The 144,179-nt window shown below is 44.5% G+C and overlaps 1 protein-coding gene across 3 annotated transcripts; it reads right to left on the bottom strand.

Annotated features, from left to right (window-relative positions):
- Positions 1 to 45,911: 45,911 nt before the first annotated feature.
- NPAS2 (neuronal PAS domain protein 2) lies at positions 45,912 to 128,187 on the bottom strand. 3 transcript variants are annotated; one of them, XM_066577640.1, is made up of 21 exons: positions 127,798 to 128,187; positions 99,060 to 99,113; positions 98,317 to 98,465; positions 96,670 to 96,761; positions 95,801 to 95,890; positions 93,704 to 93,824; positions 91,008 to 91,121; positions 84,297 to 84,415; positions 82,030 to 82,112; positions 81,250 to 81,356; positions 76,450 to 76,597; positions 73,415 to 73,499; positions 69,682 to 69,817; positions 67,940 to 68,043; positions 61,364 to 61,447; positions 60,048 to 60,191; positions 58,773 to 58,988; positions 55,633 to 55,823; positions 54,314 to 54,397; positions 52,083 to 52,261; positions 45,912 to 51,598 (listed from the first exon to the last, which is right to left on the bottom strand). In XM_066577640.1, the coding sequence occupies exons 1-21, from the start codon at positions 128,001 to 128,003 to the stop codon at positions 51,468 to 51,470; spliced, it is 2,637 nt and encodes an 878-aa protein (XP_066433737.1). In that variant the 5' UTR covers positions 128,004 to 128,187; the 3' UTR covers positions 45,912 to 51,467. The 3 variants fall into 3 exon arrangements, with proteins under 3 accessions (XP_066433737.1, XP_066433722.1, XP_066433730.1); XM_066577625.1 differs by having other exon boundaries at positions 45,912 to 52,258; XM_066577633.1 differs by lacking the exon at positions 58,773 to 58,988 and having other exon boundaries at positions 45,912 to 52,261.
- Between the last annotated feature and the right edge of the window lie 15,992 nt (positions 128,188 to 144,179).

Genomic DNA, 144,179 nt, shown 5'->3' with positions numbered 1-144,179 from the left:
TAACATCCTGGGGCCTTGTGCACGTGGCATGTCTTTAACAGACAGCCTGTAATAAAGTATAATGCAATACCATAGTATTGCATTATACTATATAAGTGATAAAACAATCTTAAGTTGAAAATAAAATATATCAGAAGTTAAAAAAAAAAACATTTACAGTTTATCATCAGCTTTGTCATAGAAATTTGTGTAACCAGAAGTTTATTCTATTCGGCAGAGTATGCATTGATTTTTGCAGTCCCTATTCAGCTGAATGGAGAAGTCTTAAAAAATTGTTCAACAAATCTGCTGCATGTGAATACACCCTAATGGTTCCAGTAAAATTGACTTTCCTGTTTTCTTAAAATTAGAATTTTTTATATTTTGAGCACACTGAATTCCAAAACACACAAATAAAAAATAATTCTCAAATTGGTGTTTATATGGCTGGCTTTCTATGAAACCTTCAATTTCCTAATAATCTCACAATTACTACAGTCTGCAGTTAAGACAGAGCCTACAAAGTGCTACAGCCAAAAAAATATATCCTGTTTCTCTGGATGTAGATTAGGAGCTATTATATTCTGTTAGTAAGAGGAACTTTGTTCAATACATTAGGTCCAAAATTAACCCCTTCCAAATTTCAAGAACATGTACAGTGGCAAAAATAAGTAATACTTGTGGACTCTTGTAGGAACTAAATATGTTCTATATCTTAAAGAAATTAGAATCATAGAATAGTAGAGTTGGAAGGGACCTCCAGGGTCATCGAGTCCAACCCCCTGCTCAGTGCAGGATTCACTAAATCATCCCAGACAGATGTCTGTCCAGCCTATGTTTGAACACTTCCATTGAAGGAAATTAGTGCACAAACAGGTGAAAACCAATCCAAAACAAAAGGTCTTCTCACCAAGTAGTTATTAAGCAATGCCAATATATTGGATAGAACAAAAGATGCCATAGATAAATTCAGTAGATAGATAAATTTGATAGATTAAGTACAACAAATGCAACATCGTTTACTTTTCGGCTGAACAATGATTTTAAGGTGAGCTTAAAATCCATCATTCAGCCGGAGAGTAGATAACAGAGACCGCATGCTGTGTTCTCCACGGGCTGTCGGAGATTACATTGTATTCAGCTGACACCTGTTCTGCAAACAGCTCCAGGAGGTTCATTTACACACAAATGAAGATTATAAAGCGCTAATGGACAGGTATGACCTATTGTCTTGGGATTGGAGGGCTCTGTGGACAGGTCTGTAGATTTGCAAAATATGTTAAAACGTTAAACCCAGGACTAAATGCCCATTTACCCCAGCCGATAATCGCTAAAAAATCGCTAATCGGCGATCCTTTTAGCGATAATTGGTGCGTGTAAATGTGCGCCTATTGTCCGCTTTTCGGGCACTGTTAGCTGATAGTTAAATTCAAGCTAACCTAAAAATCGTCATTCACTTTTATCAGAAGTTCTCCACGGGGAGTGCTGATAGCATTGTTTCCCCGTGGAGAACAAAGGATCTGAGCACAGATAATTGCCCTCGGGCTATTAACTGCGTTCAGTGAAGGCTTCATTTGCACACCTAATTGGTATTTAAGTAGCTGGGTAGCTACTTAATAGTTTATGCAAAATGATTGCCCAAAGCTGTCACGCAAACTGTTGTTTGAGCGATCTTTGAGCGATCATCAGCCTGTGTAAACCAGTCTTAATGTGTTATGTTGATTCAATGGGCTCAACTTGAAGGAGAACATATATATAGTAAGTTTTGACAGTGGAGTTCATATATACAACTGTTGGATATTGGCTTCGAGATTTTTTTTGAGCATGTTTAATTTAGATGTGTCTTTTGTTCATTATATTATTGAGTTTACAATTTTCTTTAACTCATAATTTTTTTGTTTCTAAGGACCATTTGTTCTTATAGCTCCAGGGAACAGAGATGTGAGCAACTTGTGCACCCTCTTATGCAATCTTGACCTGGGGTGATGGGAAAGGGAAATTGTCCAGAATATCAGTGGTTAGGAGTCCATTACCTCATGGTCTAAATTCATTGATGATTTCTTTCACATGGCGGGACTCCACATTGCAGCTGGAGACCTTTCTGCACTCCTTAATAAGAATGAGTTAACCCTTTCCAATCCACTGTCTGACCTCTGAAGACATTATGATTTAAAGGGGTTGTCCCGCGCCGAAACGGGTTTTTTTTTTTCAACCCCCCCCCGGTCAGCGCGAGACAACCCCGATGCAGGGACCTAAAGAAAGCTTACCGGAGCGCTTACCTGAATCCCCGCGCTCCGGTGACTTCTATACTTACCGGTGAAGATGGCCGCCGGGATCCTCTTCCTCCGTGGACCGCAGCTCTTCTGTGCGGTCCATTGCCGATTCCAGCCTCCTGATTGGCTGGAATCGGCACGTGACGGGGCGGAGCTACACGGAGCCGGCATTCTGCACGAGCGGCTCCATTGAAGAGAGCAGAAGACCCGGACTGCGCAAGCGCGGCTAATTTGGCCATCGGAGGGCGAAAATTAGTCGGCTCCATGGGAACGAGGACGCCAGCAACGGAGCAGGTAAGTAAAAAACTTTTTATAACTTCTGTATGGCTCATAATTAATGCACAATGTACATTACAAAGTGCATTAATATGGCCATACAGAAGTGTATAGACCCACTTGCTGCCGCGGGACAACCCCTTTAAGGCTGTGCAGCCCTGATGTTGGAAGACATCCATTGGGGGTTCTCTTACTGTGTATTGCCAGCCTCTCTGCTGTCGGAGCCTATCCAACATGTCAGCCCATGCAGTACTGGCTTTAGCCAGCATATAGCGCCATTGTATAATGGCAGAAAAAGAGTAAGCCCCGTAGGAAAACCAGGATACAAATTGGATTGGAAAGGGTTAAATATCCACCTTATGTGGAAATATAATCGTGATATACTAAAATTTCTTGATGTTTGATGTGAGAGATATCCAAATGGTGTTATTGCCACTGCGTAAAACCCACAGGAAATATACTGAAAATCCACAGTGGCCATTGTGCATCTAAATGGTGCTGATTTTTCAGTGGTTTTGTGTCCGGTCTGCCATTTCTTTAATAATTCAGTTTTTTTGAGGTTATGAAAACAAATATCTGAATTAACAAAACAAATTTAGGAGATACCAATCCAAGTCCAGAATACGGATTTGATAAACATGCTGTAATTTTCAAAGCAATAAACATTAGAAAGTAAGTATTTATCTATAATAGGAGAAGATGGATAAACATTAGAGATGAGAGAGTATACTCACTAAGGCACATTACTCGAGTAGTGCCTTAGCCGAGTATCTCCCCGCTGGTCTCTAAAGATTCGGGGGCCAGCGCGGGTGACAGGTGAGTTGCGGCTGGGAGCAGGGGGGAGCGGGGGGGGGGGGGGGTGAGAGGGAGAGAGAGATCTCCCCTCTGTTCCTCCCCGCTCTCCCCCGCCGCTCCCCGCCCCCCGTCGGCCCCCGAATCTTTAGAGACGAGTGGGGAGATACTCGGCTAAGGTACTACTCGCTCGAGTAATGTGCCTTAGCGACTATACTCGCTCATCTCTAATAAACATTAAAAGTAAAATAAAATGACCACTACTGTTAAATGGAACATAAAAGGAAAAGAAAAAATGATAAAAGGACACAGTTACTGTAAGAAACAATGGTTAAACAAGTCAACATAATACATTATATTGTTCCATGAAGCCTGCGAACCTGCAGCCGGCAATATACCACCGATAAAGGCTGCAAAGCAATGTGTTATAGATAGAGATGAGCGAGCGTACTCGGAAAAGCACTACTCGCTCGAGTAATTTGCTTTATCCGAGTATCACTGTGCTCGGGTCTGAAGATTCGGGTGCCGGCACGGAGCGGGGAGCTGCAGGGGAGAGCGGGGAGGAACGGAGGTAAGATCTTTCTCTCCCTCTCTCCCGCCCGCTCTCCCCTGCTCCCCGCTGCGACTCACCTGTCAGCCGCAGCGGCACCCGAATCTTCAGGGACGAGCACAGCGATACTCGGATAAAGCAAATTACTCGAGCGAGTAGTGCTTTTCCGAGTACGCTCGCTCATCTCTAGTTATAGAGTAAACACAATTAAAAACTATGTTCCAAAATGAAGGAATGGCAGGACAAGACCACCACATGTGAAAATAAGTAACCTTATGAAGGTATTACTGTGTATCATACATGCAGATGGCAATCACAGAATCCGCAATTCAATCCGTTCGTGCGAGACCGGCCCTATAGGAGTATAAGGTAGGGATTTACTCTTTAATTTAGAGCTGCCCCAGTTTTCTTTATATAGTGTCTTTCTAAATGTATTTATATCTAGTGTATATACCGGTATGGGTATCTTGAATAAAATTTGTATATTTTTAAAAAAAAGTATACTTATTTTTTGGTGTGCCAGATTGTGTTAAATGTGATTGTTCCCAGCACAAGGAACCAAGTAATCTTGTAGATATGATACCTTTTAATGGCTAACAAAAATACATGATCTTATAGCGAGCTTGCGAACCTCTCACATTCTTCTTAAGGTTAAATGTAATAGATCCGAAGAGGCATGCATATTTATACACACCTATGACACACATTCTTATGACAAGCCACAGACATGGATGTGATTGGTTTGCACTTAAAGGAATACTGCATCAGAAATAAAAACAATTTTAACTAGACGCTGATAAGGGAGTGAAAGCTTATGTTCCCTGAATTACTGTTGGGGGTGTCACCAGGCCAGAAGTGTTATCTGTGCTATACAATTCTCTACTTTCCACTTACGCATAAATCCTTGTGAATAATTTAACCCTCTATTGAACGTGTCAAAAAATGTTATGAAATTAAATTCCCAAATTCTTCTATGGCTTTGTAACTTGAAACCACCCTCAATATCATAACTCTCATATCTTCTATGCTATGTCCATGACTCTATATAAGTGCTCGACCACAGGTAATTCTGTCTTTCTTTGTTTAATTGTATGGCGATGAGATCTCATCCTGGCTTTCAGTTTTTGCCCTGTTTCTCCAACATAAGTGCCCCCAGCAGGACATTTACTGCACAGGATCAGGTACACAACATCAGACGTGGAACATGTGAATGCCCCCAGGATCTTATAGTCCTGCCGTTTGTTGGGGATTTGTATCCTGTCCGCAGTCAGTGAGCAGGTCTTGCAGCTCCTTACATTACAGGGATACCTCCTTTTTGTGTGTCAGAGGGCAATGCACTCCTGATTATAAGGTTCCTCAAACTTGGAGATTGCCTGTAACACAGAAGTGGAGGGCCCGGGAATATAGTTTTCGGCCTGCCTTTATTCTTCTGGCTTATATGTTAGAGGAGCAAAGGGATGAGTCTACAGAGCACAGGGAGAATAGCCAAGACATTTAGAGTGTACCCTTCTCCTGCAAGCTAAAAGGTACAAGTGGTACCTAGTGGGATAATGTGACAAAAGCCGTACTAAGTGAAGAAACACATTTTCAAAAGCACAAGGTCAATTGGACTAAGTGCCCGTTAATCTCTGATTCCCACCTCCAAGACTTCTCCAGAGCAGCACCAGTCCTCTAGAACTTGCTACCCAAAACTATTCGGGCAATCCCTGACACACACAACTTCAGGCATGCTCTAAAAATGCACCTCTTCAAGGAGGCATACCATATCCCCTAAACCAAACCCTCTTTATTCCGTCTGATACTATTGTTTATGTGTATAGCACCCCTCACCTTCCATCTCGCCATACCTTGCACATCTCCTGCCCCTTTACCATCTGTATCACCCCATTATTTGTAGTATGCAAGCTTGTTGGAGCAGGACCCACACCCCTACTGTTTCCATTAATTAATTCATTCTTGTAACTGTGGTTTTGCTTTTATTGCCCCTGTCTTGTAAGCGCTGCGTAATATGTTGGTGCTATATAAATAAAGATTATTATTAGAGATGAGCGAGCACCAAAATGCTCGGGTGCTCATTACTCGAGACGAACTTTTCGCGATGCTCGAGGGTTCGTTTCGAGTAACGAACCCCATTGAAGTCAATGGGCGACCCGAGCATTTTTGTATATCGCCGATGCTCGCTTAGGTTTTCATTTGTGAAAATCTGGGCAATTCAAGAAAGTGATGGGAACGACACAGAAACGGATAGGGCAGGCGAGGGGCTACATCTTAAGCTCCCAGGTCCCACTATTAAGCCACAATAGCGGCAAGAGTGGGCCCCCCCCCCCCCCCCCAACAATTTTTACTTCTGAAAAACCCTCATTAGCAATGCATACCTTAGCTAAGCACCACACTACCTCCAACAAAGCACAATCACTGCCTGCATGACACTCCGCTGCCACTTCTCCTGGGTAACATGCTGCCCAACCCCCTCGCACGACCCAGTGTCCACAGCGCACACCAAAGTGTCCCTGCGCAGACTTCAGCTGCACTCATGCCACACGCTGGCCTCATAGCCACACCACACTCATGTCTATTTATAAGTGCGTCTGCCATGAGGAGGAACCGCAGGCACACACTGCAGAGGGTTGGCACGGCCAGGCAGCGACCCTCTTTAAAAGGGGCGGGGCGATAGCCCACAATGCTGTACAGAAGCAATGAGAAATCCAATCCTGTGCCACCGCCATCAGGAGCTGCAAACGTGGGCATAGCAATGGGGAACCCATGTGCCACACACTATTCATTCTGTCAAGGTGTCTGCATGCCCCAGTCAGACCGGGGTTTTTTATAAATAGTCACAGGCAGGTACAACTCCGCAATGGGAATTCCGGGTGCACCCACAGCATGGGTGGCTCCCTGGAACCCACCAGCTGTACATAAATGTATCCCATTGCAGTGCCCTGGACAGCAGAGCTAATGTCACATTAAATGCAGGTGGTCTTCGGCACACACTGCATGCCCCAGTCACACTGGGGTTTTTTATAAGTAGACACAGGCAGGTAAAGCTCCCTATTGTGAAGTCCCTGTGGACCCACAGCATGGGTGGCTCCCTGGAACCCACTGGCGGTACATAAATAAATCCCATTGCAGTGCCCAGCACAGCTGAGGTAACGTCAGGTTTAATGCAGGTGGTCTTCGGCCCACACTGCATGCCCCAGTCAGACTGGGGTTCTTTAGAAGTGAACACATGCAGTTACAACTCCGTGTGGACCGACAGCATGGGTGGGTCCCAGGAAGCCACCGGCGGTACATAAATAAATCCCATTGCATTGCCCATCACAGCTGAGGTAACGTCCGATTAAATGCAGGTGGTCTTCAGTCCACACTGCATGCCCCAGTCTGACCGGGGTTTTTAATACATAGACACTGGCAGGTACAAATCCCTAATGTGAAGTCCCCGTGGACCCACAGCATGGATGGCTCCCTGGAACCCACCGGCGGTACATAAATATATCCCATTGCATTGCCCATCACAGCTGAGGTAACGTCAGGTTTAATGCAGGTGGGCTTCGGCCCACACTGCATGCCCCAGTCAGAATGGGGTTCTTTAAAAGTGGACACATGCAGTTACAACTCCGTGTGGACCGACAGCATGGGTGGGTCCCAGGAAGCCACCGGCGGTACATAATTATATCCCATTGCATTGCCCATGACAGCTGAGGTAACGTCCGATTAAATGCAGGTGGTCTTCGGCCCACACTGCATGCCCCAGTCTGACCGGGGTTTTTAATACATAGACACTGGCAGGTACAAATCCCTAATGTGAAGTCCCTGTGGAGCCGCAGCATGGGTGGCTCCCTGTAACCCATCGGCGGTACATAAATGTATCCCATTGCAGTGCCCTGCTCAGCAGAGCTAATGTCACATACAATATAGGTGTGCTTCGGCCCATAGTGCATGCCCCAATCAGACTGGTAATATGTACCTTAACAGTAACCGCGTTGGTGGGAATGTGGTGGCGACTGCGGACCTAGTGGCGCGGTTTTATTTAGTTGGTTTTCGGAATGTGGCCAGGATTAAGTGGACCGTGGCGGGGGGATGGTGGGGGGGCTCTCTTGTTGTGTCGGTAAAGGTGAAATTCTTGGACTGCCACCAGACGAACCAATGCAAAGGTATTTGCCAGGAATGTTTTCATTGTTGGAGGAGGAGGGGGATGCTTTTGAGGCACTACGTGTCCTCTCCACGTGTCCGTGGTTATATGCACCTTAACAGTCATCATGTCTTTGGGAAGCCTCCGTTTCCACACCCCAGTGACATAGCATTAGCAGCGGTATAGGTAGAGCCCAGAATTAGTAACATTTCAGCGGTAGCATTAGGGAGAGGCCCCAGTAACATATCACTAGCAGCAGGGGGAGCACAGTATTAGTTCCATTTCAGTAGTAGTAGCAGTCAAGACAGGCCACAGTAACATTCCCGTTGCAGCAGTTTAGGGAGATAACAGTCTCTTTCACATTTCAGTAGTTGCAGTATAGACAAGGCCCCAGTTACATTTATGTTTATGTAGCAAAAGTGTAGGCCAACCCCACACACCTTGCTGTACAGTGCATGAGTGCAGGCAAAGCCCATAAAAATTACTAGGATTACACTGTAGGCGAGGGCCCAAAAAAATTGGTGTACCAACAGTACTAATGTACCTCAGAAAAATTGCCCATGCCCAACCAAGAGGGCAGGTGAAACCCATTAATCGCTTTGGTTACTGTGGCTTAATTTGTAACTAGGCCTGGAGGCAACCCAGTTAAAATAAAAATTGGTTCAGGTGCAAGTTTCAACGCTTTAGTGAGAATTGAAACGTATAAACATTGTTTACTAAAGTAATATGACTGAGCCTTGTGGGCCTAAGAAAAATTGCCCGTTCGGCGTGATTACGTGAGGTTTCAGGAGGAGGAGGAGGAGGATGAATATAATACACAGATTGATGAAGCTAAAAGGTCCCCGTTTTTGATGGTGATAGAGAACGATGCTTCCATCCGCGGGTGCAGCCTACGTATTGTTTAGGTACCGCTGCTGTCCGCTGGTGGAGAAGAGAAATCTGGGAAAATCCAGGCTTTGTTCATCTTTATGAGTGTAAGCCTGTCGGCACTGTCGGTTGACAGGCGGGTACGCTTATCCGTGATGATTCCCCCAGCCGCACTAAACACCCTCTCTGACAAGACGCTAGCCGCAGGACAAGCAAGCACCTCCAGGGCATACAGCGCAAGTTCAGGCCACGTGTCCAGCTTCGACACCTAGTAGTTGTAGGGGGCAGAGGCGTCACGGAGGACGGTCGTGCGATCGGCTACGTACTCCCTCACCATCCTTTCACAGTACTCCCGCCGACTCAGCCTTGACTGGGGAGCCATAAAGCTGTCAAAGGCCTTGGAGAGTGTTTCCCTGTCTGCGCTGTACATGCTGCCTGATCTCCGTGCCTCCCCTGCTACCTGGCCCTTGGAACTGCGCCTTCTGCCACTAGCGCTGTCGGAGGGGAATTTTACCATCAGTTTGTCCGCCAGGGTCCTGTGGTATGGCATCACTCTCGAACCCCTTTCCTCTTCGGGTATGAGAGTGGAAAGGTTCTCCTTATACCGTGGGTCGAGCAGTGTGTACACCCAGTAATCCGTAGTGGCCAGAATGCGTGTAACGCGAGGGTCATGAGAAAGGCATCATAACATGAAGTCCGTCATGTGTGCCAGGGTACCTGTACGCAACACATGGCTGTCCATACTAGGAAGATCACTTTCAGGATCCTCCTCCTCCTCCTCAGGCCATACACGCTGAAAGGATGACAGACAAGCAGCATGGGTACCCTCAGCAGTGGGCCAAGCTGTCTCTTCCCCCTCCTCCTCATGCTCCTCCCCCTCCTCCTCAACGCGCTGAGATATAGACAGGAGGGTGCTCTGACTATCCAGCGACATACTCTCTTCCCCCGCCTCCATTTTCGAGCGCAAAGCGTCTGCCTTTATGCTTTGCAGGGAACTTCTCAAGAGGCATAGCAGAGGAATGGTGACGCTAATGATTGCAGCATCGCCACTCACCATCTGGGTAGACTCCTCAAAGTTTCCAAGGACCTGGCAGATGTCTGCCAACAAGGCCCACTCTTCTGTAAAGAATTGAGGAGGCTGACTCCCACTACGCCGCCCATGTTGGAGTTGGTATTCCACTATAGCTCTACGCTGCTCATAGAGCCTGGCCAACATGTGGAGCGTAGAGTTCCACCGTGTGGGCATGTCGCACAGCAGTCGGTGCACTGGCAGATTAAACCGATGTTGCAGGGTCCGCAGGGTGGCAGCGTCCGTCTTGGACTTGCGGAAATGTGCGCTGAGCCGGCGCACCTTTCCGAGCAGGTCTGAAAAGCGTGGGTAGCTTTTCAGAAACCGCTGAACCACCAAATTAAAGACGTGGGCCAGGCATGGCACGTTCGTGAGACTGCCAAGCTGCAAAGCTGCCACCAGGTAACGGCCGGCGCACCTTTCCAAGCAGGTCTGACAAGCGTGGGTAGCTTTTCAGAAACCGCTGAACCACCAAATTAAAGACGTGGGCCAGGCATGGCACGTGCGTGAGGCTGCCAAGCTGCAAAGCCGCCACCAGGTAACGGCCGTTGTCACGCACGACCATGCCCAGTTGGAGGCTGAGCGGCGAAAGCCAGATTTCGGTCTGTTCTGTCAGACCCTGCAGCAGTTCGTGGGCCGTGTGCCTCTTCTCTCCTAAGCTGAGTAGTTTCAGCACAGCCTGCTGGCGCTTGCCCACCACGCGCGACACCGACTGGTGGCGACGTGCTGCTGCTGACACATTCTGATTGCGAGACAGAGGTTGTGTAGGAGGAGGAGGAGGGTGGTTTAGTGGAGGAAGCATACACCGCCGCAGATACCAGCACCGAGCTGGGGCCCGCAATTCTGGGGGTGGGTAGGACGTGAGCGGTCCCAGGCTCTGACTCGGTCCCAGCCTCCACTAAATTCACCCAATGTGCCGTCAGGGAGATATAGTGGCCCTGCCCGCCTGTGCTTGTCCACGTGTCCGTTGTTAAGTGGACCTTGGCAGTAACCGCGTTGGTGAGGGCGCGTACAATGTTGCGGGAGACGTGGTCGTGCAGGGCTGGGACGGCACATCGGGAAAAGTAGTGGCGACTGGGAACCGAGTAGCGCGGGGCCGCCGCCGCCATCATGTTTGTGAAAGCCTCCGTTTCCACAAGCCTATACAGCAGCATCTCCAGGCTGATCAATTTGGCTATGTGCACGTTTAACGCTTGAGCGTGCGGGTGCGTGGCGGCGTACTTGCGCTCAAACAGTTGCGCTAGCGACAGCTGGACGCTGCGCTGAGACACATTGCTGGATGGGGCCGAGGACAGCGGAGGTGAGGGTGTGGGTGCAGGCCGGGAGACAGTCGTGCCTGTGTCCTGAGAGGGGGGTTGGATCTCAGTGGCAGGTTGGGGCACAGGGGGAGAGGCAGTGGTGCAAACCGGAGGCGGTGAACGGCCTTCGTCCCACCTTGTGGGGTGCTTGGCCATCATATGCCTGCGCATGCTGGTGGTGGTGAGGCTGGTGGTGGTGCACACCACAGTTCGTCGGTCGTCTGCACTCTCAGTGAAAAACTGCCTGACCTTTGAGCACCTCGACCTCTGCAGGGTGGCATGGCGCGAGGGGGCGCTTTGGGAAACAGTTGGTGGATTATTCGGTCTGGCCCTGCTCTACCCCTGGCCACCGCACTGCCTCTTCCAACCTGCCCTGCTGCTGCACTTGCCTCCCCCTCTGAAGACCTGTCCTCAGTAGGCTTAGCAAACCAGGTGGGGTCAGTCACCTCATCGTCCAGCTGCTCTTCCTCCGAATCCTCTGTGCGCTCCTCCCTCGGACTTACTGCCCTTACTACTACCTCACTGATAGACAACTGTGTCTCATCGTCATCGTCCTTCTCACCCACTGAAAGCTCTTGAGACAGTTGCCGGAAGTCCCCAGCCTCATCCCCCGGACCACGGGAACTTTCCAAAGGTTGGGCATCGGTCACAACAAACTCCTCCGGTGGGAGAGGAACCAGTGCTGCCCATTCTGGGCAGGGGCCCGAGAACAGTTCCTGGGAGTCTGCCTGCTCCTCAGAATGTGTCATTGTAATGGAGTGAGGAGGCTGGGAGGAAGGAGGAGCAGCAGCCAGAGGATTCAGAGTTGCAGCAGTGGACGGCGTAGAAGTCTGGGTGGTCAATAGATTGCTGGATGCACTTTCTGCCATCCACGACAGGACCTGCTCACACTGCTCATTTTCTAATAAAGGTCTACCGCGTGGACCCAATAATTGTGAGATGAATCTGGGGACCCCTGAAACTTGCCTCTCTCCTAATCCCGCAGCAGTCGGCTGCGATACACCTGGATCAGGAGCTCGGCCTGTGCCCACACCCTGACTTGGGCCTCCGCATCCTCGCCCGCGTCCATGTCCTCTAGGCCTACCCCTACCCCCCAGCATGGTGTATTACAAGTAGAGCAGAAACAGAACGCTGTAATTAAATGTGCCGCTTATTGGCCTGTGGTTGGAGTCTGACTTCGCTTAAGGAACGCACAGCAGAGCCAGGAAACAATTTTGCGCACGCCTGTAGTGAGATGTAGGTGCGTATCACTCAGCTAATGGAATTCACAGCGCAGAAGCAGTCAAGTCGCCAAAGGGCAGTGGTACGCCTTAAGTATTTGGCTTCCCTTTTTTTAAATGGTGAGCTGAAACAGCAGACAGATACTGTATGCAGCGTATATTATGTTTACTGTTTCCCTCTGGCGCTATCACGGCGGTGATGTAATGGGCACAGCAGAGCCAGGAAACAATTTTGCGCAAGCCTGCTGTAACGCTTAGCTGCGTATTATTTAGGACTACTACCCCCAGCAGACATGCAGTACACTGAAGACGGTCACAGGCAACCCAAATATAGTATTTTTCCCCAATTTTTTTGAAAAAGCCCACTGCCTATATAGACAGTATATCTCTTTCACCTTTCCCTCCTTCCCTGCCTCACCAGTACTGCCACTATACTCTGTACAATGACTGCAGACTGAGGACGCAAAAAATTGTGCATTACTGCTAAAAGCAGCCTCAACAGTACTGCACACGGTCAGATGTGGCCCTAAGAAGGACCGTTGGGGTTCTTGAAGCCTAAAATAACTCCTAACGCTCTTCCTATAGCAGCAGCAGCATCAGCAGCACTTTCCCTGATCTCTGTCAGAATGCATGTGTGGCGAGCTGCGGGCGGGGCAGATTTTAATACTCGGGTGACACCTGATCTCCCCAGCCACTCACTGCAGAGGGGTGGTATAGGGCTGGAACATCACAGGAGGAAGTTGTAATGCCTTCCATGTCTTTCTGTTGGCCAGAAAAGCGCGCTAATGTCTCAGAGATGAAAGTGAAAGTAACTCGAACATCACGTGGTGCTCGTCTCGAGTAACGAGCATCTCGAACACCCTAATACTCGAACGAACATCAAGCTCGGACGAGTACGCTCGCTCATCTCTACTTATTATTAATAATTGGAGTTGCTGCATTGTTACAGTCCCAAGTTGTAAGTGAGCGGTTCTCTTGGAGATGGTATCCTTGCCTAAAAGAACTTGAACTTCAGCTGTATTGACCACCTAGTGATTAGAGACCATACTATAGTTGTGCAAAGTGTTGAATAGACTACATTTTTGTATGCACACAGCCATGGGCAGCAAAGGGAGAATTCTGTGAAAGATAGTGGCCTAGCAGTCGCAAGGTCTCATGGAGGTGTGATAGACATGATGATTAGTTAGTATAAAATGTCTATTGATTTGTATAAACCAAATGTATTATGCTATTGTAATGACTTTTAACTTAATGGAGGGTAATGGCCACGCAATCTCATCATGGTATTTACTAGACAATGGGATGGTGAAGATGTGTGGTGTAATGTTAGCTGAGTACATAAGTTGCACAAGCAGCCTCTAAGAGTTAAAGGTCATAGTGTTATATGTATACTTGTCCAATACTCAGTGTTTACCTAGCCCTCTTCCACCCCCCCATACTGAGGTTAGTTAAATAATGAGTTGACACGCACACAGAAATGCCTTCAGCTAGGACAAAGTCCACGCTACATCAAGACCTGAGGAAGGGTGGGCAGAGAGGCGGGAGATTCTATATGATCAGACAAATGAGAATGCTATATGTTACTGATGTAATTTGTTGCACGCCCATTGTATGTCTTGCAATAAAAGGGGCTGTCTGGGTGTTTCTCTCCAGAGCCATTTTGGATATGAGACTCTCCCGGTTTAGACCAGCATTTGTGTCTGATCTGGTCGATGATGTGTGCACACTATACAATTTGGAAGCTACAAAATACCCCGAAACCTGCTGGAGAAAACCATAATCCAGATCAGAGGCACCTAAACAAGAGGCTAGTGTAACTCCCTGAGTAATGCCTAACTGCGCCAAGCTGTGGCCTTGGTTAGACCTTTAGAAACCTACAGTGGCATAGGCAGTTGAAGTGAGAGATGGCAGCCATCTAGGGAGCAACCTAGCCCACTGTAGGACTCATGGCACATTTTGTGCCCTGGTAAGAGACCACTTCAGAAATTAATAAATTCGAAGTCCCTCATTTATCAAGTGCAACACCCCTCCAAGTGTGAGCTATAACAATTAAGTGTGTTGTCCCGCTTTTTGTTAACTATTACCACTAAGCATGCTGTGCCGCTATGGGGTTCCACTGCCTTAGGTAATCCAATCTTTCTTTTAAAATGATTAAAAATCATTTGAACATCCACAAAGACTATACAGTTTACGGCTTTTAGACCGCATACAGGTTATGATGTATGCTCTGGTAGGGGTACAATTTCATTGCTTTGTCAGACATTTCTTTGACAAATACCAAAAATGATTTGATAAAAGTTAAAAAACGATCAAATACAAGTACATAGATGTGTGGAATATTTAGTTATTAATGCCGGTCGTTTTCATATATTTAGTGTTCATCTGCGTATTTTCAAAACAATGAGTTTCATACTATAAAATGTTAATTTAGCATTTTCATGTACTTCCTCAAAATCAGCTCATGTGACAAAAAGAGTCTAGAAATACTGCACAAGTCAAAATGCTAATTCCTCTTTTCCCTGACAACTTGGGAGCTGCCAATTACTTTTATTTGTTCTGCGATAACACATTATTGAAGATTCGCTCTTGAATATTTATTGCAGTTCAACTGAATATTCTTCCAATACATAACAGTAAGCCTACTTTACATTGTCCATTATTTAGCATGTGTATTTGTGATTGTGGCACTCAAATTATAGATTGATTTGTTACTGTACCCTCTTGTTCAGTTACCATGTTTGTATGCTGGTCACATAAACCATGTGACATATCATAGAGGACCAAGTAAAGAGGAGATGAAGCACTATTACAAGTTATTACTATGAATGAACAGAGTAACATAACTGAAGAATCGAAAAAATAAATTTTCTGTAAAGCCGTATTTACACAGTCGAGAATAACGTGCGAGTTCTGTAATATTACGAGATCGTCGTACCACCTGCATCACATAAAAGTCACTGAGTGGCAGTGCGGGGAGCCCAGAGTGGCTTCCAGCAGTAGAGCTACTACTGTTAATTGTATCCCATATACGCAGCAGTCTGTCAATCACCGTTCTGAAGAGTGGTGTGAGACGGGAGGAGTGCCCTCCTTATGAATGTAGCATAATCCTTATGAATTCTTTCAGCACTCCTATTAGTCAGACAGCAACATTTTTTTTGCTTCTGCAGGCCTGGAGGAGGAGGGGTTCCATTTTAAACCTCCCCAACTCAGAGGCCTCTGATGGGCATTCCACTGCTCCAAATGAGATGAAATTTGGACAAGGCCCACTTCAGACAGTGCACTCGCCACTAATAGAAAACAAATTTCAGCAAAAAGGTCGCTGATAGGTGGTGCTGTAGAAGACCTGCATCAGTGTCAGAGCGGAAGGACAGCATTCCTCGGCATTTTGTAGCAATTAAAGCTGACTCACTATGTTCAGCAGTGGAAGACATGGTTTTGCAAATGGAGAGCATTGTTAAAAAGCAAGGGGGACTTATTGAACATTTGTAGTATGATTTGCATAGCCCTTCCAGAGGCCTCTGATTGATGGAAGTTTAATGAAGCTAACCCTGTATTTTCTATATAATAAGTACCATATACTCAACCTGCCCCACGACTTTAAGGCCTTTTACACTGGCTACAAAATTGCGAGAAACGCTACAAAATGCATGTATGTGAAGCCCATGCTTTCCAATGGATTCTTCCAGGCTACAAAACATCTCTAATGTGAAAGAACCCATTGTAAACCAGGAGCTTCACATAAATGCGTTTTGTAGTGATGTCGCATCGTTACAAAATCTCACGATTTTGTAGCCCATGTGAAAGAGGCCTAAAGACCTACTTTGCAGGTACTGTATTACGCCATGAAGGTTTTGCAAGCAACTCTGTGTAGAAAATCTGTATGTAATGCACTACGTGTGCGTGCACCTTTACAATTGGTTGAGATAATATATCTTCGATCATTTCTCTTCTGCAGCTTCTATGTCTTATTATACAATACAAGCTGCTCGGTTATGTTCAATAGGCACTGTTGTTTTATCAAGCTTTGTATAAATCTGTAGTACAAGCAAACTTAAGAAACTTTGTAATATATCTTAAATAGAAAAAATGCCTCTTTCTCCACTTATTAGCCTCTTCTTTACCTCCCAGTGCCTCCTGTACTGCTCACTCACTCTCATTTAAAAACAGTCTCCAGGCAGATCATCTCACTGAGGGATCAGGTTACAGCTGCTGCCTACAGACCTTTTCAACAGTGGAGGGAAGAGGCTAAAGCAACTTCAGAGTGAGAGACGCAGAGGCACACAGAAACAATGCTGAAGGCTCTAGTAAGCAGGGGTGTAACTATAGGGGATGCAAAAGATGCGGTTGTCTTCAGGCCCAGGAGTGTTAGGGGCCCATAAGGCTTCTCTCTTCCATATAGGGAGCCCAGTACTATGAATAAAGCATTATAGTTGGGGGCCCTGTTACAGGTTTTGCATTGGGGCCCAGAAGCTTCAAGTTACCTCTCTGCTAGTAAGTTGTTTTTTTTTTTAATCTCACCTGAGTGCTTGATTCACTGCTTTTTTACTCAGTTCTGCTGTATATTATCCTCCATGCTGCTCCTGCTCCTAAGGGTATGCTATGGACAAAGGGGGAGCAGGATCTCCTCTTTTTTATGTGGGAAATGTCATAGCAGCTAGTCCGCACCCACCAGACCAGGGAAGATTGACAATTAGTGATTTAGCCTGTAGAGGACAACTGGTTCAAAATGTTTTTATACAAGTCATATAATGGCCAGAAATAATGCTATCCCTCATGTTACACACATGACAGCTAACTCTAAAAAGTCACCTGAATCAACAATCAGGTTTTCAGTGTTCATTCTATTAGATGAGCTTCCTGTTGGGTCAGTCATCTCCCCTTTTCTCTGCTCTTATGAATGTTAACCAAAGTTTATATATTTACAACAAAGTAAAAAAAAGTGTAAATCAAAAGGGATGTTAATTGTACAAGTGTTCAGAAACACAATAATACCAGCTACAGAATGACCTGACAGGGAGCTGGTCTGACGGAATAAGGACTCCTGTGATCAAAAAGCTTGTATTGTATTGTGAGACACGCAATCTGCAAAAGACAAAGGGTCCAAAATTTTTAACTAAAACCAACTGTACAATATATTTAATAAAAAACATGTAATGCAACCCCATCTTACAAGGGTATGTGGATGTCATGGAGGGGATGTCACACTTAGGAACCCACTTTATGAGCCAGAAGAAAGTAAAAGTGCCTTTGGTGCGTCCATATATCATGTAGATAGCCACTGATTTGAACCTCCGGCATGTAATGAAAGAGATATGGCAAGATTTGGCTTTCCCTGGTGATAGAGTAGCGAAGGGTACAGGTTTCACCCAACTTTACGTTAAGATGGTCTTTATCCGATAAAGAGAACCTGCAAAAAGACCAGAAAAAATACTTGCAAAAAAGCATCCCAATTTGGTGGGAGACCTGCCACCCTGGTAAAACTGGTCAGTAATAACCATTAAATCCAAAAGAACACTTTCATTTTTAGATATGCTTGAAAATTCGGGCAGATTACAGATTATTCTCTTTATTTTCTAGGACAGAGACATGATCAAGCTGTGTTTATTGTGCTCTTGCATTCTTTCAGATTTCAGAGAAACAGGTAAATCTCGTTTGCTACTAATATGTATTTATTTAAAGGGGTATTCCAAGAAAAGGGGCCGAAAAAATAAGTGGCCCCCGTGACAGCCACAGTGGGAGTAACCTTCATCCCTGCAGTGGGCCTCTAATATAGGGATCACTTTTACTCCTGGGGCCAGTTTTAGAAATGCTATTACTACTGGGACCATCAATATAGGAGATTCTATTACTACTGAGGCCCCCAATATAGGGGACACTATTACTACTCAGGCCACCAATATAGGGTACACTATTACTACTGGAGCCACCAATATAGGGGATGCTATTACTACTGGGGGCACCAATATAGGGGACGCTATTACTACTTGGACCACCAATATAGGGGACGCTATTACTTATGGGGACAATATTTGGAACACTATTACCACTGGGGCCACCAATATTGGTAATGCTATTACTACTGGGGCCCCCAATATAGGTAACGCTATTACTACAAATTCTTATCCGCTCTTGCTGACAACTTTATCTTTCAAAACGTCAAATTAGCATACAGCTGAACACATTTAACAAGGGGGTAATTCACCCTTGTAGTGGAAGAAACTACCTAAAGGAGAGAGCAACAGAAAGGACACCATTGTAGGCATTTACTACAGGTCAACTGGACAGGAGGAAGATATTGATGAACTCTTTCTGCATCAGAAGGCCAAGCTCTCCAAAAAGCACGAAATAGTGATTATGGGAGATTTTAACTATCCAGACATTTGTTGGGAATCTCTCAGGTAAAAGTAATGGATCCAACAAATTCTTATCTGCTCTTGCTGACAACTTTATCTTCCAAAAGATAGAGGAGAGAACAAGGTGATCTGATATCTTGGACCTAATTCTTATCAACAGGGAGGAAATGATTGAGGAAGTAAGGGTGGCTGGGTCCTTTAGGAGGCAGTGATCATGGTATCCTTGTATTTTGGATAATAAGGGGATGAAAAACTGAGAAGACTCAGACCTGAAGGTTGGATTTCAGAAAGGAAGATTTCAATAAACTCAGAAAGAGGGTAGGAAGAATCCAATGTCTGGATGTTCTTAGGGACAGAAATGTCCAAGAAGGTAGGGAAATATTGCAAAATGAGATTCTCAAAGCACAATCGTTAACATAACAATCCCTAAAATAAGAAAGAATGGGAAGCATTAAAAGAAACCAGGATGGATGAACGCAGAACTTGCACACATGTTAAAAATGAAGAAAAATATGTTTATCAAATGGAAAGAGGGGGGAAAATCTAAAGCAGAATATAATACGGTCTGCAGGAACTATAGGGCAAGTGTCAGAAAAGCTAAAGTTAATAATGAATTGTGGCTTGCAACAGAGGCCAAAAGCAATAAAAAAGGATTTTGGGCGTATGTCAAAAGCAAAAGAAAAGTCAAAGATGCTATTGGATGCTTACAGGATGAAAATGGTGAATTGGTTAAGAATGATGTTAAGAAGGCCGAACTTTAAAAATCCTATTTTGTTTTCTCTCAGAAAGTAGATGGAACGTCAAATGATCTTCCCTGTGCTATTGGGGTTAATAAAAGAATGCAGACTATCTGTAAGCAGAGAGCTGGTGAGGGAACACTTAGATAACTTAAATGAATTGAAGTCTTAAGGTCCAGATGAATTACATCCTAGGATACTAAAGGAAACAGCGGAGGTAATTGTTGAACCACTTTCCATAATCTGTGAAAATTTCTGGAGAACATGCAAAGTCCCAGAAGATTGGAAAAGGCCAAATGTTGTCCCTATCTTCAAAAAGGGGAAGAAGGTGGATTCAGGAAACTACAGGCCTGTGAGCATGACTTCTATACTGGGAAAGATCTTTGAACAAATTATTAAACAGCATGTATGCAAGTACTTGGATGAAAATGGAGTAATTAACCAGAGCCAGCATGGGTTTGTAACAAACAAGTCATGCCAGACTAATTTAATTACCTTCTATGACAGTATCACCGACTGGGTTGATTAAGGAAATGCGGTGGATATAGTTTATCTTGACCTTGATAAAGCATTTGACAAAATATCTCATACCATATGTATTGAAAAAATGACCAAATATGGGATGGACAAGACAAATGATAAGTGGATTCACAACTGGCTGAGTGATCATACTCAAAGAGTGGTCATAAAGGGCTGCACATCCAAATGGAAGAATGTATCAAGTAGGGTACCACAAGGCTCTGTCCTAGGCCCAGTGTTGTTCAATATTTTTATAAATGATCTGGAGGAGGGAATTGATGGGAAACTGATCAAATTTGCTGACGACACAAAGCTAGGAGGGATAGCTAACACCAGGGAAGAGAGAGAGAGAGTTTCAAAAAGATGTAGAAAAGCTTGTACAGTGGGCAGTGACTAACAGAATGGTATTTAACAAGGAGAAATGCTAAGTCCTACATTGGGGCAATAAAAATGAAGAAAGCACATACAGAATGGAAATCCAAAGTAAAAAATATCCAGTATAGCGCTTCGCGGGATGAAGGAAAAATAAAGTATATATTTCTACACCTCATGGTGTAGAAATATATACTTTATTTTTCCTTCATCCCGCGAAGCGCTATACTGGATATTTTTTACTTTGGATTCTCATCTACACTGGGTTCCCTATTATTAGGGACCCCAGACATCCAAGCAGCTCTCCGGTAAGTCGTTTTTCTTTACTTCATTTAATGATCACATTACCATTCAGCACTGAAGGAGCGCTATTTCTGATCCCGACACCATTGTCACATACAGAATGGAAGGAATTGAGCTAAGCAGCATATGTGAAAAAGACTTGGGTATACTAATAGATCATAGACTGAATATGAGTTAACAATGTGATGCAGCAGCCAAAAAGGCAAACACAATTCTGGGATGTATTAAGAGAAGCATAGAGTCTAGATCAAATGAGGTCATTATCCATCTCTACTCTTCCTTAGTCAGACCTCATCTGGAATACTGTGTCCAGTTTTGGGCACCCCACTTTAAAAAAGACATAGACAATCTGGAGCAAGTTCAGAGAAGAGTTACCAAGATGGTGAGCGGTCTGCAAATCATGCCCTATGAGGAACAGTTAAAGGATTTGGGAATGTTTCGCTTGCAAAAAAGAAGACTGAGAGGAGACTTAATAGCTGTCTTCAAATATCTGAAGGGTTGTCACAGTGCAGAGGGATCAGCCTTATTTTCATTTGCACAAGGAAAGACTAGAAGCAATAGGATGAAACTAAAAGGGAGAAGATGCAGATTACATATTAGAAAAAACTTTTTGACAGTGAGGGTGATCAATGAGTGGAACAGGTTACCATGGGAGGTGGGGAGTTTCCTTCAATGGAAGTGTTCAAACAAAGGCTGGACAAATATCTGTCTGGGATAATTTAGTAAATCCTGCACTGAGCACGGGGTTGGACCCGATGACCCTGGAGGTCCCTTCCAACTCTACTATTCTATGATTCTACTGGAGTCACCAATATAGGTAACGCTATTATTACTGGGGCCACCAATATTGGGGGCACTATTACTACTGGAGCCACCAATATAGTGAACACTATTACTACTGGGGCCACCAATATAGGAGAGCCTATTACTATGGGGGCCAATATAGGGGACACTATTACTAATAGGGTCACCAATATAGGAGAGCCTATTACTACAGGGGCCAATATAGGGGACACTATTACTAATGGGGTCACCAATATGGGGGAGCCTATTACTGCTCGGGCCAATATAGGGGACGCTATTACTATCGGGTTCACCAACATAGGGGGTCACTATTACTACACAGAATGGGTTTTGCTCTGGAATTTACAGTAGCTGTAGCAGTAAAGTGGATGAGATTTTGAAAATCTCATCCACAAGCTGTGGAAAAAATCTTCACAAAACCCGTGCGGATATTGACATGTGGTGTGGGATTTATTTTTTATTTTAAATATAATGTAAATCAATAGCCCATCCATTGTTCCAGCATTCCTCCCTGTTTTCTTTTTAAATGGCTCTGTCCTTTTTATAATGACGGAGGTAAAAATCAGAGGTAAATGTTGTGATAAGCCATGCCACTAACCCCTCCTCTGACCACACCTTCTAATCAGCTTTGGGGCTCCACAAAAAACTTTTGTGTTAAAAAGGGCTCCGTGGCTGAAAACCACTGCTTTAAACTAAAAGCCTGCAGAACTTAACACAAAAAAGGGGCATGGTTGCTACAGCCTGAGAAACTTACTATTTAACTGGCATAGGTTTCACATTCCAGTTTCCAGAGTAGCCAGACATGCCAAAAATTTATTAACAGGTATGCGCCTGTTAATAAATTTCAGCTTGCATACCCTGATGTGACTGCCTGTGGTCGCCCCTATGGGGAGTTCAGTAGCTTTCAATCAACAGTGATACAGTACTGATAATAAATCATTATCTCTTTCTAGTGGAGCCTTGGGGCAGTTAGAATGTAATATGTTAAATGTAAAAATATTGAGTTTTGTTAAAAAAAACAAAAACTAAGCTAATGCCACTATCAGAGAATGGTGTTAAAGGATAGAGATCGACTTTAAAAATTAGTCTTCATCCTCTCTTCTGCTTAACTAAATAAGTGCTTTTTCTTGTAGCCAGCAGAATTATGTCTCCCAGAATCATAGAACCACTTAACAATGTCAACATACAAGTGGAAACAGGTAAAAGTGATTATTCAGTCTATTTCATAACAAAAAAAAATTGTTGCAGTAACAGTGTGTCTGTGACACTAGATGACATCAAAGAACTGATGAATTGCAGGTTTTAACATTGTGTTAACAAATTGCAAAAGGAGTGGTTCAATAATATCATATTGTAATAGTTTCTCAAAGGTGAAAGAACAATAATCACATTATTACATCCTGCTGCTGAAATGCATGGACCATCATTAAAATCAATAGTTGCTGCACCTGCAGTTACAAGTGCTGGCCGCTACATAAGGGTCAGAGCAGCAGCTTCTGCTCCATACCCATGTGTGTAGTGGCTCTGACACTGGGTGTCCAATCAGCTGACAGCCCAGTTCCTGCGTGGAAGACTCAACTGATCAACTACTGATGACCTATTCTGAGCATAGGTCATCAATGGTATTGCCATGGAAAACCCCTTTAAGTATTTCTTTGACATTTGAAGTGGTTTCACCTAACCCCTTAGGGTGGATTCAGACGACCGTATGTCGACTCGGTTTTCACGCCGAGCCGATATACAGTGTCCTTGTCTGCAGGGGGGGGGGGAGGGTGGAAGAGCCAGGAGCAGGAACTGAGCTCCCGCCCCTTCCCCGCCCATTGTCACTATTTGCAATAGGATACGGCGAGACGGGGGCGGAGCTAAGTCCGACGCTTCTGTACTAGCAATGTATTACTAATCATAGCGATCACATGCCATGGCAGACTCGAGCACCATTGACTGGCGTCTAGCTGCCGTGGCAACCCATTGGCCCTCTACAACTACATGGCAGAGAGCCCATGACATCACAGAGGGAGCACCCCCCCCCGACTGTGAATGTTTTACATGCCATGCTCAACATTGATTGGTGCATGTAATGGTTTAACAGTGGGGATCTGAGTTCTCACTAATCCCTGATGTTGCTGCAGAAGACCGACTGTCTGTAATGGTCTACTCCCACTGCAGATGGCATGGGCTCAGTTACTGAGCCCATAGCATACGTAGGACATAAGTATACTCCATTTGTGGGAACCCCTTCCCAGCCAGGATGTGAATTTGTGCCCTGGGGTGGGTAGGAGTTAAACAGAACTTGTAATTCCCCACAAAATAAAATTTCTGGAGCAACTATAATGTCACATTGTGTTGCTTCTAAATTGGCAACTGGGTGTTATCATTTGTCTTCTCAATAGGAACATACAAACCGCCCTCACACCACCATCAGAGACTGGCACTTTTCCTTGTAACAGCAAAAAATGCTCTGACACTTATTTTAGAATCTGTTCATTATTTTACATTTGTGTACAGGCGCAGAAATTGATTTATGCTGCTCCGCTGTACTTCAATCTGAAAGTGCTGTAGAAGATACAATTATTTACTGGCTGATTAATGGAACTTTCACTGAAAAGTACAGTAAAGTCCAGGAGAGTTACCAAAAGTAAGTGCTTGTCTCTGTGCTATTGTGACACTGTAAAACACATGATAAACAACTACATCATAAAATTAACCCCTTTCCAATATCTGCTACATATACGGCGCCCTCAGGAATTACTTTCTGCAGCCTGCCATACATAAACAGCATAGGGATGGAGGAAGTTCAGAAGCTGAGTCTGCACCATCCGCAGCAGGTGTCAGCTGTTATAAGAGCAAACTGCTGCAATGGCCAAAATCAGATACAACTTTGATCCTGGCTGTTTAATTCCCTAGATGCCACAGTCAATAGCAACCATAGCATTTAAGCAGTTAGACAGAGATTCCCTTTGTCACCACATCAGCTCCAGTAAGTATTAATATTGAAAGGTCGTTTTAAGAATGACAGAAGAAGAAAATTTGGGAATTCAAGCTGATGCAAACTTTCCAGTCATTGACACGTACTCAATCTAGAAGCTCTTTTAATCTAACATCCCCACAAGGATGGCATTGTCACATGCCAGTACATCATTCAAGAAAACATTCAAGCCATAGAGCCAACTCTGATCAGGTTTCTTATAGTAATAATATATGTATTCTATTGTATATATCTTTTCATATGTGTCTCACATCAGCCTATGCAAACACACACATAATATATATATATATACGGGGACGCCAGCGCAGGGAAGGTAAGTGAATAACTTCTGTATGGCTCATATTTAATGCACGATGTATATTACAAAGTGCATTAATATGGCCATACAGAAGTACTTAACCCCACTTGCTTTCGCGAGACAACCCCTTTAAGGCCTACCACTGGCCTTTGGCCACTTGACTGGTTCTTCGCTGTGAATTCCCGTAGCTCAGTCATACGCACCTAGGTCTCACTACAGGCTTGCGCATAATTGTTTCCTGGCTCTGCTGTGTCCGTTACATGATCGCCGTCATCCCGCCAGAGGGAAACCGTATACATATATACGCTGCATACGGTGTCTGTCTGGTTTTTCACCTCACCATTTTAAAAAATTGAAGCAAAATACTTAAGGCCTACCACTGGCCTTTGGCCACTTGACTGGTTCTTCGCTGTGAATTCCAGTAGCTCAGTCATACGCACCTAGGTCTCACTACAGGCTTGCGCATAATTGTTTCCTGGCTCTGCTGTGCGCTCCGTAAGCGAACTCAGCCTCCAACCACAGGCCAATAAGCGGCACATTTAATTACAGTGTTCTGTTTCTGCTCTACTCGTAATACACCATGCTGAGGGGTGGAGGTAGGCCTAGAGGACGTCGACGCGGGCGAGGACGCGGAGGCCCAAGTCAGGGTGTGGGCACAGCCCGAGCTCCTGGTCCAGGTGTATCGCAGCCGACTGCTGCGGGATTAGGAGAGAGGCAAGTTTTTGGGGTCCCCAGATTCATCTCACAATTAATGGGTCCAAGCGGTAGACCTTTATTAGAAACAGAGCAGTGTGAGCAGGTCCTGTCATGGATGGCAGAAAGTGCATCCAGCAATCTATCGACCACCCAGTCTTCTACACTGTCCACAGCTGCAACTCTGAATCCTCTGGCTGCTGCTCCTCCTTCCTTCCAGCCTCCTCACTCCATGAAAATGACACATTCTGAGGAGCAGGCAGACTCCCAGGAACTGTTCTCGGGGGCCCTGCCGAGATTGGGCAGCAATCGTTCCTCTCCCACCAGAGGAGTTTGTCGTGACCGATGCCCAACCTTTGGAAAGTTCCCGGGGTCCGGGGGATGAGGCTGGGGACTTCCGGCAACTGTCTCAAGAGCTTTCAGTGGGTGAGGAGGAGGATGACGATGAGACACAGTTGTTTATCAGTGAGGTAGTAGTAAGGGCAGTAAGTCCGAGGGAGGAGCGCACAGAGGATTCGGAGGAAGAGCAGCTGGACGATGAGGTGACTGACCCCACCTGGTTTGCTAAGCCTACTGAGGACAGGTCTTCAGAGGGGGAAGCAAGTGCAGCAGCAGGGCAGGTTGGAAGAGGCAGTGCGGTGGCCAGGGGTAGAGGCAGGGCCAGACCAAATAATCCACCAACTGTTTCCCAAAGCGCCCCCTCGCGCCATGCCACCCTGCAGAGGCCGAAGTGCTCAAAGGTGTGGCAGTTTTTCACTGAGAGTGCAGGCGACCGACGAACTGTGGTGTGCAAGGTTTGTCGCGCCAAGATCAGCCGGGGAGCCACCACCACCAGCCTCACCACCACCAGCATGCGCAGGCATATGATGGCCAAGCACCCCACAAGGTGGGACGAAGGCCGTTCACCGCCTCCGGTTTGCACCACTGCCTCTCCCCCTGTGCCCCAACTTGCCACTGAGATCCAACCCCCCTCTCAGGACACAGGCACGACCGTCTCCCAGCCTGCACCCACACCCTCACCTCCGCTATCCTTGGCCCCATCCAGCAATGTCTCTCAGCGCAGCGTCCAGCCGACGCTAGCGCAACTGTTTGAGCGCAAGCGCAAGTACGCCGCTACGCACCCACACGCTCAAGCGTTAAACGTGCACATAGCCAAATTGATCAGCCTGGAGATGCTGCCGTATAGGCTTGTGGAAACGGAGGCTTTCAAAAACATGATGGCGGCGGCCCCGCGCTACTCGGTTACCAGTCGCCACTACTATTCCCGATGTGCCGTCCCAGCCCTGCACGACCACGTCTCCCGCAACATTGTACGCTCCCTCACCAACACGGTTACTGGCAAGGTCCACTTAACAACGGACACGTGGACAAGCACAGGCAGGGCCACTATATCTCCCTGACGGCACATTGGGTGAATATAGTGGAGGCTGGGACCGAGTCAGAGCCTGGCACTGCTCACGTCCTACCCACCCCCAGAATTGCGGGCCCCAGCTCGGTGCTGGTATCTGCGGCGGTGTATGCTTCCTCCATTAAACCACCCTCCTCCTCCTCCTACGCAACCTCTGTCTCGCAATCAAGATGTGTCAGCAGCAGCACGTCGCCAGCAGTCGGTGTCGCGCGGCATGGCAGCACAGCGGTGGGCAAGCGTCAGCAGGCCGTGCTGAAACTACTCAGCTTAGGAGAGAAGAGGCACAGGGCCCACAAACTGCTGCTGGGTCTGACAGAGCAGACCGACCGCTGGCTTTCGTCGCTGAGCCTCCAACCGGGCATGGTCATGTGTGACAACGGCCGCAACCTGGTGGCGGCTCTGCAGCTCGGCAGCCTCACGCACGTGCCATGCCTGGCCCACGTCTTTAATTTGGTGGTTCAGCGGTTTCTGAAAAGCTACCCACGCTTGTCAGACCTGATCGGAAAGGTGCGCCGGGTCAGCGCACATTTCCGCAAGTCCAACATGGATGCTGCCACCCTGGGACCCTACAACATCGGTTTAATCTGCCAGTGCACCGACTGCTTTGCGACGTGCCCACACGGTGGAACTCTACGCTCCACATGTTGGCCAGGCTCTATGAGCAGGGTAGAGCTATAGTGGAATACCAACTCCAACATGGGCAGGAGTCAGCCTCCTCAATTCTTTACAGAACAGTGGGCCTGGTTGGCAGACATCTGCCAGCTCCTTGAAAACTTTGAGGAGTCTACCCAGATGGTGAGCGGTGATGCTGCAATCATTAGCGTCACCATTCCTCTGCTATGCCTCTTGAGAAGTTCCCTGCAAAGCATAAAGGCAGCTGCTTTGCGCTCGGAAACGGAGGCGGGGGAAGACAGTATGTCACTGGATAGTCAGAGCACCCTCATGTCTATATCTCAGCGCGTTTTGGAGGAGGAGGAGGGGGAGGAGCATGAGGAGGAGGGGGAAGAGACAGCTTGGCCCACTGCTGAGGGTACCCATGCTGCTTGCCTGTCATCCTTTCAGCGTGTATGGCCTGAGGAGGAGGAGGAGGAGGAGGATCCTGAAGGTGGTCTTCCTAATGAGGACAGGCATGTGTTGCGTACAGGTACCCTGGCACACATGGCTGACTTCATGTTAGGATGCCTTTCTCGTGACCCTCGCGTTAGACTCATTCTGGCCACTACGGATTACTGGGTGTACACACTGCTCGACCCACGGTATAAGGAGAACCTTTCCACTCTCATACCCGAAGAGGAAAGGGGTTTGAGAGTGATGCTATACCACAGGACCCTGGTGGACAAACTGATGGTAAAATTCCCATCCGACAGCACTAGTGGCAGATGGCGCAGTTCCGAGGGCCAGGTAGCAGGGGAGGCGCAGAGATCAGGCAGCATGTACAGCGCAGGCAGGAGAACACTCTCCAAGGCCTTTGACAGCTTTATGGCTCCCCAGCAAGACTGTGTCACCGCTCCCCAGTCAAGGCTGAGTCGGCGGGAGCACTGTAAAAGGATGGTGAGGGAGTACGTAGCCGATCGCACGACCGTCCTCCGTGACGCCTCTGCTCCGTACAACTACTGGGTGTCGAAGCTGGACACGTGGCCTGAACTCGCACTGTATGCCCTGGAGGTCCTTGCTTGCCCTGCGGCTAGCGTCTTGTCAGAGAGGATGTTTAGTGCGGCTGGGGGAATCATCATGGATAAGCGTACCCGCCTGTCAACTGACAGTGCCGACAGGCTTACACTCATAAAGATGAACAAAGCCTGGATTTCCCCAGACTTCTCTTCTCCACCAGCGGACAGCAGCGGTACCTAAGCAATACGTAGGCTGCACCTGCGGATGGAAGCATCGTTCTCTATCACCATAAAAAACGGGGACCTTTTAGTTTCATCAATCTGTGTATTATATTCATCCTCCTCCTCCTCCTGAAACCTCACGTAATCACGCCGAACGGGCAATTTTTCTTAGGCCCACAAGGCTCAGTCATATTACTTTTGTAAACAATGTTTATACGTTTCAATTCTCATTAAAGCGTTGAAACTTGCACCTGAACCAATTTTTATTTTAACTGGGCTGCCTCCAGGCCTAGTTACAAATTAAGCCACAGTAACCAAAGCGATTAATGGGTTTCACCTGCCCTCTTGGTTGGGCATGGGCAATTTTTCTGAGGTACATTAGTACTGTTGGTACACCAATTTTTTTGGGCCCTCGCCTACAGTGTAATCCTAGTAATTTTTATGGGCTCCGCCTGCACTCATGGTACAGCAAAGTGTGTGGGGTTGGCCTACACTTTTGCTACATAAATGTAACTGGGGCCTTGTCTATACTGCAACTACTGAAATGTGAAAGAGACTGCTATCTCCCTAAACTGCTGCAACGGGAATGTTACTGTGGCCTGTCTTGACTGCTACTACTACTAAAATGGAACTAATACTATGCTCCCCCTATACTGCTGCTTCGGAATTGTTACTGGGGCCTGTCTTGACTGCTACTATTACTGAAATGGAACTAAGACTGTGCTCCCCCTATACCGCTGCTAGTGATATGTTACTGGGGCCTGTCTTGACTGCTACTACTACTGAAATGGAACTAATACTGTGCTCCCCCTATACTGCTGCTAGTGATATGTTACTGGGGCCTGTCCAGACTGCTACTACTACTGAAATGGAACTAATACTGTGCTCCCCCTATACTGCTGCTAGTGGTATGTTACTGGGGCCTGTCCCTAATGCTACCGCTGAAATGTTACAAATTCTGGGCTCTGCCTATACCGCTGCTAATGCTATGTCACTGGGGTGTGGAAACGGAGGCTTCCCAAAGACATGATGGCGGCGAGGCCATTTCCCACCAACGCGGTTACTGTTAAGGTGCATATAACCACGGACACGTGGAGAGGACACGTAGTGCCTCAAAAACATCCCCCTCCTCCTCCAACAATAAAACATTCAAATACCTTTGCATTGGTCCGTCTGGTGGCAGTCCAAGAATTTCACCTTTAACGACACAACAAGAGAGCCCCCCCACCATCTCCCCACCACGGCCCACTTAACCCTTTCCAATCCACTGTCTGACCTCTGAAGACATTATGATTTAAGGGCTGTACAGTTACAATGTTGGAAGACATCTGTCGGGGTTCTCTTACTGTATATTGCCAGCCTCTCTGCTGTCCGAGCCTATCCAACGTGTCACCTCATGCAGTACTAGCTTTAGCCAGCATATAGCGCCATTGTATAACGGCAGATAAAAAGTTCCCCCCCTAGGAAAACCAGAATACAAATTGGATTGGAAAGGGTTAATCCTGGCCACATTCCGAAAACCAACTAAATAAAACTGCGCTACTAGGTCCGCAGTCGCGACCACATTCCCACCAACGCGGTTACTGTTAAGGTACATATTACCAGTCTGACTGGGGCATGCACTGTGGGCCGAAGCCCACCTGTATTGTATCTGATGTTAGCTCTGCTGAGCAGGGCACTGCAATGGGATACATTTATGTACCGCCAATGGGTTCCAGGGAGCCACCCATGCTGTGGGTCCACAGGGACTTTACATTACGGATTTGTACCTGCCAGTGTCTATGTATTAAAAACCCCGGTCAGACTGGGGCATGCAGTGTGGGCCGAAGCCCACCTGCATTTAATTGGACGTTACCTCAGCTGTGCTGGGCAATGCAATGGGATTTATTTATGTACCGCCGGTGGGTTCCAGGGAGCCACCCATGCTTTGGGTCCACACGGACTTCACATTAGGGAGTTGTACCTGCCTGTGTCTACTTATAAAAAAAACCCTGTCTGACTGGGGCATGCAGTGTGGGCCGAAGCCCACCTGCGTTTAATCTGACGTTACCTCAGCCATGCTGGGCAATGCAATGGGATTTATTTATGTAACGCCGGTGGCTTCCTGGGACCCACCCATGCTGTCGGTCCACACGGAGTTGTACCTGCCTGTGTCTACGTAAAAAAAAACCCAGTCTGACTTGGGGCATGCAGTGTGGGCCGAAGCCCACCTGTATTTAATCTGACGTTAGCTCTGCTGTCCAGGGCACTGCAATGGGATTTGTTTATGTACCGCCGGTGGGTTCCAGGGAGCCACGCATGCTTTGGGTCCACACGGACTTCACATTAGGGATTTGTACCTGCCTGTATCTATGTATTAAAAACCCCAGTCAGACTGGGGCATGCAGTGTGGGCCGAAGCCCACCTGCATTTAATCTGACGTTACCTCAGCTGTGCTGGGCAATGCAATGGGATTTATTTATGTAACGCCGGTGGCTTCCTGGGACCCACCTATGCTGTCGGTCCACACGGAGTTGTACCTGCCTGTGTCTACTTATAAAGAACCCCAGTCTGACTGGGGCATGCAGTGTGGGCCGAAGCCCACCTGTATTTAATCTGACGTTAGCTCTGCTGTCCAGGGCACTGCAATGGGATTTGTTTATGTACCGCCGGTGGGTTCCAGGGAGCCACCCATGCTTTGGGTCCACACGGACTTCACATTAGGGATTTGTACCTGCCTGTGTCTATGTATTAAAAACCCCGGTCAGACTGGGGCATGCAGTGTGGGCCGAAGCCCACCTGCATTTAATCTGACGCTACCTCAGCTGTGCTGGGCAATGCAATGGGATTTATTTATGTAACGCCGGTGGCTTCCTGGGACCCACCCATGCTGTCGGTCCACACGGAGTTGTACCTGCCTGTGTCTACTTATAAAGAACCCCAGTCTGACTGGGGCATGCAGTGTGGGCCGAAGCCCACCTGTATTTAATCTGACATTAGCTCTACTATCCGGGGCACTGCATTGGGACAAACTACAGGAGCAATACAGCGCTAATGAGATGTGCACAGCTACGCTAGCATTGGAGTCCGCTGTAGGCACGCGATTGCTGAGGGTTTGTGCAGAGGCCTATGTCCTGGGTGCAGTGAAAGTCCGCTTCCAGCCTAGGATTGCTGAATCTGTGGGCCGAGGCCTATGCCATGGGCGCAGTACAAGTCTGCCATGTTTGGCCGCTCAGATCAATTTTTTGTTCATGTCTTGGGTTTCCTAGGACCCATCTATGCTTTTGGGGCAAACTTAGTTCCCATTGCGGTGTTTGACCTGTCTGGCACAAAGGCACTGACTGACTTGAGTAGGGAGCAGAGCGCTGACAGCTTTCCCCTTGCAGTGTGGATTGAGCTATGCGACACCTTGACAGAATGAATACTGTGTGGCACATGGATTCCCCATTGCTATGCCCGCGTTTGCAGCTCCTGACGGAGGTGGCACAGGATTGGAGTTCTCATTGCTTCTGTACAGCATTGTGGGCTATTGCCACGCCCCTTTTAAAGAGGGCCACTGCCTGGCCCTGCCAACCCTCTGCAGTGTGTGCCTGCGGTTCCTCCTCATGGCAGACGCACTTATAAATAGACATGAGGGTGGTGTGGTTATGAGGCCAGCGTGTGGCATGAAGCCAGCTGAAGGCTGCGCAGAGACACTTTGGTGTGCGCTGTGGACACTGGGTCGTGCGGGGGGGTTGGGCAGCATGTAACCCAGGAGAAGTGGCAGCGGAGTGTTATGCAGGCAGTGATTGGGCTTTGTTGGAGGTAGTGTGGTGCTTAGTTAAGGTATGCCTTGCTAATGAGGGTTTTTCAGAAGTAAAAATTGTTGGGGGGGGGCACTCTTGCCGCTATTGTGGCTTAATAGTGGGACCTGGGAACTTGAGATGCAGCCCAACATGTAGCCCCTTGCCTGCCCTATCCGTTTCTGTGTCGTTCCCATCACTTTCTTGAATTTCCCAGATTTTCACAAATGAAAACCTTAGCGAGCATCGGCGATATACAAAAATGCTCGAGTCGCCCATTGACTTCAATGCGGTTTGTTACTCAAAACGAACCCTCGAGCATCGCGGGAAGTTCGACTCGAGTAACAAGCACACAAGCATTTTGGTGCTCGCTCATCTCTAGTCCCTATCCCTTTGCCAGGCTCCCACCCTCAAAACTTTGGCTACAAGCAGTAAAAGCTTTCTTTCACTCAATACAAGTGCCTAACTCCGCATAAAACCCATTTTGACCCTGTCCTGTCACCTGCCTGTAGTGTACACTACTATAATAGCAGGAGATGGAGGAGGAGCCAGGACAAGTTATGCAAAGCTGTGCCATGTCAGCCAGTAGTACTGAGTGAGTAGATGCTTTTAATGTTGTTGGCTGATATTGTGGATGCGGGGTACACTATTATTAGAAGAAAAGGAGACGTAGATGACTGCATTCAGATGAGACATCACCTGTAAATCACTGGAAGTAACTGTGGTATTATTGTATCTTGACGCCACCAGGAAGCTAGGGGTTTGACAGGGGGAATGCCCCTCTTACACCCCCAGCTCCCGATAGGGTCAAGGCTGCAAGGTCCTAGCAGCAGACAGTGCTGTAACACTGCTGTAACATGGCAGCGTAAACAGCTAATTGTTACGTGTGCTGCTGGGATCTGTGGTACTATGTCCTTCTAGCAGCACAGTCAGGCGGTTGAGGGTTAATTGAGCTGGCTGGGTGTGGTACTTCCTGCTAGCCAATCTCCTGGATCCGTGCTCACATATAAACCCAGCTCCTGTCAGTCTCCGGCTGGGTTCCCTAGGGTGAGTACTCATGTTAGTGCTGTGTCCTGTAACTTGTTATCAGTCATGGTCTGTCCTGTTCCCACTCTGATCTGTGTTTGCAAGTAAGTCTATTGTGTGGCTCTGCTTCCCCAAGATTGTCTGGACACCTGTTGTCCTAGTCTGCAGTACATGCAGCCCCCTTTTCCTTCCCCCTGTTCAGGTGCAGCCTCCAGAAGTCTTATGTCTTACTCTGGGTGTCAGTTGGTGTAACTGGACACTCCCTTATGTCAGCTTGTGTAGCTGACTGTCTGTCCCCCCCCCTGTATGAGGACACATAGACTTGCGGTGAGTTTCATCTGTGTGCCTGTGATCTGAGTGGAGTCTGTCTGGCTCTGTTCCCTGTTCTCTGTCTTGTTCCTGATGCAGCTGGCTGTGTGTCCAGTGCTCTGTTCTGTCCTGTTGCAAGCTTTGTTGAGTGATCTCTGTCTTGCTGGTTCATGTCCGTGTGTACTTTTAAATTCTGTCAGTTTCTTGTCAGTCTGCTGCGTGACCTGCTATCTGTGTCCTGTCCTGTTGCAGCCTTCTGTGTAAACTCTGTCCGGTTCTGTTGGATTCCTGGTTAGTGTAGGGACTAGCGGTATAACCAGGAGCCGTGAAGTGGCCCGCTAGCTTTCAACATCTTGTACAACATGTCAACCAATACCTGGTATTTACATTCAGCTTATCTGTTTCTAGTGGTTGCATGTTGTGTGCTGTGTATCCTGTTCTGTCTTTGTCATGTGGCATGTGTATGCCTCCTGCTCTGTGGTGTGGTTCCTAGGATCAGCTAGGGCCGAGTTCCAAAGACCGCTGGGCTGCCCTTATTGGGGCAATGTTCCCCACTTAGGTAGGGCCATGCCATCCTCCCGGTAGTACAGGGTCAGTTGCCTGAAACCTGTGTGAATCCTGTGTGACCCTGGTGCTACCTGTTTACGTCCATTCTCATCCATTCTCTCTCCCTTTTTGGGTGCGATCGTGTGGGCTCCCGTGCTAAGGTTGCCCACACGATCGTAACACTAATAATGTAAGGCTAAGAAAAGAAGTAACCCTGAGCCTGAGGCAGCAGGCCAGCCAGTAATCAATGCACATGCTACAGTGATGCCTGTGAGCGGACCGCCCGTCCCCGGCTCCCTGCTGGCAGCCGTCTCAGCCCCTGTGCTCCCTGACGGGCGCTCACCACAATGTTGCCGCTGGCCAGCCGCCGTCTCACTGCTGCATTTCAGCACCTGCTGCAGCCTCTCTGCTTCCTGACAGGCGCTCCCCCACTTGGCGCTCCAATATCTTGCTGCTGGCTGCGCATGTGCACTGGCCCCGGAACAGACGGCCGTCCACCGCCTCCTCTTTGCTACGGCCCAGCTGTCAGCTACGTTCTGCCTGTTGCCTCTGTGATGATGGGCGCTCACATCTTGTGGTCCGAAGTTGGAAATCTTTAGTGGCCTTCCAGGACCTACAAGCCGACCAGATGTGCAGCCAATCACGTACAGGGTGTGTCACCCCCCTGTCGATCTTGGCTCCACCAGGACTTCTTGATGGTGTCAAGATGCAATAATACCAGTGACTGCACTATAATCACTATCACTGTTTAGAACTGGTATCTGACCATTATATAGTGACTGTAGGTATACTACAACTGTGCTGCTGTATCTAAGCCCGCCGTTTTAGAAATGAACCAATCGTTAGGAACCTCATTATGGTGCTGTATTTCTGTACTGAGGTTGGCTGTGGTGCTGTATGCAATGTTTCTGGCTGCCTAGCAAATGCATGTCCATGATTAGCATTGGCACAAGCTACTCTAGATAGCAACAACTAGGGACCACAGGTTTTTTTCCCTTTAACTCCTTTTTGAGGGATATTACTTTTGCTGCTACAAAGGCCTAGGGTTACTAGAGTTGCTGCTGATACACCAGAAAACAGTATGCTGAATTGTCTGGATGGCAGTGTGTTTGGTCCACATGCCATCCAACAGCTACTCTAGTGCTACCGCCGTCAAGGTGGCAGCACCTGACCACATTAACATTCACAGGAGCATGGACAGGTAAGTGCATTACAGTGTATTTATCTTATGAGCTTGGTTCTTGTGCTGTTTTTTTGGGTTATATGCTTGATTCTGGTGCAGTATTTATGTATCAAGCTTGGCTTTGGTGCCATATGTAATGTGCTTGGTTCTGTACTTATATACTGAGCGTGATTATGGTGCTGCATTTATGTTATGAGCTTAGTTTTAGTATTGTATTCATGAACCGAGCTTGGTTCTGGTGCTGTATTCATGGTATGGTAGGTGGAGATGCCATAAAAAGGTACTATTACTATCTGGGGGCACAAAGGGGACTAGGCGAGATTAGAGACATAGCTAAATGGTAAAAAAAAAGAATTTGTTTGCCATGTAACACTAAGCTGCATATACCAACACAATACAAAGTATGAAATCTGCGGCAAATCTATAGTGTTTCTGCACCAAGATCTACTATGGATTTGCTGTGGATTTTCCACTGTGAAAAATCTGCAGCATGTGCACATACCCTAACAGGGTTGTCTGGATGACAAAAACTAAATTTTAAATACTTTATTAGAGAATTCTGAGTAACAAAAGAGGGTCCAGACCTGAAGACAAAAGAGATTGTGCAAAGCAAACAATGCCTTAAAATCACAAATGTCATAAGAAGAGATTCTTTTAAGTAGAGTAGCTATAGGTTGCCCATAAAGGGTTAAACTAGTGGGTTCTAAGAACCCCTACTATGCCTATCTCAGAAACAGATTTGGTGATGTGGAGGGGCTGTAAGAAGAATTGCGAGTCATTATCTGTTAGCCAACTACTGTCGGACAAATAGCATTCATGGTCTTGGCAATGCTACTTCCATGAAAGCAGCAGGCAAGCAGGGCTTTCCTCACAAGGCTCCTTCCAAACGCCCTTTTCAGCTGAATGCTAGTTTCAGTATACAGCTCTTACATTTTCGATCGATCAATGAGATCTGTTATTGGCTGCAGCCCCCATAAACCGGAAGGGGCTGCAACTGTAAACACAGACTGGAGCAGGGGACCAAGTACCGGCGCGGAACACAGAAGGAGCTGAGAGAGGCGAGTATATCACTACTTGTTATGTTAGTGCATGGGGACAGGGTTGTCCTGAGAGGTTACAACTGCTTTAAAAGGGGTTGTCTGACTTATTACATTTTAATGTAAAAAAGCTCCATGTGTATAAATCGACAAACAAGTCTATACTCAACTCTCCCAGCCTTCTGCTGTGCGCAGCATTGCAGTTCTAAGTCTCCTGTGATGTATTGTTTACAGGCTGCTGCAGCCAGCACGGACCTCCATGCTTGATTGCTAAGCTCTGTCATAGACTGCAGCAGCCTGTGACATCCCATACAGAATCGTAGAGTTGGAAGTGACCTCCAGGGTTGTCTGGTCCAACCCCCTGCAGGATCGACTAAATCATCCCAAACAGATATTTGTCCAGCCTCTGTTTGAAGACTTCCATTGAAGCATAACTCACCACCTCCCATGGTAACCTGTTTACTCATTGATCACCCTCAGTGTCAGAAAATTTTTCTAATATCTAATCTGCATCTTCTCCCTTTTAGTTTCATCCCATTGCTTCTAGTCTTTCCTTGTACAAATGAGAATAGGGCTGATCCCTCTGCACTGTGACAGCCCTTCAGATATTTGTAGACCGCTATTAAGTCGCCACTCAGCTTTTTTTCGCAAACTAAACATTCCCAGATTTTATAATGTTCCTCATAGGACATGATTTGCAGACCGCTCACCATCTTGGTAGCTCTTCTCTGAACTTGCTCCGGTTTGTCTATGTTTTTTCTAAATTGGGATGCCCAGAACTCGATACAGTATTCCAGATGTCTGACTAATGAAGAGTAGAAAGGGATAATTACTGTTATGGTATACTACCCTTGATATACCAGCCCGGGTTGCCTTGGATCTCACCCACAACCCCTGTCCCTGCCTGCTTGTCTCCACTCCTAGCTAACCCCAGGCGGGCAACTGGGCGGCGGTCCCTACTCTCACTAGGGACTGAGAAGGGACGCTGGCATAACTGATGGAAGGGTAGAATACTGACAGAAAAGGCAGATAAAAAGCAAGCAACACGAACAAACTAATCAGAACCAAGGCAGATGGAAAAACCTGGCAGATGCTAGCAGCTATAGCTGACAAGTTAATAAAGGCAGGAGACCTACAGAAGCAGACTAGCTAACACACTGAGGGAAACCAATAACTGGCAGTGACTGCAAGTCCCTGCCAGACCTTTAAACAAAAGTCTCCGCCCAGGGGCGGAGAGAGGGAGACAGCCCACTCCCAACAGATCATAATGAAAGGGAGCTCGTGCACGGCAGCTGCACTCACAGGTGCGCACGCACACGGCACCGCGCGCCACTAGCACATCGTTGGCCAGGCAGCCGTGCCCCTAGCAGCCAGACAACAAGCCGGGGGAACGTGCCTCGACCGCACACTGCCGCCCCGTGAGGACCAGCAACCGCCGCATGGTAATAATTACCTCATGTGATCTAGACTCTATGTTTCTCTTAGACTGCCTGTCCATAGGCAATGATCCGCCTGCGATTTATCATGCTGTGTGAATCATTCCATAGCATTGCGTCCATGAGCGGAGAATCGTAGAGATTCTCCGCTCGCGGGATTTAAATCGCGGCATGCCGCGATTCTCTGCGGTGAGCCTATCTGTTAGGTAGGCTCACTGCTGAGACCTGTCAGCTCTCTCCCCTCAGCGAAATATCGCTAGCCATATTCCGCCTCGGCCACGGACAGGGGGCCTTAATACATCCCAGAATTGTATTTTCTTTTTTGCTACTGTATCACACTGTTGACTCATGTTCAGTCTGTGATCTATTAGTATACACAAGTCTTTTTCACGTGTGCTGCTTAGCACAATTCCTCCCCTTTTGTATGTGCTTTTCATGTTACTTGCCTAGATGTATTACTTTACATTTCTCCTTGTTAAATACCATTCTGTTAGTCGCCATCCATTGTTCAAGTTTGTCCAGATCTTTTTGAATCCTCTCTCTTCTCTAGTGTTAGCTATCCTTGCTAGCTTTGTGTCGTCAGCAAACTTGATCAGTTTTCCCTCATCTAGTTCATTTATAAAAATTTTGGACAATACTGGGCCCAGGACAGATCCTTGTGGTATCCCACTTGAGACATTCTTCTACTTGGATGTGCAGCCTGTTATGACCACTCTTTAATCATTTCCAATCCACTGTCTGATGTCTAAAGACATTATGATTTAAGGCTGTACAGCTCCGATTGGAAGATGTCCGTCGGGGTTCTCTTACTGTATATTTGCCAGCCTCTCTGCTGTCGGAGCCTATCCAACGTGTTACCTCATGCAGTACTGGCTTTACCTAGCAGATAGCGCCATTGTATAACGGCAGAAAAAGAGTAAGCCCCCTAGGAAAACCAGAATACAAATTAGATTGGAAAGGGTTAAGTCTGATAACTCAGCCAGTTGTGAATCCACCTAACACTTACTTTGTCGATCCCATATTCAAATAGTAATATAGTATGTTAGGCTGAATGAAGACAATGCCCATCTAGTTCCGCCTATTTCCCCCCTCTAGTTGAACCAGAAGAAGGCAAAAAACCCAAGAGGCAGAAGCTATATTTGGTTATTTTTTCAATAAGGATGGTCTGAGATACTTTGTCAAATGCCTTACTAAAGTCAAGATATACTATATCTACTTCATTTTCCTGATTAACCGGGTCAGTGATTCTGTCAGAAGGAAATAAAATTTGTCTGGCATGATTTGTTTGTTACAAACCCATGCTGGCTGTTTAATTACTCCATTCTCATCCAAGTATTTGTGTTTAGCAATTTGTTTAAAGATCTTTCCCAGTACAGAAGTCAGGCTCACAGGCCTGAAGTTTCCCGGGTCCACTTCCTTCCCTCTTTTGAAGATAGGGACAACATTTGCCCTTCTCCAATTGTCTGGGATTTGTCCTGTTCTCCAGGAATTTTCAAAGATTATGGCGAGTAGTTCAGCAATTACATCTGCTGCTTCCTTCAGTACATTGGGGTGCAATTCATCTGGACCTGGAGACTTTAATGCATCTTAGTTAGCCAAGTGTTCCCTCACCATCTCTCTGCTTATAGATAGCCTGCATTCTTTATTTCCTCAATAACACAGGGAAGATCAGCTGATGTTACATTTACTTTCTGAGATAAAACAGATACAAAATAGGAATTTAAAAGTTCGGTCTTCTCAAGATCATTTTTTACCATTTCCCCATTTTCATTCTGTAAACATCCTACAAGATGAAAATGGTGAATTTGTTAAATTGTTTAGTGTCGTAGACTGCAAACAATACATTACAGAAGAAACTGGGAGCTAAGATGCCGGAGACAGCGTGCAATCGGGAGTGGTGAGAGACTTTTTTGTTATATTTACACATGGGAGCGTCTTTACTAAAAAACTGAATAACTTGGACAATCCCTTTAAATGTTGTAATAATTTGTATATATTCTGAACCAGAAGAATGAATTTTCCTAACATTTAAATATCAAAAATTGTAACACTACTAGTCTACAAAGTGTTGTCAATTTTCTTGTTCTTTTATGTCTTTAATCAGGATATCTAAGAAAGGAGATCAAAATTATATTAACATAATTCTTCATATAAATGATGTTGTCCCAGAATTCTACAACATTCCTTTTACTTGTATAGCAAATAGTCCATGGGGGGCAGACAATTCAACTCTTTATTTGAAAGCCTTCAAAACAGGTCTGTATACCTATTAGATATATACAAATTATACAGAATTATGTTATATAAGTAATGCAAAATGTCTAACTACACATTAGCTAATATATATAACCCCAATCACTTCCATTAAATGCAAAATGTTAGCGGGTTTGATGTCAATTTTGGAGCATAATCTGTGACAATATCCTCATCAAATTTAGAACTTATGAAAATCCCCAAACAGTAATAGTTATAGTAAATGTATTATAGTGAGGACTCCTTCCATTGTATTCATCTGTAGAGTATCTGTATACAAAAACAGATTTGATTTCATATGCACCACACATTGAACTACATACCTAATGTGTTTTGGGTAAGTAGTTTTCTTCATTAGGGTCATGGTACCTGGTATAGCTGAGATGTGGTTTAAGAATAGATCCTGAAGCCACAATATCATATGGAATGCCTATTCTGTTAAATGTTTTTTTAGTCAAATATTATCGATGAACTATCCTCAGGATGTGTAATCAATAGCTGATTGACTGGGGTCCGCTACTTGGGACCCCTACTGAACAGCTGTTTGGGCACCTGCTGTCAGCACCACAACACATAGGGTGCGGAGCAGAAGCAGGTCACTGCGATACCTGTGTAGTAGAGGCTGGTGCAGGTAATTAAAATCAATGACAGCTACACCTTCAATTACCAGCACTGGCCCCTACACAGAGTATGGAGCGGAAAACAATCACTCTGACTCCTGTGTGTTGTGGCACTAACAGTGGGCATCTGAACAACCTGAATCGGTATCCCAAGCAGTGGAGCCCAGACAGGTGAAAACTGAATGTGTGATCGTGGGAGGTCCAACTGCTGGAACCTCTAATGATCTCGAGAATGGGGGGACCAGTGTCCCCCCCCCCCCCATTTCACAGTTCATGACCTCTTAGCTAATTTCTGTAGTGTAGGCCCACATGTGCCACAGCAGCTCCATTTGTGTCAATGGCACATGGGAAGATGGAACAATGTCTCTACAGTGCCACCTATTGGAAGGCAGCATTCCTGCAAGTCAATGTCAAACCTTTTAACAAGCCTTGTAACAATGACTGGAGAATATTCTGCCTCTGGATCCTAATTTCTAGTTTGGCTGTTTTTAGCTAATAAAAATGGCTAAAGTAGGCAGTAAAATGCACAAGAACCTGACTAAAAGATTATGGAAACCTTGTGTACATACATGTACTGTATCTTACTAAGTCCCAGCAGAAAAAAAAATTATACACCTATCTGTTTTTTAATTGAACAGAGTTTTCATCAGGCATTTAAAAAGCCTTATACAGATAGTCCCCGACTTGCGAACATTCGACTTACGAATTTCGCTAGATACGAACTATCTGTACAGCACAGTATGATGTAATGCTATGGCATTACATCATACTGTGCAGGGACCGGACAGGCTTCTATCAAGCCTGATAGAAGCCTGTCCGGTCAGATCGCGGTTGCTGGGCAGCCGGGGGCCTTCTGAAAGGCCCTAGGGCTGTCTATGCAGAGCGCCTAGCAAGCCGTGCGCTTGATAGGCACTCTGCATAGGCAGCCCTGGGGCCTTTCAGGAGGTCCCCGGCTGCCTAGCAACCACACAGCGTCCCGCGATCTCATCGTGGGACGCTGTACGGGCCCCCTGAACGTCGGGTGCAGGCTGTTTCTTACAGCGGGCACCCGGCGGCAGCAGTTCCGACGAGCCGCGCCGCTCGTCAGAACTGTTAACACTTTAAATACCGCTGTCAGAGCGGTATTTAAAGTGTTAACAGTTCCGACAAGCGCCACGGCTCGTCGGAACTGCTGCCGCCCGGTGCCCGCTGTAAGAACAGCCGGCATCCGACGTTGTATGGAGCGGGATCCACCCGCGATCCCCTCCATACAACCATTTGTTCGACTTGCGAACAAAACGGACTTGCGAACGGGCTCCCGGAACGGAACCTGTTCGCAAGTCGGGGACTAACTGTACTTGGTTTGCAGGCTCTCCTACATTCAGGTTTTTGGCTTGGGGCAGTCCCAGCACTAATCAGTAGGTCTCTCACGAATGTGAACAAGCTCCACGTCCCTTCCACTCTCTGATTTCAGGGGCTGTGTAGCATAATCACGCCCACTCAATACTACACAGCTATCTCTCATCCTCTCTCGGAGTAGCTGCTGGGCTGGTTACCCTCACTGCTGATAAGTGCAGAAAATTCACCCGGAGTGAATTACAGTCCTCTGTAATAGTAAATTTCTCTGCTTGCATTTCTGTCCTCCAGATCTCCTCCACCATCTCAGTAATAGCTCCGTGGAATATCAGTCAATGCATGTTCACAACAGGCAATGAAGTCTAGGAGAGGAGTCAATCAGTTTACTGTGATTGACAGAATTTGCTAACATTTTAGTCATCCAGCCTGCAATGTCTTGGAAAAAATTACAAGCACAGATATCAAATAATCAGAAATTAACATTTTTTATGACAACCAAATTACAAAAAGTCTTTTCCAAAACCCCATTGATTAAAAGGAAAAAAAAGACTGCAAAGGTGTGTATAGCCTTTAAATGTTGTGTGTGAATTCAGTTTAGAGAAGTTCATACACTACTAAAAATGGGAGCAATCTAAATGTTAATACAACTGCCCATCACCTCATACTACACATTTGTAAGCCCCTGTGAATGAACTAGTGGAGTATATTGACAGTAACTCCAATCACATTCATATTTATAGTTTTTGAAAAGAATTAAGGCTGTAAAGGGGTTATCTGAGATATTAAAGAGCTGGAAAAGTGACATTAAAAAAAAAAAAAAAAAAAAAAATATATATATATATATATATATATATATATAGCCAGTTCCAACCCTTGCTGCTTCAGTACAGCTGCCCTGGGCTTCTTCACTGGGCTTTGTTTACATGCCTGCAGTGGCAATGTGCCCATATGCCCACTATAGCCAAATAGTGAGACTGCTGAAGCCAGTAATTGACTGCAGGAGTTATATGAGTATACGGGCACATCTCTGGTACAGCCACGTAAGCTAGACCTATCAGGGAGAACCAAAGTGGCGATGTTGGAGGGGCAGGGTGTTAAACCAGTGAGTATAGCTTCTTTTTTAATTTCAATGTAATGATATAATTGACTGCATTTGTATCTATAGGGTGGGAGAAGGTGTTCCTTTCCAAAAAAATCTATAAAATTATAAACTCTGCCCTCCATGTGGAGTGCAGACTTCATTTTATTCTTTTTTCCATTTCATCATTTTTCCTGCTCTTAATTTCTTTAAATACCATGTTTTCCTGAAAATAAGACATAGCATGATTCTCCCAAATTTTTGAGGATGCAAAATGATTTATCAGGCTTTTTGAGGATGCTTGAAATATAATCCCTACTCCAAAATTTAGCCCTGCTAACAGTTAATTAAAAAAAGTCAATTTAAATAGTGTCCAGGCAGCTATACATGTAAAAAAGTTAAACCTTTTTGAACAAAAATTAATATAAGACACTGTCTTATTTTCGTTGAAACACGGTATCTTGGACAACTCCTGTAAGGATCATATGAATATACAAAACTGCTCTCATAGATTATATGCAGCTTGTTATTATAATTTCTTCTTTTATTTCAGGATTTTCCAAATGGGCAGTTATCATTCCAGCATGTCTTTTTATTTGTTTACTGATGGTACCTGCATATAAATATTTTATTCCCTTCATGCCATAAATGTTAGTTAAGTGGTGGTAATCCTATTGCCAAGAATGACCATCCACAAATCCTTGTTTTCAGTCCATCATGCTTAATGATCCAACTCCTTCCCTGGGACTACGATTAATTTGTCATTTCTTGAGTCATTCTATTATGCATGCATCATCATTGTTTATCCTATGTACTAATTACCTACTGATTCTATGTGTAAACATGCTTTTACTATGTAATAACCTTCTTATTCTATGTAACATGTTTATCCTACGTAATAACCTATTTTTCTATGTAATATCTGCTTAGGTTTTGGTACATCATGCATATGCTAATGTAATAATAACAATCACAACCTGTATAACATTGTACTTATGCTATATACCAGTAATGGCGAACCTTTTAGAGACCAAGTGCCCAAACTGCAACCCAAAACCCACATAGTTATGGCAAAGTGCCAACATGTCAGGGGTCGGGGCTTATCACGGCGTATGATTTTACCCCAGTCGTTTTAAAAAGGACAGGGCCGCTTCAAAATAGACAGGGTGTGGATTTTGCCTGCTTTTTGGATGCAGAAATATTGCAGAATGTTCTCAGCGGAAATTTCTGTGGAAAATTCAGCAGCATTTCCCCGTCGAAAAAGCAGTCAAAATCTGCACCCTGTCTATTTTGAAGTGGCCCTGCCCATTTCTGCCACATGTAAACATACCCCAGCGGTAATAGTGACCCCCCAGCGATAATAGCGACATCCCACAGTGGCCCCCAGTACGATAGCGACATCCTACAGCAACCCCCAGTACAATAGCAAAATCCCACAGCGGCCCCCAGTATGATAGCGACACCCCACAGCGGTCCCCAGTAATAATAGTGACACCCCACAGCAGCTCCTAGAATAATAGCAACACCCCACAGTGGCCCCCAGTAATAATAGTGACACCCCACAGCAGCCCCCAGAATAATAGCGACATCCCACAGCGGCCCCCAGAATAATAGCGACACCCCACAGCAGCCCCCAGAATAATAGCGACACCCCACAGCAGCCCCCAGAATAATAGCGACACCCCACAGCGGCCCCCAGAATAATTGCGACACCCCACAGCGGCCCCCAGAATAATAGCGACATCCCACACCGACACCCCACAGCAGCCCCAAGTGTAATAGTGACATCCCACAGCAGCCCCCATAATAATAGCGACACCCCACAGTGGCTCCTAGTGTAATAGTGACACCCCACAGCGGCCCCCCCAGTGTAATAGTGACAACCTAAGCAGCCCCCACGTGTAATAGTGATACCCCACAGCGGCCCCCAGTGTAATAGTGACACCCCACAGCAGCCTCACTGTAATAGTGACACGACACAGCGACCCCCAGTGTAATAGTGACACAACACAGCGACTCCCAGTGTAATAGTGACACCCCACGGCGGCCCCCTGTATCATAGTGACATCCCCACCCCCCTTTCCCGGGACCCATATACTTACCCCCTCCTCCTTGTGGAAGCTCTGCTCCTCCTCTGCATGGCGTTGCTGCTGGCACTGATCCCAGGACCCACTGTGACGTCAGTGTGCTGCCAGACCACTCCTCCCCTGCTCTTGCGGAACCAAGTAGTAGAAGACATTGGGGGGGGGGATGATCCCGGTTGCACACTGACGTCACAGTGTGCGCCAGAATCAGCGCTGCTAGCAGCGGCGCTGAGTGAATGCCGGCAGGGAAGCCGCGGCCCCTGCCGGTATTCACAAGTCGTGAGCGGCCGATGGCGGCACGTGCCAGCAGGGAGGGCCCTGCCTGCTGCCTTTGGCATGCATGCCATAGGTTCGCCACCACTGCTATATACCATGCTTATCTTTTGGACTAGTTCTTAGTAATAACCGGTGGCAGTGAAAGTCCAAAACTACAGAAAAGAATTAGATCAAAACTAAAAAGAAACTAATAAAAACTGGTCAACACATTCATGTTGTAATTTTTTATATAGAAATATCTTGTTAAAACAACTGTACAATACGATACTTTTATCCAATATTACATACAATTATATTCATATAAACTTCAACATAAATTATACAAAATATAGAAATCAAAAAGTGCATGTATTAAATCTTTAATCCCTTTTCCCACAAAACAGGCAACATGGGTCAACTGCAGCATGACTCACAATTGGGCTTCTATACAAATATAATAGTGTCTGTTAAAGAATATCTGGTATTATTTACAACAGGGATAATCATAGTAAAAAAATAATGACTGCATGATTATTTTGTATCTAACTTAGTGTAAATGCTCTTTGAAGGCATTTTAGGAATATGCTTTAGCAGATTTCAGAAAGTTCTAGGTGCAGATATGTAGGTTTTGATCAGCCACCCAGAGATCAAAACGATAGATTTGTGAGTCTCACATAAAAAAAGTATTAAAAAAAAACATGGAGTAGAGAAGCAACTTTTTAGAGTTCAACACTTTCATGGTGATGTAGTCCATTTTATTAAAGCTGCCTGTCCACGGGCGATTGTTTACTGCATTATCCGCGGTGATAATCCAGCCACGGGTAACACAGTGAACGCTTTTCATAGCGATTCTCCGCTCGTGGGATTCAAATCGCGGCATGCCGCGATTCTCAATGGTGAGCCTATCAGATAGAGTCACCGCAGAGAACTGACAGGTCTCGACCACACCCCCTCATCCCTTGTGGCGGAATATCGCTAGCGATATTCTGCCTCGCCCGTGGCCAGGGCGCCTAACTGGGCCTGCCTAAACATTTTTGCCTGCTATGTTTCTTACTATATAGTAAAATGTAGACTCACTTTAGAATCACTTTTAAAAATAGCTAAGAAACCTAAAAAAAACCCAAAAACTAATCTCTGATATAATATATTTTCATGAAATGGTAAGTTTTTTTTTTGCTTCCTACTCTTCCACTTTCACACAACCATGAACATTTTAGCACATGCAGGAGCATCGGCTATTGCACCTATAAAATGAACGTTAAATTATGCCATTTCTAAAAGCAGCCTAAAGCTGGTCATACACTGCCATTTTCAGAAACATAAGCTGTCTGAACGTGGCAGTGTAGGTGGGATCCGCAGACTATTTTATGTGTATAAGTTGCTATCAAGGAATCAGGTGTGCTGGATTTCAACATGCCCTATCCTTTGTTAACATGGGAAATAAGCCACTGCTATTCCCCTCTCCCCATTAAAATAAATATGTACACTTGTCTAACCAGAGGGAGTGTATCCCTATGGTGGAGTCCAGAGAAACGGCTAAAGGTTGAACAAATGTTCCTTTGACATTTATTGGAAACTCAACTCTGAGGAAGAGACCCAAGTACTCTTGAGAGCTTGCTAGTTGTCATCATTTTTCAGTTAGAAATTAAAAGGTATCGACCTTCTGAAGACTGACAATTCCTACCTTTTCCATCTACTGGCCAATACTGTTGAAAATTATTTTTTTCCCTAAAGTAGGACTGATGATGCTCCTAAAGATAAGAAGTGGAGATGCACTGATCCATGAATATGGACCAATCTGGAACATCCACTGAACTCACTACTAAGTCATTTGCAAATAACTAAGTTATAGTAGTTTGTTTGACAAAACAAAATGCAAGTTAGTTTACATCGGACAACTCTATTGTAGTATAGTTACTTTCAAGGGATTATAATTCTAACAAGTCTACTTTTAACACACTAGAGCAAATATGCTAAAACAGGAGCAGTAGTGTAGAATAAAAGTCAATCATATATGATGGGGTGACAAATTATAAGCAGTATTCCGGGCATTTTAAACTGATCACCTATCCCATGGACAGGTCATCAGTAGTTAATGGACAGGGGTCTGCCCGTCAGAGCCCCCGTCAATCATCTAATTGTCCGTCCCACTGTCAGTGCAGCAGGCCAGAAGTTGTCATCACTCGTTAGAGTAGGAAGTCAAAGCGCCAGCTTCCCACCAATTGAAGTCAATTGGGGTGCCGCACAGCTCTTACAATTCCTGCTCAGAAACATGGTCAGGACACATCCTGTCGTAAGCAGGAAGTGTAGCAGTTTCGTGCTCCCACTCACTTCAATGGGAGTGAAGCCAGCGCCCTGACTTCCTCCTCTGACCAGTGATGACGATGGCTGGCCCACTGCACTGACAGCAGGCCACACTATCAGAGGATGGGGAGCCTGAGCAGCGGCCCCCTGTCTATCAACTACTGATAACCTATACAGGGAATAGGTCTTCAGTTAAAAAAAAACTCAGAATACCCCTTAAAGATAATGCAAATGTATCATATTTTACAATGTAGACAATAAACAATGTATTTACACATTCTGCCAAAGATAGAGCCAAATTAACATTATTAAAAAACATCTGCATACAGATCAATGACAATTTATAGGTAAAACCACTGTTGACAATTACATTTTTTTAGACTGCAGAAGGAAAATTGCTCATCTGTGGTTGTGACTTCTTGCAGTTGGTGGATGTTAAATAGCTCAATTTGTTCTCGTCCTTAGGAATGAATCAGTTGTGATAGAACTGGCCCAAAACTTTTGTGATTATGTTATGAAGAATCAAATGCATCTATGTACAACACTGTGTTACTGAAATGAATATGACTCCATTTTGTATGCAGTAGCCATCTTGCATGATCCTTCATACATTGTCATTTTCCCTTTAAAATAAGAAACTACAGATATTAAATAGTTGTTCAAAAAGCCTTGAGTGAACATCCGAGGTCGGAGCTACCAGAAGATAATGAAAAGGCCTCCAGAGTGGCCCCCATGTCGAGATGACATGTTCCTAGCTGTTCACATGTGTTCCAAAATATTCTCTCTAAACAACTTATTGTTTACCATTACTGTACTTTTTTGTTCTGAGAAGCTAATCATGTATGATTCTACTGTGCTTGCGTGCGTTTGTTTAGCATTTTAGATTTTAAATTCCTTATCTTGCATATTCATATAGTGTTTATGTGTTATCGACCAATGGTAATAAATGAATTATATTAAATTTGAATTATTGTAATCAAAGCATGTGCCTCTATAAAAACTGCTGTCCCCCAATCAATAGAGATACCTTTTTGATCACGTCCACTGAGTAAAAATAAATGGTCAAAAACTAAAGTAGTAAAACATTAGTTAATAGGGTATTTCTCAGAAATCTCGTCCACACGGGACGGCAAATCTGCCGCGGCAAAGCCGACCGCAGCATGTTCATTTTTTTTTTTACTTCTTCCGCTGCGGCCGCGCTCTCTTCTATGGGAGCGCCGGCCGCAGCGGAAGACCAAGCGGCCAGGCCGTTTCAAAACCCGCGGCTAAGTGCCGCGGGTTTTGAAGCAGTGCTTCTCCCGGCGGAGATCTCGCGGTTTTTCGTTGGGACCACACCGCGAGATTTCCGCCAGGAATCCGCCTCGTGTGAACCCAGCCTTATGCTTCCCTTGGTTGCAGAGAAATTTAAAACTAGTCACACAGGAGCTTGGTAAATTTTTAAAAAGTCTCTATCACATTAATAAATAATACACCAACATACAACCACCCACGTAATATTGTAAAAATCTGCCCTGAAACACATCCCTCCCTGTCATAACACCTGCCAGAAATCTCCACAAGATTTGAAGGTGTCCTGTGGTATCTGGCACCAAGAAGTTTGCAGCAAATCCTTTAAGCACCTCACAATTTTGTCTGAAAACGCACTCAAGCTGGGAGAAAAGGGCCTAACTGTTTTGCCCAAGAACCGTAGAGACAGGCATGGAATGCTATTCTTACAGTTCTATCACCACCTAGTACAGGACTAGAGCCAAACAAGATCAAACTTGTTTGGGTGTTTCAAACAGCAATGGAGATAGAGCAGGTTGAAGTGGCAGCTGCATGTACTAAACTTGAAAGGGAAGGGAGCATTGCGGAATGAAGAGCGACTCCTTTTAAAGGTAATGTTATGACCACAGAGGTGGAAAAAATTCTACTGGTCCTTAAGGTTAAAATCAGTTATGTCATTCAAATTCTGTAAATTATGAGGTGCGGCCTTCATGGATTAAACTTGCTTTTGCTGCACATCCCATAAATGCTTGATTAGACCGAGATCTGGAGATTTTGGAGGCCAAGTCAACAATTTGAACTTTTTGTCATGTTCCTCAATTCAATCCTGAAGAGATTTTGCAGTGTGGCAATACCATTACTATGAAGGGGTATCCTTGGTCTGCAACAATGATTAGGCAAGCACTACCTGTGAATGTAATATCCATGTGAATCCGAGACTCAAAGTCACCCAGTAATACATTGTTCAGAACATCACGCTACCTTTGCCAGCTTGCCTTCTTCCCATTGTGAATCCTATGCCATTTTGTCACAGGTGAGCAATGCACACGCACCTGGCTCCACAGAATGGAAAGGATAATATGATTCTTTAGATCCTGAGACTTCCTTCTATTGTTCTATGATCCAGTCCTGATACTCAGAGGTTTTAATGCAATGGCTGATCAGCGTACAGCTTTCACATAAAGGCTAGGACATTAATTGGTCACGTGTTTGGATTTTGTTATACAAACTAGCCACAGTTTATAGATTGCTGTAATTCAACAGTGGTTGGACCTGAAGCGGAAGCCACACGGTCTTAGAAGCTGACAAGCTAACACAGGATTCCTATTTCAAAGCACCGAGTGCTGCTAAAGAGTGACATGTGCCTCTAGTGAGTTAGTAGTGGATAAAATCGTGAAAAATAGCCGTGACTTGGTCAGAGATATTCTTCGTTCATGCGACTTAGCATTCCGATAGCCTCGATTTTTTTTTTTTAGCACGGCTATCGGTGCACTAAAAGGACGTTCGTGTGAAAGAGTCCTTAAGCCTAGGTAGCTTGTCTATCTAGTTTATCTTCTTCTCGTGATCATTAGATCTCTAATTGTATTATCATTAGCAATAATATTTGTTTGTAAATGTATCTCAAATGTTAACATGTCAAGGGTCAGCTCCTGATTTAGGTGACATAAAATTTGGGAATATCTGGTTTTTAACTAGTTCTGAGCAAATTTATGAGAACAACTTGTGTTTCAAAAGTGATGGCTCCATTTTCGGAGTACGCATCAACATAAAAGTCAATAAATCAATGCACCGTCAGGGTACAAACAGTTCAGTGTGAAGAAATGTATCGCAGATGTCAGATAGTGACCTTGTAAAATACTCCAGCTCAATCTGGTCAGACAATGCAGACTGTACATTTTTTCAGTTCTTCCTCTAAGGACTTCCATATTCTATCAGTGATAAAAGTACTGAACATTGAGCTTTGATCTTCAAGAAGTAGAATTACTGACTGCAGAATGCTGTCCACATAGAGCAATCTGCAGATCCAGAACCGTCACTCCCCTTAGCAGTAAACAGACTGAACCCAATTTGTTTCTGCCAATACAGAACAGGTTCACTATAAATTTCGTGATGTCACCTCTTGATAACACTCACGTTTGAAACGTCACACTGGGCAGAAAAAGCAGGATTTCTCATTTGCTGATGGCCAGCAGGCTTGCTACCTGTAATTCTGCATGTTATATCTTGGACAGACTATTAGCTCTTCTTGGTGTAACTTGTAATCCCAAAGATGCTTGATGCTGGGAGTAAGTGGGCAGAATCAAATCATTGAGTTGATCTTTGCATAAAGTGCTTGATGCTGCCACCTAGTGAATAAAAGAAATGTAAAACAGAATTTCCGGTATTGCGGTTTCTTTGATGTACATTTGGAGGTGAAATGACATGAGCAGGGCACTGGAGAAATCTAAGTCTTTATGAGAAAAGGTTTGCATGGCTTGTGAATGCATTAAATGTTTGCCACATATTATGTGAATAAGAAAGCTTAAATATTCCACTTTGATTTCAACCTAAGAATAACCTGTTTCCTTGACAACTCACGCATTATCTCCTGCTTACGTTATCTCCCAGTCCTTAGACACTCTTGCGATTGCCTGAAGAGGTTGGACTGTTTTCTTGTTCAAATCAGATAGAACATTCTCCTTTGGAATAAACAGCTTTTCTCCCGTTCACTCTCAATTCCTAAACTACTGTAGACCATTCTATATAATAACCTTTTATGTACAGCAAGTCAGAAGGAGTCAGAAATTATTGCCGTTTTATGCCAAGATAATGTGTTCATTGGCGCATACCAGGGCAAATTGGCTTTTGTGGCCGCTGGACTTGCATAGGCTGGATATCCTGTTCTTGAGCAGAATGTGGTCTTGTAAAGCCAGGGTGTAAGATCGCTTGACCCATGAGCACAATAGGGCCATTGCTGACGGATGTCTGTACTTCCAAACTTCGAAATATTTGTGGGCTTTGAGAACATCTGCTGCAGAAAAGAGGAAACAATGGCAAGGTGCTCTGTTTATAAAGAAAAATACCATCTTATTACATGAAAACTCCACTAAGTTACAGGAGTTAAAGGGAGTCTGTCACATTGAACATGCTGTCCAAACTGCAGACATAATGTTATAGAGCAGAAGGAACTGAGTTGATTGATATACAATTTTATGGGGAAAGATTCAGTTTAACCTGTACACTTTATTCACTTAAACCTCAACTCATTCTGAGTTGAACAGTCTAATGGGTGGTCCCATCAGTAATCGAAAGCTAACTGAACGACTGTACATATAGAGGCAGAAGTGATATGTCACTTCTTGATGTGTAAATGCATGGAAACATCTTATTGCCCATTTACAGGGCAAATTGCAGATGCGGATCTGTGCGAAAATCTGCATTAAAAAAAGACACAGATTTTGACGCGAATGTTAGAGGTGAATTTCACGTGTGAACATACCCTAAGTAGTCAAAGCACCTTAGGGAATATTCTGCAACATGCAGCAGAATTCGCCATCACGGAAATCCACACCAAAATCTGTAAGCCCAACATGCTGATCTTTGTGGACAGCAAAATATTACCCCACATACTCTAAAATATGGTAATTTAATTTCCATTGTTCCATCTTTGAACAAATTACATACTAAGGGCTCAGCCAGATGAGCGATTTTTTTAGCGCATGAATAGGCATGTCGCAAATCGCGTGACCGGGCAAAATTTCTAAACGTAGAAGGGCATATCTTCATGCGCCTGAAATTTGCCCAGCTGCTCCAGGAGGAGAGAGAAAAGAAGCCCTGCAGGGCCTCCGGATTTCCCCAGAGCTGGGAGACATGGAGTGGGGCAATGGGTTAATCCTCCATAGCTCCCCTCTCTCTCCCTTGCTATGGGGAAATCCCCCATAAGTCTGCTCCATCTCCCTGCTATGGGGAAATCCACCATAGCTCCCCTCTATTTCCCTGCTATGGGGATATCCCGAGGGATATCTCCATAGCGCAGACAGAGTGGGTTAGGCTTGAAAGAGTGGGCTTGGCTACAGGGATCTCAAAGAAATTCCCTATAGCAAACCATGAAGGGGGCAGAGCTAGAGGGGCGGGTTAAGGGTGGATCAGTCTAGCCCCATCCCTCCTTCCACACTCTCGGGGAAAGCCCTTGGGGGAAGCCCTGTAACTCCGCTCCCTCTATAGGGAATTTCCTTGGGGAGAGAGGGGGAGGGAGTCTCTTACTGGGACAGGAGGAATACCCCACGGTTTACAGCAGGGCATTTAAAAGGTGCTGCCCAGAAGTACTTTTTAAATGTCCCTTTTTAAATTCCTGTTATTCCATGCAGGACTTAATGTAACCCTCGGGGAGTCCACTTATCCCCGTGGGGACTAACAGGAGTTTACAGCGGGACATTTAAAATGTGCTTTCCGGGCAGCACGTTTTAAATGCCCTGCTGTATGCAGTGGGGAATCTATTCCCTGCGCAGGAGTTTCCATTAACTCCTGCTCCCATAGGAGTCAAGGGAAACTCCTGCACAGTGCACAGCACAGACTTTCGTTTTGGTATCGTAGCTAAAATGCTGTCCTATCTTATTTAGGTGTGCTCCATTTAGCGCACCTACATTCTCTCATGTGACCGCTTGTATAGGAACCCATTGGTTCTTTTAGAAGTACTCTTTTTCAGCACACATAAAAATCGTCCTAAGACAGTTGTGTAAATTGGAGCAATGTCAATTTGTTTTCCCCACTTTAAAGAGAATCTGCTACTTTCAATTACTTCATCTTAATCACTTACTAACATGGGCTCACAATACACATTTTTCCATAGTGGTACACTTTCAGAGCCTATCGGAGGCTGGCCAAAGCATTGTGAGAATAGTTAGGAAGGGGAGAAGAGCTTATAGCCCATTTTCTTCAGCCTGATAGACCTATTCTTCTCAGCAAAATTACAATAGTTAGTGCTTGCTTATTTTGCATTACATAAATTAAAAACTTTCGAAATAACTTCTGTATACTTATGAGCTATTAAAAGAAATATAATGTTACCACTCTTGCCACATACTTTGACTGATGTCCACTATCTGACGATCTTCTTGTGCTACATGGGCTTGGCCTCATTGGCTGGATAGGTTGACTGAGAAGTAACCTAAATATTAGAAACATTTGAACTTAATGTCAGATTGTAGCTTAGTAAACTTCCATAAACATAAATAAGCAGGATTGTTGTAAGGGTGTACTGTTATCAGCAGTTCCACACTTTTTTTTCTCGGTTGTATACTTTTTTCTTGCCTTTCAGGTGCCCAACTCTGACTTAAGATGCTTTTAGACGGAACGATTATCGTTCAAAAAATCGTTCAAACAAGCAAAAGTGAACAATAATCGTTTCGTCTGAATGCGAGCCAACGACTGAATGACAAATGAGAATTGTTTATTTTTCGCTCGTCACTTATTTTTATGTAGCCATAAAAAACATTGTTGACTCTTTCTTTCACAGCGTTATGCAGCGCTCGTTCAGTTCTGTCACAGTCGAAGTGACAGACTGATTGATGCTCCTTTGAAAGAACCAACAATGTGTCTGCCTGTCTAAACAGGCTGCCCAAAGCGAACGAACCAGCAGTGACGTCACTCACTTGTTCAAATGGGAATGGGCTCGTCTAAAAGGAGCTTTAGTTCTCACTTCTGAGGAAGAGTGGAGAGTTGGGACATATGACTGGAGGTCAATTTCCAGAAAAAAGATGTGTTTTAAGCATACACAGCATTATTCTGGTCAATATTTTGCATCAGAAGTTGTAAGCAAAAACTAGGAGTGGAACGAACACAGAGAAACTGTATAATGGAAAGATCTTTACCTCTTTCGTATTTTGGACTCACTTCTGGTTTTTCCAAACACTGATGCAAACTACTACTATGTGAAAGCTGACTTGAAGGCGATTTCCAGGGAAATACTACTCATGACATATCCTCAGGATAGGTCATCAATAGTTGATCAGCTGAGGTCCACTGCTCGCACCCCAAGCCAATTAACTGATTGGGCACCCGCTGTCAGATCCGCAGTACATAGGGGTCAGATCAGAAGCTGCTGCTCCGACTCCTGTGCAGTGGCCAGCGCTCGTAATTGAAGGCACACTTTTATTGAAATCAATTGCCATGTTTATGTCTACTATTTTCTATAATTTCAAGTAACATAATCATAGCTGAGGAATCACTAGCCTGCTCTAAACCACATTAGGTGCAAGCTTTAGTTTGCCTACATATGCAAAGTTGTAAAAATATTGAACAGCATTTTGAACCAGACAACGTATTCCAGAATGAAGTGTTATAATACACAAAATACTGTCTCATACAATATTATGGAAAGTACTGGTATATGAATACTCTTACCTGAGTTGTCTGTCATGACTTAAATCTGGTGCTCTGTGATGCTGGCTGTTATGCTGCTGCACACCAGCAGAGGGTGCTCTGTTTACAGTCTGTGACAATGCTGTGGGAGACTTGAGTTGAGAGGTAGGGATTATACTGGCTGAGTGGCCACCGCTCGATATTCCTGACATGCTTCGCAATGGTTGCTGTCCCTGAAACACATTCCAATATGGTACAATCATAACTGCAGATTACAAACAATTAGACAATGTATGATCTTTTTAGTTTGCAAATATTAAATGGGTTGTTGGCCTTAAACAATATGCCTTTGTTTAGCTGATATTTACCCTCAGAGGCTTGTGCAATAATTATTTTTTTACCCACAGCATTAAGGGCTTATGCAAGATATATTTTTATGTTAAAAATAGGAGCCCAAGGAAAATAATAAATAAGCTAATGCTCACCTTTTCTGGCCCCTGCAAGTCCCCCATTGGCTGCTCTGGGTCTCCCTCAAGATGTGTTGATTACAAGCTGCAGCAGCATGTGTATGGAACATCACAGGCTGCTGCAGCCAATTACAGTGCCCAGCGGTCAATCAAATAAACTGCGGTGGACACAAGGATGAGCATCCAGCCAGGCAATAATCTTGCAAGCACTTTGTTCACTCACGCTGTCAGAAGAACTGGACACCGCATGTTCTAGGCATAGAAGATGGAGGGAGGACTCAGGTTATCTTCTGCATAGAGCATGCAACTTCTGAAACCTCTGACAGTGTGGGTATACAAAAGTGCTCTAAGATTAGTGCCCAGCAGCACATTCAGGGTAGGAGTGGGGCAGAGTGGAGCACTATTACTAATTAGGGCCACAGAGTGGAGCACTATTACTAATTAGGGCCATAGAGAGGAGAACTATTACTAATTAGGGCCATAGAGAGGAGAACTATTACTAATTAGGGTCATAGCAGGGATCACTATTACTAATTGCGACGACAAAGTGGGCTCTATTACTAATTGGGGCCATAGAGGGAGAACTATTACTAATTAGGGCTATAGAATGTGCACTGTAACTGAGTGGGGCCACAGATGGGACAATATTATTATTTATTTTAAAGTGTTGTTAATTCCAGTGTGCTGTACAAATGAAGACGGGGGTATAAATACATTCCATATATAAATTGACTAGAATAACAAATATCTACTAAATGACTAAGAGATGAAGCTGCCCATGAGAACAGGAGGCAGTAGGTGAGGGTAGAACATGCAAGATTACTGTAGGCTTTTCTGAAGAGATAGGTTTTCAGGTTCCTTTTTAGTGAGTTGGGCAACAGGGGGGCGCTATTACTTAGTGGAGCCCAAGGGTGGCTGCATTAGTAAGCCACAATATTAGAATAGTAACAGATAGTTGTCAATTCATTCATAGATTTCCAGGTGGAATGATGAATAAGATCATAGCAAAAGTATTTCACAGAGCTGGGGAAGAAAAATATATAATAAATACTTATGAGTTACTGTATGATGGCATCACCTCATGAATATCTGGACACTTAGTTACTTTATATTTTTAATAAGCCCAGGAAAGCCCTTTAGCCCTTTAGTACCGAAGCCTGCGTGCAGTTTAATGACCAATCAAATTTTTTAATCATTGTATTCCAAGAGTCATAACTTTTTTATTTTTCCATCGACATAGCCATACAAGGGCTTATTGTTTTACAGGACAAGTTGTATTTCTTAATGGCATCATTTTGGGTTACATACAGTGTTTTCCTAGAAAATAGAGCCTACCCTGTTTTTTGAGGATTTTCGGGGAGGCTTGAAATATAGCGCGGCCTAACAGTGGGGACTGAGTAAATTGTCAAGCCCGACTATTTCAACCTTTATATTTTGCAGTCATCTGGCTGCAGCATGCAAAAGATTAACAGAAGGAGGAGGCTCCCTCTGTCACCCACTGGAACCTAGTGATGTCATCACACAGTCCCAGTGAGTTGCTATAGCACTTGGAGGCTTGAAGATGGCTTCTGAGTCTGCCATCTATGTAGGCCTCGTTAGGCAACATAGTACACTGTAACACTGAAGTACTGCAGTGTATTATAAGAACGATCAAAAGGTCATGACATTCAATTTGCGTTACAATGCTCCCATTGATTTCAATAGGGCCTCGTAGACCTGTGCATCGTAACGTTTTCTAACCTGCATCTGAAAATGGCTGCAAAATCGCAGCATTTTGTCGACGCTGTGTGTGATAGTGGCCTTAGATGTCTGATGACAGAGTAAGCCCCCACCCTCCCTGGGACCATGTACCTGTCCCAGGCTTCTGATGCTGTGCCGTAAAAAAGGTTCATGCATCAGAGTAAGGACCCTTAAGGATTGCTGTAAAAAGGTATATGGGCAATCGTTAAAGGGGTTGTCTCACGAAAGCAAGTGGGGTTAAGCACTTCTGTATGGCCATATTAATGCACTTTGTAATATACATCGTGCATTAAATATGAGCCATACAGAAGTTATTCACTTACCTTCCCTGCGCTGGCATCCCCGTCTCCATGGCTCCGTCTAATTTCAGCGTCTAATCTCCCGATTAGGCGCGCTTGCGCAGAAGGGTCTTCTCCCATCTCTTCGGTCCGGCACAAGCGGCATTCTGGCTCCGCCCCTTCTACGCGTCATCGTGTAGCTCCGCCCCGTCACATGTGCCGATTCCAGCCTCCTGATTGGCTGGAATCGGCACACTTGACGGGGGCGGAGCTACACGATGATGCGTAGAAGGGGGCGGAGCCAGAATGCCGCACGTGCCAGGCCGAACAGATGGGAGAAGACCCTTCTGCGCAAGCGCGCCTAATCGGGAGATTAGACGCTGAAATTAGACGGAGCCATGGAGACGGGGACGCCAGCGCAGGGAAGGTAAGTGAATAACTTCTGTATGGCTCATATTTAATGCACGATGTATATTACAAAGTGCATTAATATGGCCATACAGAAGTGCTTAACCCCACTTGCTTTCGCGAGACAACCCCTTTAAGGGGTTAAGTTCAGATTCTCACACTTAATAATAATAGTAAAATATTTTAAGAAGATATAGCATTCACAAAATTCTGAGAAAGGAAAACTAAAAGCTACAGTTCTATGTTCCTTGAAATGCCCAATAAAGTATAACTAGATGTGACATGCTACCTTGCAAGATATGACAGTGACATCTGTCAAAGCAGGTGGTATCAGATGCTGGTTTACAACTTGAGAGGTTGGCATCTGCCCTGGAGCTGAAGAAGCAGACATCATATGTTGTTGTTGAGGTATCATGCCAGACTTCAGATGCATTTGTGGTTGCTGAGGATCACTTTGTTGGACATTGCTAAGGCTCAGAGAAACAATTTGAGGCTGGTAAAACATCTGGCGGAAAAGGTCAAAGAGTGTTAATAATGTTTTAATTGGAAAACAATTGATAAATATTATAAAATTATAAACCGTGTGCACATATTGCACTAAGGCTGGGCTCACACGAGCGAAGCTTCACCACGTACTACATGTTTGTGATACGCAATGAATGGAGTCAATGAAACTACATTGATTTTCATTGATACATTCAGATTTGTGAATATTTATTATGTGACATACGTGCACAAAAAGAGCGCAGAATGTTCTCTTTTGCTGCGTATTCCGTGCTGTAGAGCCAATTGTTCTCTATGGGCACGTAATCAACGCTGTACATACCCAATTACATTGCATATGGCCGTCGTTTATACACACAGTTGCAAAGCAACAGAGCCATAAATTTAAACAAAAAAAAAAAAGAAACCGGGAAGCCTGCGAATGACATTGTGCATGAGATACGCTGTTATGTGCAGTACAAAATCGCTGACATGCACGGCAATAGGCTGTCTCAGTGCGAGCTCCACAGCGGTAACACACTGCGTGACTCACGCAGCATCTTACACATATGGTCTTATATCCCGGTAAGAACTTCTACAGTTAAGCCCTCCTGCACACAACAGGGTCGGATGCGGCATGCGCAGTACAGGTTATGCCGCGCCGTCCCAAGGTGATGACGTGTATCCTGCGATCCTTCTACAGTGCTCACTATGGAAGGGCCGCGGGACGAACGGCTTCCATTGACTTTAATGGAAGCCGCCCATGAGGAAATCCGCACAGAATGGAGCATGCTGAGATTTTCCTGCCACAAGCGGAAATTTCCATTCATGTGCAGGAAGCAGCGGTTCTGGGCAGTATTTGCTGCGGAATCCTGGGGTAGCTGCTGGCTCCAGATTCTGGAGATTCTACTACAACTACAATTCTAGGGAACAATTGGTGTTCCAAGTGGTTAATGTCATGCACTGCACAACTACTAAAATATATTGTCTATTACTGAAACTGCTGCTGTTATTAGGATTAATCAATCATATGTGAAAATATTCCCACACAGACAGAAAGGTGCAGAGGAAACAGGCATACCTGTAAATTAGAATCCTGAACCATACTGAGCTGCTCCTGGATTTTTTGTAGTTCTTCTTGTTGCCACCGTATATTGGCCTGGATATTCAGTCTCCTTTGTTCCAGCTGGTTTTTGATGGTTTGGAACATGCCATGTTCAGAAAACTAATAATGTAAAGCACATTTCCATGTTAAAGATGCATATGCTATCAATAGACTCTATGCAATTTAGAGTTTATAAACTTTCACATTCCTTGTCACTGGACTAATTATTTACTGTTATGCTCATCCCTCCCTGATACAAGTGCTATTAATTGCAATGTCTGTGCCCTCCTATCCTGTCTCTGGTATTTATCTAGTGAAAATTAAGTTCACCATGTTTGTACCCTCCCATGTGATCATGTGTATACATTAAATATGTCTTTAGATTAAGATAAAAGCTTGCAATATCCTGTATTTTTGTTAGACATTAAACGGCATCATATCTACAAGATAACTTGGTTTCTCTTACTGAGAACAATCACACTAAACTCTGTGCAATGCAAGACTAGAAACATCTTCTGAAAAGGAGAAGCTCTTTGTAACTGCTCTCCATTCTGCTGACCAAAAGATGAGAATCCGGAACAAAGAACCTTAATTTATTAAAGGGGTTGTGCACTTCTTAACTATTCATGATCTATCCTCCTGTTTGCTGGGCTTCTGAAAGTGAATGCAATGGTAACAGTGACTGCAATACCCAGTCTGGTCCCTCCAATGTGTATGGAGCGGTCAGCTTCTAACTCCATACACACTGGTAGTTACCTGGCAAACAGCAGATCACCAGCCATCCCAAGCGATGGACTCCCACTGATCAACTATTGATGAATAGCTAAGATGTGGACAACCACTAAATATAAGAATTCCCTAAGAGGAGGTATGAAAATGGGCTCACACCCTTAAGGCTCAGACACATGGGCACATCGGCGCCCCTGTTACTGCATGTAGCAGACGGCCGTACCTGAAGACGGACGTCTCTCTGCAGCGCCGGGAGAAATAACATGTGACCGGCTTCATTGGCGGTCATGTGTTCTTTCATCAGCGCTGCAGAGAGACGTCCGTCTTGAGGTACGGCCATCTTCTTCCTGCAGTGAGGGCTCAGTCACACGGGCGCATCGGCGCCTGTGTACGGGTGCCGATGCGCCCGTGTGACTGAGTCCTTACCCGACATGTTTCAGCACATGATTATATTTAAAAACATTTCAGTACTTGACATAAAATGCATCTTGCATTGTGTGCTTGCACTTGATACATACAGAATGCTATTACTTACAGTTGTCCTCTCAGTTCCGGTCACCTACCTGGGAAATAGGGGGTGGATTGCTCTGCTGTGGACTTTCCTGCACCAACTGTTTGACATCACATTGCTGAGCTGGTACGGAGACCTATAACAGTTAAAAAACATTAAAGACTACAATTTTACGAATAAAACATGATGTCAGGAGAGTTCATAATAATCTTATATAGCACACTCTACAATGAAAGGGTGCATGTACAGACAAATCCAGACATTACAGAGTAACCAACTAATTAACAAGTCAAAAAATAGGAGTGAGAGCCCTGCTCACAAGTGATTGCAATCTATGCAGAATTAAGAAGGTAAAACCACTTAAGTTGAATGGTCCAGCCATCTTTTATAAAAATAAGGTAGAACACAAAACTGTATGAGCTGGTCACCAGCCAGTATCTGGGTAGGGACAGATATAATGTGCCTGGTGCTGCATGAAATGTGGGAGCTCCTGTTGGATGAAGGGGATATATTCTAATCAATAATGGGGGAGTAGAAGAAAAATAGTTAAATTAGGGAAGGTAGGCCTGACCTCGCCAGCACAAGAAAAGTCTTGGAGATGGAAGTGGTAGCTTATGGAGGATGTTGGTCCTGTTGGTAAGAGCAAGGGTAGAGTAGTAGATAAAGACAAAGGAGGAAAAATAGGATGATGCAGCACCGGAGATCTGTATGTATGAGTTTAATAAGTTTATATAGTATTGAACAGTCCATCAGTGCAGCGACTGGTACAAGGTAGAGATATCAATGTAGTGGCTGGACAGAGAGACGAGCCTGTCTGTTGGATCCAGGATAGATTAGAGAGCAAGCGCCATGAATAGTCTTTTCCTTATTGTCACTGCAGAGGTTCCAGTCACCGATCTGCATGGGAGGAGGCTGTAGCCGGCTACAAGCTAATCGCCATGTTGTGCTGGGAGTACAACCAAACTCGGTAAAAAGTTTTTACATCTGCATACCATTATCTATTGTTCCTGCTGCTCTATGAAGTGCTCCTTTTTTCTGCCTTAAAGGGAACCTATCATCACTTTTGAGCTCCAAAAAACTAAATTATGGGGTTCAAAGATGATTGAACAGGGAGTCTGTGGAGCTGTGTTCATACGTATCTGATGCCCAGTTTTAGTGTTGTGTCCCGCGAAGTTAGTGCACGCACACAGCACAAATCATTTCAGATGGCTCTGTGTGCTCACTCTTTGATTCCTTTTATATGGGAAGGCATGCACACAGAACCTTGTGCAAACAGGTAAGCTGGTTTAAAAGTACCCTAAAAGCTCCTTTGCACTGGTGAGTGAGATATCGGGCCACGAATCATAGCCCAATAACGCACGTGCCAACACGTGAAAGCCCTGTGGATGCGAGGTGTTTTCATGTGAAAATAGCCTCGCAACACTTTCGGGATGAAGGAAATCTCCTCCGCAGCTGTCACAGCCACAGCAGAGCATAGCAGAGTTCTCCCATTATTTTCAATGGTGCCATCGATACCATCACCAACCCCATTGAAAACAATGGGCGATTTCGCAGAAAGATAGGACATTCTGCGATGGGTTTACCACAATGAGGTGCAATGCGGGAGAACATTGCTAATGTGTATGAATCGATTCAAAAGAATGGGATTCATATTTTTGCGAGATTTGTGCATCTCGCAACGCACAAATCTCACACAATTTTCTCGCCAGTGTGAATGCAGCCTCAGGGTATGTTTACATGTAGTGAAATGCTGCAGATTTTCCACAGCAGTAACACAGAATGCTTTGGATGCGGAATTGCTGCAGAGTGTTCCACTGTGGAAATTCCACAGCATTTCCATTGCATGTAAATATACCCTTCGGCCATTGTCACACAGGCTTAAATGCATTTACATGCGCATTTGCACAATAGGCATTGCATATTTGCAAGCATGCGCATAATTTTACTGTACTTTCTAAGTGCGAATTTTGTGTGCAAAAGAGACGCAATGGGTCCTATTTAGAGATGAGCGAGCATGCTTAGTAAGGGCATTTACTCGAGAGAGCATCGCTTTTTTCGAGTAACTGCTGGCTCATTCGTGAAAATTCGGGGGGGTCGTGGATCTCTCTCACTCGCCCCCCCCCCCCCCCCGAATTTTCACGGACGAGCCAGCAGTTACTCGAAAAAAGCGATTCTCTCTCCAGTAAATGCCCTTACCCAGCATGCTCGCTTATTTCTAGTCCTATTCACTGCGTGAAAATCAGACCTTAAATTAGACAGTCCTTAAATGTACCATATTATGGTGGCCGTGCTGAATGAATATTTGGTGTATATTTAGACTTTCTTGTCTAACTTTATACTATCTATTAGTAATTTTAGTATGCACCTAAAAGTATGCCAAAATATTGGCACAATTTTTGCAGCACAATGTCCCATTTAGACCCCCTTTTCCTCAAAGCCACAGCCCTTTGTCAGACTTGGAAAAAACGTGTCCAAATGTGATTGACCAGCATTCTCCATTTTGATGTGCGTGTGAAGTTTTTAGTTTCATATTCGGCTCTGCTAATGCTTCTACTGCTGTGTTACCACATCCTATTTGACACCCTGAGATGATAGATTCTGTAAGCTTTTCTGTGCTCCTGACTTGGCTTGTCTTGAACTTTGATTTTGCATATTCCTAGTTGTACTTAAATGGGTTTTGACCTCATATTGCTTGACCTGGGTTCTGCCTATTGTGTTGTGCCTTGTTGTCCGCCTGGTTCACTCATTAGGGGAGCTTTAAAATAGAACAATATGGGAAGGGAAGTGAATGGCCAGGTAAAAATATACAGCTAATTAATACATTTGAGACCCTCACTATTAGAAGTGGAAAGAAAGAACAAAGACAAAAAATTCAGAAGGAAAGTAGAGGAGCAAGAGACACCGATCACAAACTAAAATATTTTTATACAAATGCACAGAGCATGGAAAAAAAACAAGGAGAATTGGAGCTCCTAACAGAGAAAGAGAAATATGAAGGATACAACTTATTTATAAGAAACAGACCTAAAAAAGGGGAGGAGGTGTTGTGTTCTATGTTAGGAAAACATTCATCTCCACAGAGATTCAAGCTTCAGAGCATCGTAGCTCTATAGAAAATGTTTGGGTAAGAATACAAGGAGAAAACAACAGAAAGGACACCATTGTAGGCGTTTACTATAAGCTACCTGGACAAGCAGAAAATATTGATGAACTCTTTCTACATCAGATGGCCACGCTCTCAAAAAAGCATGACACAGTGATCATGGGAGATTTTAACTATCCAGATATTTGTTCGGAATCTGGATCAGGTAAAAGTAAAGGATCCAACAAATTCTGATCCGCTCTTGCTGACAACTTTATCTTCCAAAAGATAGAGGAGAGAACAAGGTGATCTGATATCTTGGACCTAATTCTTATCAACAGGGAGGAAATGGTTGAGGAAGTAAGGGTGGCTGGGACCTTAGGAGGCAGTGATCATGACATCCTTGAATTTTGGTAGAAAGAGGAGAAAGAGCTGAAAAGACTCAGACCTCAAGGTTGGATTTCAGAAAGGCAGATTTTAATGAACTCAGGAAGGATAGGAAGAATCCAATGGCTGGATGTTCTTAAGGACAGAAATGTCCAAGAAGGATGGGAAATATTGCAAAATGAGATTCTCAAGCACAATCGTTAACAATCTCTAGAAGAAGGAAGAATGGGAAGCATTTAAAGAGACCAGGATGGATGAAAACAGAACTTGCACACATGTTAAAAATGAATAAAAATATGTTTGTCAAATTGAAAGAGGGGTGATATCTAAAGAAGAATATAATGCAGTCTGCAGAAACTGAAGGGCAAGTGTCAGAAAAGCTAAAGCTAATAATCAATAGAGGCTTGCAACAGAGGCCAAAAGCAATAAAAAAGGATTTGGGGGGTATGTCAAAAGCAAAAGTAACGTTAAAGATGCTATTGGATGCTTACAGGATGAAAATGGTGAATTGGTTAAGAATGATCTTGGGAAGGCCAAACTTTAAAATTCCTATTTTGTATCCTTTTTTTCTCAGAAAATAAGTGTAACATCAACTGATCTTCCCTGTGCTGGTGGGGGAATAAAAGTATGCAGGCTATCTATAAGCAGAGAGATGGTGAGGGAACACATAGCTAACTTAAAGGGGTTGTCTCGCGGCAGCAAGTGGGGTTATACACTTCTGTATGGCCATATTAATGCACTTTGTAATATACATCGTGCATTAAATATGAGCCATACAGAAGTTATTCACTTACCTGCTCCGTTGCTAGCGTCCCCGTCGCAATGGATCCGTCTAATTTCACTGGCTTCTTGCTTTTTTAGACGTGCTTGCGCTGTGCGGTCTTCTGCCTGGTGAATAGGGCCGCTCGTACCGGAGAGCTGGTCACCGCATCCTCATCGTAGCTCCGCCCCATCATGTGTGCCGATTCCAGCCAATCAGGAGGCTGGAATCGGCAATGGAACGCACAGAGCCCATGGTGCACCATGGGAGAAGACCCGCGGTGCACCATGGGAGAAAACCGCAGTGCATCCCTGGGAAAGGACCGGCGGCCATCTTAGGGAAAAGATTTTTTAAACTCCTTATTTCGTCGGATCGGTGAGTAGCAAGCGGTTTAAAAACCGCTTTAATTTGCTATTTTATGCCAGGGGGGTGACAGGGGGAATGGGGTAATGTTAAATTTTGCTGCTTGCCGCGAGACAACCCCTTTAAATGAATTCAAGTTTCAAGGTCCAGATGGCTTACATCCTAGGATACTAAAGAAAGCAGCGGAGGTAATTGCTGAACCACTCGCCATACTCTTTGAAAATTCCTGAACAACAGGAGAAGTCCCAGAAGATTGGAAACGGGCAAATGTTGTCCTATCTTCAAAACAGGGAAGAAGGTGGATCCAAGAAACGACAGGCCTGTGAGCCTGACTTATATACCGAGAAAGATCTTCAAACAAATTATTAAACAGCATGTATGCAAGTACTTGGATAAAAATAGAGTAATTAACCAGAGCCAGCATGGGTTTGTAACAAACAAGTCATGCCAGACTAATCTAATTTCCTTCTATGACAAAATCACTGACTGGGTTGATCAGGGAAATGTGGTGGATATAGTATATCTTGACTTTAGTAAAGCATTTGACAAAGTATGTCATACCATACCTATTGAAAAAATGACCAAATATGTGATTGACAAGGCAACTGTCAGGTGGATTCACAACTGGCTGAGTGATTGTACTCAAAGAGTGGTCATAAATGGCTGCACACCCAAGTGGAAGAATATATCAAGTGGGGTACCACAAGGCTCTGTCCTAGGCCCAGTGTTGTTCAACATTTTTATAAATGATCTGGAGGAGGGAATTGATGGGAGACTGATCAAATTTGCCAGTGACACAAAGCTAGGAGGGATAGCTAACACTAGGGAAGAGAGGGAGAGTATTCAAAAAGATCTAGAAAAGCTTGAACAGTGGTCAGCAACTAACAAAATTGTTATTTAACAAGGACAAATGCAAAGTCCTACATCTGGGCAAGAAAAATGAGAAAAGCACATACAGAATGGGAGGAATTGGGCTAAGCAGCAGCACATGTGAAAAAGACTTGGGTATACTAATAGATCATAGACTGAACATGAGTCAACAATGTGATGCAGCAGCTAAAAAGGCAAACACAATTCTGGGATGAAGTAGGAGAAGCATGAAGAGACTAAATCACGTGAGGTAATTATCCCCCTGTACTCTTCCTTAGTCAGACCTCATCTGGAATACTGTGTCCAGTTGTGGGCACCCCACTTTAAAAAAGACATAGACAAACTAGAGCAAGTTCAAAGTACAGTTACCAAGATGGTGAGCGATCTGAAAATCATGTCCTATGAGGAACAGTTAAAGAATCTGGGAATGTTTAGCTTGCAAAAAAAAAAGGCCTGCGAGGAGACCTAATAGCTGTCTACAAATATCTGAAGGGCTGTCACAGTTCAGGGATCAGCCCTATTCTCATTTGTACAAGGAAAGACTAGAGGCAATGGGATGAAACTGAAAGGGAGGAGACACAAATTAGATATTAGAAAAAACTTTCTGACAGTAAGGGTGATCAATAAGTGGAACAGGTTACTACGGGAGGTGGTAGGTTCTCCTTCAATCAAAGTGTTCAAACAAAGGCTGGACAAATATTTGTCTGAGATGATTTAGTGAATCCTGCACTGAGCAGGGGGTTGGACCCGATGACCCTGGAGGTCCCTTCCAACTCTACCATTCTATGATTCTATGGTTCTGACTCTGCTCTGTACTCATTTCTTGTTCCAAATTTATCCTTCAGCTCTGACATTTCACTCTGACCTTCCGATACTTACCCCTAACTTGCTCACTGGCTTTCCTTCTGGTCTAAACTCTTTGATAATTATGGGTAAATCATGCACAATAATATAAAGCTAGAGTGAGATTAATAATAACCAGATGAAATAATTGATGTACTGCATCAAAGCAAAATTAGGTAAACTTACGAAACAATGATAATTTTACTGGCACACATTCTACTGAACTCTTAGTGACACAGAAACTCCGGCAAATGATGTTACTTAATTATGTAATTCAGAATCTCATTTTTATTTAATCATAATGAAAAATTACTGATTCATACCTGGACTGTGGTGGGCTGGTTCATTCTTTGAAGTGGATCATCATGCTGTATACTAGAAACTCTTTCATATGACTTAACGTCTGAAGTCTGCTTTGAAGGTGTAGCTGTTAAAATAGTAATTTAGCAGTTGAATTTCAAGAAAATCTTTTCGTATAAGTCTATTTTTGGCTGGTGTGTAGCAATTATATTCATTTCACGTTAAAAGTGATTATTCTGGATGAGGCTATTCACTTTAGCTTATAGTGGGGATTGTCTCTATTACAGAAATGCACGTGTAATCTTGGGGTGGTAGACAGCTGTAGTGCCCTTTGTGGTCTACAGATGTGGGGACAGTCACAGGTGTACAAACTTCTGCCTCAAACTGCCCAAAAAACAAGCAGATTTAATATGGGGAACTTTGATTACTGGTGCTGTGCCAGAATTCTGACATAAGTAGCACCTTATTTTGGTGCAAATCAATTTAGACAAATTTACTATTAATAGAGATGAGCGAACGTACTCGGTAAAGCACTACTCGTCCGAGTAATGTGCTTTATCCGAGTACCTCCCCGCTCGTCCTGAAAGATTTGGGGAGCGCCGCGGGGCGGGGAGCTGCAGGGGAGAGCGGGGAGGAACGGAGGGGAGATCTCTCTCTCCTTCTCTCCCGCCCGCTCTCCCCTGCTCCCCGCCGCAACTCACCTGTCAGCAGCGGCGCTCCCCGAATCTTTCAGGACGAGCGGGGAGGTACTCGGATAAAGCACATTACTCGGAGCGAGTAGTGCTTTACCGAGTACGTTCGCTCATCTCTAACTATTAACTTACGCCAAAAAAAAAAAAAAAAGATGTTATGCCTGTTACAAACTTTTCCAGAAAAGGGGATGGGTTTGAGAGGAGTGAGGTCTATAGAGACATTTATGGCATACGACTTGCTAAAAAGTCACAAAATGTGTTGCAATCTCACTCAAATGGCTGTGTGACATACAAAGTAACTTTGCATCTATTGAGATATTTAAAGATGGGACAAATTTATCAACATGCAACATTTGATACATTTGTTGCATCTCTAAACTAGAGAAGGAAAGAAAAACTCACAAAAAGTAGTGTATCAAACATATTTTATGCCTTACTATACAGTTTTGAAAAGTGTCTACAAAAGAGAGTGTAGCTAAGAGGAGTTTTAAAAAGGGACCAGATTATTTAATGGCCTGTTTATGCGTGCAAATGAGCCTCCCTTTGCTGTATGCAGATAACAGCAGGTGGTCTGTTATCTGCATACAGCTCCATTGTTCTCCAGCGGAACAGCAGCTGAAACAATGTTATCAGCACGACCCTGGAGAATCACAGCGTGTGGTCCCTGCTATCAGCTAGCCAGCCAAACAATGTTTTTATGCTGAATTAAAAATCATTGTTCCGCAGAAAAGCAAACAATAGTAGCATTTACACGCAATGATTATGGCTCAAAAGACATTGTTTGAACTAATTTTGAGCAATAATCGTTGTGTGTAAATGGGCCCTAACAACAGACAAAATTTGACTCTCCAGTTATGATAATACAGTCATCTACTAATGTGCAGGGCACATCAGGTTGTATAACATTCTAGTTAATTGTTGATAGCAATCCATATTGCATAGCTCAATACTATACATGCCTACTATTTCTCTTATTTTGGAAATCATCTTTCATTTATAAGGTAACCGTTAGAATGGTTCAGTCATACAGAACATTCCTTTCTACTTAGACTAGAGATCACTTCTCTACTCACATGCAGGTTCTGCAGTTTGAGAAGATTTATGCGAGCTTCTTGAGGAAACAGAGGGGGAACCACTGCAACTGAGTTGTGAGGCACTAACTTCAAGCATGTTAAAATGCTTTTCACTGTCCGCGCTTAGGTCTTTGACCTAAAAGTTTGTTAAAGAAACAAAAAACACTGAATAAAGGCCATACCCCTACCATCTATACATTCATTTCTTTATTCATGATAGTGTGTTAAATACATTTTTCATAATGGTGTAAATTCACTTTATAGTTCTAAAAATGGCAAAAAGATCAGCACAAAGACTTAGGTCTCATGTCCATGGCTAAAATAACATTTAAAATCCGGAGCGGATCACCCGCACGCGTGATCCGCGTTCCATAGTGATGCATTGGACACCTGCAGGTAATTAAATACCTGCGGATGCAATTTTCCCTTGAGGCGCAGATTGCATCTGCGGGAAAACACCTGCAGCATGCTCCATTTTAGTGCAGGTCTCCCGCACGGACAGCTCCTGCAGGCTTCTACTGAAGCCTATGGAAGCCGTCCGGATCCGCGGAACACCCACAGCTGAATTTCTGCTCTGTGGTGCGGGAGAGTGGGAGGGCAGGAGTTCAAAAAGAGAATATAGTGCACAGCGCATGCGCGTGGCACGCTGCCGGCGTGCCGAGCACATCCGCCGGGCTGAAGAAAGAAGATCCGGCCACGACGGAGGGCAGATCCGCAGCGTCCGGACAGGTAAGTAATTCTTCTTTTTAGGCCTCATGTCCGCGGGAAAGGAGGGACCCGCTGCAGGATTCTGCATGAAGAATCCGCGGTGGGCCTGATTTTCCCCGGGGACATGAGGCCTAAGCATTATGCTATAATGGATCCATCTGAGTAGTGACATTATGACTACTAGAATGGACATAAATAACACTTCAGCTGACATCTACTATAGTAAATATACCAGCAACTCCAAAACATGCTTTTTAGGAAAACACATATTACACTAGTTGTTGGCCTGACAGGGGTCATAAACTTTGATTATTTACACCAGCTCCTCTGAGCTGAAGGCACTGGTTATACTTTTTTTGTATTCTGGTCTTGTAAGTTAGTGGTGTGGTTTGGAGAGGAGTTCTGTCAGTGTTTGTGCAGTTATTTGCTCAGTGTCAGTTTTAGTTTCCTTGTCCATTTATTCTGCAATGCTTCTACTGTGTGTGCGTTTTGTCAGGTGTTTCTTGTTCTGAATCTATCCGACTTGGTCTATCCCTGGGGCTTTTCTTCCTCCCTTATTCCATCTAGTGTCATTTCAGGTAAGCACTAGGTTTCTGTTGCAGTGTCGCCTCTCTCAGGGCTGGTGCTCCACTTGTTAGGCAGGTGCAAAAACTTTCAGATCAGAGATAAATCCCTGCCCTTAAAGGTCAGTTGCCTTGGTGCATTTCCCATCTTCTTGTCCCCTCCTAGTCTTTGTGCTCTGTGTAGCCTCCTTGTTGGACTTGGCTTTAAATGACACTAAAAGCATGTCAGTAGTACTGATAGAACGAAGACTACAGCCGTTTGAAATAAGGTTGCAAGTACTGAATTTACAGCTGTCACTTTTCAGTCTGTGTGCAGAGCAGAGAGGAAGAGAGCAGCAAGAGACCAGCAGCAGATAGTGATATGCGATTCTCCTGTCTGTCCAGTGGAGGGTAACTCCCAGGGGAGGTTCATGTTATCCCTCCTCCCCATCAGAGAGCATATTTGCTTTCCAATTGTAACATATGTTACAACTGGAAATATATGCTTTAAATTTTGAAAAAATAAAAACAAAAAAATTACTCATTTAATTGCCACTTCCATAATAACCTATTGGCCCCAGAAAAAATTAATAAAAGATATTCAATAAATTATATTTCCTCAAAATTGGTTTCTATAAAAACTGCAACGCATCCTGAAAAATACAAGCTCTCGTACAGCTACATTTACGAAAAAATAAAAAAGTTATGACCACAGGAATACACAAGGGGCAATGATTTACTTGTTCTTTAGCCTAAAATTAGTAATGTTACTAATATGTTAAAAATGCACTTAAGGCAACTGAGTTCTGCACCAAATATATTAACATGAGACATAAATTAAAATCTATAATAAAATAGTGACTTTTTAAGGGTTTTTCCAAATTTAATGCGACTGTTAGAGGATTGAATAAATGAAACCTACATTAACAATGCACCCTTTCCAATCCAATCTCCCTTCCACCTGCACACTCACCTGCTCTTATTTGTTTTGGGATGGGTTCCTTAGAATTACTCAACAGACACACATAAAAATAAACTGCTGTGATTATTTTATAAGCAATTTTTTGAAAATTGAACTTGAGTTGTAAGTGTTTCACATCAGGAAGATCATTTGTAATAAACCTGTAAATATATGTATATTGATAACACATAAATTTATATAATAAGACTATTCATTTCTAATTTCTCTAATGATAGATATCATTAGAAAAATTAGAAATGAATACAGTGTGCAGGACAGCGCAGCTCCGATGTTGGAGGCTGTTCTGGATATCTATGCATCTTGCATAGTGTAATATAGATATGCAGAACAGCCTCAGACATTGGAGCTGTGCTGTCCTGCCTAGTGCTAGAAACATGTGTCAGACCTCGCCCTTAAATCATGGCTATGCAGGGACATCTAAATATTGGATGAGGTTCAACATTGAATTGGAAAGGGTTAATCCATTTCATTTCAAGTCAAATACCTATTAATATGAATGGGATGCATTTTTCTTTACCTTGACTCTTAGCCTGGGGTCACATGGGGCGGATTTGCCGCGGAATTTCCCTGCATAATTTCACTGCGGCCACTAATCCTGGGATGAGCCAGCCATGTTGATGAGATTTGTCAAAAATCTCGTCCACACAGGGCGTCGAATCCATCGCAGCAATTCGCCACTGCGGCGTGGATTCCCGGGACGCAGCGCATCCATTCTTTTTTTTCTGCTGTGGCCACGCTCTCCTCTATGGGAGAGCCGGCCGCAACAGAAAAGCAAGTGGCTAAGTGCCCTGGGTTTTTTGCTGTGCTTTCCCGGCAGAAATCTCGTGGTTTTTCGCTGCGGCAAAAGCGCCAGATTTCCGCCAAGAATACGAACCGTGTGACCCCAGCCTTAATGTGACATTATATCACAGTGTGCCGTGCTCTCAGGGTAGTTTTTTTATAGTTTGAATTACTTTACAATGGGTTTTGTGGATTAAGATAAGAGAACAATAGCTTTTTAATGGGCTAAGATAACTTTCTGCACTGTGCTATCCCTAGCCAACTAAAATTTGCTACATCTATGCATTAGTATACTATGGAAAGTAATGTGATTCAAAGGGAACCGATCACATCCCTACGGCACCATAAATAAATGTATGTATTTTTATTTTAAATTGAAATGGGGTTTGAGCTTAGAATGGTTTTCAGTAGAGAAGCAGGACTGCAGACAGAAATCGAGGAGCTGTCTGATGGAACAAGGACAGAATGGGATAGGACAGCTTTAATTATGTTGTAATACATGCAAGTAGAGGAAAATTAGTAATAAAAACCAAATGCCAAATCTCATTTATTTACTAAAGTACATGCAATAAAATAAAATAACAGTCTTCAAATATGTCCATAGTGTTTAGCTCTCACGATCTCAGAGTTAATAGACTATGTACTACAAGCATTTCAATCAAGTATTTTTGTTAAACTTTGTAAAGGAATGTCTGGCTTCTCTGTAAAATACAATTAGTACCTTTAGTGCAGATGAGACAAAGGCTTCCGATGAGGTAATCTGCTTATTCATTTTATGTCTTCTTCCCACTCGAACATCCGCATAACTGTTTGCAACAAACATAATAGTTAGTAGACAAGAAGCCTGCAAGCAATATTAACCAAAATCCATTACTAGCTAATAATATTTAATTTATACACAGTATACCACGCAGATTAATACATCAATGCGCACAGATACATTTTAATAATATGTAGTGCCTAAACAACAGTATGTATTCCTGGTGTTGACCTGTCTGCAAGTCCCAGCTGCTGAAAAACACCGCCACAGCATGATGTTGCCACCATTATGCTTCAATGTAGGGATGGTATTGAGTAGATGATGAGCAGTGCCTGGTTTCCTCCAGACAGAACGCTTAAAATGGAGGCTAAAAATTTAAATCTTGGTTTCATCAGACCGGAGAATCTAGTTTCTCACAGCCTCAAAGTCCTTTAAGTGCATTTTGGCAAACTCCATGGTGGGATTTCATGTTTCTTTTATTAAGGAGAGGCTTCTTCTGGCCCCTTTGCCATAAAGCCCAGATTGGTGGAGGGCTGCAGTGATGTTTGACCTTCTGGAAATTTCTCCCATCTAAATACGATCTTTGGAGCTCAGCCAGAGTGACCACTGGGTTCTTGCTCACCTCTCTTACGAATGCCCTTCTCCCCCGATAAGTTTGCTAGGTCAGATAACTCTAGGAAGAGTCCTGGTTGTTCCAAACTTCTTCCATTTAAAAATGTGAAAGAGTCTGAAGACTTCCCAAACGTGTTGTAGCCTATAGATGTAGCAGAGCTGAGATTCACATATAAGCGCACAATGTGATATAAATCATTTTTTGTTCAGCTGCATTTAAACCAGCTAAGTTATGTTTATATAAACTCACTGTCAAAAATGAAATCCTTTCCCTTGAAGAAGTTGTCGGAATCAGATGAAACTTTCTCTGTGCGATTGTAACGTTGATATAAGTGATTACAATATCAGAGCAAAAGTATAATTTATTGTGGAAAACTGAACACTTGAAGGGAGGCTCTAGTATCCTGTTGGTGCCACATGTCTCTGGATGGAGGACAACGAAACAGTTGGAGTGGCTTTTTGGATGATCAGATGATCCTGTCTACTGGTGGTCTGTCGCAGGCATCTTGAGCCCTATCACATATGTACTGGTGCCAACAACTCCTAACAGTCTAAGGTTCTCAGGTTGTAAGACAGTTAACCTTATGCATTCCACCTTTATGTGAAGGACTGTGGATATATCATGGTGACTGAATGTATGCTGTATACTGTATTACTCTGTGTCATGCTGTGCCCAACCCTGTTTGACTGTAGTTCAAATATTAGTACTGTATTATTGTCTGCTGTTTCCAGGATATCAATATGTGGCTAAGGTCCCATGCCATTCAGTGGTTCACGGTGCTGAGTGAGAACAATAATCGGGCCGAGGGCATAGAACAATTCTTGCAGAAGTAGTCTGAGAAAAATGGAATCTCCGAGCAGCCTGTGAAGGATACAGCAGTTGTAGAGGCCCATGTCAATGGTGAAGTGGTTGCAGCAGCTCTAACTCAGCCGTTATAAGATGCTGTTGAGGGGATGAGAGATGAAGGTGCAAGAAGAGAACAACTGTGAGAACAGTGGGATATTGTGTGAGTGGTAGCCTAAAATATCTGTGACGTGATGTTACTGTCTTGGCTATGTGCCGTGTATGTGCTGAGCATGTTGTATTGTGTTTTGTTCCACACTCTTCTGGCACCTTGTGGGTCATATTGGTGATGAGACTAGCTTTTCTGTTCTCTATGGGTTAAAGCCCCCCCCACCGATACAGGGTCCAACTGAAGAAACAGGCAGAATTTCACTCGATACCCAAAAATAATATGCCCGCCTACATATATATACATACACACAAATATACGCACACACACACATATACATAAACATACACACACACATATACATAAACATACACACACACACACGGCATACACAAACTTCTTGGACCTTTGAGGCAGAGTGTGCATTGGGAGATTCAGCCCCTTGGGAACTGTTGCGATGGGTCAGGCGCATCATGCATGATCCAGCAGAGAAGAGAATGCAGCAGCTGACTGGGTGACTAACCAGCCCCGGGTCCCTTGAGATTAAGTAACTGGGAGCCCCATATGGCGCGGCACTATCAGTTATGTCGAATTTACAGATTATTACTTGACTGCTGCCACATCACTGTTGGGCCTGCAAGTGTGGCCCATCAAAAACTGAAGCCCCTCTGCTCACATTTATGAGGTTGCTGCGAGTGAGAAGATGCTGGATGCATGGGCCCTCTACCCCTCCGGTTGCAGTTGCACCTCCTGTGAATGGGACTGTTATGCCCATGAGTGTAGCTGTGAATTCAGCACTGGGATGAGATCGAAGACTTCATGGTACCAGCAGCTTGTCAGTCTGTATTTCTCCCACTACAATTGTCCTTCTTTCCTTTATATAGATTTCTGTGGTTTCCAACTTCAGTGAACTGAAAATCATTTTGGTCTCTACTCTCTACCTCTCTCAAGACGGTTTTTGGAGAGAGAACGAGCAGTATAAAAGGTTGGTGGGGGAGAAGAAGTGACTAATAAGTGGACAAAGGCATTTTTCTCTAGTAAAGGATACATTATATATATATTTTATCTCCGTTTGTACAACAGATTAAGCCAACAGTGGCTTGATCCCAACAGATAAAGCTGTATGCAGCCAGCTCCTAAGCTTCCTCTAGTGGCAGCTGCAGGCAGACAGAATGTCATCACTTAAAACTAGATCTACTATAACAAGAAATGAAAGGGCACATATTGTTGAACCTTAAAATGACATAGTGTTAAAGGTTGGAGATGGAGGGAAAAAGCTGATAGGATGGTGCAACCTTTTTTAGATAGATTAGAATTTCAAAAAAATGTACCTTTATTTGATAAAAACCAGCAAAACAATGTTAAAGGGGGAGATTCAATTACAGAGAAAATATTATGTAGCTTCACTCATACATACTGTACATACTGTACCTCACAACAGAATGTGTGCATACAATAAACTCGGGCTTGGAATTCCACTGATGGTAAGTGATGTAGTAATGAGTCTGTAGCCAGATCCACTGTTGACCTTTGGTAAGAAACCGATAGCAGCAAGACTTTCCTTTTCCAAACTGCATTACTATTGGAAGAAATGAAATATATACTTTTTCAATAAACAAAGCAATAGCCCTCTAATTCAAACAGCTTTAATACTATTGCGTAAAAAACACATTTATATCACAAAATACCACACATTCAACCTGTCATTTTAAAACCTCCTGGCAGGATCCGCCCCCGGTGCCCGGGCCAGTGACCCCGTGTACCTGACTTTGTTCCTCTTTTCTCCGTACTGCGGGAGCTCCACCCGTCACGCCGGTGCACATGCACAGCACAGAGGAAGCCGCGCTGTCGCAAGGGGGTGATGTGGATCCTGCAAACCTTTTGCATGCCACGCACTTAAATTTCCGCTTGTGTGCAGGAAGCAGCGGGTCTCCGTAGGAGGCTATGGGCAGCATTTGCTGCGGAATCCGGGGACAGCCGCGGGCCCCAGATTCCGACAATCAAATCCGACCATCTGCACGAGCCCTAAGAGTGTTACTGGTGAATGTAACACAGAGAATAAATCTTTAAGATGTTCTTTCATAAAACCACAGCTATATACTATGGGTTCCTTCACACATGCAATGTTTTGTAGCATGCAACAACCCGACACAAAAACCTAGCCCAGCGATATGCCCGCGACACACGAGCTTTTGTAGCCCATGTTACTCTATGGAGCCTTCCTCTCTGTTGCATCGCATGAAAACACAATTTTCGTGAGGTGCGATGCAACTTTGACAGTAGGAACTCCTACTGTCAAAGCCAAATCTAAGCCCCAGCTGCAGGGAAAAATTAAAAACAAAACAGATATATCATCTTAGAAGTGCTCTTTGCCGCCGCCACAGCTTTTCCCTGGGTCCCAGCACTGCTTCTCTTCATCATCTTCTGGCCGAGGATTGATAAATCTCCGTCTTCTGGAAGCGCTGGCTGTGATTGGCTGATGTTTAGCCAATCACAGCCAGTGCTCGATAAATAGCTGTGATTAAACCAGTCAACAAGCCCTCACATGGCTATGCTGATGGAAAAAATTTAAAGGGGTTCTGACATGAATAATGTTTTTATGCTTTAACAGCCATTGTTCCCTGGTCTGCCTATAGGACACAGGGAACCCACGATTTAATGGCTGTTAAAGCATAAAAACATAATACTTACCTTGTCTTCAGTTGTTGTTGTCATCAGGGGGGTCATCTCCCAGCAGGCTCTGTTCTTCCTCTTCTTCCTCCACGAGCCGCGCCGCTCCGAGATTACGCGCATGCGCAGTGGAGAGGTGCCCTCTGACAGGAGTTAGGACAGACCGCGTCTCCACTGCGGACGCGCAGAATCTCGGAGTTCAGCCAGGTCGGACGGTCTGCCCACAGCAAGCACTGCTTGTGACGTGCTTACTGTGGGCGGCCCGTCCGTTCACCTCGGAAGTGGCTGACGGATGGAGCAGAGCAGGAAGCAGTCATTTTGACCGCTCCAGCTCTGCTTCCACAAGCCACAGAAGAAGATGCCGGCTGGAGGGGACATGCCTGGTGATCGGTCCTGGCCAGGCAAGGTGAGTACATTTTTTTTTTTTTTAATGTCAGATCCCCTTTAAAGTTGTGGCTATAGGAATGCAAGGATGAAAAAAATCTGAAAAATCAGTTGCCCGTTAAGGTGCAAAACTGGCTTCATCACTAGGGGGTTATTAAAGTGCTTACATTCCCTTCCTCATAGTGGATATAGGGAGAACACAAAGAATGCCTCTCTTGTACAAAGACTGATAGATATACTTTGGTATATTGAAAGGAATGCTTTAGAAACTCTGTTTGTGAATAAAAAAACAAAAAAGGTCCCCATGGTACCGTTTTCCCAAAAATAAGACCTAACATGGAAAATAAGCCCTACCCTGATTTTTCAAGATTTTCGAAGAGGCTTGAAATATAAGCTCTAGCTGTGTTACATAAAAAAGAAAATTAATAATTACCTAGCAGGTACAATCCAGGTGCCTCCCGCTGCTCTCCTGAGTGCTTTTTGCAGTCCTCAGCCACCCACAGAATATCACTTCCTGGTTACGGGATTCATAAATCCTACCTCCAGTAAGCAATGGCCACGATTGATTCTCGAGCGCTGCTCAGGCAATCAATGCAGCGCTCGATGAACCAATGCAATGATTGTGATTGGTTCATCGAGTGCTGCATTGATCGTGTTTTGGCCACAGCTCAGCCAATTCATAAGTCCCGCCTCCAGGAAGCGATGGCTCTGATTGCTTCTCGAGTGCTGCTCAGCCAATTAATGCAGCACTTGATGAACCAATGCGATAGATCTGATTGATTCATCGAATGCTGCATTGTTCGCCGTTGTGCCCAAGGCTCAGCCAATTCATAAATCCCACCTCCACAACGCAATGGCTCCGATTGATTCTTTGACGGCTGCTCAGCCACTAAATGTAACAATTTATGAACCAATCTTCTGTGGTCGGCCAAGGAATGCAAGAAGTGCATCGGAGCTCCGGAGAGCAGTGGGAGAGACCTGGACCAAGCCTGACAGCTAAGTATAATAAGACATCCCCCGAAAATAAGACCTAGTGCCTCTTTTGGGGAAAAAATTTATATAAGACAGGTTCTTAATTTCAGGGAAACATGGTAGTTGCCTGGACAGTGTCCTGAATAATCTGATTTCTGCATCCAACTGGGCCTAGTTGACACTGATACAAGCCAGGCCTGGCTACTGTTAGGCCCCAGCTGTCATGCAAATCCACCAGTGTTAACTCCAACCCCAGCCATTGCAGCACAGGGCGTTAGCTGTACCTTCACTATCTGCAGTGGGTTTCCATTATAAGATACGGCTACCAGCACACTGTGGTATGGGAACCACCAGCTCCTCATGCCGTACTATTTATTACATGTAAAAACTAAAAGTCATGGGATAACAGTAAGTAAATTGATTATGGTGTTACTTCAGGTGACAACTTTGGATCACCAACACCTATATAGGTTGTGAGGTGTTACCTTGTGAGTGAGGTTAAACACTGGCCAGTGTGCTCATGGCACAGCAACAGAAATGATCAGCGTTTAAACGAGGCGTGATAGTGGGTGCTAGACGGATGGGACATTCCATTCCCAAGGTTGTGTGGACATTTAACATTCTTCGGTCCACAATGTCACATATGTATTAGGAAAACATCATTGCAGGCATTACCACTCACAGCTGCTGACAAGTTTTTAAAGGGGTTTTGTCATTCGAAAAAAAAAAAATCAATACTTACCTATTCTTACCAAGGCAGTCTTCTTACAGCATCTTCTCCTCACTGAACATCTCCTGTCCCCTCACCTCACCGCAAGCCGGCTGGATTCTCTTCTTCTTGTTATAAGGTGTCCATTCTCTGCAATCTTCTACCAGCAGGTCAGTGTAGGTTAGTTACATCACTAATGATGTAACGTTCACTGCCTAGGAAGGAATGCCGATCTACTGCCGAGACTGTGCATGCGTGCAGTTCATATACTATTGCAGAGAGACAGCGGGCATGAGCAGTCTCGGCAATAGCTCGGCATTCCCTGCTAGGCAGTGACCGTTATGTCACTAGTGATGTAGCATACATTGCCCTGCAAGAAGGAGACTGCAGAGAATGGATGCTTCGTCACCGGAAGAAGAAGAATCGGCTGGCTGGAGGTGAGGTGACCTGGGGGACTGCAGGAAAAGGTGTGGTAAGAAGACTGACGGGGAAAGGAATAGGCAAGTATAGAATTTTTGTTTTCTAATGACAAAACCCCTTTAATGATCGCAAGGTGGTCTCTGGCTAAAATTGTCTGTGCGAACAGACAAGCAACTGCGTTAGCAATCACACCCACATTCAATGCAGTAGGCCCTAGGTGCATATCATGGATTGGACTGTAAGATTCATGTAATAGAAATCTGACAGAACGTGGATCGGACAGGTGAAAAGGCCGTGTGAACGAGGTCTGAAAGTGGATATGCCAAACACCCTAGCATTTGTGAAATACAAGCAGTCTTGCTCATGACTTATTAGCAACAAATTCCTTCAGATTGATGGTGTAGAGCGCAGTTTGTGAACTCCAGTCCTGAAGTACCCTCAGATCATAACCAGTTGGAGGTACTTAAAGGGGTTGTCCCGCTCCGAAACGGGTTTTTTTTTTTTCAAACCCCCCCCCCCCCCCCCCCCGTTCGGCGCGAGACAACCCTGATGCAGGGGTTAAAAGAGAACACCGGAGAGTACTTACCTGAATCCCCGCGCTCCGGTGACTTCTTACTTACCTGCTGAAGATGGCCGCCGGGATCTTCACCCTCGGTGGACCGCAGGGCTTCTGTGCGGTCCATTGCCGATTCCAGCCTCCTGATTGGCTGGAATCAGCACGTGACGGGGCGGAGCTACAAGGAGCCGGCATCCAGCACGAGCGGCCCAATTGAGGAAAGAAGAAGACCCGGACTGCGCAAGTGCGGCTAATTTGGCCATTAGATGGCGAAAATTAGTCGGCTCCATGGAAACGAGGACGCTAGCAACGGAGCAGGTAAGTGAAAAACTTCTTATAACTTCTGTATGGCTCATAATTAATGCACAATGTACATTACAAAGTGCATTAATATGGCCATACAGAAGTGTATAGACCCACTTGCTGCCGCCTGACAACCCCTTTAAGGACTGGTGCTGAGGACCACTGGTGTAGAAGAGCAAATAAACACATTTTTAATTTCTCTAATTAGAGCACTTACAATGTTCGTGACATTTGGCTAATATCTCTAGGTCATCTACATGATAGTAATCATATCCTGATGTACCAAGAACTTCAAATGGCAAGTATCCTATGATTGGTGGAGCCCTGTATAGAACAGAAAAACAAAATACTTAATGGAATATTCTAAGATATAGATTTATTTACTTTTTCATGTAAAAGATCATAATACAATCGTATTGAAAGTGGTGCCTACAAATCTACTTTTACATAGTGTTTGCACTAAATATTGGTGTCGTGTATGGATGTGCCCTGTTCTGCAATATCTATGGCTAAGCACAAATAAACACATGCCAGTAAATGATGAGACTATCCAACCTCCCCTCTTTGTGTTTTCAAATCTTTTCAGAAAAGATGATTTTCAACATTATTGTTATGCGGCAAAGATTTTTTTTTAATATAAAAGAAAGTCAACTACCTTGTTTTAGCTTTATTTTGGCATCACAAAATTGATACTTAGACCCCGTTTACAAAGCATACTTTTATCTCGTATTCCAATGTGGATTCTGCTCTAAAATCCATACCATTTTAGGATTTAACTAAATTCCTAGAAATCAGATTTTGAATTATGCGTAATTTTTTAAAATTGACAAGTCCACCCTTGTCGTATTTTCGTGTAGAAATCGCAGCCAAACAATCTAAGGATCAGCAACAATGACTAGTGCATCTGTATTCTTTTTTTTTGACTGAGACTATTTACAAGTGCACTTTGACTCGAATATCAGTCCTTTGGTCTATGAACTACTGCAATTATACTCACCTGTGATCCAGAGATAGAAATTTCCATTCAAGACTATGCCTTGATGTAAATTCTTCAAAGGATTCCTCAACAGTACACATTTCCTACAGGTTGAGAAACACACATTAAGGTTTCCTTCAAACATAATTTTTTTGGGGGGTTTATTTTACCCATATAACTTCTTATAAAAAAGTCAGTACTTTTTTAAATGGTATATGCATTTTTAAGAAACATTTTTTTGACCGTCTTTCTTTTTGGTTGACAAATTTTTAACATCTTGTTTTCTGGCATTTTTCATATCCTCTGCCAAAACACCAGGGCAAAAAATGCCAAATTGGCAACCTGCTGTGACTGCAAAAAACCCATAAATCTAAGAAAAAAAAGACAAAAAATATACTGTCTTCAGCGCACTAGCATAATATTTTCTAATGATTTCCAACTACCATTAGCAGGTCACAGCATTTTTGTCCATGAAGATTGAATTTGTAATGCAAAAGTTCCCAGGTAAAAGTATTGCCATGGCCGATCAATCAATTCCTCTGCAGTGATTGTATGTAGTAGTATTACCAGGCAGCCATGCATATTAACGGTAGTGTATTTAATACTAGAATATGTCTGACATAAAAGTAACTGGTCTTATAAAGCTCACAGGAGAATCTCAAGCAAGGGACCCACTCGATGACATGTATATGCCCTAATAGATCATGTGGGCAGGGTAAGTCATCATGAGACAACCTTTTAAAATAATATCATATATTGGCTAAATTGATAATGCAAGATGTAACTTAGGCAAGGGACACAACACCATATTTTGGCGGCCAAAATACAGTGGTGTGTCACTAGCCTTAGGGCTTATTCAGACGTGCGTATATCGGCCGGGTTTTAACGCTCAGACGATATACACTGTCCCTCTCTGCAGCGGGAGGAGGAGCTTTGCCCCTTCTCCGCCCTGTGCCATTATTTGCAATGGGCCTCTCTTCTATGTATTTAGACTTTATAACTGCTGTTGGTTAAGGTTTTTTCAAGGAGTAAACAAGGCGGTCCATCTGCTCACTCACATGACAAAAATTTCTAACTGGGAAACTACAGTTCCCAGAAGCACCTGCACCTCCTACTATTTTTTTTACATGTAAAGCTGCCTGGACACTTATTTACATTGACTTTTTTGTTAACTGTAGCTAGGGCTTAATTTTGGAGTAGGGCTTAGTTCAAGCATCCTCAGAAATCCTGAAAAATCATTCTGCACCCTCGACAAACCTGAAAAATCATGCTAGGGCTTATTTTCGGGGGAAGGTATTATTTTCTGGGAAACAGGATAGCGTCTGGCAGCTCCCACTTCTATGTATTTACAAGTAGCACCACTCTGTGCACTGAAAGGGTTAATTTAGAAGATTAACCCTCTGTCCCTTCCCTGAGCTTTATTTACACAATGTGATGAAGAGAGGGAGCTGGAGCTCAGCAATAATCTCTCACAGACCTGATGAGGCCAATTGAACCTGTGCATATGAAAGTGTTAAGCTGTTATTTGAGGAGGCAAAGTTGAGCTTACTTGATGCAGGTGAGAGAGAGCAGAGACACTGTCTGCTCTGCACATGTTTACCCTGTGTGTTAAAGACAGGGCCAGTGCAATTACATAGAAGTGAAAGCAGGAAGAATTGGGCATGCTCAACCAAAGTGAAAATACCAGAGGTCGTGTCCAAGGCCCCCAATGGTAAACAGAGAGTGGGGATGAGATATTTAGGAGATGACAAGTCAGGACTGGTGCATTTTCAAAAAATGGGTGTATTTGCAAAGATTAATTATTTTACATATAGAACACACAGCAACCAGTCCTTGGGGGCTTACTCTCTTTCTGCCTTTATACAATGGCGCTATCTGCTGGCTAAAGCCAGTACTGCATGAGGCGACACGTTGGATAGGCTTCGACAGCAGAGAGGCTGGTAATATACAGTAAGAGAACCCCGATCGGAGCTGTACAGCCTTAAATTATAATGTCTTCAGACGTCAGACAGTGGATTAGAAAGGGTTAAAGCGATAGTGGAAAAACCTATTCAGATTATGAGTAGAAATCTGAGTATCACCTGCATTCTTAATTGGTAAAAAGAATGTAGGTATATTAAAGTGATTTTGCAGGATAATTCTCAACAATGTACAGACAAAATGCCCCTGAATAGCTTTACAAACCTAAAGCATTTCTGAGTACCCTCCACATCGTGATCCAACAAAACATCATTTTGTACAGTGAGTGAGCATAATACTGGCTGAATTAAAAAGATGTCCTCACTCACTTTTAAGAATTGAGGTGTTGCAAGTCGGACTGTAGCAATAAAGCACAACTGTTTCCCAAGCTGTGCCCGGTACGTTCTTGAAACAGCCCCTTCAAAGCCATTACACGAAGAAAGAGGCACTGAAAAGACAACAAATAATGTATACGACAACAAATACCAAAAAATATACGATATCCAGGTCACATGCTGTAACATGAAAAGCAAACACCGACGCCTGATCAAGGTCGCTCTCAAATCTGCGCTCACAAAACGCTGCATTCAAAACTGCAGGGTTTTACTGCGATTTTACATGTACAATTACACTGTCAGACAAAGCAGGATAAGCGAAGGAAGAGAGAAAGTTGTGCGCCAGAGTTGGGCGCATGAAGCACCAGAAGATTAGCAGCGTTGTAAGCACTAGAGTAAGTCTCACCCCCTGGAGTGCGAATATTATCGTATTGTAATGTTGCTTAGAGTGAAAACCCAGCCCTGTTACCATATGTACTGTCAGTGATAGATACTGCATTAGATCTAGTAGTAAGAGAGGGAGACTGAATGGTTACATGGACATTGTTGCAAGTACCAATTGTACACTTATGAAGAATGTAAATACTGTATGTACAGTTAAGCCCCATTTACATGTAAAGATGATCGCTCAAAATTCGTTCAAAAGATAGGATGATTGATAGTTTTAGCGATCCTTTTGAATAAGCTGCTAATGGGCACTAATGCCCATTAGCATTTATTACCTTCATTTGCATGTAAATGAGCATTCCTTAGCTGTATGCGGAGAACAGCAGGTGGTCTGTTATCTGCATACAGCCCCTTTGTTCTGCTGTAGGTCGGCAGCTGAATACAAGGTTATCAGTGCTCCTGTGGAGAATCACAGCGTGCAGTCCCTGCTATCAGTTGCCCGGCTGAACCGTGGATTTTACATGTAAAGATGATCGCTCAAAATTCGTTCAAAAGATAGGATGATTGATAGTTTTAGCGATCCTTTTGAATAAGCTGCTAATGGGCAATAATGCCCATAAGCAGCTTATTATCTTCATTTGCATGTAAATGAGCATTCCTTAGCTGTATGCGGAGAACAGCAGGTGGTCTGTTATCTGCATACAGCCCCTTTGTTCTGCTGTAGGTCGGCAGCTGAATACAAGGTTATCAGTGCTCCTGTGGAGAATCACAGCGTGCAGTCCCTGCTATCAGTTGCCCGGCTGAACCGTGGATTTTAAACTCAACTAAAAATCATCGTTCGGACAAAAAGCAAACAATGGTAGCATTTACACACAACGATTATCGCTCAAAAGACATAGTTTGAGCGAATTTTGAGCGATTATCGTTGCGTGCAAATGAGGCTTAAGTAAGAAGTTAGGTTGCTGCAAAAACATCCTTGTCTTTGCATGGTGTAATACTGCACCTTATTACCATCCACCCGCACATAACATCACCCAACCACAACATTATCAAATTACAACCAGAACCACATAATAAGTACATAATTGATTTTTGTAATTGGATATAGCCAATATAGCCACATATAAGCTAAAACGTTGTGGCATATATGTAGAATGAAAGCAAGTTACCCAGAACAATAAGCCATGTCAAAAAAATTACGTAATATTTAAATAAATCAACACCAAGTAAATAGCAGAATGCTAAAAACAGAAACTACATTTTGGAATCGCTTAGAATTTTTTGTACCACAAAGGGCTTCATAAGATACATTCAGCTGCGCAAATATGCATCCCTCCCTCCACTGTATTTTGTACATGTAAGAAACATGCTTTAGGCCTCAGAGGTGAAATGAGGGCAATGAATATTACTGCCTAAGAGAGATGTGAAGGAAATGCACTGTGGTTTCTGGAAGGCACACTGAGGAATTTCTGCAGAGGATGACCTATTTGGAAAGACACCAGTGGCATTACAATTGCTGGTGTACGGAACAAAGCAAGGCAAACAAAGTACAGCGAATTATGATTGGATTACTCACTAGCTTTTGTTGATATATTCATAGGAAAAGAATGTTTGAGGACAAGTCCTAACTTTTTAACCATGTAATTAACCTACTACAGCAAAGATTTCTGTCTATACTTCTACTACTTATTACTGAAAGAATTACAAGATCTTTGATTAAGAAATGTATTTCCACAATGGAAGCATTGACTAGAGTCATTTTTTCCAATGATTTCCCACGACCGGTGTATGACCATCGGCGCATGCACACTAATGTATTACAACTTCTGTGTTGTACAAATCCATAATATGACACCCACATACAGTACAGTGTAAATGTTTTAGGCAGGTGTGCAAAAGCTGCAGCAAATTAAGAATGCTTACAAAAATAGAAGTGTTTATTTTTGTCAATTAACAAAATGCAAAGTGACTGAACAAAAAAGGAATCGGAATCAATATTTAATGTGACCACGTTTTCCCTTCAAATAACATCAGTTCTTCTAGGTACACTTGCACACAGTTTTTGAAGGATGCTGGCAGGGGGGATGTTCAAACATCTTGGAGAACTAACCCCAGAACTTCTGTGGCTTGCTCAAATCCTTCTGTCTGTTCATGTAATCCCAGACAGATTTAACGATGTGGAGATCAAGGCTCTGTGGGGGACATATTATCACTTTCAGGACTCCCTATTCTTCTTTACGCTGGCTACATTGGCTATATGTTTGCAGAGTAAATTTGGAGCCAATCAGAGGCCATTTTTGAAAAACATTCTTACTTTACAGCATTTTTTCCACACCTGCCTAGAACGTTTGCACAGCACTGTAGGTCTATTGAGCTTTACTTTTATCTATCCATGCCTCTGATTTCGTATGGAGGTCTTTATATACCAAATCCTGAATTTTGCAGCTCTAATCCGCCGAAAGCATGGTCGTCCATATCATGGGGGAGGGGTGCGGCCGACATCAGGACAAAGAGTTCGATGGTGCATAAAAGGTCCTGATCTACTAGACACCAAGATGTTCTGCACAGAGCCTAGCACCTACAGGGTCCTGGTGTTGGTCAATGTCTGGAAAACGAAAAAAGCAAGAGGAGTCTTGAATTTTAAGTTTATTGGAGTCTGGTCTAACTATAGTAACAGTGTGCTTTAATTCTTTTTACTATTATATATATGTAACCAGTGTAAAGAAGAACAGGGAGTCCTGAAAGTGATGATATGTCCCCCACAGAGCCATAATCTCCGCATCGTTAAATCTGCCTGGGATTACATGAACAGACAGAAGGATTTGAGCAAGCCTACATCCATATATATATATATATATATATATATATATATATATATATATATATATATATATATATATATATATATATATATATACACACACATACACACACACATACATTAGAGATGAGCAAGCATACTCGTTAAGGGACAATACTTGAGCGAGTATTGTCCTTTTCGAGTACCTGCCTACTCGTCAGAAAAGATTCGGGTGCCAGCGGGGGAGAATGGGGGGAATGGGAGGGAGATCTCTCTTCTCCCCCCGCCCCCCGCTCTCCTATGCTCACTCCCGCAACCCACCGCTTACCCCCGCCGGCACCCGAATCTTTTCTGACGAGCAGGCAGGTATGCGAAAAGGACGATACTCGCTCAAGTATTGTCCCTTAACGAGTATGCTCACTCATCTCTAATATACATATATGTACATACACACAGAGTGTTTCACTCTAAGTGCAACCCAATAATTTTCAAACATTTATGTTTGGTACAATGACATCTCACAGGAGTGAATACTGACACCTACTTTGGTTCTCGGTGAGCTCAAAATCATCACAGAAGATGTTGAAAGTGGCCGCCAATGACTTCCAAGCAGATTCGCACCTGGCACTCTATGTTGTTCAAAGCGTGCTGCAATATGTCCACATCAAATGTGGCATTTGCAAGTCTAATTTTATTCTTCAGTGCAGCAATGGTGCATTGTTTATTGGCAAACACTTTACCTTTTAAATGGCCCCATAGAAAAAGTCTGACAGTGTAAGGTCCAGTGGTCTTCGTTGTTACAGACCCTTCAATATGATTGTCCCCAAAGAAAGAACTAATTTTCTCCATGCTCTGGTTGGGCATGTGTCAAACCATCGGTTCCTGTTGGAAGCACCCAGTTTGCAGCTCCTCATCATCCAGCTGCTTGTGTGAATATAGTCAGGTAATATTCGGTGTTGGTATCATTAAAGAATATATGGCCAATGATGCAGCGGCGGAACAATGCGTGTCACACACTGACTTTACAGTCTGCAGTGGTTTTTCATTGATTTCATATGTGTTAGTTGTGGCTCAAGTCCTTGTGTTTTGGCAATTCATGCGGACATGTAATTGGAACCACAATTTGTCTGTGAATCACGTGATGTCCAACAGTTTCTAATATTGCCTAAATTTCACAGGAAACACACCCTATACTCCACCCACTTCACCATATCAGGTGACTGTAGTTTCTAAACAACCATGATGTGGTACGGTTTCACCTTCACTGGCTTAATGGCTCTCCGACATTTTGCCAGGAATTTACCAGTTTCTTGTGATAAACATGAAAGACACTTTTGCAGGGAACGAAGTAACTGTACCATCACATCCTGGACTGTGGCCACTGACCTCTTCAGCTGCCCTCCCTGATGGGAGTCTAACAAAGTTCCCGTTGTTTCCAGTTTTTAGTCTTTCATCAAATGTTGTCTTTTTGGCTACACTGTGACTTCAAAACTTTGCCGATGACATCCATCGAACGAACAGGTCATCCAGTACCATGTGTAGCAGAAAAACACGCTCTTCAGTAGAATACTCCAGGAAAACCATACTCTCAGCAGTGAGAGAACCTTGCAGATGTTACGAGGCCTTATTCATCAAAACTGTCTAATAGTAAGACTGCATTGCTGCCCACAGCAACCAATCAAAGCTCTGCTTTCATTTCTAAAACCTGGCAAAATGAAAATTGATAAGTTGCTATGGGCAACAAGGATAGTTTGACTGTTAGACAGTTTTGATAAATGAACTCCATGTTCTCAGGAAACGTAAACTGCATGCCAGCAGGTGCTTGTTCCCTGTCGAACAATACACCCATGGTGGGCAACAGGATATAAGTCAATCGATCAACATTACACTCCTAAAAATGTGGATTATTTTACCAAAATTGCGAACTGAAATAAAAGTTGTGCTTCGAGGGAAACAGCCTGCATTTATTTTTTGAATATATATATATATATATATATATATATTTTTTTTTTATGCAGTGGATTTGCTTTCATATCTAGGTCTTTATAGTGGCTCCATATAAAAACGGTGCCTTTAGTCAAGATGGTCAGCTTTGCTATGATAACAAATAGTTTTCACTAGTGGCCGGCCCAGAAGTGTATAGGAAAGCAAGATTGAAAAGCATCCAATCAGAAAGTCCCATGTCACAAGGCTATTCTAGCTCTGCCCTACTGCTGAATGATAGCAGTACATAGACAATTAGTCCGGTGATGGAGATGGAACAGAAGAAATGAATGTGCAGCAAGAGGACAGCAGGACAGGAAACAGCGGGAATGGGTGGAGTAAAAGAAGAAACCTGACAGAGCAGCTGTGACACAGAACAGGTGGAATGGAGTGGTTGAATAGACAACTAGGTAGCAGTGAGAAAGAGGACAACATGTGACAGAAGAAGGAGCACAGTGCCCAACAAATGGAAATACAAGGGATGATAGAAGGAAGACAAGAGTGTAGTCTGACAGAGGAGCAACAATGGGAATAAATACAACCATGGAGGTCATTACATTTACTACAAGGCAGAGATCCAAATCTGCACCCACCATAGCCAACATCATATATGTTTCCACCTCAGTCACTGGAGAGGAGCCAAAGGAAACCTAACCCCACCTAACTCTTCAGCTCTCAGATGTTAGTTACTGTGCATAACTGACAGGGAGCCACCATATGCATTCCACAATACAGGAAAATAAGGTACGCAGGGTCACCTTAACTGTGATAACTTTCTGCAACAAGTTGTCCTAATGCGAACAGAGCCATTGGAAGGCTATTAAAAGGCAAATAAAACTTTCTTAACATGTTAGGTTAAATTTTTCTACATCTATACCATTGAGGACAGACTAACCTATTTAGCGTTTCATAATATGCCTACAGTTAAAGAGGGTTGCTCGACTGGATGCTATGTAAAGAAAAACATAATATGAGTGTCCGGCTCGTGGGTTAAAGTTTTCAACCTTCAGGAAGAACAACCTTGCCTAGTATGACGTACTAATGTCATAGTTGATTGTGTTTTTATGGTGAAAATGAAGTTTATTTATGGTGCCTGGTAAGAGAGAATGCATTATGTCCATGAATATGACTTTTGTTGCAACAAGGAGTCACCTTGTGAAATTTTTTATTTTTTTTTTAAGACAAACCCCCTTTAATGATAATAACAATCTGCATGCTACCATACAAGACTGTTATTCTTACTAAAAGCTGAGGCTTATTTCCAATCTAAATTATTTTAGTAATTGAGCCTTATCTATATTTTATTAGCAATAGTATTCTTCATTCCTCGGTGTCATACTTACTACACAGATATTACGTAGGGACTGAATTTTTGGGGGTCTGGCCTGGGATGTTTTTAATTGTCAGATGTTCTGTTTTTTTTTTAGCAAATGCCCTGACAAGTCATATGCATGTCATGATTCAAATGAAAAGTGAATAAATATAGTGTGTAGTAACATGAATAAAAGACAGTCTGAGAAAGATGTAGTACTTACCGCTGCTACATGAATGAAAGTTTCCTATGAACTTTATATATTCATATGTTGGGAATTCTTTGGGATTTAGAGTTCCTCTCAAAAGATGGCAGCAAAATTCAAACTCATTATCAGCTTGAAAAAAAAGAAAAGATATTGGAAAAAAAATCACAAACAAATCATGACATCAAAAATATATTATAAAGGAATGTCCAAGAGTAGAAAAACGTGACTGATTTCTACATCTGTCTGAAGGTTATGTGTGGTATTTAATTCAATGGAGCTGAAATGCAAAACCACACATGACCTGAAGAAAGGTATGCATTGTTTCTGGAAGATAGCAACCATGTATTTCTCAACTCCTTTAAAAATATGAAGAAGAAATGTTGCCCAAGGACAAAGCTTATTGTTACAACTGGCAGAACATGTTAGTTGTTTTCATTCTAAAACTTGGAACATTGTTACTTGTTCTTTATGAATCATTGCAGGTGGAGAAGTACAATTTTGACGTCTGTCAAATGAGGTCATCATGAAGTACGTAATTCTTTAGTTTCAGCACTCTGCAGTTAACTTTATAACACCCAGGAAACAGTGATGTCACCTCCTGTTCCCATGCAAACTACTAAAGGTCTCATACTTCTATAATAAGATCTGGCATTGGAGAACATACTGTCCTAAATACAAATTGTGAAACAAAATGCAATGTGTGTCAAAGTGTTAAAATCTATTTGTACTAAAAAATACTGAGACATTAAGACACCCAATATACAGAAATAATGCTATTATCTGTTTAGGTATGTGCATCAGTCATGTGTCTATGGTTCAGTAAAAATGACATTATTTTAACCCTTTGCAATCCAATTTTGGATTCAGGGTTTCCTAGGGGGCTTTCTCTTTCTGCCATTATACAATGGCATCATCTGCTGGCTAGAGCCAGTACTGCAGTATGTGACATGCTGGAGAGGCCCCTAACAGACCGCCATTAATATACAGTAAGAATACCCTGCCGGACGTCTTCCAATATCGGAGCTGCACAGCCTTCAATTAGAATGTCTTTAGATGTCAGACAGTGGATTGGAAAGGGTTAATTCTGTGGGTCAGTACAATTACAGCGCTACCAAATCTATATAGTTTTTTTAATGTGATACTACTTTTAAAAAATACATTTTAAAAAACTGCTTTTTTTCACCATCTTTTGATCCCCATAACTTTTATTTGTCCATTGATGTGGGTGTGTGAAATCTTGTTTTTTGCGGCGCAGCCTATAGGTTTTTTTTGTGCCATTTTGAGATACACTTGAGTTTTTAATCACTTTTTATTATTTTTTTCTTGGAGACGGGCTGACCAAACAAGCAGAGCCCTTCGGGACATTTAGATCTTGGTCAATTGAGACATTTAAATGCCGCTGTCAGAATTGGGTCTCTTTTCAGTCCCATTCATGACATTGTGCGCACGGGACTCTGGAAAGAGTCAGATGATCTTCAGATGGTGACACTGCAGGAATCAGGGGGTGGGGGATTATAAAAAAATACATCATCCAGTTCCCTGTCACCTTCTCTAAAAGCACCATAACTTAGTCTATGGTGCTGTAGGGATGCAACAGATTTTGTTTAAGGCACATTTAGATGCAATTACATAAAGGTAATTGCATGAGTAATTCTAGTGTGTGATCACTGGGAAAAGCATGGCTGTAATTCACAGCGACACTCCTGACATAATTGAGTTAAGTAATCATATGATAGCACTGAAATAAAATAGGTTTAATTATGTAATATATTACATATGATATATTACATATGATATATTTATCCCCTACATCCAATCCCTTGCCCGAATGTGTCATCTGCACCTCAAGAACATTGCAAGAATCGACACTGAAAAAGCAGCTCGTTTTGCCGGGGAAAGCCACGGACAGCCAGGCATTTCCCTTCCAAGGACTACTGTAGGGAAATTGCAGTATTACATGTAACGGAGGGTTCCCACAGCGTTTTTCACTATGCTGTGGGATTCCATCTGGGGATTGCACCACAGATGCTGAAAGCAGCACTGTGACAGAACCCCTGAATAGAAACTATTCACCTGAAGCAAAACCACATTGGAGTCTGTTTGACAGAGTTTTCTATCGTTTCTGTTATTTTTGAAGTATAGAGTAGCATAGTTGACTATGTTATTCTATACTCCAAGTATAAAGGAAACAAAGGGAATTCTTGTTAAATGGACACCCAAGTGGTGTCTGTTTCACTAATGCAAGTTAACAGTTAAGTTCCTTTCGGTTCGGGGGTTCTGTCATCGTGCCATTTTCGGCAGCTGAGATGGAACCCCATAATGTAATCTCACAGTTTAGTAAAAACACTGTGGGAACACTCCTTAAACTATTCATACTGTTTGGGTCAGCCAGGAGCTGCACCTATGATGTCCATATACCCTACTAGTGCATATAGACAGGAGCTGTCTTCAAGAGACAAAACCTTTGATAGTCCGGCAATACAGGCTTCAACCTTTAATTAACCTAAATATTAGGCACCAGTACACAATCTGTAGACATATTGGCTATTGAATCCTGAGAATTGACGAGCCCTCCTCTAAGAAAGCAGTCAATCTGGACCATAGAAAATGCATTCATATTTATTTACTAGGAAGTCTATTCTGTTTTTTAATGTCGGCACATACATACACCTGTGTGTAACAGCATCCGCAGTTGGTAAAATTAAACTCACCATTCATATAGTTGAAAGATGTAGAATCTGTTACAAGCATATGTGAAGACAGAATTTTATAGATGTCTGAATGTTCTTGTTCTGGTAAAAAATTCAACAGATTTTGATCCAAGATGTCTGACTGTTGAGGAAAAAGGAAAGAGGTGGTTCAGCACATAGTCTAATACATATGACACTAAAGATAATAATAATCTTAAGGCCCATTTACACGAGCAGATAATCGCTCAAACGATAGTTTGAGCAGCAGCTTTGAGCGATTATTTTGCAAATAATTGGTATTTAAGTAGCTTCTCAGCCCGACGCTATTAGCTGAGCTCAGATCCTTTGTTCTCCACGGGGAAACAATGCTATCAGCACTCCCCCGTGGAGAACTAATGATAAAAGTGAGCGATGATTTTTAGGTTGACTTGATTTTAATGATCCACTAAAAGTGCCCAAAATGCGGGTGCCCTGCGCCCATTTACACGCACCGATTAATGCTAAAACGATTGCCGATTAGTGAATTTTTAGCGATAATCATCCAGTGTAAATGGGCCTTTATATAATTTGCCGTTGTGTTTAGCACAACGTTTATTTTTATTTTGTTTTGCAGATTTGTTCTCTTCTATGCAAAACAGAAAAAATATGTTGTTGCCTGGAAATTGTTAATAAGGAGGCTAGCTGATGTACATTTATATCATTTTTTGTTTATTGTTACTACGATAGGTCAGGCCCATTACCCCATACACATTCAAGTAGACTGATATTACATGCACACTTGGCACCAATGGCAGGTTACCCAGTGTTGTAATCTACCACACCGGTCAGATGTTGCAATGTGTGGGTAAAAACATAAAATTACTGTAGAATAAGGCCGGGTTTACACAGCCGTCTGTGCTGGCATGCCACTCGTGAGCACGCTGCCAGTACGCAAAGACATGCGTACATGTTGTGTGCCACCAATCCCCTCACACTATCTTGTAATAAGCGCCAAGATAGAACATGCTGTCATTTTCTTTGTGCAAGTAATACTCGTGCAATGCAGGTGTGAGTCCCCCAATACTAATTAATGGGTTATTGGCATCACAAGTCACATGCAGGAAAATTGCACCATAACAGTGAGCCTCTGTGGGACCGGCATAAGCTGAAGTCTCCTAGAACGGTTTACTTCCAAAATCAAGGCAAAACTGTAACAAAAATTTATTTACACAGGGTCAGCATCAGCACTTGACAAAGCCGGGGAGACCCCGGGACCCACTGTATACAAGGCGGCTCACTGCTTCTTGCTCCATTACATAGTTGTACAGCGGCCTCTTAACTAGAGTTTGTGAACACAACATTGGTGGTTTATATATCAGCTGCCTATCCCTCTGCATACATCAGCAACAAAGTAAGTAAGCACAGGCCTGGGACTATTGCCTGGGATCCTCTGATCAGCTGTTTTCCAGGCCAGTACGCAGGAAGCAGACAGCTCCATTCTTACTGTAGCTTGATATTACAGGCAAAGTTCCCATTCCTTTCAGTGGTAACATGAGCTGCAATACCATGCCTGGCCATTACAGTAAGAACAGAGCTGTCTGCTTCCTGCAGAATTCAGTTCAGCACACAAGTGCACTGGCCCGGTGGATAGCTGATCGGCAGCGGCTTGGGCAATGGACCCCCATCAATCAACTACTGATGACTTATCCTGTGGAGGGCCATCAATAGTTTATAACTGGAAAACCCCTTAAGGTGACAGCAATTGATGATATATTAATGATTATCATGAATGATTTTTCTGTACCAGCTGAACAGGAGCGCTGTGCTTTCCTAATAAAAATAAATAGGTATGGAGTCGTACCAAACATTTATAAAATAAACACATTTCATAAAGTTATTTTGCTGACAAACAATATTTTTCCATGCTAGTAATGGCTGTCTGCTTCCTGTTTTCAGTACCGTATATCTGGTCTCTTTTCCATCTGTTGTAAAAATGCAACTTTCCTTTTTAAGAATGATAAATAAGTAACACCGGGCCTACCTTAAGAGCATGCATAATTCATGTATAAGCCATTTATCTAGGTCTATTTTGATACGAGTGCAAAGATAGTTATTAGTAATGATTGTACTATTACTTACTGGTAAATGCCCAAGTAGCGGTGTGATGCTATCAGAGACATAGATGATACTTCCATCTGTTGTCACCACTATAATAAAGCCATCAAGTGCCTGCAGGAACAAGTCAACAACAGATTGATAAATCTCATATACTAAATTGCATTGTTTAAACCAGAGAACAACAATAGGTGCATTAACTATATACGGTAATGCCACTCTTAGGCCACTCTCAATGGAGGTGTTTTACAGCGTTTTCAGAGTGGCTTGATGCAGAGCTATAAAACTCACTATAAACGATGTGGCAGATGTATGAAGTTAAAACCAGTGTACAAAAGTTGCAATTTTTTATAACAAAGTTTTCCACTTTTGCAGTCTACTCCTGCCCACACAATTTTTTTCAAAAGAGGGCATGGCTTTATGGGAGGGGTCTGGCTGCCCCTGGCTGACATATTTATGTATAATTTACTCCAGAATCTTGTGGAAATATTACAACTTTTTGGAAACACTGGTTTTAATAAATTCCACCCAGTGTGTTTTTTTTCTATGATGACACCTCCCTTTTAAGTTTTCCCTGTTCCTAGGCACCTGGGCACTATGCAGGGAACTGTGACATGGCCCCATTAAACGGAATCGATATTTCTGTGATGCCTTGATATTTATAAGCTTCAGGCTAGCCCTCCAGTGCTGATTGACAGCTTTTCTTCTATACTGAATAAAGCTGCTAAACAGCAGCAGACAGAATCAGCTGGCAGGTCATGAATACGAAGGACCACAGAGCGCATGCACTGATTGTAGAGGACTGCTAGCATTGAGTGTCACTGCAACACAAAAACAAGGATTTTATGACAACTACAAATCGAAACAAAGTAAGTGAAAATCAACTGTCCTACCTCCAGCATTAGCTGGGTGAACTCTTCATTGCTGAGGAATGATGGCTTCCAGTCTGGATGGATATCACTGTCTTCTGTCTCAGTTGAATTTTCTACACCAGAGAACAAAATACAAAAACATGAAAAGTCCTTCGGATTTTCACCAAGCATCTAATCCAGAACTTCAGTGGTAGATATTCCAGTGAAGTGTTCAGCTACAATTGTTAGTTCCGTAGACATTGAATGGAGTGGTAGTAGACATGATCAACTGATGCTCAATTCAAATGGAAGACATGAGCCCCCCACTCTGGTGATTGGTGAAGGAACTAGTGGTTGAACCCCCAGCAATCTAAAAATTATCAATAGAGATGAGCGAACGTGCTCGGCCACGCCCCTTTTTCGCCCGAATACCGCGATTTCCGAGTACTTCCGTACTCGGGCGAAAAAATTCGGGGGGCGCCGTGGCGGCACGGGGGGTAGCAGTGGGGAGTGGGGGGGAGAGGGAGAGAGAGAGGGCTCCCCCCTGTTCCCTGCTGCTACCCCCCCGCACCGCCACGCCTCTCCCCGCCCCCCGGCGCCCCCCGAATCTTTTCCCCCCGAGTACTGACGTACTCGAAAATGGCGGTACTCGGGTGCATAAGTACTCGAAACGAGTACGTTCGCTCATCTCTAATTATCAACTATCCAGTGAATGGGTGATAAATTGTTATTACTGGATTACCCCTTTGAGAAATGAGCGCTCTATGCTCTTTACTAGCTTCACTGTCTTGAAGGTTGCAATTTGGAAAAAAGTAGAAGAAGGCTTCAATTACTGCAGCTGTTTAATTCCTCCTTGCAGAAATAGATTGGTTAAAGATGGAAAAAGATAACAATAGAGAAGCTATCTTGATCTTGTTTTAAAGTCAAGAATTTTGGCTTTAAAACAAGATCGTGATCATATATGTAATTCACCCAATGTTCTAGAAATCCAAATCTTTGCTGACGGTACAATCAACGTATTTATGCATGTTGTACACTCCTGATAAAAGGGACCTTTTATAAATTTTTCACAAAATGCATTGAGCTTGTGTTTATGATAGATTGTCTAATATCCCACCATTGGTTGATTTTGGATCCTTACGCCTGCTGATGATCCATTGCCTTTCTGGACTCTAGCAGACTCTCCCCTACTTGTGGGATATTTATGACGTTTTGTGGTGGAGTTTGATCTTCATCATAATCTAAATCCACTGAGAGCTACTATTACTTTCCATTTTACTCCTTGCCTAAAAGAAAACAGGTTCTAGTGCTTTAACAAAATTACTATTTGAGGAATCCTTCACAAGTCTCATCAACTGGCCTTCACTTTAAAAAGTTTTTCTTTAAAAAGAAAGATGCGTGGAAACGTGTTAGCAAGTAGACCAATTATATTGCTTTAATTAGGAGAAAGAAAATAATCTTGTAGACATGATGCCCTTAAATGGATTGGGCTGTCGACAACATGTTTTGTTACCCACATTAAACTCATCATATATACAATGTTATTTTGTTCCTTTTAGTGAGAGCAATAAGAGTTTTTCTCTAATGATATACAAACGTTTATTGAGATCAATTGAGGATACAGAAAACTACAAGAGCTCAGCCAAAATGAGTAGAAAACCCATTCATTATGAAAAGATGTGACTTTACCATTGTGTTTTTGTAGGAAGCCAATAACTTTTTCCAGCACTGTGGTTTTGTCCATTTTACGGGCATTCTCAGGAAGCATGGAGTTGAGCTCTTTGATGAGTATATTGAACTGGTCCCGCCTCTTTTTCTCAGACCTGTTACGTACAGCCCTGGAAAAACAAATATGTCACTAAAATACAAAGTTATGGGCATTCTGGGATTATAGAAGGAGCATACGATTATGAGGAACAACAGGTACAGCTGGTGTATTGCTATCAGTTTTTTCACAGTTCAGATAAATAAATGGTATTGGGCTGCTTTCACACCTGCGTTACGGCTCAGTTCAGGGTTTCTGCTCCATATTTGGAGAAAAGAAACGGAAATAAAACTGAAAAAAATTGATCCGTTTTTTCCCCCATTGATTTCAATGGAATTTCCAAAAAATGAAAAGCAAACCAAAAGGCTTCAGATCGCTTCTATTTTCTCAGGTTTTCATTTTTGGACTGAAAAATAATGTTGCACACTGCGCTATTTTCCTATGAAAAAACGGAAATCTAAAGTAACAGAAGTCTTTCCATTTTTTTGAAACTCCACTGAAATTAATAAGGGAAAGAAACAGATCAATTTTTTTCTGTTTTATTTCAGTTTCTTTCCTTCAAAAACGGAGCAGAGAGATGGAAACCCTGAAATGAGCCCTAAGACAGGTGTGAGATCAGCCCTACTCGATATATGAAGCATTTTAATCTTACACATGTTGTTCTTACCTCTTTGCCCTATCTTTCTCATCTCCATCCATGAGCTTTGGTACGTGGGTATCCCTGTGGACAGAGAATGGATTTGCTGCTTACAACAGAAAAACAGTCAGGCCTTTTATCTGTAATTTCAAGCAAGTCATGTCTTGGTTTATGATCCTTTGGCAAGTCATTGGGTATCAATATTTATAGGCAAAACTAAGTGATGTTAAATACTCTTGTATAGAAAAGACAAAAGTATTGCAGAAGGGATATCCTTATTGGCTAATCAGGAAATTTATATTCGCAAGCCAATTGGTAATGCTTTTGTGTTTTTCATAAAAGAATATTTATCATCATATAGGTTTTTCTGGCTAAAGGCTCCTGTCCACAGGCCGACAGCTCTCCGCTCTGAGCCTATCTGTCAGATAGGCTTACCGCGGAGAATCGTGGCAATTCGCTGCATGCTGCGATTTAAATCCCAGGGCGGAGAATCGCTATGATTCTCCGCTCGTGGACAGCAGGGCTGCGCTTTCCATAGTAAGTCTATGAAAAGCATTCACTGCGTTTCCCGCAGCCGGATTATCGCCGCAGGGAATGCAGTGAAAATTCACCCGTGGACAGGAGGCCTAACAGTACTACTGTATTTTTGTTATGCATCAAAATAGGCAAAACTCAAATACTGCCTAAAACTACTGATGCAGACATTATTTAGGGAGGAAACAACCTAGTGATATGTAAGTCGTTAAAGGCCCCATTCAGGTGTAATCTTGCAACAGGTTATGACATGGATGTCACACCCACATCTGCAGAAAAATCTGTTCCATTTTAGCATTCTATTGAATGCTATGTAATTCTGCACCGCAGTTCAAAGGGTGCAGATTTTGAAATTCTGGTCATGAAAAAAAGAATTGACATGTCAATTCTTGATGCAGTTTCTGCATGGAAAAAACATGAATAATATGAATCAGCCATTCTAGAGTAAAACTGAATACATCTAATGCTTGAAAAACAAAGGTGGAAGTAAGAGTTTTCAATATTGTATATATCCCCTTTTGAAAAAGAACATGCCTGCAATCATGTAAATTTGTAGAGCCTTTATAAAAAAAAACATAGTCTTATAATTTCTTTTGAAAGTAGCTCAAGTTTCAGAAAACAAAAATAAAAGCAAAAAAAAATAAAAAATTCTTCAAATCATATAATCAATTGAGCTATTAAATACTGAGATTTGACAATATCGCAATACATGGGAACAAGTCATGGGAGACACATTGTATATACTTCTAAGAACATTAGCTGCTTGGAAATATAAAAGCCAGTTGAGTCACGTACTTCTGATAAAGCCACCATAGTTAAGAGCTTTCCGTTGTCAGCCCGGTGAACAGAGTGTTGCATGTCACCTTACAGAATATTTTCAATTTCTTTCATTAGAAATATTCCCCATGTGCCCATCCTCCTTTAGCCATGCTAAACTGGATTAGCCTGCTCTCTGCAAACACTAAAAAGTAGGTCAGTAAAAGAACGCTATTATACAGTGACAATGTGATTGCTGAAGTCTGCTCCCTATCATGTCTTATATGAGCTGACATGTCATGAGTGCAGATGTAATGACTGAAAATTCTCTGCATCACATTACCCCGTAGAAAGGATTTTCTACACCTCTATCAACACGATTGCCAGCTGAATTCCAGGAGATTCTGAATTCCACTTTTCATGCTTCAATGGGCCTTCAAAGCTAACCAGAGGATGTGGAGCTCTTCTTCATTCTTAGCACATTTTTGGAAAACAAACCAGGCACATGTTCTAAAACTTGGCCAACAGTTTTATTTTGGCAGAAATGTCAGGGGTGTACAGGCGCATGTGCGTTCAGCTTAACGGGGTATTCGCATCTCAGCCATTTACACAGGTTATGTCATACACTTATAGAAACAGCATAGTTCGCTGTGCTACATTATTTCCACAACTCTCATTCACTTTTATGGGAGTTACTGAAATGGTCAGGTTGTGCTCCTGAGACCTCTAGTTCTATGGGTCTGCAGGAGCACCCTTCCACAAGTGTGGCATGATTGTGCTGGTTGGGTGTGGAGTTCTCCAGCCAGCCAATCACCACAGGTTTGTTACATATAAATAACATCCTCTGGCTGGAGGGAGCTGGCATCCTCATTCCCCCTGGGGTTTGCATTCATGCATGTAGTTCTATAGGTGTGAACAGTGATGTGTGGCATGTGTCTGTGCAGGGTGCCGGGCAAGTGGTGTGAGCAGTCCTGTTCCGTTATAAAACCCGTAAGAAAAATAATTGTAACCATTCGTCTACATTGTCTTATAGAGCAATTTATAGATGATATAAGATAATTTCTTCAGGCAAGTAATCACAAGACTTACGTAGATAGCAAGTATATCTAGATATTTGGTCCTGGCACCCTTCTCCTTGGGTTATTTTCTATGGACCTTCAATATATAGCCACACAAATCTCTCTGACGAGAACCGAGAGAATCAGATCAGTTTGGTGCATAACAGGGGGCTACTACCGCTGTATTTCAGTTTCTATAATATGACTGAACATTTTTTTAACCCCTTAAGGACCAAGTGCGGTAAATTTATGGCGCTTGGTCCTGGGCTTTAATCTCGCCCGATGTACGGCGCAGAATTAAAGCCTCTACGCCTAACATGAGGCTTTCTCTATTTCCACATTTTTCCTTTCTTTCTTTTTTCACAATTCTCCTCCCCCTCCCCCAAATCTCGTCTCATACCCCACTCTCTCATCCTCCCCCTAGATTATTATAATTATATTCAAAGTTTTTCCTGGTTCTGCCAGACACCACGTCCTGATATATTTCTAGGGCGGGATGGCTGTCGTCTACTAGATTACGTATATTGATATGCAGTTATAATGTTGGTTATTCATAAGAAGAGAATTAAGAAGCAACATTAGTTATATAATTATAAATTGGGCAGGAGGGCAACACCGAAGCTACCGGGAGATATCTAATGCATATTATAAAAGAAAAAAAAGGAACCAGAAGAGTAGTATATGTATACCTCAGTTTTAATTGTACTTCTATTAATCATCAGAAATGCGAATAATGCACCTCTGCTTAACACGAATAGACAATGCTGTAAGTTATATGTTGCGAAAAATTCAATAAAATACTTCTGAACATAAAGGCTCTACTCCTACAATCAAGCAGGAGCAGGTCAGGTCATCAACCGTCAGTCACAGAGAACACAGAGGAGGGAGAAGCAGTTTTCAACTGCTTCTGCATTCTTTCACAGGCACACACAGCTCAATGAGCGCTATGTACTAAGAAGTGCAAAAAGAAAATGACCCAAATCCAATGCCAACCAAAACCATCACAGTATGCGCCCTGCAAATCGAAACCATACATATTATATATATCGAAACGACCGAAACAAAATTTTAAAAAACCCATTCCCATACTTTATTTAGTTTAAATATACTAATTTAAAAAAACTACTATAGAGCCCCCTGCACACGGGCAGAAATTCCGCGGTGGGATTTCCCGCAGAATTTTCGCCCGTGGAAGCTGCCATAGGATTGCCTTAAAAAAATAGACAGCCGCAATTTGTGAAATTTGTGAAATCGCGGCATGCTCTATTTCTGTGCGGGGCTCTGCGAGCCCTGCACAGAAATGTCACTCCCCGGTCGCTTGCTCCGCTCTGCGCACGCACCAGCTGGGCGGCAGCCGGCACATCACAGAGCCGGAGCTGCGGAAGTAGGTGAGTGCCGCGCTGGTCCCTGCAGGGGCTCGGGTCTGGTCCCGCTGCGGGAATTCTCGCAGCGGGATCTGACCCGGCCGTCTGCAGGTGGCCTAATTGTTAAAAAAAATATATCGTTTTTACCCCCAATAAAAAAAAAAAAAGGCAGTGAAAAAGATATTTAAAAAATAGCCCTATATGTCATGGGGAAAGAAAACCGCAGCAAAAATAATATTCCTAGCGGAAGAAAAAAAAATTGCTCAGTAAAACCACCACATGGGTAAAATCCCTAAAAAGTGTCTGGTCCTTAAGGTACAAAACAGCCTGGTCCTTAAGGGGTTAATTGACAGTGACCCTAAAAAGTACATTTCCAACAATTTCCCCCAAATTCTCAGATTTAACTTGCAGCCCAAGTAGGATGAGAAACACGATCTGTTGTAGCTGTTCTCTACCCCTTTGGATTGTAACCCCATACGGTCAGGACTACTTTCCAAATCTATCCTGTAAACAAATCTTTCATTTGTCTGTATAACACTGTCCTTTGTATGTTAAAAATTGTAAAAATCTGTTATCCCAGTATTGTGTAGTGGTATAAATATGTATAGCTTTATGGAAGTTAATGGGGATCAAGTGAAGATTATGTCCCCCTAGGAAAACATCACTTGACACAAACGGTAACACAAATGAAGATAATGACATAAATGTAATTTGACACAAATGTATATGCTCTGTCAATATTTTAGTGCTAAGAATGTATTTATTTATAAACATAGCAAACATAATTACACTTATGTTGCATAATCCTGTACAAAAACACTGCTCCGCAATATGCAGAAGCAGAGTGTTAAATACGTCTTTGCCAGACCAATCTTTCAACATAAATTCTGCAAGATATGTTGGAAGCGAATAACGAAAAACAACCCTTTTCATCTTGACACAAGCCTTACATTTATTCCAGTAAGACTATTTATATTGTGTACGGGCAACAGTTGGGGAAACTACTTGTAATTTTGAATCACTGTGATTGACATGAAATATCCTTTGTTGCCCATATCAACCAAATTAGAGCTCAGCTTTCATTTTACCAGAGCTCATTAATATATTAAAGCTGAGATCTAATTTGTTGTTAAGGGCAACAAAGATCATCTTACTATACAATTCCCCCAACGCCACTGAGATTGATAAATCTCTCCCAACATCACTGAGGCACCAGGGGGACATAATCTTCACTTAATCCATTAATGGAAGTTCCTAATTAGGAAGAAGAGTCTGGATTTTCTAGCACAAACCAGATGAGCAGATACATTTTAAAAGTTACTGATACCAAATTATTTTCGCGCTCTGCATCCACAGATTCAATCAAGCATATCAAGAAAGACAGTTCTCTTACACTTAAAAGGGGTTATTTGGGAAATTTAAAAATTGAGCATGCAGCAGGGGATAGCATAAAACAACAAAATAGGCAAAACTCACCTGGAAAATATTAGTTTCCTGGAGAAGCCCTTCAGCGGACTGCCTGACCTAAGAAGGGCCCTTATAACAAAACTTTGGGGAGTGTTTATACAAAGTAACTCTGTTTCATACTTTGAACACTTTGTATACTGAAATTGATTTTATTCTTAATTCACCTCTCAGAATCAAAAGAATTACCAAAATAGTACTTGTTCATACATGAAAATAACAAGTTTAATGTGTATCTGCTGATTGCAAGTTAGATACTTTTGCAACCCTAGTTCAGCTTGAGTCATTCACCTCATGTGCCCTACGCTTGCTAAGAAAAGAGATGTAGCAAAGTGTGCCAAATTCTAAATTACAATGCACTGGCCTAATTCATTTCTGGAACTATTGCAAAAGAACAAAAATTAAAAACAGCCATAAGAAAAGTACACATTTAATACAGTACTCTTGGAATTTGTCTTGCATTATTTGCAATGACTGTGAAATACCTAAGGATCTGTAATTGTAATGTATACGTGCATACTTGTTATAATTTCTGACATGTCATACGGACAAGCCAAAAGGTATCATCAATGGGGTCCAGGAGCTCATTTGGTGGGTTTGTGCCTGACAAACACTGAGCTGGCATGTGTCCAAGAAGTTAGCAAAACGTATCCACACAGGATGTCCTGTTATGTCTTTATTCACTGGTACATACGACACATGTATTGCCTTAGGCATTATTGTATCTTGTCACCACCCGGAAGCTAGGGGTTTGACAGGGCTTCCACAGACTAACGCCCCTATCATACCGCTAGTTCCGGATTGGTAGAAGTTTTTCAGGTCCTGGAAGTACTAGTAGCGTCGTGATCTTCACCCCGCTGCTCCACAGCTCACACTCACCCCTTCCTGCTCCTCCGTCTCCCCGGCAATGTGCTGTGCTGCTATAGCTCCTCCTCCCACCCCACCCCCCAGCCATCGGCATTGTATTGCGCTGCTGCCTAGCGGTGAATGAACGCCGCCGCCGGCACTCTCCCATGCTTCGCAGTTAGAGGAGATGCAGCCGCTGGCGGCTACTCCACTCCCCTGCCTCCTCTCCCTTCAGCAAGTATCAGTGGCGCCGCTGCTCAGAGGCAGCTGAGGAGTGGAGTAGCACGCAGCGCACGCATCTCAGCGCTACAGCACGGGGTACAACAGCAGCGTTGGAGTGTAGGTTACCCAGGCAAAAAACTGTGTTCCGGCTCGGCCTGATGGCCTTCCGCACAACATTCTCTGCGCTACACCATGGGGGAGCACAGCATGGGTATTGATTGTACCGTGCCCTAAAGGGTTAGGGATTAGTATTCCAGTTAGGCTTAGATTAGAAACTCTAAATGCTTCCATGTTACCGCTGTAACATGGAAGCATTTACGGCAAATAATGTAAGCCTAACTTGAATACAAATGCCTAACCCTCCAGGGCACGGTACAATCAATACCGACACTGGTAGGACCTTCCAGGACCTGAAAAATGTCTACCAATCGGGAGCCAGGGGTGTGATGGGCGTTCCTCCATGTAAGACCTGTCAAACCCCTAGCTTCCTGGTCGTGACAACATACAATAATACCATTGCCTTATTCCTTATCAGTGTGGCTATCCGATGTTGGGTATTTAGGGCAAAGCTGCCTGCCAGGGTTTAAAGCCCAATGTCCATGGGCGGATCGGATTCCGCATGCCGGAGCCCGCAGCGGAATCTGACCTTGCCCGTGGTCAAGGACCCTATGTGCCTATATGGCTCTTCTATTTTCTTCACTGTGGATGTATGCATAAGCTCCGGCGCCCATGTGCAGTAGAGTTTTTTTTTTTTTTTAAACTCCTGCTTTAATTCAATTGCAGACGGGCAGCGGATTGGACAGCTTCTATTGACTCCAATGTAAGCTGTCCGTGCGGGAAATGCACTGAAATTAAGCATGCTGCAATTTGTTTTCTGGACCAAAAGGTCCACAAAACAAATCCACATGCTTTAATTCATGTGCGGACATCCATGCTTCCCTATTGGTGGCTTGATTTGCGGATCTTCCACATGGGTGACCGGTGCAGATTCCGCAAATCAGGTCCACTCATGGACATTGGGCCTAATAAGTAGATAATAGTCCTCAGCCCTGACATACCGGGAGTACAGATTCGCTGAACACTGCTGTTTTTGTATGCACATACTCTACAAAAACAGCTTGGCTGCATTATATTGTTCATCAATTCCACATACAGTCGTCACACCGAATATGGATTTGATTTATATTTCCCTTTGGTCCATTCACTTTGAATTTTGTTAGTTTTGAAAGCATTCCTAGGGCTCCTGCACAACTGGCAAGAGCGATACCGGGCTGTGAGTCACGGCTCGATATTGCTCTCGCAAACCTTTTAAAAACCCCTGGAAGCGAGGCATTTTCATGTGAAAACAGTCTCACATTACTGTGGGGGCTCCCTTCATCCCACTGCTTTTAATGGGGCAGCAGCAGCGCCGGCCCCATTGAAAACAATGGGAGAACATCTCGATCCCCTGCCACTGCTGTGACAGCAGCGGCAGGGGATTCCTTCATCCCTGCGGGGAGTCCCCTCATCACTGAACACCCTGTCGCTGCTGTCACAGTGTTCAGTGATGAGGGGACTCACCAGGGGAATCAAGAAATCCCCTGCCACGGCTGTCAAATTCATTGGTTTCATAATCATGTGCTTTCACCAGATTTTCTCGCGAGTGTGAAGGCACCCTTATTTGCAGCACTTTTTACACACCCGCCTAAAACATTTACACAGTACTGAGCCTTTATTGTTTGGTGTGTCATGCTTCTATTAGCCCCAATGTCCACAGGCAGATTTGATTTGTAGTACCCGCGCGGGAGATACGCAAATCAAGCCACCCATAGCGATGCGTTAGCGTCCGCAGGATAATAAAAGGCGTAGGGATGTGATTTTTACCCGGCGTGCGGATTGCATGTGCGGGAAGAAATCGCAGCATACTCCATCTTCCTGCGAATCCCGCAGGGACGGCTTCCATTGAAGTCAATGGAAGCAGTCTGATGCGCGGCACAACCGCGGATTTGTGGGAAAGCAGGAGATTTAAAAACGAAAAAGAAAGCACTGTGCATGCGCCAGGCTGAAGAAAGAAGATCCGGCCGGCATGGAGGAGACCCCCGTTGGATCCGGAGAGGTAAGAAACTGCCTTTACCTCTCCATGTCCGTGCGTGCAAATGGACATGAGGCCTTATGCTGGTGCATTAATGGCGCGTTCTGGCTGGTGACCCTTAAACATTTGTGTCTTGAGACTAGGTGTAGTGGATCATATATTTTATTGACACATTTACTAACAGTCACATTTGAATGCATACTTTATTTCTCCCTCCTTTAGCGTATATGTCAAGGCTGCATAGCTTATTGTGCCTGGCTCGAAAAATACATGTCACATAATTTTACATCAATAACCAAACACAACTGGCAAACAATTCTGACAGACAGATAAGACAGAACACGTACTGTTACTCATATGCATTTCTGAGCGACTTCCCAGAGTCGTGTTCCAGCGCTTGTCACCTTCTACTCCATTATCCTTCAGCCCAGCAGGCAGCAGTTCCACTATATATAATATGTATCATTCAGTTACTGGCGAGGCTGGCTGCGGGTGGTACCTGTCGACTTGCTCCTTCCTCCTCCTACTACTGGCACCAAATGTAAAGCAGAGGGTCTACACTGGGAATCAGCAAGGATGGCAGGCCATAGCACTTGATCCCTGCACTACAACACTGCCTGCTTCTACTATGATAATAGCAGTGCTGCAGTGATCAGCAACTGAATAGCATAATTATCATAAAAAAATTAAAAAGTGCAAAACAATTAAGTATAATGACAACAAAAACCCAAATCTATACTTTCTTATGGAAGAATAATGCTACACTAAAGTTATGTTCTAGTCCTGTGATAGAAACATCTGTGAATCACACAAGTCACGTTATTTAATGCAACTCTGACAAATGCTCATATCAGTTGCTACAAACGTCTGAAAGGGCATTCTACAGAAATTACAATCACTTGTAGATACCTCTTGCAGGTTCCCCACAGGGACGCCACAGATTTCACTTACTGATGTTGACTCACTAGACAAATTTCTAGCTCATATTGCATGAAGAATCTGCAGCATGCGGGATGTGGATTCTTTTAATACGCCGAACAAGAAATCCCAGGGAAGACATTGCTGTGATGTCCTACAAGGCAGAGCCCCTGGGTCTGGGAGGAATCCCCATCAAGCCATGTGTTTGGAAACTGTTTATTAGGGGATGTTGCAGTTTTTTCCATATATTCAGTGCTTTATTGGTGCTTTTTTCTCTAAATAGAGAAAAGCACATACAGTATACTATAATTAAAAGTGTGGTTATGTCATGGCTTTTGTAGTGCAGTAGTGTTGCTGCATGTGTAAGGCTGCTTTCACATGACCGACAAAATTGCGCCATTTCGCTGTTATGCGATAGCGCAAGAAAACGCATGTATGTGAAACCCATGCTTTCCTATGGGTTCCTTCACATTTTTTCCTTCCTTTTTTCTCTGATGCCATCTTGTGAGGAAAAAAAAATAGCAACATGCTCTATATTGTCACAATTTTGCAATTTTTTTGTGGCCCATGTTTCCCTATGGAGCCTCTGTTTTTGTTACATCACAACGCACAAAATCGCGTGTAAAGTTACTTACTTAAGGCCTCCGGCGATGTCGCCCAATAGAATCTTTTATCCACGGACCTTTCCATGCCCGTTGGCAAAATGGCGGACACAAGTGCAGAAGCTGAGGAGGGCCCGAGAAATTTAAAATCTCGTTGCTCCTGGCTACTAAAGGTAGCAGAGAGCCTGAAGCAGTGACTGAGGGCCGCAATGAGCGGTCTCCGGTCATTTGATCGCCGTTATATATGGATAATGGCGATCACGCAAAAGTTAAAAACAGTTAAACTTCAATGCTCCTTTCGGTTAGGGCCCCGTTGTGCATTCAGACATAATTTTAGGGCTACAATGGGTATGTTACTGAACATGGGACAAAAAGAGGATCCATTTTGCGGTGAAAGTCTTCAGTCATATGTGTGCTATACAAAAAAAAAAAATCGTAATTTTTTCCCTCTGCTTTGCTTAGATTCATTCAAAAGCTGTGAGGTCAAAATATGCAGTAAACCCCTAGATAAATTCGTTTAGGGGGCTAGTTTTTTTTTAAATGGGGTCATTTGTGAGGATTCTCCATCATTTTGGCCACTCAAGGGCTCTACAAGTGAGCAATAGGGCCTAAAACACCTTCAAGCAAAATGTCTGTTCTGGAAGCCACTGGCTGCTCCTTTCGGTTTGAGCCCCGCCGCGCATACGGACATAATATTAGGGCCACAACAGGTATGTTTCTAAACACAGAAAAAACAGGGGTATCTATTTTGAGGTGTAAATCCTCATTTTCATGTGCACTATAGAAAAAATATGTCTTCAAAATGACATATTTACAAAAATATGAAATTTTATTTTTTTCTCCTCTAAATTGCATTAACTCCGGAAAAAAACTGTGGGGTCGAAATATTCATGACTCCCCTCAGTGAACATATTAAGGGGTGTAGTTTTTAAAATTGCATCATTTGTGGAAGTATCTATCATTCTGACACCTATGAGCCTTTACAATCTTGGCTTGGTGCAGGAAAACAAAGTGTTCCTCAAAATGTTGATAAGTAAATAGTTAAAAAAAAAACTAAAGTTTTTCAAATGGGCGCCCAGAATAAAGTAAACGGATGGAAATATATATCTTATCAAAAATCTGTACAGTATGTTTGCACATTATAGTTGAAAATGTGAAAAAAAATAACATTTTTCTTAAAATCTTCCCAATTTTGGCACTTTTAATAAATATACACAAATTCTATTGGTCTATTTTACAACCTAAGGCCTTAGTCACACGGGCATTTTTCCCCGCGATTTGCGGATCGCATGACAGATGCGCATCGGCAAATCGCCTGACCGGGGCCGAAAAATCGCTCGAAAAATCTGCTCCTAGCCGCGTTTCATTAGAATTGGCCCAGTGCAGTGCAGCGCTGTCCAGCGCATTGAATTCAATGGAGGTGGCAATACAGCCGGCGCTGAGCCAATCAGAGGCAGCACTCACTCACCCATTCATGAATTCATGAATGGGTGAGTGAGAGCTGCCTCTGATTGGTGAGGCTGTGATCAATCAGAGGCAGCTCATTCAGCAGGCGGGGATTTTAAATCCCCGGCTGCTGAATACTACTCATAGCAGTTCAAGAGAACTGCCGGCCACGGACAAGGTGAGTATATTTTTTTTTTACTTTTTACACATTTCTGGATGAATTTCAGGGAAGGGCTTATATTTTTAAGCCCTTCCCGAAAATTCATCGTGTGATCGCCGGCAGCCCATTGCTTTCAATGGAGTCGGCTGTATTGCCGGCTCCATTGAATTCAATGGGCAAACATCGTTCTTCTCTGCCACAGCTGTTACAGCTGTGGCAGAGGAGAATGATTTGTCTAGTATATGTTCTCAATGGGGCCAGCGCTGCTGCCGCCGGCCCCATTGAGCGCATATAGAGAAGAGAACAGGAATCGCAGATCGCAGATAGGTGCGATCTGCGATTTCTGTTCTATAATTTATCGGACGAGCGCATAAAAAGCGCTCATGTGTCCGATACCATTGCAAAGCAATGGTTTTATAAAATCGCACATCGCATGCGCATGCGCAGATCGCACGGAAAATCGCCCGTGTGACCGAAGCCTAAATGAAGTACAATATGTGGCGAAAGAACAATGTCAGAATCACTTGGATATGCAAAATCTTTACGGAGTTACTCTATGTTAGTGTGACTACAACTACAGTTTTTTTTCACTGTGAAATTTGCAGCGTTTTTTTTCTCCAGGGGTCTATGGGACTTGTTAATGTTAAAATCGCATAGCGCAAAATCGTGTTTTAGTGGTAAATTGTGATTTTGCCGCGATGCGTTTTTAACATTAGAAAGCCCCATAGACACCTGGGGAAAAAACGCAGCAAATTCGCAAACGCTAGTGGGTAGTCACCCTTAGAGTGACATATGTCAGATTTCCAGAATTTGACTTCATCAGTAAGAGGTTAAACATTCAGGAGCTTTCCCAGCGCCACAGCAGCGAACACATGATGCAGGACAGCATCAGAGCCAATCACAGCCAATCTGCAAAGAGAAGTGGCAGAGGCTGCACAAGTGGCCCAAAGTGATCAGCAGGGCTAACAACTGAGAGGCTTGTGAAAGCCCAGAGCAGATTTGCCACAGATGAGAACGCAAATGGGCCCTGACCAAAAGGATGCGTTTCCACATGGAAGGAGAGGGAGACTCCTAACCCCCATGGTACTTGGTCCCAGGAGAATAATGATGGCGCCATGGCCTGGAAAAAAGACAAAGCTGGAGGACACATTAGACCAGTCGCCAATGCTCCAGTGCGTGCTCACTTTAGGGACAATAACAGACGAATGTGCACTGGGGTATCTCCCCAAAAGGGACTGTAGTAAACCCAGGAGTTTGATGCACTGTTACTTTAATGGATTGTTTATGGTTAATTGAACTAGTAAGCAATGTTATGTGTATATGCTGTGTAAAGGGGTGACAAGGCACTTTAAAATGGCGTTATAACTATAATAGGATAGGCTTTAGGACACTAATGAGACCCAAAGGTGATGGTGGTGTTGCAGGGCTACCTGACCTACGGATCTATCATCTGGCCTCTGTTATAATGCGCCTGTTTGACTGGCATTTTCAAAGAAATTACCAACAATGGGTCAGACTGGAGGAGGATTTGTTGGAAAACGAGGGGAGGAGGTTTTTACCCTTGCTGGCGCAAAGATTAAAACTCAATACTATTGAGATGTCGCCTTTTGCGGTACATTTCCTGAAATTCTGGGACAATTCAGCAATAAAATATGCGCTGTCCAAAAACAGATGGCCGCTGACCCCTTTATTTTGTAACCTGGATTTTCCTCCAGCCATGGAGACTGACAATTTTCCTGGTTGGTAAATAACAAACAATATTAGAATGTATCAGATTTTGAGAAATATGGGGGTGCCAACATACAAGGAGCCAAGAGCGGCACAAGTCAAGAGCGGCTGTCATTGTTCTCCATATATGCAATTAGCACACTTCCTTAAATCTAATTACCCAAATTTCATGACTCCACTTACTCCCTTTGAAACACTGGTTACCAATGAATCGCCCCCACCTAGATGTCTATCTAGGACTTACGAAGAGATTATGGCGGATACCCTTGATTGGGATCCTGCCCTTGTGAAAAAGTGGGAAGGAGATCTTGGATGTGCAATAGAACCCGGGGATTGGGAGAGGGTCTTTTTACTGGCCCACAAGCTGCCCATGGCCTGTAGAAAGAAATTACAAAATAATAACTAGATGGTATAGGTGTCCGGCTCTGCTGCATCGCGTTTTACCCGCGGTCTCCCAGAATTGCTAAAGGTGTGAGGGGGAAATAGGAACCATGCTGCATGTGTGGTGGAATTGTCCTAACATTGCACCCTTTTGGGGTATGATATTCTCCACTAACAAGGAGATTACGAAACGCTCTGTTACTCCCTCTCCACAGATAGCGCTCTTGTTTATGCTACCTGGCTCGGTGTCTACAATCAAAAAGGATCTTCTACGTTGCTTTCTAACAGCCGCACACTCAGTCATACCTAGATACTGGAAAACACAAAAGATCCCGACCGCGGTTAAATGGATACAGGAGGTTAATGAGTTGATGACTATGGAGGAGTTGGTGAAGGGGGACTGACAGGAGAAGTTTATACCCATCCAGTCCCTGGATACATTTCCAGAAATCCCTGGAATGTCGGAGATTGCTTGAAAACTGGCAGGCAGTTGTTTAGGACTTGTACACTGTTGGTGGAGGAGTGGTAACTTTTCATGGCCGTAGACTCATATCTGCCCCTCTATTTATCCTTATATTATGTATCCCTCCTATCCCACTGACGTGTGTAAGGTGTGTGGGTAAGGGTTTTGGTTTCTCCTCTTTTTTCCCTTCTCCCTGTTAGTACGACTACCCAAATTAAAATATTCTAAAAGCTATGATACATAGAAAAACTCAGAGTTGGATTTAGATAAGTACAATTTTTGGTTCATTTAAGGGAGGTTGATACTGTTTGAGATTTAGCAGTCTAGCTAGGAATTTATCACCTCTGGTATCCAATTACTAGATTGCTTTCTGACATAAAGGTGAAATGTTAAATGCTAGATATTTGAAATATTGATTGTCAGTAAAACTGTCTATTTCTGGTTTGTTAAAACAAAAATGGCGTTATGTGAGTGATGGCCTGCATTCTGTGCAGTCCCTGAGACGTACTGTGTCAGGAATTGCGATGGTTAGTTGCAAATCAAGTCTGAAGTGCCCGGTCGTTCGGAAATAGATATACAAGTGTGAATTCTGGTTAAACCATTACCAATTAAGTAACCTATACCCCCTGTATACAGAAGTAAGAAGACAAGTCTTGTTATTAACTGTTTGTTTGCGGTCATCGTTTCCATCTGTCAGCTGCTGCGCCATCACCTAACCTGTCATGTAGGCAAATTACCTGCGACCCGTTTCATAGACTCGGTAAAATAATGATTAGATGGAGAACTGGAATAAATTAAATATTTTGTATCAAAGACATATGTAACTATTTTGATGTCTGGCAAATAAAACATGAGAATATATGAGTAACACAAAACTTTCCAAAGGCTTGAATATACAGCACATTTCTATAAAACGCACGTTACCATGGTGATCGGAATCTCTGCACACAATGATGATGTGGCACGGCTACTTTTATACAAGCCGAATGTTAAAAAGGGTCTACAACCAGAACTTGAAACCAAGTATCTTTTCTGAATGGAGATTAAAGGGGTTGTCCTGCGAAAGCAAGTGGGTCTATACACTTCTGTATGGCCATAATAATGCACTTTGTAATGTACATTGTGCATTAATTATGAGCCATACAGAAGTTATAAGAAGTTATTCACTTACCTGCTCCGTTGCTAGCGTCCTCGTTTCCATGGAGCCGCCTAATTTTCAGCGTCTAATGGCCAAATTAGACGCGCTTGCGCAGTCCGGGTCTTCTTCTTTCCTCAATGGGGCCGCTCGTGCTGGATGCCGGCTCCGTGTAGCTCCGCCCCGTCACGTGCCGATTCCAGCCAATCAGGAGGCTGGAATCGGCAATGGACCGCACAGAAGAGCTGCGGTCCACCGAGGGAGAAGATCCCGGCGGCCATCTTCATCCGGTAAGTAAGAAGTCACCGGAGTGCGGGGATTCAGGTAAGCGCTGTGCGGATTTTTTTTTAGGTCCCTGCATCGGGTTTGTCTCGCGCCAAACGGGGGGCTGTTGAAAAAAAAAAAACCCGTTTCGGCGCGGGACAACCCCTTTAATATGTATTCACTGGACCACTTTATGTGCAGGTAATGATACAAATATGGATGCAGCAGTCATATTGCTAGGTGCACCACAATGTACTATTCTTGTGGACTCGTATCTCACAGATCTGACACAAGTGACTGTCAGTAGATGAAAATACTTAAAGGGGTTGTCCCGAGAAAGCAAGTGGGGGTAAGCACTTCTGTATGGCCATATTAATGCACTTTGTAATATAAATCGTGCATTAAATATGAGCCATACAGAAGTTATTCACTTACCTGCTTCGTTGCTGGCGTCCCTGTCTCCATGGTGCCGTCTAATTTCAGCGTCTAATCTCCCGATTAGACGCACTTGCGCAGAAGGGTCTTCTCCCTTCTCTTGGGTCTCGGCACGAGCGGCGTTCTGGCTCCGCCCCTTTCTACGCGTCATCGCGTAGCTCCGCCCCGTCACGTGTGCCGATTCCAGCCAATCAGGAGGCTGGAATTGGCAATGGACCGCACAGAGCCCACGGTGCACCATGGGAGAAGACCCGCGGTGCATCGTGGGTGAAGATCCCGGCGGCCATCTTGGTAAGGTAAGTAAGACGTCGCCGCAGAGCGGGGATTCGGGTAAGTACTGAACTTTTTTTTTTTTTTTTTCTTAACCCATCCCTTGTGTTTGTCTCGCGCCGAACGGGGGGCCTATTGAAAAAACAAAAAAAGCCGTTTCGGCGCGGGAAAACTCCTTTAAATAAACTGAAAATCAGAGCTCTCTTCCCAGCGCGTTTTGCTGAGTGCGAGCACTGAGGACATATACAATGACATGCGTGCTAGCTGCGTGCCGACAAGCCCCATACACTATGCGCACAAGATAGCACATTCTGCGATCTTTTTTTGCGCGCACATTTTGTGCGTTGTGTGAGAGAGGCACAATTGAGGCCGATTGTCTCGCAATGTGACAGTGCTATAAATCGCATGTATGTGAAGCCCATGTTTCCTATGGGTTCTTTCACATGAGCGAAGTTTTCTAGCCTGCTATATTGCAACAATACATAATCATGGCCTGCTCTATGCGGCCGCGATTTGCGTTTTTTTTTTTGTAGCCCATGTTTTCCTCTGGAGCCTCCTTTATCGCATCGCATAGCATGAACTTGCGATTTTCGTGTGATGCAATTTTAAAATTAGAAAGTTCTATAAATTTTCTCATGATAATATTGTGCGAGAAAAACTTGGGTAGCAGCGACGCAATGCGAGATTTTTTCGCAAGAAAAAGTATCACCAACGCTACAAAATTGCGTGTACAAAGCTGCGATATCGCAGCGATTTTGTAGCGCCGATATTGCTGTCACCCGTGTGGAAGAGGCCTGAAAGTAAACGCAAGATTAGTACTGCATATTATGTGCGCAAAACCCTAAAACATATATCCTTTTTAAATAATCTGTAAAACCAAAATACAAATATGAAATGTAAAAAAAAAAAAAGAAATGTTAAAAAATACGGTGCACTCTAATTAGCCACAAGGCACCAGATAGTGCAGTGGGGATCACCCAAGATCAGGCTGGCCGTTCTTAGGCCGCTTTCACATGGGAAAGGCGACAAAATCGCGCAATTTTCTTGCCATGCAACAGCGAACTAATCACATGTATGTAATGTCCATGCTTTCCAATGGGTTCTTTCACGTTAATGATGTTTTGTAGCCTGCTACATTGCGAGGGGGGGGGGGGGGGGGGGGAAATCGCGACATGCTCTATACAGCCGCGATTTGCAATGTTTTGTAGCCCATGCTTCCCTTGGAAGCCTTGCTTTGTGTTGCATAGTATTGAATGGCTGTGGTTGGTTTATTGAGCTGCAGTGCTCGAGAACCAATCAGAGCCAGCGTTTCCTGGAGGCGGTGTTTTGAACCCCTGACCAGGAAGTGCTGGCTAAAGACTACAGACAAGTGCCGACGACCTGCGGAGGAGAAGTGCGGCAGAGCGGACAGTGCATGTTAGGTAATGTATAGAGTTTTGTTTTTAAATGCAGCCAGGGCTTATTTTTGGGATACGGCTTATATTTCAAATATCTCCCCCAACCGCTACCCCCCCCCCCCCCCCAAAAACAAAATTGTCATCTAAAGAGCACTACAAAGTCGCACGACTTTGTAGCACACCGATAATCGCACAGAACACTGCCGCAACATCTCTGCGATTTTCTTGTGGCGATATTGCTGTTGCACATATAAAAGAGGCCTTAAGCTTGTGTGAATCTGGTCTAAAGTAAAAGAGTGTTAAATGTGATTATTATCTGCGGATAAATGGAGCTAATTATTACAATGTGTGGTAGGTAAAAATAAAATTGTTGCCAAAAGCAACCAATTATCTTACTCTATTAACCCTTTCCAATCCACTGTCTGACGTCTTCCTACATTCTGAGTGAAGCTTGTACAGCTCCAATGTCAGAAGACGTCCGACAGGGTATTCTTACCATCTATTGCCAGCCAACACACACTCTGGTGCACACACACTGGCTTTAGCCAGCAGATGGCACTGTTGTATAACAGCAAAAAGAGAAAGCCTTTTAGGAAACCCTGAATCTAAAATTCCAATATGTGAAAAACGGAGTCCCTCTGGTTGCTACCACAAATAGATTATACTATGGTAACATATATACTAAGTAGTAAATTGCTGCACAGATGAAAAAAGTAGTGGCAACATTGCTCCAGAGATGACAACTGGTTGTAAGCGCCATAATTAAGAGGAAATGCTACTATATTATCCTGTATACAATGGAATTGTACATAATGGTGGATTACAAAAACAACTGTAATTACCCTCCTCTGCACAAATCTGTCACCGTTATCATCCTGCACCCAGAAGAAATGTCAACTTAATCCTATTGTTATAGAACTGCTCAACAAAACTGTAAGTTACTAAAATGCATTAATCCACAACAAGCTGATGATTACAGGACTACTCTTGTGAACAAGTCAGAAAATAATGTAGAACAAGCACAAAGAAAATGATTTAGAGAAAATGTTTGTAAGTGGGTGCTTGTGATGAACCGCCTGCAACCATAAACCACACCCCCTTGCCAAGTATATGTCTGCAGTGGAAGTTATTACAGTATACTATACTATACTATAATATACTATACTATACTATAATCGTTCTAGTGAGGTTAACTGGCACTAGTTGTACAAAGCTGTGCACTATTTGTGATTGTGTGCCGTTCACTGCTGGTTATGCTACTTATGTATGTTTAGAGGCAGATGGGTTGCACTGTTTTTTAGTCATGGGTATGCATGCCGGAAAATGGTATCATATGGGCTCTGTTGAGGGTAGGCAGAAGAGACTGTAGATGGGGCTGATTTGCACGTCTCTGTGAGTTATGGCCTACTTAGGAATAGAGTGTACAGCAAGTGTCAGAGGTGCGACTGGCGACACAGGGCTGATAGCTGCAGAATCCACCAGCCTGGTTGTAACTCTACACCCTGTTGACTTACACCTTTGCAACCTTGCTTAGGGGCCAGGGGAAGACCCTTAATTGGAAGTGTGACTGAAGTGGTTTCTAGTGAAAGAGACTGTACTGTAGACATAGTAAAGCCCTGGGGAATACTGCTGCTTGTGAAAGTGCAGCTCAAGTTAACGTGAGTTGCTCTTGAAGCCTATTGAATGGGGATAGGGGGTGTGGAGAACAGAAGTCCCAGAAGATTGGAGAAGGGCAAATGTTGTACTTATCTTCAAAAAAGGGAAGAAGGTGGTTTCAGGAAACTACAGGCCTGTGAGCCTGACTTCTATACCGGGAAAGATCTTGGAACAAATTATTAAACAGCATGTATGCAAGTACTTGGATAAAAATGGAGTAATTAACCAGAGCCAGCATGGGTTTGTAACAAACAAGTCTTCCCAGACGAATCTCATTTCTTTCTATGACAGAATCACCGACTGGGTTTATCAGGGATATGCAGTGGATATAGTATATCTTGACTTTAGTAAAGCATTTGATAAAGTATCTCATACCATTCTTATTGAAAAAAATGACCCAATATGGGATTGAAAAGGCAACTGTTAGGTGGATTCACAACTGGCTGAATGATCACACTCAAAGAGTTGGTTCAACTGAAAGAATGTCTACTACAAGGCCCAACATTCCTTAACATTTTTATAAATGATCTAGAGAAGGGAATTGATTGAAAATAATCAAGTTTGCAAACGACACTAAGCTAGGAGGATGGCTAACACTGGAAATGAGATGGAGAGCATTCAAAAAGATCTAGACAAGCTTGAACACTGAGCGGCGACTAACAGAATGGTATTTAACAGAGAGAAATGCAAAGTCCTATATCTGGGCAAGAAAAATGGAATAAAAACACATACAGAATGGAAGGAATTGGGCTAAACAGCAGCAGATGTTAAAAGGACTTGGGTATACTAATTGATCACAGACTGAGGGCTCCTTCACACGAGCATGTGCGTTTTTACCTTCGCTCAGCCACATTGTGAATTTACATAAATGGACGATTTTCTGCGATCAAGTCCCGAGCTTAATTAACGTTTTGTCATCCATTCACACAGCTGTGTGCGATGTTTTAGGGAAAAAAATACATCGCAGCCCAGAAATCCCTCGCTCGGCATGACTAATGCCTAAAAAGAGGCACCGATAAGCTTTACGCAGCGTTGAACACTGCTAAACTGCCTCCCCCTCCCTTTTCTTTCCAGCTCCCATAGGAGTCTATGGGAGCTGCCAGCGTATATCGGTCGAAAGATAGATCCAGAACTATCTTTTGACCCAGCGTATAATAGCATGCGTGGATTTCAGTCGCGTAGCTTCTATTTTTTACGGTGCAACAGTTTTAAGCGCCGCAAATCCGCCTATGTGAACGAATGCATTGGAAACTACATTGGAGCGTATATATGCTCGTGTGAATAAAGCCTGAACATGAATCAACAATGTGATACAGTAGCAAAAAAGGCAAACACATTTCTGTGATGTATTAAAGGGGTGGTCTCGCGAAACCAAGTGGGGTTATACACTTCCGTATGGCCATATTAATGCACTTTGTAATGTACATTGTGCATTAAATATGAGCCATACAGAAGTTATTCCACTTACCTGCTCCGTTGCTAGCGTCCCCGTCGCCATGGTTCCGTCTAAATTCGCTGGCAGCTTGCTTTTTTAGACGCGCTTGCGCAGTCCGGTCTTCTCCATTCAGCACGAGCCGCTTCAGTGTGCTCCCCGCTACAGCTCTTCTGCGCATGCGCAGACGAGCTGTCACTGCTCGGGAGCGCGCTGAAGCGGCCATTCTGCACCATCCTCTGTTAGAGGAAGGTGCAGAAACTGGAGCTGCCCAGCGGAGAAGACCAGCCCAGCCCAGCAGCCCCGAGAAGCCTCCCAGGTAAGTGATGGGTCGGGGGGGGCTGCCGCTGCGCCGGGCTGCGCCGGGGGGGGGGGGGGCTGCCGCTGCGCCGGGGGAGCTAGCGCTAGTCCGGGGGGGCTGTCGCTGCGATGGGGGGGGCTGTCGCTAGGCCGGGGGGGCTGCCGCTGCGCCGGGGGAGCTAGCGCTAGGCCGGGGGGGCTGTCGCTGCGATGGGGGGGGCTGTCGCTAGGCCGGGGGGGCTGCCGCTGCGCCGGGGGAGCTAGCGCTAGGCCGGGGGGGCTGTCGCTGCGATGGGGGGGGCTGTCGCTAGGCCGGGGGGGCTGTCGCTGCGCCGGGGGAGCTAGCGCTAGGCCGGGGGGGGCTGTCGCTGCGCCGGGGGAGCTAGCGCTAGGCCGGGGGGGGCTGTCGCTAGGCCGGGGGGGGCTGTCGCTAGGCCGGGGGGGCTGTCGCTAGGCCGGGGGGGCTGTCGCTGCGCCGGGGGAGCTAGCGCTAGGCCGGGGGGGCTGTCGCTGCGATGGGGGGGGCTGTCGCTGCGCCGGGGGAGCTAGCGCTGGGGAGCCGGGGGCTAGCGCCGGTTACCTGCTGTCTGGTCGGCGGCTGCGGGGCGTCTGGTCGGCGGCTGCGATGCGTCCGGTTGCCATGGAGACACAGCTGGCGGCGTCTCGGGAGCGCGCACGTCGGGCTGCAGCGAGCGACTGGGAAAGAGCCGGCGGCCATCTTGAGGAAACTTTTATAACTTGCTGAAACGCTGGAACGGTAAGTACGAACCAGCTAGAAATGTCATTTACAGGGGGGCTTAGTAATGTGTGTTTAATGGGGGGGACTGGGCAAAAAAAAAAATTAACTGCTTCCTCGAGACATCTCCTTTAAGAGAAGCATAGGGTTTAGATCACGTGGGGTTTGACCTAATCTGGAATACTGTTTATAGTTTTGGGTACCCCAATTTAAAAAAATAAAACACATAGACAAACTGGAGCAAGTTCAGAGTAGAGTTATCCGGATGGTGGAAGGTCTACAAACCATGTCCTACGAGGAACAGTTAAACAATCTGTGAATGTTTAGCTTGCAAAAAAGAAGGCTGAGAGGAGACTTAATAGCTGTCTACAAATATCTGAAGGGCTGTCACAGTGCAGAGGGATCAGCCTTATTCTCATTTGCACAAGGAAAGACTAGAAGCGATGGGATGAAACTGAAAGGGAGGAGATACAGATTAGATATTATAAAAGACTTTCTGACAGTGAGGGTGATCAATGAGTGGAACAGGTTACCATGAGAGGTGGTGAGTTCTCCCTCAATGGAAGTGTTCAAACACAGGCTGGACAGATATCTGTCTGGGATGATTTAGTGAATCCTGCACTGAGCAGGGGGTTGGAGGTCCCTTCCAACTCTACCATTCTATGATTTTATGAGTACGGCTTCTTATGTTGTTTTACAAATTTTTAAAAACATTTTCAAGAGATGTAAACCCCATTTAACAAAATGTTACAGGATTAGCAATGACCTGGGAAGGGAAGTGATACAAAACTATATTAAATTCCTAAAAGATCAAGGGGTGACCCTCCCAGCATCCCCCAATCCACCCCCCCCCCTCAAAAAAAAATTGACTGTATGTGTATAATATTTATATAGCAGTCCTGATAGAAGACACTCACCTACCGCCACCACATCTGGTAGGCTGAAGGACCTGCAGTGACATTACTGCTGTAGGAGGAGCCATTGTGCAGTTTGGTAAAAAGTACTGGATACTGAATAAGCTGACAGCAGCCACCAGGACCTGTGATGATCACCTGTGTGGGTGGAGTCAAGGATCACATAACCAAGGGCTGATCACTGTATCCAGGAATCTGCTAAACTGGTGAGGTCTGGAAATCAGCATGGATGTAGTACAACTGTGTGCGTGTGATGTGTGTGAATCAGGATGCATGTAGTAGAGCTGTATGTGTGGGGATCATAATGAATGTACCATGTAGTACAGCTGTGCGGCACATTGCTCCACCAGAAACACTGTTACTATAACATCCTAATAATTAATAGTATATACAGTGATACCTTGGGTTAAGAGTGCCTCAACTTACAAGCTTTTTGACTTTAGAGCAGGCTCTCTCCCGAATTTGTGCTTTGACTTAAGAGCAAAAACTTGGGTTAAGAGCCTTGCTCTCAATGGGGCCGCTGCTGCCATTGAAAGCAATGGCCTGCCGACAACCCCTGCAGGTTTTTTGGGGGGAAGGGCTTTAAATATAAGCCCTTCCCTGAAAATCATCCCTAGCTGTAGTAAAAAATATGTACTCACCTGTCCGCTGCTGCCAGGGCTCAGGCTTGTCTAGCTGCCGCTTGTTCTCCCTGCATTTTTAATCTCTGCCTGCTGAAGAGTTTCAGAGCAGTGGAAGAACAAGCGGCAGCTAGACGCGCCTAAGTCCCGGCAGCGGCAGACAGGTGAGTATATATTTTATTTATTTTTTTACTGCAGCTAGGGATGATTTCAGGGAAGGGCTTATATTTAAAGCCCTTCCCCGAAAAATCACTGCAGGGATGCCGGCGTACTATTGCTTTCAATGGGGCAACACCATCCCCATTTAAATCAGTGGGAGAGCTTTATAATCCGGAATGGATTAATGGCTTTTCCATTCATTTCAATAGGGAAACTGGTTTTCAGATAAGGCCAGGCAAAAATCAAGGCCGACGCTGATGCTAGGAGCATTGACAAATCCGCCAATCGGGAGCTAGGGGCGTGACAGGGGCGTTCCTCCTGTCAAACCCCTAGCCTCCGGTGGCGTCAAGTAACACCAGTACCGGCCAATAAAACGATTACAATACTCCAAAAGATAATATTATGATCAATACTAAAACCATTTGATACAAAATTGCAGCACTAGAATCAACCTCAGTACATAAAGGGATAAACTATATAGTCAAGTCAGCCCTCAGTATAAATTTTGTACTTTTTTATACGACCTGAGCAATGAGAAAGTATGATGGGAATTGTCAGTACACAAACAAGAATGCTTACAGACCATAGAGTGACTACATGGCTTATCAGTACGGATAAACAATGCCAGTGTGACTCACACATGACATCATCTCTAATTAGCGTTATCGTTTTCTTTCTTCCGCATCCAGTCGGGACCAACATGACAAATTGTCCTTGACACAACTTGACTCTTCAGAGGTCACTACACAGATGTCTATCACCGTTTTCTTTTTTATATCCATTATCTCGGTATTAAGATAAACTTTTAACCATGCAATTCACAATACCCCCGAGTAATGAACAACAAGTCGCACTGTCCCCTGTAGCAAATAATGATTTACTGTCCCACAGTAGAAAAAAAGGAGCCATAATGTCCCCTGTAGTAATAAATAACCATAACATCCCCCCAATTGGTAATAAATAGGCCCTTTAGAAGTCGCCATTCCGTCGCCCCTGTAGGAGTCGCCATTCCGTCGCCCCTGTAGGAGTCGCCATACCGTCGCCCCTGTAGGAGTCGCCATACCGTCGCCCCTGTAGGAGTCGCCATACCGTCGCCCCTGTAGGAGTCGCCATACCGTCGCCCCTGTAGGAGTCGCCATACCGTCGCCCCTGTAGAAGTCGCCATACCGTCCACCATTGAGGAGTCGCCATACCGTCGCCCCTGTAGGAGTCGCCATACCGTCACCCCTGTAGGAGCCGCCATACCGTCGCCCCTGTAGGAGTCGCCATTCCGTCACCCCTGTAGGAGTCGCCATTCCGTCGCCCCTGTAGGAGTCGCCATTCCGTCGCCCCTGTAGGAGTCGCCATTCCGTCGCCCCTGTAGGAGTCGCCATTCCCTCGCCCCTGTAGGAGTCGCCATTCCGTCGCCCCTGTAGGAGTCGCCATTCCCTCGCCCCTGTAGGAGTCGCCATTCCCTCGCCCCTGTAGGAGTCGCCATACCGTTCACCATTGAGGAGTCGCCATACCGTCCACCATTGAGGAGTCGCCATACCGTCCAACCTGTAGGAGTCGCCATACCGTCCACCCTGTAGGAGTCGCCATACCGTCCACCCTGTAGGAGTCGCCATACCGTCCACCCTGTAGGAGTCGCCATACCGTCCACCCTGTAGGAGTCGCCATACCGTCCGCCCTGTAAGAGTCGCCATACCGTCCACCCTGTAAGAGTCGCCATACCGGCCACCCTGTAAGAGTCGCCATACCGGCCACCCTGTAAGAGTCGCCATACCGGCCACCCTGTAAGAGTCGCCATACCGGCCACCCTGTAAGAGTCGCCATACCGGCCACCCTGTAAGAGTCGCCATACCGGCCACCCTGTAAGAGTCGCCATACCGGCCACCATGTAAGAGTCGCCATACCGGCCACCCTGTAGGAGTCACCATACTGTCCACCCTGTAGTAGACGCTATACTGATCCCCTTGTAGAAGTCACCATCATGTCTTCCCGCAGGAGCCATAATGTTCCCTGCAGCAGCCATATTGTTCTCTGTAGTAGCCATAATGTCCCCTGTAGTAGCAGCTGATTTGCAAATCTCGTCCACTCTGCTGCTTAGTCTCAGGCTTAACATTTACATCCTGAAGTTTCAGGGTTTGTATGGAGGAAGATCGGGGGTCGATCCCGCTCCATACAATGTCGGTGCTGGCTGTTTCTTACAGCCCGCAACAGCACAGGTGAGCATCGCCACTGACCGGAGCTGCAAACTTTTAAATGCAGCATTTAGATGAGATTGTGTGTTGCCATGCGGTTGCCATGGCGGCCAGGGGCCTTCTGAAAGCCCCTAGGGCTGCCATTGCAGATTGCCATTCAATCCCTCCTATATTAAAAAAACAAAAACATTTTTTGTATCGTTGCGCCCATAAAAGTCTGATCTCTAAAAGTATTGCATTATTTACCCGCACAGTAAACTTCTTGTGTTGCCCTGACACAACTATGTTGCCAGAAAAATAAAAAGGTTGTGGCTGTCAGGAGGTGGCGGCAGAAAATAATTTTAAAAAATAAAATATCTTTGGAAAAAATGAAAAGTAGTACAGCAAAAAAATAAATAACTAAATTTGTTATCATACTTGTTATTCAAGCTTTGGGGAAGTGAGATGACCAGTACGGGATGATATGGACGTTGTGATACCAATTTTGTGTATTTATTTTTGTTGTTTTTATTGTATTTATGGCATTGTGTTGTGTAAGGGGAATTTTTTTTATTATTACTATTTAACGTTTAGATGTCGCAGTCAGTGCAGCAACTGCAGAGTTAAATCGGATAGAGGAGTGATCAGATGAGCAAGTGATCTTCTTCCCACTCCTATTCTGGGATAAAAAAAGACCCCCATATGTGACAATCAGAGAGCAAATATGATCTCTGACGAGGGGGAAATGATTGCATGAACAAAACTCCATGTTATCCTTGCCTTGGGACAGGGGGACAGACAGGAGAATCACAGATCTTCTCTGCAGCCTACTTCTCCCCTTCCCCTATCTACAGAACTAAAACGACAGCCATAAATTCAGTGTTCCATTTTAAAGGCCTGTAGCTCCGGTTGTATCCGGGGTAACAGACGAGATTGTTGTATCATTTTAAAGCCAAAAATTTCAGTAGCACTGATATAACCACACCTACAGCCACTGAAGTAGAACGAGCTTTGTTTGTCCAAAACCCTAATGTCCTTTTCCTGTAGAGCGAACAGAGCTTGTCCTAGACTTAGGGGAGTTAAGGCTTTTTGATCGCCCAAGGAAGACTCCCGAGAGGTTCGAAAGCTCGCATTAACATCATATATTTTTGTTAGCCATTAAAAGGTATCCTGTCTACAAGATGACTTGGTTTCTCTTGCTGAGAATAATCACATTTTGCTCTATGGGCTAACCTGGTATCAATTTTTTTTCTATTAGGCATAATGTGTACAAAAATTTTTTAAATTTATAGTTCTTTATTTTTAAAAGTATTATATTTATGTGATAAAGTACAAGAATGGGTTTTGGCATTTTGCTTCCGGCTTTTTGATAGATCATTATGATATGGCAACGTTTTATGCTAGCGTTGGTGGTGGGACGTTTTCTTTTTAAGATATATTTTTATTGCATTCTGTAATTTTTTACTTATTTTTGTAGCTTTAGTTTTAACATCTATGTCCCCCATAACATCTTAGAAGACGTCTGGGGGACATTCACAGTATATTTTTCATTTCACACTTTTCCACTGTCAGGCCAGCTTCACACAAAAGTTTTCCTATCGCGGAATCCACGATGGGCGTCCGCAGGAAAACGCACGCATTGAAAGGCATGTTGAAAAAAAATTTCCTTTTTCGCTCACTTGCGGATACAACTTGCGTATTCCGCCAGCGGAAGAAAAGAAAAATCGCAAAATGCTCTATTTTGCTACAGACTCCACACAGACGCACTCTATTGATATCCATGGAGGCCGTCTGACCCACAGCTCATATGCAATTAACATTGCGTACGGGCCACGGGTACCTACGGCATCGCTAAGCGACGGCGCGGGAGATGCAAACATTGAAAAAAATAAAAGCTGTACTGCGCAAGACCAACAGTCAGCCACTGCAGTCATCCGCAATACAGAAAAATTCAGGTCCACCGGGTCGCCGGGCAGGCTCACAGCTGGAATCCGCTGTGGGCCTCCCACACACGGAATCCAGTTGGCCCATGTGAAACCGGCCTAACTGGAACATCCATAAGAGCCCCACTTACAGGGAAAAACATCCCAATGTGACAGTAGCCATTGTCAAAGCTCCGTTAAGGCCGTCCGTGTAGAATCTGCAGCAAAATAGAGCATGCTGTGATTTTTTCTTCCGTTTGCGGAATACGCATTTTGTATCCATGAGTGTGAACGAAAAAGCGATTTTACATGCCTTTCAATGCTTTTTCAGGGTTCTGCTAAGACCCTACCGCTCTGATATGCTGGGGGCGCTGGCAATCACTTGAAGGCCGAGTCCTATGCAGGAAACTGCATGGCCACTTCCTGAATTCTCTACATAGCGCTTACTGAGGTCTATGTAGCCTGTATATGAGAAGGCAGAAGTGATTAAAAACCACTTCCGCCTTCTCCTTTGGGTCCTCAGCTGTGTCTGACAGCAGAGAACCTGTCCTGCTCCCGCTAGATTCCAGGAGCTTCAATCCTTGGTCTTTAATGGGTTAATTGCACAATACTGCAGAAATGTAAAAAAAAACAGACAAATTCTAAAACAAATGGCAAATATTATTAGAGTATTAAAATTTTTCTGTGGTGTACAAAACCATGGGCACCGTGCGCGCCAAATACGGAACCTGTAAAACAAACTGAATGCGACCCTTGAGCCATGAAAGCCTAAGGCCTAATGCACATGACCGCATTTGCACGGCGGGATCTGGAGTTCCGGAGCCCGCAGCAAATACAGCCCATAAGATGCCCACGAGCGGAAATCAACTGCGACATTCCGCTCGCGGGGTGGAAATCCCGACATGTCCTATTTCATGGCGAGCCTTTTTTGTGCAACCAAAATGCACATATCCAAACCCATGGAAATAAATTGGTCCTAGTCACTGCGTATCGCATGCATGCATTTTGCACACATAATGCGCAGCGCAAATGCAAAGGCAGAGGCATCACTACAAGCAAGATCCGAACCTGGCCCCCTACCTGTAATCCAGGGGTCTCCTGCTCCCCTCTACGGACCCCTCTGGGTGCAGCCAACAGTCCCAGCTAGATGCCAGCAGTAGGTACCCGGCACATAGTAGTGGCTGTCCCGGCACCGAGTGTCCTGGCTTTCAGCAGTTCTGTATCTGCTGCCATAGTCGGCGCTGATACGGGACGAATAGGTAAAAGTGCCAGAAAACAGAAGGTTCCGACCGACACCCCTCGGTGATAAAATGACCCAGGAAGAGCCCCTCCGCCCCCCGGCTGCCCTCTTACCTGCCAGCGGCGCGGGGCTCCGGACACTGCGCGGTTTGGGCGCTGAGCTTTGCGCGGTGCTGCTCCCCGGTCAGTGTGCTGCTGTCCGCTGAGGCCAGCTGCCGGAGGGGCGAGCAGCAGAGTCTCCGCTCGGGGGCCGGGGATAAGGTGTTGGTGGTGCCAGGGGTCCCTTGGGCTTTACCGCCTGCTGTGCCGCTGTACCTCATGATGCCAGGGGGCACCGCATCCCGGGCGCCGGCGATGTGCGGGATCCTGGGCTGCGCGGAACACTAGCTCTGCTGCCAACCCCTTGCCAGGGACGGCATCTCCACAGAGTGCCCGTCCCTGTGCCAGCCAAGGGCATCACCCCGCAGAGACGGCCGGCTCCTGCTGCTGATGGATGGCAGTCAGCAAACCTCTAAGAGCCGGAAACGGCTTCTGTAAGTTCCAGGCTGTAACCCCTTCGCTGCCGGTGACCTGTGCGCTGAGGACAGTTTAAGGGACCTGTCATATATCGCAGAGCCGCAGCCAGGGACTTCCACACCAAAACCCGCAGATTTAAAGCCATTTTGAATTCTGCATCAAAACCCACAAGTAGCCTGCAGATTTTGGTGTGGAATTTACCACGGCTTGTGCCATATTCCCTCCTGTGTGAAAGCCCCTATTGGCCATTTAAGCCACCTGCACACGAACGGGTCGGATTCCGGAGCCCGCAGTGGAATCCGCCCCTGACTGCGGCCAATGACCCTGCATACCTGTCCTGCGGATGGTCCAGACAGTATGGATTTTAAAAAAATGTTTATTTTTCTTGAGCTGTTGCTAGGCGATGATGCGGAATCCGCAACCTTTCCACAATGTCAAGGGCCAAGGGTTAGACGGCTTCTATTGACTTAAATGGAAGCCATCCGCAGAGAATCCGTGAAAAAAAAGAGCATGCTGCAAATTTGCCTCTGCTTGCGTAAATCACAATTCAATTCCACGAGTTTGCAGAAAAAGCAATTTCCCATAACATGCTGTGAACAGCATTTCATGCGGATCTGCCGTCTGAGCGCCAACCGCGGATTACGCAAATCCACTTGTGTGCAGGCGGACGACAGTCCTATCTACTAATAGGAAAAACCTCTCTAATGTTTCCCTGGTATTTCTGCGCTAGTATCGCACTTTTTTTTAATGTAGTAAACAATAATATATAAGCTTTCCATACTCTGCACTCCCCTTTATGGAAGACCCGCACCAGCCTACATATGACAATGTGCTGCCAGCTATCTGTCACTGCAGAAGGCGCCTGAGCGGTCGTCTGTCGGAAGCCCCTCAGTGGGGTCAATGTGTAATGTGCCCCCTCAGGACCTGCTATATGTGCCATACCTGCTACAGGGAAAGTTTACATCGAATGACCCATAAACTCCTAATTAATTGTCCTCACTGCTTCACCCTATGTCAGGAAGAGATGTCATCTCTCCAGCAGTGAAACAGTTACAGTCTGTAACTTAGGGGAATCCTTCCCACTCTCAAGAGAGACTGGGCTCCCATCACCTACAGTATACAGAGCTATATAGTTACAGATCCTATGAGTATATCAGATCACATGCAGTAATAATAGTGTACAGAATAGGGGGCAGGATTCCTGCCTGGAGGCTCCATTTAGGGCATCAGCAGAGGGGGGCGTGCAGCAGAGCGCAGTGGAGGGCAGAACAACATTAGTATTAAGTGAAGAGCTGTTTGGGAGCCAAAAGAGCCGAGTGAGCTGAGCCAAAAAGAGCCAGAATTCTCATCACTATTACGCAGATCCCGTCAGATGCCAACTTTACTACTGTCATATGGCACTAATGCCATTAGAAGTATAGGTGGGCACCAAGAGGGGTTCTAGTAGGCAGAGTGGGTGGGTGTCTGCTAGCTGTAGAATTGGGTCAGGAATAAGAATAGAAGTGTATGTCTTATAGCAAGGCAGGAGTCTGGTGTAAGTGGTGTCAGCTGGGCTTTGGCTCTCAGCACAAGTACAGGAAATGTTCCACTGACCTACATATTTCTCCAAACATACGTGACCTTTTTTCTGTTGTGTGGGAGGAGGAGGAGATGGGAGAGGATCCAAGGCGAGGAGGAGGCAGCGACTGGAGGAGACGTGCAGCACCACAGCAAATGGAAGCAGAGGAAGCTGTCCTCAGAGACGCTTATGGACAGACAACTAGGGGTGTAACAATATCCACACTGAAATGGGGAATGCTGCAATTTGTTTTCAGCACCAAACGGTCCACAAATCAAATCTGCATGCTTAAATTCCGTTGCGGGTGCCAATGCTTCCCCATGGGCACTGTGAATGTGTGGGTGACCCATGCGGATTCTGCAAATCAAAGCTGCCCGTGGACATTGGACCTAAATCATCCAAACTCAAGTCTGACAAGTTCAAAACTAAATTAAACTATTGAAGTAATGTCCCCCTGTGTGAAGCGGGCAACAGCCCACCTCCAGCAATGACATCAGCGATGACATGGACCTCAATAACGCAGCCTGCTCAATTATAGTTTGAAAATTGACATTAACTGTATCTAATGCTGTGTCCGATGAATGGATTCAGTCGCTTCTGTAAAAGCCAGGCAAAAATCCCTCTAACTCAAAGAGTAGAAAACTGAAGTCTCCACAGGATAGCAAAGATTTTTCAATTGCCCTGTTTAATTATTTCCTAATGTTATCAAAACCACACCGCTAACGATCTTTGACCTCGTTGTCAGGTGCCAAATTGGTAGATATGGATGAGAAGATTGCTAGCAGGATCTATGAATAATACAAAGCACAAAAAAAACGAAATATTTCTTTAACCCTCCATCAGGCGCAGCTGGCCTCACAGGCGCAGCTCAGATGTTTTTGTTCCCATGTCCCCTCCAAGAGTATCATCGAAGTGACAGTGCGGGAAATACAAACAAAAAACGGTGTACTGCGCATGATCGCCTGTGTGAGTACACAGTAATGCGTAGTACACTACGCGGCCGTACGCTGGGGTAACAGCTGGGATCTGTTGCAGGCTTCCGCAATCGGATTCCACATACGGCCGTGTGAGTCCGGCATTCATATCGCTACCTGTAATACGTAATTTACAAGAAGCCCCGGGAACGCTCGCCTTCTTGCAGTTCCAGGTCAGCTAGTTGAGCGCCTTCTGTGTGAGACCACCGCACCTCAGCAAGATTATAAAGGAGAAGGGATACCCGGTTTAATTGACCCATGTGCCCATTCCAACCAGGCCCCCATAATTACCCGTCTTCGGACATACCACACAGTTTACATTATTACTTTTATCTAAGATTTAGAGAATGCCAAAAGGGGCGCGGAGGGGAAAGTCAATTTTTTTTCAGCACAAGTGAGCAATGGGGCCTGAAATTTTTTCAGTTGTGCCCTGAAATCCAACGGGTGTACCCTCCGTTATAGGCCTAGCTATGTGTCCTGTATGTAGATTAGGGCCACAATGGGTATGTTTCTGAACTCGGGACAAACAGGGGTATCCATTTGGGGGTGAAAGTTTTCATTCCTATTAGAGATGAGCGAACGTACTCGTCCGAGCTTGATATTCGTGTGAATATTAGGGTGTTCGGGATGCTCGTTACTCGTAACGAGCACCACGCGGTGTTCCGGTTACTTTCAGTTTCCTCTCTGAGACGTTAGCGCGCTTTTCTGGCCAATTGAAAGACAGGGAAGGCATTACAACTTCCCCCTGTGACGTTCAAGCCCTATACCACCCCCCTGCTGTGAGTGGCTGGGGAGATCTGATGTCACCCGAGTATAAAAGTCGGCCCCTCCCGCGGCTCGCCACACATGCCTTGTGAGTTAGTGAGGGAAAGTGCTGTTCTATTGGAGTTGCTGTAGGGAGAGTGTTTGTAGTGAGTGTAGGCTTCAAGAACCCCAACGGTCCTTCTTAGGGCCACATCTACGTGTGTGCAGGCTGCTGTTAGCAGTGGAGAAATTTTTTTTTTCTTCTCAAAATCGGCAGTGCAGAGCATTGCACCCGGCATTAGGGACAGAAGTGGTGCTTAGGCAGGGAGAGTGTTAGAAGTGAGTGTAGCCTTCAAGAACCTCAACGGTCCTCTCTAGGGCCACATTTAACTGTGTGGAGTACTGTGCAGGCTGCTGTTAGCTGTGTTGCTTTTTTTTTTTTTCTCAAAATCGGCGGTGCAGAGCATTGCACCCTGCATTGATACTACAGGCACAGAATTGTGTAGGCAGGGCCACAACACAGTTATTAGTCATTGAATAGGCACAGTGGGCCTTTCCTTTAAAACAAAAGGGAAAAAAGTATATTTGCCCTGCCTCTGTCAGTCCTAAGGGCTCTGTGTACGTGTGTGCTGCGTGGAGAACGTAAAAAAATCAGACGCAACCAGCTACGGTTGAGTGCAGCCTTGCGCCAATTTCTTTCCTGCCTGGGAAATACCTGCTCTGCCACAGTTAATAACTCTGCAACAGTAAAGTTCTGTGACCCTTTTGCAGGGCCGCAACACAGTTATATTAGTCATTGAATAGGCACAGTGGGCCTTTCCTTTTAAACAAAAGGGAAAAAATTATATTTGCCCTGCCTCTGACAGCCGTCAGGGCTCTGGGTACGTGGGTGCTGCGTGGAGAACGTAAAAAAATCAGACGCAACCAGCTACGGTTGAGTGCAGCCTTGCGCCAATTTCTTTCCTGCCTGGGAAATACCTGCTCTGCCACAGTTAATAACTCTGCAACAGCAAAGTTCTGTGACACTTTTGCAGGGCCGCAACACAGTTATTAAACTTATTATTCATTCACTAGAGGCAGTGGGCCTTTCCTTTTAAACAAAAGGGAAAAAAGTATATTTGCCCTGCCTCTGACAGCCGTCAGGGCTCTGGGTACGTGTGTGCTGCGTGGAGAACGTAAAAAAATCAGACGCAACCAGCTACGGTTGAGAGCAGCCTTGCGCCAATTTCTTTCCTGCCTGGGAAATACCTGCTCTGCCACAGTTAATAACTCTGCAACAGTAAAGTTCTGTGACACTTTTGCAGGGCCGCAACACAGTTATTAAACTTATTATTCATTCACTAGAGGCAGTGGGCCTTTCCTTTTAAACAAAAGGGAAAAAAGTATATTTGCCCTGCCTCTGACAGTCCTAAGGGCTCTGTGTACGTGTGTGCTGCGTGGAGAACGTAAAAAAATCAGACGCAACCAGCTACGGTTGAGTGCAGCCTTGCGCCAATTTCTTTCCTGCCTGGGAAATACCTGCTCTGCCACAGTTAATAACTCTGCAACAGTAAAGTTCTGTGACACTTTTGCAGGGCCGCAACACAGATATTAAACTTATTATTCATTCACTAGAGGCAGTGGGCCTTTCCTTTTAAAAAAAAAGTAAAAAAATTATATTTGGCCTGCAGGCTTGCGCCAATTTATTTCCTGCCTGTGAAATCAAATCACTGGTAATACAGCATGCTGAGGGGTAGGGGTAGGCCTAGAGGACGTGGACGCGGCCGAGGACGCGGAGGGCCAAGTGAGGATGTGGGCACAGGCCGAGCTCCTGATCCAGGTGTGTCGCAGCCGACTGCTGCGCGATTAGGAGAGAGGCACGTTTCTGGCGTCCCCACATTCATCGCCCAATTAATGGGTCCACGCGGGAGACCTTTATTAGAAAATGAGCAGTGTGAGCAGGTCCTGTCCTGGATGGCAGAAAGTGCTTCGAGCAACCTATCGTCCAGCCACAGTTCTGCGCCGTCCACTGCTGCAAATCCGAATCCTCTGTCTGCTGCTCCTCCTTCCTCCCAGCCTCCTCACTCCACTACAATGACACATGCTCAGGAGCGGGAAGACTCCCAGGAACTGTTCTCGGGCCCCTGCTCAGATTGGGCAGCAGTGGTTCCTCTCCCACCAGAGGAGTTTATCGTCACTGATGCACAACCATTGGAAAGTTCCCGGGGTCCGGGGGATGAGGCTGGGGACTTCCGCCAACTGTCTCAAGAACTTTCTGTGGGTGAGGAGGACGATGACGATGAGACACAGTTGTCTTGCAGTGAGGTAGTAGTAAGGGCAGTAAGTCCGAGGGAGGAGCGCACAGAGGATTCGGAGGAAGAGCAGCAGGACGATGAGGTGACTGACCCCACCTGGTGTGCAACGCCTACACAGGACAGGTCTTCAGAGGGGGAGGCACGGGCAGCAGCAGGGCAGGTTGGAAGAGGCAGTGCGGTGGCCAGGGGTAGAGGCAGGGCCAGACCGAATAATCCACCAACTGTTTCCCAAAGCGCACCCTCGCGCCATGCCACCCTGCAGAGGCCGAGGTGCTCTAAGGTCTGGCAGTTTTTCACAGAGACGCCTGATGACCGACGAACAGTGGTGTGCAACCTTTGTCGTGCCAAGATCAGCCGGGGAGCCACCACCACCAGCATGCGCAGACATATGATGGCCAAGCACCCCACAAGGTGGGACGAAGGCCGTTCACCGCCTCCGGTTTGCACCGCTGCCTCTCCCCCTGTGCCCCAACCTGCCACTGAGATACAACCCCCCTCTCAGGACACAGTCACTACCGTCTCATGGCCTGCACCCACACCCTCACCTCCGCTGTCCTCGGCCCCATCCACCAATGTCTCGCACCGCACAGTCCAGCCGTCGCTAGCACAAGTGTTGGAGCGCAAGCGCAAGTACGCCGCCACGCACCCGCACGCTCAATCGTTAACCGTCCACATAGCCAAATTTATCAGCCTGGAGATGCTGCCGTATAGGGTTGTGGAAACGGAGGCTTTCAAAGCTATGATGGTGGCGGCGGCCCCGCGCTACTCAGTTCCCAGTCGCCACTACTTTTCCCGATGTGCCGTCCCAGCCCTGCACGACCACGTCTCCCACAACATTGTACGCGCCCTCACCAATGCGGTTAGTGGCAAGGTCCACTTAACTACGGACATGTGGACAAGCACAGGCGGGCAGGGCCACTACATCTCCCTGACGGCACATTGGGTGAATTTAGTGGAGGCTGGGACAGAGTCAGAGCCTGGGACCGCTCACGTCCTACCCACCCCCAGAATTGCGGGCCACAGCTCGGTGGTGGTATGTTCGGCGGTGTATGCTTCCTCCACTAAAGCACCCTCCTCCTCCTCCTCAACCTCTGTCTCGCAATCTAGATGTGTCAGCAGCAGCAGGACGTCGCCAGCAGTCGGTGTCGCTCAGCGTGGCAGCACAGCGGTGGGCAAGCGTCAGCAGGCCGTGCTGAAACTACTCAGCTTAGGAGATAGGAGGCACACGGCCCACGAACTGCTGCAGGGTCTGACAGAGCAGACCGACCGCTGGCTTGCGCCGCTGAGCCTCCAACCGGGCATGGTCGTGTGTGACAACGGCCGTAACCTGGTGGCGGCTCTGCAGCTCGGCAGCCTCACGCACGTGCCATGCCTGGCCCACGTCTTTAATTTGGTGGTTCAGCGCTTTCTGAAAAGCTACCCACGCTTGTCAGACCTGCTCGTAAAGGTGCGCCGGCTCTGCGCTCATTTCCGCAAGTCCCACACGGACGCTGCCACCCTGCGCACCCTGCAACATCGCTTTAATCTGCCAGTGCACCGACTGCTGTGCGACGTGCCCACACGGTGGAACTCTACGCTCCACATGTTGGCCAGGCTCTATGAGCAGCGTAGAGCTATCGTGGAATACCAACTCCAACATGGGCGGCGCAGTAGGAGTCAGCCTCCTCAATTATTTTCAGAAGAGTGGGCCTGGTTGGCAGACATCTGCAAGGTCCTTGGAAACTTTGAGCAGTCTACCCAGGTGGTGAGCGGCGATGCTGCAATCATTAGCGTCACCATTCCTCTGCTATGCATCTTGAGAAGTTCCCTGCAAACCATAAAGGCAGCCACTTTGCGCTCGGAAACGGAGGCGGGGGAAGTCAGTATGTCGCTGGATAGTCAGAGCACCCTCCTGTCTATATCTCAGCGCATTCAGGAGGAGGAGGAGCATGAGGAGGATGAGGAGGAGGGGGAAGAGACAGCTTGGCCCACTGCTGACGGTGCCCCTGCTGCTTGCCTGTCATCCTTTCAGCGTGTATGGCCTGAGGATGAGGAGGAGGAGGATCCTGAAAGTGATCTTCCTAGTGAAGACAGCCATGTGTTGCGTACGGGTACCCTGGCACACATGGCTGACTTCATGTTAGGATGCCTTTCTCGTGACCCTCGCGTTGCACGCATTCTGGCCACTACGGATTACTGGGTGTACACACTGCTCGACCCACGCTATAAGGAGAACCTTCCCAGTCTCATTCCCGAAGAGGAAAGGGGTTCGAGAGTGTTGCTATACCACAGGACCCTGGCGGACAAGCTGATGGTAAAATTCCCATCCGACAGCGCTAGTGGCAGAAGGCGCAGTTCCGAGGGCCAGGTAGCAGGGGAGGTGCGGAGATCGAGCAGCATGTACAGCCCAGGCAGTGCAACAGTCTTTAAGGGCCTGGACAGCTTTATGGCTCCCCACCAAGACTGTGTCACCGCTCCCCAGTCAAGGCTGAGTCGGCGGGAGCACTGTAAAAGGATGGTGAGGGAGTACGTAGCGGATCGCACGACCGTCCTCCGTGACGCCTCTGCCACCTACAACTACTGGGTGTCGAAGCTGGACACGTGGCCTGAACTAGCGCTGTATGCCCTGGAGGTGCTTGGTTGTCCTGCGGCTAGCGTCTGGTCAGAGAGGGTGTTTAGTGCGGCTGGGGGAATCATCACAGATAAGCGTACCCGCCTGTCAACCGACAGTGCCGACAGGCTAACACTCATCAAGATGAAAAAAGCCTGGATTTCCCCAGACTTCTCTTCTCCACCAGCGGACAGCAGCGATACGTAAGCAATATGTAGGCTGCACCCGCGGATGGAAGCTACGTTCTCTCTCACCATCCAAAACGGGGACATTTCTGCTTCATCAATCTGCGTCTAATATTCCTCCTCCTCCTCCTGCTCCTCCTCCTGAAACCTCACGTAATCACGCTGAACGGGCAATTTTTCTTAGGGCCACAAGGCTCACTCATCTAATTTTTCTAAACAATTTGTATATGTTTCAATGCTCTGAAAAGCGTTGAAACTTTAACTTGAACCAATTTTTCGTTAAACTGGGCTGCCTCCAGGCCTAGTTACCACTTAAGCCACATTAACCAAAGCGATTAATGGGTTTCACCTGCCATCTTGGTTGGGCATGGCCAATTTTTACTGAGGTACATTAGTACTGTTGGTACACCAATTTTTTGGGGCCCTCACCTACAGTGTAATCATAGCAATTTGTATGTTCTTCGCCTGCACTCATGGTACAGAAGTGTGTGTGGGGTTGGCCTACACTTTAGCTACATAAATGTAACTTGGGCCTTGGCTATACTGCAGCTACTGAAATGGAACTAAGACTGCGCTCCCACTATACTGCTGCTTCGGAATTGTTACTGGGGCCTGTCTTGAGTGCTACTATTGCTGACATGGAACGAAGACTGCGCTCCCGCTATACTGCTGCTTCGGAATTGTTACTGGCGCCTGTCTTGAGTGCTACTATTACTGACATGGAACGAAGACTGCGCTCCCGCTATACTGCTGCTTCGGAATTGTTACTGGGGCCTGTCTTGAGTGCTACTATTGCTGACATGGAACGAAGACTGCGCTCCCGCTATACTGCTGCTTCGGAATTGTTACTGGGGCCTGTCTTGAGTGCTACTATTACTGACATGGAACGAAGACTGCGCTCCCACTATACTGCTGCTTCGGAATTGTTACTGGGGCCTGTCTTGAGTGCTACTATTGCTGACATGGAACGAAGACTGCGCTCCCGCTATACTGCTGCTTCGGAATTGTTACTGGGGCCTGTCTTGAGTGCTACTATTGCTGACATGGAACGAAGACTGCGCTCCCGCTATACTGCTGCTAGTGATATGTTACTGGGGCCTGTCCTAATGCTATGGCTGAAATGTTACGAATTATGGGCTCTGCCTATACCGCTGCTAATGGTATGTCTCTGGGGTGTGGAAACAGAGGCTTCCCAAAGACATGATGGCGGCGAGGCCATTTCCCACCAACGCGGTTACTGTTAAGGTGCATATAACCACGGACACGTGGAGAGGACACGTAGTGCCTCAAAAACATCCCCCTCCTCCTCCAACAGGGAAAACATTCTTGCCAAATGCCTTTGCATTGGTTCGTCTGGTGGCAGTCCAAGAATTTCACCTTTACCGACACTACAAGAGAGCCCCCCCACCATCCCCCCGCCACGGCCCACTTAATCCTGGCCACATTCCGAAAACCAACAAAATAAAACCGCGCTACTAGGTCCGCAGTCACCACCACATTACCACCAACGCGGTTACTGTTAAGGTGCATATAACCACGGACACGTGGAGAGGACACGTAGTGCCTCAAAAACATCCCCCCGCCACGGCCCACTTAATCCGGGCCACATTCCGAAAACCAACAAAATAAAACCGCGCTACTAGGTCCGCAGTCACCACCACATTACCACCAACGCGGTTACTGTTAAGGTGCATATTACCAGTCTGACTGGGGCATGCAGACACCTTTACAGAATGAATAGTGTGTGGCACATAGGTTCCCCATTGCTATGCCCACGTGTGCAGCTCCTGATGGCGGTGGCACAGGATTGGACTTCTCATTGCTTCTGTACAGCATTGTGGGCTATCGCCCCACCACTTTTAAAGAGGGTCGCTGCCTAGCCGTGCCAACCCCTCTGCAGTGTGTGCCTGCGGTTCCTCCTCATGGCAGACGCACTTATAAATAGACATGAGGGTGGTGTGGCATGAGGGCAGCTGAAGGCTGCGCAGGGACAGTTTGTTGTGCGCTGTGGACACTGCGTCGTGCGGGGGGGGGGGGGGGGGGGGTTGGGCAGCATGTAACCCAGGAGAAGTGGCAGCGGAGTGTCATCCAGGCAGTGATTGTGCTTTGTTGGAGGTAGTGTGGTGCTTAGCTAAGGCATGCCATGCTAATGAGGGCTTTTCAGAAGTAAAAGTTTTTGGGAGGGGGGGGGGCCCACTCTTGCCGCTATTGGGGCTTAATAGTGGGACCTGTGAACTTGAGATGCAGCCCAACATGTAGCCCCTCGCCTGCCCTATCCGTTGCTGTGTCGTTCCCATCACTTTCTTGAATTGCCCAGATTTTCACACATGAAAACCTTAGCGAGCATCGGCGAAATACAAAAATGCTCGGGTCGCCCATTGACTTCAATGGGGTTCGTTACTGGAAACGAACCCTCGAGCATCGCGAAAAGTTCGTCCCGAGTAACGAGCACCCAAGCATTTTGGTGCTCGCTCATCTCTAATTCCTATGTATACTGTACAAAAAAAACAGTTTTTATAATGACAGAATTGCCAAAAAAATGAAAATCATAATTTTTTCCTACTGCTTTGCTTAGATTCATTCAAAAACTGGGGTAAAATATGTAGTACACCCCTAGATGAATTCGTTAAGCGGTCTAGTTTTCAGAATGGGGTCATTTGTGGGGGTTCTTTATCGTTTTGGCTGCTCTACAAATGTGCAATAGGGCCTAAAACACCTTCAAGCAAAATGTCTGTTCTGAAAGCCAGGCTGCTGCTTTCGGTTTGGGCCCCGTTGTGCATAGAGACATAATATTAAGGCCACAATGGGTATGTTTCTGAACGCAGGACAAACAGGGGTATCTATTTCAGGGTGAAAGTCTTTACTCCTATGTAAGCTGTACAAAAAAAACTATTTTTAAAATGACACAATTTGCAAAAAAAAAGATAATCATAATTTTTTCCTTCTGTTTTGCTTAGGTTCATTCAAAAACTGTGGGGGCAAAATACACAGTAGACCCCTATATTAATTCATTCAGGGATCCAGTTTTCAAAATGGGGTCATTTGTGGGGGTTCTCTATCGTTTTGGTCGCTCAAGGGCTCTACCAGTGTACTATGGGGCCTAAAATGCCTTCAAGCAAAATGTCTGTTCTGAAAGCCACTGGTTACTCCTTTCATTTGGGGCCCTATTAGGCATACATACATAAGATTAGGGCCACAATGGGTAGGTTTCTGAACACAGGACAAACAGGGGTATCCAAAGGTGTAAATCCTCATTTTCCTGTGCACTATAGAAAAAGAACCTGCCTTTAAAATGACATATTTGCAGAAATATGAAATTTTATTTTTTCTCCTCTAAATTGCATTAATTCCGGAAAAAAAAACTGTGGGGTAAAAATACTCATGACACCCCTCAGTGAATACATTAAGGGGTGCAGTTTTTAAAATGGGGTCATTTGTGGTGGTATCTATCATTCTGACACCTACAAGCCTATAGTATCAGCTATATCCCGCTATGAATTCCTGATAACTGATCGCTGATCTTTCAGCATGCTGAAAGATCAGCTATCAGCGACGGCTTAACGAAAACTGTACAAAGTTTGGCTCCGTCACTAAGGGGTTAATAGCCCCCAGTTTTAGAACAGGCACTATGCATTCAGTTATTTAGTGATCTCTGATAATCCACCTAACTTCAGTCAGCCAGATAGCATATGCAGCTGCTCACCCGTGAAAACCCATTTCATGAAGCTCCCAATGTGTATTTTTGTGATTAATATCACTTTCAGAAGCAGTTTGGAACTCTGTAGTGAGTGATGCAACAGAGGATAGACCACTTTTATGCGCTACATGCTTCATCACTTGACTACGCGTTTTTATGCTGGTAAAAAGACGGAAAATGACAGAAACCTTTTGGAACAGAGACCAAAGTGGTTATTTCATGCATTAACCCTTTCCAATCCACTGTCTGACGTCTGGAGACATTCTGATTGAAGGCTATACAGCTCCGATGTCAGAAGACGTCTGGCAGGGTATTCTTACTGTATATTAGTGGCCGCTCTGTTATCGGGGGGCCTCTCCAGCATGCCCCATACCGCAGTACTGACTCTAGCCAGCAGATGGCACCATTGTATAATGGCAGAAAGAGAAAGCCCCCCTAGGAACCCCTGAATCCAAAATTGGATCGCAAAGGGTTAAAGCTAATGGTTCTGTCCAGGTTTTCATTTCAGTGCTATTTTCTGTATTTTAGACAGAACCCCAAGGCAGAGAGTGGGGCTGAGGCATAAGGAAAATGTGAACTGAGCCTTACATGACCATCAGTGACCAAGAGAGCTAAAATGTTGCTTATTAGGCTATGGGTAAATACATTTAATATTCACTGGACTTATTGTAGGCTACTTCCTTCAGGATCTTTTGAGCATGGGCACAATTACCAGGGTAATAGACATAGCAGCTGCTATGGGCCTAACAAAAAAGGGATACCACGTCCACTTAGGCATGATCACTATATATATGGGAGTGGGTTTTACTTTTGCATTATTTTTATTTTGCTTTGACCTTACTGCATTAGGCCTGATGTCCACAGGCGGGTTGGATTTCACATGCAGGGGCCCGCAGCAGAATCAGACCCTGCCCGCGTCCAAGGGCCCTGCTTACCCTTCCGGGTCTTCTGTTTTCTGTACTGCAAATGTGCGCAGAAGTGCCGTCCGGCATGCCAGTACATTTTTTTTTTCAAACTCCTGCTTTCCCGCATAATCCACAGCCCATCCGCAGTGTAAATGATAGCCCTAATGAAATGGAGCATGCTGCAATTTGATTTCCGCATCCAAAGATCCATAAATCAAATCTGCAAATTTTAATTCAGGTGAGGATGCCCATGTTTCCCCATGGGTGGCTTGAACTGCGAATTTTCTGAATTTGGTCATCGTGGAGCAGGGGCATAATAAGTAATCATGGGGCCCCATATCAACTTCTGAGATGGAGCCTCATAATTACTTATTAAGCCCCTGCTATTGAGTCATTGACTTGAGGAGGATTGCACACATCTGTGGACTTTATACAGTGATGCATCATCTTCTTGTGTTGGTTTAGTGGCCATCATGCTTTCAACCTCTAACAAGGAGTGAAAGAGATTGGATTCATGCACTTGTCAAGCTAGTTTCTTGAGTGAAAGAGCACATTGTAGTGCCATTCAGAGCCAGAAACAATGGGAATATGTTGCCATATCGCATGTGGTTAGCTTATGCTAATATTCTCCAGAGAATTCTGTAACATACATCTTATTAACCCTCATTTGGTTAAAATAACAGTACTTTTGTGTTGCCTGACCAGTTTTATCGGTCAGAATCATATTAACAAGCTCTACATCTTGAGATAGAGCTGCAGAGGAAATACATAAAATACAGCACATCACACTTTATATAGTATTCTATAGCAATCATCATGAAATCATCGCCTTATAAAATCTTGTAAGATAATTTTGAATAACAGTAAAAACTTCAGTAAACACTATGTGGGCATTGCAGATTCTTTATGGCTGTTTTTTTGTTGAAATAATTGCAAATGAGAAGGGACATACATAGAGCTTATATGGCCTGATAGCAAAATTCAGAATCCACCCGCTCAAAAAAAAAAAGAAAAAAAATGATATATAAATTGAAATATACTTATTCAGACGACCGTATATCGGCTGGGTTTTTACGCCCAGCCGATATACGGCGTCTCTCTCTGCAGGGGGAGGAGGCTGGAAAAGCCAAGAGCAGTGCTCTGAGCTCCCGCCTCCTCTCTGCCTCCTCTCCACCCCCTGCACTATTTTCAATAAGCAGAGGCGGGACGGGGCGGAGCTAATTCCTGCCACATAGCCCTGCCCCCGTCCCGCCTCCTCTCATTGCAAATATGGCAGAGGGGCGGAGAGGGGGTGGAGAGGAGACAGAGAGGAGGCGGGAGCTCAGAGCACTGTTCCCGGCTCTTTCAGCGTCCTCCCTCTGCAGAGAGAGACGCCGTATATCGGCCGGCGTGAATACCCGGCCGATATAGGGTCATCTGAATGCGCCCTAAGACAAATGTTACAACACAGCGAGCTCTAATAAAGCATCTTAGCTGTAGCATACTTCCAAATAATGCAATCACTAAATAATAGTCAGTTCTACAAAGGGATTATAGTGCAGTTACCTTCAGTGATCACAAGTGGTGTCTTTTTTTTCCTCCCCTTCTCTATCTGTGCCCGGACTGCCATAAGGACTTTTTCCAGCTATCACTCTTCTCTGTACACTTTTTCTATCCTGCTACTTAATGTCCCTCTCAGTAGCCCCCCATAGTAATAGTGGTCCTTTGCCCTCTCTGTGACTTCACAAATAGTGCACCCTCTGTGGCTGCACAAAATAATAATGCTCCTTCTGTGGCCCGACAAAGTAATATTGATCCTCTCTATGGCCCCTTGAAACTATAGTGCCCCCCTTTCTGGGTTTTAAAAATTGTAGTGCCCCCTCTGAAGTCCCTCAAAGTGATAGTGCCCCTCTGTGACACCAACAATGGACTAATTCATCCTCTGCAGCCATTGTCTCTGAAAGCTCCATCAAGTAGCAGATCTTCACATTACAACAAACTTACATTACAGTCAAACAGCGCTTGGCTCTGTACAGTGTAGAACCCTACTTCTCCCCCTGTCTCCGGCACTTACTATACTGAGCATGAAACAGGACAAGGAGTCAGACTCTGCACTGTACATAGCCAAGTGGCATCCAGCTGTAATGTGATTCAAAGGGGGCCTGGCAAAATATCCGGTGGGATTGGGGCAGGACCATTAGGTCCCAGGCACCCCAACTCCACTGGTCCCATACCAACAATGTTTACCCTTCTTGGTGGCAGACGAATATACAAGCACCAGTTCTTACAATGTGCATATCGTGAAAACCGCTCTACTTTTTGCTGCATTTTTTTTATAGTGATGCTTCATCTTGAATCCAAATTAATAGATTAAGGGTGAATTCACACAGGCATGACCATGTTGTGTGTATAAAAACCATGCGCAAAAACATCCTCTGTGTGCTCTCTGATGTCCATGGGGCCTCACACATTGGACAGCCTCTTTCCATCTGTGCAAACAGACAAGAACAGTTCATGCTGTGATTTTTTTTCATTGGTCTGTGAAAAATGCATGTGAAAAATCGCATTTGTTAATAACCTCATTGGCCATTTTGGCTAGATCAGTAGGTACCCCAAAATAATGGCATTAAAAATACAACTTGCTTCACAAAAAAAAAGGAGAGAGATTAATAGAGAGTATTATAGGTTTATACTTTAATTAGCTTTTTCTATTACGTATTGCTGCATTCATAATGACCCATAGGGCCCCGTGTCCACGAGCGTGATTCCGCCGGCGGTAAATCGCCGGCGAATCACGCCGTCTGAAGATTTCCATAGCGTTGCTATGAAAAGCACAGCCCCCCTGTCCACGAGCGGAGAATCAAAAAGTCACATTTACCCCCAAATGGTACCAATAGAAATAACTAATCCTGCAATAGACAATACCTCTTCTTTGGCGGAAAAACTGAAGTGTTATGGTACTTGGAATGTGGCGATGCAAATACAATTTCTTTTTAAGGGCTCATTCACACAACTGTATTTGCACATGCAAAATCTGTGCACACTAAACAGAGA

The sequence above is a fragment of the Eleutherodactylus coqui genome, chromosome 1, assembly GCF_035609145.1.
Source record: "Eleutherodactylus coqui strain aEleCoq1 chromosome 1, aEleCoq1.hap1, whole genome shotgun sequence".
NCBI lineage: Eukaryota > Metazoa > Chordata > Amphibia > Anura > Eleutherodactylidae > Eleutherodactylus > Eleutherodactylus coqui.
Note: the sequence above shows the minus strand (reverse complement) of the source record. Positions and strands in the feature narration are given on the sequence as shown.

Excerpts from the sequence above, each read along its gene's own strand:
- NPAS2 (XM_066577640.1), bottom strand. The coding sequence starts at position 128,003 with ATGAGGTACAGCGGCACAGCAGGCGGTAAAGCCCAAGGGACCCCTGGC. Across the intron at positions 98,466-99,059 it reads GAGAAAGATAGGGCAAAGAG|GGCTGTACGTAACAGGTCTG; the intron begins GTAAGAACAACA and ends TTGTTTTTCCAG. Across the intron at positions 54,398-55,632 it reads AGTCATGACAGACAACTCAG|GTTACTTCTCAGTCAACCTA; the intron begins GTAAGAGTATTC and ends TCTAATATTTAG.